This window comes from Cannabis sativa, chromosome 1 (genome assembly GCF_029168945.1).
Source record: "Cannabis sativa cultivar Pink pepper isolate KNU-18-1 chromosome 1, ASM2916894v1, whole genome shotgun sequence".
NCBI lineage: Eukaryota > Viridiplantae > Streptophyta > Magnoliopsida > Rosales > Cannabaceae > Cannabis > Cannabis sativa.
The window spans coordinates 44,164,789-44,301,904 of NC_083601.1; the positions used below are offsets into that span (position 1 = coordinate 44,164,789).

General features: G+C 32.7%; 10 protein-coding genes, 1 long non-coding RNA gene and 1 other non-coding gene across 21 annotated transcripts; 8 read left to right on the forward strand and 4 right to left on the reverse strand.

The window, feature by feature from the left end:
* Positions 1-7,514: 7,514 nt before the first annotated feature.
* On the reverse strand, positions 7,515-26,358 carry LOC115707343 (probable LRR receptor-like serine/threonine-protein kinase At1g53430). 2 transcript variants are annotated; one of them, XM_030635273.2, is made up of 26 exons: positions 25,961-26,358; positions 24,862-25,009; positions 24,638-24,709; positions 23,790-23,861; positions 23,610-23,681; positions 22,339-22,410; positions 22,150-22,221; positions 22,004-22,075; positions 21,815-21,886; positions 21,672-21,740; positions 21,297-21,368; positions 21,117-21,191; positions 19,843-19,914; positions 13,819-13,884; positions 13,195-13,263; positions 12,983-13,039; positions 12,818-12,871; positions 12,673-12,725; positions 12,221-12,588; positions 11,948-12,140; positions 11,730-11,864; positions 11,448-11,629; positions 10,540-10,771; positions 10,210-10,441; positions 8,467-8,617; positions 7,515-7,984 (listed from the first exon to the last, which is right to left on the reverse strand). In XM_030635273.2, exons 1-26 carry the CDS (start codon positions 26,196-26,198, stop codon positions 7,727-7,729), a joined length of 3,228 nt encoding a protein of 1,075 aa, XP_030491133.2. In that variant the 5' UTR covers positions 26,199-26,358; the 3' UTR covers positions 7,515-7,726. The 2 variants fall into 2 exon arrangements, with proteins under 2 accessions (XP_030491133.2, XP_060972721.1); XM_061116738.1 differs by lacking the exons at positions 24,862-25,009; positions 25,961-26,358 and having other exon boundaries at positions 24,631-24,691.
* A 13,549-nt stretch (positions 26,359-39,907) lies between these two features.
* On the forward strand, positions 39,908-59,558 carry LOC115707345 (disease resistance RPP13-like protein 4). Its single transcript, XM_030635274.2, has 3 exons — positions 39,908-40,056; positions 40,758-40,784; positions 56,648-59,558. The coding sequence occupies exon 3, from the start codon at positions 56,682-56,684 to the stop codon at positions 59,256-59,258; it is 2,577 nt and encodes an 858-aa protein (XP_030491134.1). The 5' UTR covers positions 39,908-40,056; positions 40,758-40,784; positions 56,648-56,681; the 3' UTR covers positions 59,259-59,558.
* LOC133038665 (uncharacterized) lies at positions 58,655-68,012 on the reverse strand. The gene is made up of 2 exons (XR_009688158.1): positions 67,652-68,012; positions 58,655-59,746 (listed from the first exon to the last, which is right to left on the reverse strand). It is a non-coding gene; the product is annotated as an uncharacterized LOC133038665 (long non-coding RNA).
* A 489-nt stretch (positions 68,013-68,501) lies between these two features.
* Positions 68,502-71,989, reverse strand: LOC115707347 (tonoplast dicarboxylate transporter). 2 transcript variants are annotated; one of them, XM_030635277.2, is made up of 6 exons: positions 70,743-71,989; positions 69,949-70,426; positions 69,569-69,612; positions 69,363-69,458; positions 68,755-69,265; positions 68,502-68,639 (listed from the first exon to the last, which is right to left on the reverse strand). In XM_030635277.2, exons 1-6 carry the CDS (start codon positions 71,181-71,183, stop codon positions 68,605-68,607), a joined length of 1,605 nt encoding a protein of 534 aa, XP_030491137.1. In that variant the 5' UTR covers positions 71,184-71,989; the 3' UTR covers positions 68,502-68,604. The 2 variants fall into 2 exon arrangements, with proteins under 2 accessions (XP_030491137.1, XP_060972722.1); XM_061116739.1 differs by having other exon boundaries at positions 68,502-69,265.
* A 6,976-nt stretch (positions 71,990-78,965) lies between these two features.
* LOC115707348 (F-box protein CPR1) lies at positions 78,966-81,231 on the forward strand. Of its 2 annotated transcripts, XM_030635278.2 has the most exons (3): positions 78,966-80,423; positions 80,656-80,735; positions 80,878-81,231. In XM_030635278.2, the coding sequence occupies exons 1-2, from the start codon at positions 79,315-79,317 to the stop codon at positions 80,693-80,695; spliced, it is 1,149 nt and encodes a 382-aa protein (XP_030491138.1). In that variant the 5' UTR covers positions 78,966-79,314; the 3' UTR covers positions 80,696-80,735; positions 80,878-81,231. The 2 variants fall into 2 exon arrangements, with proteins under 2 accessions (XP_030491138.1, XP_060972728.1); XM_061116745.1 differs by having other exon boundaries at positions 78,990-80,423; positions 80,656-81,231.
* Positions 81,232-82,919: 1,688 nt separating this feature from the next.
* Positions 82,920-85,325, forward strand: LOC115705075 (glycosyltransferase family 92 protein RCOM_0530710). The gene has a single exon (XM_030632313.2). It carries the CDS (start codon positions 83,243-83,245, stop codon positions 84,995-84,997), a length of 1,755 nt encoding a protein of 584 aa, XP_030488173.2. The 5' UTR covers positions 82,920-83,242; the 3' UTR covers positions 84,998-85,325.
* Positions 85,326-86,195: 870 nt separating this feature from the next.
* On the forward strand, positions 86,196-88,576 carry LOC115704870 (F-box protein CPR1). 4 transcript variants are annotated; one of them, XR_009688170.1, is made up of 4 exons: positions 86,196-87,554; positions 87,797-87,828; positions 87,918-87,973; positions 88,222-88,576. XR_009688170.1 is itself a non-coding variant. In XM_030632079.2 (3 exons), the coding sequence occupies exons 1-2, from the start codon at positions 86,332-86,334 to the stop codon at positions 87,955-87,957; spliced, it is 1,263 nt and encodes a 420-aa protein (XP_030487939.1). In that variant the 5' UTR covers positions 86,197-86,331; the 3' UTR covers positions 87,958-87,992; positions 88,222-88,576. The 4 variants fall into 4 exon arrangements, 3 of the variants coding, with proteins under 3 accessions (XP_030487939.1, XP_060972746.1, XP_060972742.1); XM_030632079.2 differs by lacking the exon at positions 87,797-87,828 and having other exon boundaries at positions 86,197-87,554; positions 87,918-87,992; XM_061116763.1 differs by lacking the exon at positions 87,797-87,828 and having other exon boundaries at positions 86,197-87,554; positions 87,918-87,988.
* A 5,126-nt stretch (positions 88,577-93,702) lies between these two features.
* LOC115708302 (F-box protein CPR1) lies at positions 93,703-101,224 on the forward strand. 2 transcript variants are annotated; one of them, XR_009688171.1, is made up of 4 exons: positions 93,703-95,227; positions 100,262-100,319; positions 100,815-100,870; positions 100,952-101,224. XR_009688171.1 is itself a non-coding variant. In XM_061116784.1 (2 exons), the coding sequence occupies exons 1-2, from the start codon at positions 94,026-94,028 to the stop codon at positions 100,299-100,301; spliced, it is 1,242 nt and encodes a 413-aa protein (XP_060972767.1). In that variant the 5' UTR covers positions 93,703-94,025; the 3' UTR covers positions 100,302-101,224. The 2 variants fall into 2 exon arrangements, 1 of the variants encoding a protein (XP_060972767.1); XM_061116784.1 differs by having other exon boundaries at positions 100,262-101,224.
* Positions 101,225-102,645: 1,421 nt separating this feature from the next.
* LOC115708303 (F-box protein CPR1) lies at positions 102,646-104,749 on the forward strand. 3 transcript variants are annotated; one of them, XM_061116793.1, is made up of 2 exons: positions 102,646-102,983; positions 103,179-104,749. In XM_061116793.1, exons 1-2 carry the CDS (start codon positions 102,646-102,648, stop codon positions 103,195-103,197), a joined length of 357 nt encoding a protein of 118 aa, XP_060972776.1. In that variant the 3' UTR covers positions 103,198-104,749. The 3 variants fall into 3 exon arrangements, with proteins under 3 accessions (XP_060972776.1, XP_060972772.1, XP_060972778.1); XM_061116789.1 differs by having other exon boundaries at positions 103,403-104,749; XM_061116795.1 differs by having other exon boundaries at positions 103,472-104,749.
* A 4,111-nt stretch (positions 104,750-108,860) lies between these two features.
* On the forward strand, positions 108,861-110,990 carry LOC115704566 (F-box protein CPR1-like). The gene is made up of 3 exons (XM_061108398.1): positions 108,861-110,318; positions 110,549-110,629; positions 110,745-110,990. Exons 1-2 carry the CDS (start codon positions 109,144-109,146, stop codon positions 110,586-110,588), a joined length of 1,215 nt encoding a protein of 404 aa, XP_060964381.1. The 5' UTR covers positions 108,861-109,143; the 3' UTR covers positions 110,589-110,629; positions 110,745-110,990.
* A 4,693-nt stretch (positions 110,991-115,683) lies between these two features.
* LOC115704567 (F-box protein CPR1) lies at positions 115,684-117,875 on the forward strand. The gene is made up of 3 exons (XM_030631769.2): positions 115,684-117,184; positions 117,421-117,496; positions 117,589-117,875. The coding sequence occupies exons 1-2, from the start codon at positions 115,998-116,000 to the stop codon at positions 117,464-117,466; spliced, it is 1,233 nt and encodes a 410-aa protein (XP_030487629.2). The 5' UTR covers positions 115,684-115,997; the 3' UTR covers positions 117,467-117,496; positions 117,589-117,875.
* An 8,030-nt stretch (positions 117,876-125,905) lies between these two features.
* LOC115708369 (small nucleolar RNA R71) lies at positions 125,906-126,012 on the reverse strand. Its single transcript, XR_004009869.2, has one exon. It is a non-coding gene; the product is annotated as a small nucleolar RNA R71 (small nucleolar RNA).
* Between the last annotated feature and the right edge of the window lie 11,104 nt (positions 126,013-137,116).

The window sequence follows — 137,116 nt, forward strand, 5'->3', positions numbered from 1 at the left end:
TAGTATTCGAAATAATTTTTTAGTCAAATTTCTTCTCATATGGTCATGTATATTATAGTTATTTAAGACATCCTGTAAAATTTTAAGAAATTCGGAAAAGTTTAACACGCCGAAAAATTGCGTTCAACCAGTGTGTTGCACTCGTGATTATTTTATTTAATACGCGTGTAAAATAAACTGTTTAAACATTGTTTTCTATATATTGTAAATTATTCTGAATTTCTCAAAATTTTGTAGGATATCTTAAATAGTTATAACGTACATGAATATGAAAAAAAAAAAATAGACTAAAAAATCTTCTGGATGACGAAACAAGTAGAAAGTGCACCCTATATTTTTTTTATAATTTTTATTAGCTAATTTATTATATTTGATCATTTTGTTAATTATTTTAAAAACTAGACATGTATTAACTTAGTTTCTAAATATAGGTTCACTTTGCATTTCAGGGATAAGTTGAAGAATATATATCTTTTTTATATTCATTAATCAAAAATATTCTTATATTATATTTTATTAAATTATATCCATTTTTTTGAGTGGATTGCCCAATATTCTTCGACTGCCAACTTATTAAGTCTAGCAGTACATATATTTTTTTTTTTGACTTGGTGAACTGAGTCACACATGATTAATCACGATCGGCGGTGGAAGCTCCTCGAACCATAACTTATTGTCTAACCGAATGACATGTTTTGCCAAACCATGAGCTATAGAAATCTTATCGCAAGCCAAACTGCCCGCAGAAATTTAGACAATAAAGCTATAACGTCTTCAAATAGCATCCCATCTCATTGAAAAATACCTTCCCATTAATAATAGTTGTCACCAGAAATCTAGCACATATTTTACGTTAACTTAAAGAGTATAATAATAGATCTTCTATAAAAATGAAAGTAAAATTTAAAATAAATAAAATAAAATGGATATATAATATTTTTCTCTATTGATTAATATTAGGTCTTAATTACCGGCCTTATTAAAAATTGGCCTCAATCACCGAGAGCGAGAGATAGATTTGAACCACAATCTTCTTCTTCTTCAATCACTGAAGCTCCCTCCCATGATCCCATGCCATGAAGCTTAATCTCTTTCTTATCAATATCCCTTTCTCTCAGTTTCTGCTCCTTTCTTCACTTAGTCATCACATATGGACAGGTCATTGAATAGTGGTGTGCTAGGGTTTTGGGCATTTTTCAGATTAGTTCTGTGGCTATGGTACAGGAAGACCTAATTAAAGACCAGAAAAATGGAACAAATTGCAGCGATTCAAAAATAGAGGATTAATTGGTGGCCATTTGGATGCAGAGAGATCAATTGGTGCAGGTACATAAGTAAGTATCCTGAATGATCTTCGATCGGTTGTGTGATGAGTTAAATCCATATGTTAAATCTCTCGTCATCGATCTTGCTCTAATTGGTAAAACAGTTGTTCCCTTACTTAAGAATGATTTGTTAGAGTGGGATAGTGATGTTATTTTAGATGTGCTTACTCACTGTTGTTACAGATTCACTTATTTACCCTTAAGTTGTATAACACTAATCACAGGGTTTGACAAATATACCCTTACATCAGATACAACAAATATCAAGACTAAAGAACATAAAGACAGTTACAAAGACAGTTACAACTGAAGCAGTTATAAAAACAGTTACAAATATCACTAGGGCTCTGCCCTAGATCAGATCACAGAACAGTATATAAAAGAAGGTGCTTTTCTCAGATACAACAAGGGAATAATATACAGAGCAAAATAAAGAGTCACAGCCAGAGAGATACAACAACAGAGAACAACATCAGAAATAACAACAAAGTAAAAGAGAGCCTTTTGGCTGTGAGTTGTCATCTCCATGTGAGCTCCTCCTAGAGTGTTCATGTAAAAGAAAAGAGAGTTTTTGTTAGTATCAAAAAGAGAGAAAAACAGAGAGAAATACAAACTGTTGTAAATCAAAAGTGTAACCTTTGTTTGATGATTAGTGGAATCAAGCTGAGGGCTTGACGGAGAAGTAGCCGGTTGTTTTGGGCGAACTCCGAGATCAAAGTTTTGGTGTCATCTTCTTAATAACTGTTTGCATTCTCTCATCTCACTTTTATTACTTTTCTGGTATTTGTATTTGTGTGTATGTATTGTGTGTTCTTGCTATTTTCGAGTGTGTAGTGTTTTGGCCGAAAGTTAGAGTTTTTTTTCTGGGTTAGTATTTCGGGTAGAAGCTTAGGTTTTCTTGGTTTGTATTTTCGGGTAGAACAAAAGGAGAGTAAGAAAATAAAACCTAGAAAATCCTAGAACACTATTTTAGCTACTGCCATAAAATAGAAAAAAGGAAAAGCTTTGAAATCCCAAGAACCCTAGCTTGTTCGGCTGTAGCAAGAAAAGAAGAAGAATAATAGAAAACCCTAGAAAACCCACTTAGAAGCCTTGCTGCCATTAGAGTGAGAAGAAGAAGAAGAGAGCTTGTAAAATCCTAAGATTAGATTTGGCTGTAAAGAAGAAGAAGAGAAAGAAAATATAAAATCCTAACCCTAGAGCCCTTTTTCATTACTGTAGGAAGAAGAAGGAAAAGAAAGAGAAACCCTAACCCTAACTTGTGTTCTTGCCGTTAGAGAGAAAGAGAAAGCAAAGAGTTTGAAAGTTTTTGAATTGTTTTTGAAAGAATATAGTGGCTGCCGAAGCTTTAGTCTAGGGTTAGAAAAGATTCCTTTTATATTGAGTTTCTTGGATATTAGGGTTACAATAGGTTGGGCTGGTTCTTTCTTCTTGGGCCGAAATTAATAATAAAAGAAAGTAGAATTTACGTGGTATATGGTTTTTTTAAACCTTTTATGATAAATATGGCATATTTGACTATGGACTCCTTTATATGGCTTTTTTCAACTTTGGCAATAGTTTATGGGATTTTAAAGCCCATACGGCTGGAACTATTTTGCCAAAAACCCATATTGTGGGTTTTGTAGTTTCTTTAAGTTATTTTAGTCCTTTTAAGTATTTAAATTTTTTGGTATAGTTTTTTTTTAAGATAACCGTTTATTGTAGAGGGATTTTTGCATGTAATCATGGTGATTTGATGGTTGCTTCCCCATTTTAACTTCTTTTTTCAGTTTTCAACTAAGACCTATAAACCCCATAAACAGCCTATTATATCACTTTATCCCTCTCATTTTTCCCTCTCTCATCTGTTCGACTTCAGCTTTCCTTCTCTCCTCTGTTCGGCTTCATTGTTCTGGTTCTTGATTTTTTTTTTTTTTTGCTTTTTGGCTACCGATTTTGGGAGGAAATCAGACACATTGTGATTTTGCGATTTTGGTTCTTCAAGGTATTGCTTCTATCTTTCCATTTTATTAATTTTCAGATGTTAGGGTTTGTTTTTTTTCCATTTTCATTTATGTGTTTAATGAAGTTTTTTGGTTGTTCATGGAGTTTTTATTTTTTTTTTATTTTTTTTATACTGTTTGTTTGTTGTGTTAAACCAACATTATGGGTTAATTTGAAAATGTGTATATGTTATTATACACTGTAACTGGAATGTGATGTGGCTGTATTCTTTTTTTCGGTGATGGTTGTTCTGTTTTTGTATTCTTTCCATATTTGTTTTTGTTTTTTCTTTTTTCTGTTAGAATTTAATGGTGTCTATATCAAATTTGATTTCCAATAATGTCTGATTTTGAGCTTTTGTGATATGAGTATCTCATTGTCGATACTGGTGCTCACTCTTCGTTATGTTGACTTAGATTTTTAAAATTTGATCTATTAAGTTTGTACGGTATTGAAACAAAAAATTGAATGGGTATTTTTCCTTTTGTTTATGTTCAAAATTTCCATCCATAAAAATAATAGGATCTTGGGCAATATAGAGGTGGATGTTTAGATCTTGGAGTTGGATGTTTTCTGCAAATCATAGGCTCAACAGTATTAGTGTTCTTTTAACTCATTGTGCATAAAAACGTAAACCGGTTTCTGTCAATGTTATAATGTTGAAAAGCTAGCTATTATAATTAGTTTCAATAACCGGTTTCTGTCTATAGTGCTCTTATAAGGAGAGCCAGTGTATACCTGCATTTTGTGTGCCAATTCTACATGGTTTCAGAGACAGGTTCATCTATCTATAATACTTGTTTTCCCATTCTGCCTAATCTTCCTGCAAAAACCAGTTTCTATATGCACCTAAAAATAATAGGATCTTGAGCAATATAGAGGTGGATGTTTAGATCTTGGAGTTGGATTTTTTCTGCAAATCATAGGCTCAGCAGTATTGGTGTTCTTTTAACTCATTGTGCATAAAAACGTAAACCGGTTTCTGTCAATGTTATAATGTTGAAAAGCTAGCTATTATAATTAGTTTCAATAACCGGTTTCTGTCTATAGTGCTCCTATAAGGAGAGCCAGTGTATACCTGCATTTTGTGTGCCAATTCTACATGGTTTCAGAGACAGGTTCATCTGTCTATAATACTTGTTTTCCCATTCTGCCTAATCTTCCTTCAAAAACCAGTTTCTATATGCACATAAAGTCAAAAGTTTTCCAGGTAACCGAGGGTTATATCCAATGACACATTTATATTCGTTGAACAAATTGATTTCCTTGCATATTCATGCATCATGTCAAAGTCATATCAGTCAAACGTATATGATTATATATTTAATGTTTTTCCAACAGTTTATGGCATGTAAAAAACCTAGGTTTCTTAGAGCTTGCAAGTGAATTTGTCTCTTTAATCGATCAAATAATTCTATCATATAAGCGATCACAATTGGACATATGTATGTACAAATAAATTTGGCTTAATTATTTCCAAAACTGTTTTGAAAATCAAGTAAAAGTAGTAGGAGAACCTGGTAGCCTTCGATTGAGAACGAGCAAAGTAATTTTCTGCCCCTTTTTCTGATTTGTTTTCAAGAGTTTCAACTCTGTTAGTGTCAGTGTTAGTTTAATTTTCTTCAGAAACCAGTTTCTCTAGTTTAATTTGTGTTATTTGTGCGTTCTGTGATTTTAAAAATTGTCATTTGAAAACCTGTTTCTATATGAAGATCACAGTTTCTATATCAGTTGTTTTTTGGGCTTATCCTATACCTAATTTGGAATCAGTTAAAAACCAGTTTCTGAAATTGCATTTTCTATATTACTTAGAATTGATGCAGGTGTTGTTTGGGATCCTCAGGGGAATACAAGAAAATTCTAGTTAGACAATTGTGTTTTAGAGGTTCTAGATTGAAATAAACTAGCGTAATCACTAGTATCCTACTGAATGATGTAAAAGGAGAAACTGGTTTCAAACATCAATGTAATGCACATATTTGATCATTCCTATTTTGGAAACATGTCAAAAACCAGTTTTTACAGATTGATCATTGGTGGTAAGTCTGGGCATAACTGGTAATGCATTTCTATTGTTGTGTTGCATTTGATTTCAGCCTTTACTAATTCCAACAAACTTTTTAGATCACAGTTTGTTGGTATTAGTAGTCCAGTCATTATGTAGTCTTCATACTTTTTATCCTCTTTCCATTGCCCTCCATATTTGACCACACACATTATTGAGTCCATACCTGTACACAGTATTTTAAATATTGTTAGTTAAAAATTACAATGTATTAAGAAACCGGTTTTCTTATTTTTTTGTTTTGTTTTTATTTGTTTTAAAATTATATCTGTTTGTTTCCCTATATATTTCAGAAACCGGTTTCCAACATTACTTTATATTTTGTTTATGTTTAACAGATAATATCATTTTAAGAACTTTTAGTTAAAATATATATTGTTTTTAGAAACCGGTTTTTTTTTTGTTTTAAAATTATATGTGTTTGTTTCACTATATATTTCGGAAACCGGTTTCCAACATTACTTTATATTTGTTTATTTTTAACAGGTAATATCATTTTTGAAACTGTTTGTTAAAATTTATAATGTATTTAGAAACCGGTTTTTGTTTTTTTTTTTGTTTTAAAATTATATGTGTTTGTTTCCCTATATATTTCAGAAACCGGTTTCCAACATTACTTTATATTTTGTTTATGTTTAACAGATAATATCATTTTAAGAACTTTTAGTTAAAATATATATTGTTTTTAGAAACCAGTTTTATATTCATAATTTTCAGTAATCTTTTCATTTTTGGTCGTGGATGTCTAAAACTGAATTTTTCATAATGTTTAATTTTTTTTTTTTTTTTGAAACTTCATAGTCTAAATCTAGATTAAGTATGGACATTTCATTATGAAGCAATGCAAGATCATATAGTTTTGGTATGAAATTTACTTCAAACTAGTTTTTTTTTTTCTTTTAAGTTTAAATTGGAATTGTACATAATCGGTGTAATTTTCTTTTGCAGTATATATATGCCTATAATATTCATAGCAGAATTTATATAAGTGTACCTGTATTTTATTTTGATCGTTGTTGACAGGGACAATCGGTGTTGGCTTGATTTTGTTGATTGAATTTTATGTGTGCAGGTTAATCGATGCTCTTGCTTCCGAGTTTAAGAATGCGTTTTCTGGTTTAAGGTGAGAGCTTCATTGCTTATCAGGTGCGATGTTGCAGGTTGCTTCTGTGTGTTTGGCCATGGCCATGGCTGTTTTTCAGATCAGTTTTGTTTGAATCAGAGAATAAATTTGGATAGGGAGAAGTGATGAATTGAATCGGAGAAGATGATGAAGTGAAGAGAGAATCGCAGTAGAGAGAGAAGAGAGAATCGCAGTATCGCAGTAGAGAGAGAAGAGAGAATCGCAGTAGAGAGAGAGAGAGAATCGCATGAGAGAGAAAATTGTGTACAGATTTTGTTTATATATGGTTAAAAATAGTAAATTTTATTCATTTAAAATTAGTTTATGTTTTTAACTTATTATATGGTTTTTTTTTTAAAAAAAACCATATTTGTAGTTTGCTTCCTTAGTTAATGCCATATTTTGTGGCATTTAGTTTTGTTGCCATATTTATCATAAGATGGCTTATTTTTCCCATATTTTTGAAAATATCCCTAAAAGAAAAGGTATTAACCTTTGATTGGAGAGAGAAAGTTCTCTTGGGCTGATCTATGTGCTGGGCCGTTCATTTAATTGAGAAAAAGGAAGCTTGCTTGATTGGAGAGAGAAAACTCTCTTTAGTTGGTTGATAGTGGGCCGAACCACTTTAGTGAGAGGAGCATTGTTTGACTTGTGTTGACTCTTGCTGTTGGGCTCTTTGTGGTTGGGCCTGAAACAAATATTGCATTTGTTATTTTGAATAATACCAATTATTTTATGGACGCATAAAATAATAAATTTTAGAAAAATACCAATTTGCATATAATATTATTTTTGCTTCTTAAAGTGTGTTGGTTAGAACAAATAATTTCCAACACTCACTGCTATAAAAATTGAAAATTATAATAAATTTTTAGTTTCATCAAACACATTTATCTAAGCTAATAAAGCGCGCATTTAGGGTTCGTTTGGAACGCCGTATTAGGTCGTATTGTATTATATTATATTGAACTGGATCATATATCATATTTTTATATAATACTATGTTAAACTTTAATTTATACTAAAATATTATATATTTAGGTGTCTATTAAATTTAATACCACATATAGTTTTACATAAAAATATTGCATAAAATGCAATTCAATATAATACAATACAATACAATACGACCTAGTACGGCATTCCAAACGAGCCCTTAATATATATGTCTAGCACTTCAATAACAGAATGAAGTGTCGAAATTTATAAATGGATTTCATAATTTAATTAGCACTTCTCCATGGATGTGGAGGCATCTGCTCCGACGTCGTTTGAGGCTTTCAGAGACTGACTACGAATCTCATTAATGGTTTTCTTGCCAGAAAGAACACTTACAATATCAGCTATGTCCGGCCTCACAGTTGGGGCTATATCAGTGCACATCTTAGCTAATTTTAAGATGTTAGAGGCTTCTCTATCCTTAAATTCTCCTTCTAAACTTTTATCCACCAACTTTAACAGTTTTTCCTCACGATATGAATGGACCTGCATACATGCATGCATTTACGTATCCGCATGTAATTATACACATTTTAAAAGTACGGTAGAGTTTTATTTACTGCATGTAATTTCTAATTTGTTATAAAAAATTAAAAAATTTAGGGCGATTATAAATAAGAATATCTTAATTATACATTTTTTAAGTTTAAAGTATATACTTCTATATTAAAATAATTTTATTTTAATAAAATATATACATATATTTTATAAATTTATTTATGTAATTAAAATAAATAATTCTAAATTATAATACATCTATAAATATGATATTTACTTAAAGTAATTATAATATTAAGGATTCTATTATATTTATTGTTATTACAATTACAACGACATTTTTTGGTATATTTTAATTATTTTTTCTAATATAACTCTATTTAGATATAATATAATATAATTTATTTAATTTTGAATAAAGATTGTACTATATATTCAATTAGGTAGTTCATTTTATAATACTTTTATACCTCGTCGAGAAGAAAAACTGTTTCTTGTTTGGATTTGCGCACTCTATTCTGCTGCCCACATACAATTTCAAGGAGTACTACCCCAAAACTATAAATATCAGTTTCAGTCGTTAGTTCACTAAGTTGAAAATACTCAGGAGCCAAATATCCCCTGCATTAACCAAAAGGTACGTAATTAAACATTAATCACCAATTACGTAATAATAAATAAAGGATTATTTACACCATATGATTTTGAGAGTTTGGTCGATCAGTGAACCAAATCAATTTTTATTACTATTGTTTTTTTATATATGGTTCAAAAATTAGATTAAAGAATGAAGTTTTATTTTTACATTTTGAGTATGACAATATTAAAGATTAAATATTATAAACTTACAAGAAAAATTATTCGAATCAAGATTACAAATTTACAATTTACAATAATATGAAATAAACATTTATTTTTAAAATAGCAACCAAATATTAATAAATCAAATTATAAAATCCAAAGTACTTTAAATTAACTATATCCTTAAAAGAAACTATTAATACCAAAGTGAAAAATTTAAATAAAAATTATTTAACCATTAAACACAATTTATATATATACTACATTGGGTGACTATTCAATAGTTACATTTTTATTGTAACCATATGGTTACATTTTTCTTTAACCTGTAATAGCAGGTTACTAATAGGTAGACTTTCCTTTTTTAGATTTAATTAATTATAATTAACTATTTTCTTAAAATAATTAATTAAATAGACATTCCTTTTTTAGAATTATTTAATTATAATTAATTATTTTCTTAAAATAATTAATTAAATATTTAACAAGACCTCTTTTAGTAATTAATATTTATATTTAAATCCTTACTTGAATTATTTTAATAATTAAGCCATTTAATTATAATATTTACAAAAAAAATTATTTTTTTTTACAAAAATTAAACTTTTTTTGACACAAATTAAAATTCTCTTCTTATAATAAATTTTTAAATAATTAATTATTTTTAAATAATATTTAATTATTTTGTTACAATTATATGAACTAAGTATGAGGCCTCAAGCTAATCAATCGATAACAAGTGCAGCCATTTTTTTAAAAAAACAATCCTTCAACTTATTTCATTTTTTTTTAAATATCTAAATAAAAAAAATTAAATAATTATGCGTAATAATTTAAAATTAAGATTACAAATATAATAAAATTTAAATTATGAAATTATATGTGTATAATTTTAAGCTATAAAATTTTAAATAATTTAAGTATAAAAAAATAAATTGCTAAAAGATCCTTATATAGTAATAAATTGCAAAAAATTAATTAATAATTATAATTAATTTAATTTTAAAATATAATTAATCTTAATTAAAGTTTTATAAGGAAATAAATGATCAGGTTACTTTCAGGTTACAAGTTATTTTTTATTTATTTTTATTTAATTTCCAAATTAATCACAACCATTAAATAGTAATCCAATGGCTTAAAAAAATGTAACCATGATGGTTACAATAAAAATGTAACCATTGAAACCTCTTCCATACTACATTACATAATCAGTTTATATTCGGCCAGCTTAGAATAGATTAGACAATTTATTTATTAGGGTTGTAAGGTTAATTGGTTAAAAAAAAAAAAGAAATTAACACCCTTATTGGAAATGAGTACTACCAAAACCTTGCTTCTTTCAAAATTGAATTAGAGTGACTAATTTTGTGGGACAAAAGTATATACTAAAACAGGCAGAGTGCACTTACTTTGTAGCCTCTGCTTTAATAACGGAAAATTGATCTTCCTCAGAATAGACTTTTGCTAATCCAAAGTCTGATAGCTTGGCCTGATAATGTTCGTTAAGAAGAATATTGGCAGTCTTAATATTGCCATGAACTATTTTACCTCTTGGACGCTTATGCAGTGCCTTCAAACCCATTGCTATTCCCTTACATATGTCAAATCTATCTTTCCAACTAAGCTCCGATTTATCTGAATCTGTATTATTATGTATATATAATTAATAATAATTAACTACCAATAATATTTATGACACACCAATTAATCACATTATAAATTATTATATATTTACGTACCAAATAAGACACTTGCAAGGGATTTCTTTTCCATATATTCGTAAACGAGCAACTGTTGGTGTTCTCCAATATGAGCATCCCACAATCTAATGAGATTCTTATCTTCCAACGATTTCAGGTTATAAATTTCACCTTTCACTATTTCATTGATTTTTCCCTTATAACGATGGGAAAGTTTTTTCACAGCCACAGTGATGTTATGATGTTGATCCTTGTCAATATTCATTTCTGCCTAAATAAATTAATTTATTGAGAAAAAAAATGTTAATTAGGTCCAACTGAAATGTGTATTATAAAAGTTTGAACGGAAAATACATTAACAATTTCACCTTATTACAATATCTTTAATGGTGTTTTCTAAAAAAAATTAAAGTAGAAAACTATTTTTATTATTTTTGTTCCAATTATATTTCTTATTTTATTTAGCAATTTGATTATTATAATAATATTTTATAATTGAAATTTATTAAATATAAATTAATTTGACAAAATAATGAAAAAATAATAATATTTTTTATTAAAATAATATTAAAAAAATTAGTGAAAAAAAGTAGGGAACTTCCAAAGCATTTCCCACCACACTCCCTATTTTTTAGCTAAATTTTAACTAAAATAGTTAAAAAATTAAAATAGTAATGATTTCGATTAAAATATTATTAATAAAATTAAGCAAAAATGTAGAGATCTATTGATTCTCCAATTATTATTTTTGTATGATTGGAGTTCATTTATTTTTTAAGATTACTTTCTATTTTAGTTAAAGAATGTATTTAGTAAACATAGTTGGAGATACTCATAGAGCTGACTATCCATTTTGTTATTATAAAGAGCCATTGAAGCTTATTTTTTTTTGTAAGAATTACTCGTATTTTAGCTAAGGAATATAGTTAGAGATCTCAACTAATTACCTTATACACAGTCCCCAAAAGTCCGCTTCCAATCTTGGTTTCCTCGCTGAATTTTTTGGTTGCCTTGATTAATACTTTGAGAGGAACCTTTATTTCGTCCTTATCCTCAGTAGCTTGATCAGTAGTACGGGTTGTACTTCCACTTTTGCCCTCGTCTATATTTTCCCCTATTTGTATTTCTTCTGTTGAAACAGAGCCATACAGAGTTAGAAAATTAATTAACAAATAATGGTATATATCAAAATGTATAATATGTCGATTTAATTTTAATGTGTTACGTACCTTTTAACTCGTCGTCGTCAAGCCATCCCATTAACCAGGCTATAGTCAATAACAGCAGCAGCACAATTACGAATGAAGCTACAGTTATCAGTGCCACAAGCCAGGGAGATAGCTTCTCACCGCCAACGGGGAAGTCTAATTAAGCATGAATTAATTAATTAATTAATAATGAACAGATGATACTAGATCATTACTAGTAATAGTCCAAATTTTGTTACCTGGAATGATGGAAATGGCTGATATTAGAGGTCCATTGAAATTGGGTGCATTGACCCAGGACCCCTTTCCTGCCCAATACATGTGTATATGCATTATGCTGTTATTAACTTCAGTTGGAATTGTTACATTAAATGCTCTATCACTTGCCCCTGCCTGATCTCTAATGTTAAAATCCCTCAATTCCCTCTTTCCCTGAAAAGTGATGATTAATATTATTAATTCAAAGATGATGATGATGATGATTATAAAATTAATTAATTGTAGATACATACCTGAATGTATACGTCAAACACGCGTTTTCTGAGTCTATCATAGTCTTTACTAAAAACAATTTCAGCGAAGTGAAACGTGACATTGTATTTGCCTTTGTAAAGTTTATAGGCATAATAGTTAAGGGAAACAGGGGAGAGACGAGCTGATTCATATATGGATGACTGTGAGTTGGAGATTTTACAAGGCACTCTCTTCGTGTAATAATCACTAGTATTTACAGTAGGTGTGAAGAAATCTCCAGAGAAGCTAAAAGCCCAATTTCGCTTTGAACTTATTGAGTGAAAACGTGTTGTTTCATTGTCTGCATCGTAACGAGTCCCATTGAAATAAGTTTCTTCACCACCACAATTTATGAACAAGTTATAAACTGCAAGTTAATCATGATTAAAAAATTAAAATTAAAATAATCCCCAATAATCGAAGAATATATAGTAAGTTAAACGAGATTTACACTTGGGTTTTTTTCCAGGAAAATTGGCTTTCATCATCTCAGGTGGTTGAAGCCTACAATTATTACATAACCAAATTAAATTTTTGTGAAATGAGAATAATAGAAAAGATATTATAATATGGATAAAATATTGGCATATACGTACATATATGGTTCAGTGGTTTCGGAGCTCTGGCAGCAGCAACAGGCAAACAAATTCCTAAATCATTGTGTAGTTAATAATAATTATTATATCTAAGTGTGCTGCAAAATATATACGTACCAAACAAAAAAATTGTACTTTCAGGAATTAATTAACATAAGCTCTCACAGATCTAGATCTGGTACTGGTATATCAATTTCAGAAAAATTATTGTATGAAAGATCCCTGTTTCACAAAAACAAAAATAAAAAGCATTTAATTTTCGTCAATCCATTGACTTAATTATCAGAAGAAAAAAGAAAGATCGAGTGTATGATGGGAATATATTTAACTGAAAAAAGGAGAAATAAGTAAGGAGTAGAGATGATACAGAAACGTACATTCTAGTTTTTGTTGCTTGAAATATCCATCTAGGAATCTCTCCAGTAAGGTTATTTCTTGCAAAAGACCTGTTTTATTAATTTGTATTGGTCAATACTAAAATTTTAGCCAATGAGATATTAGAGGTGAGTAAAATAGTATGTGTGTATGTTACATTTATGCATTTATGTACGTATAATGTATAATTATTCCACAAATTTGCTATATTACCCCTACAAAATTGGAACTAGTTACTTTTATTTTTTAATATGTAATAATTTTTTTTTTTAATTTTTGAATAATATATCAATGGTTTTCGCGATTGCATGTATATAAAAACGTATTTATTTGTTATAAATTTATATTGATCAATACTAAAATTTAAGGAGAGGTGAGTCAAAATAGTATGCATAAGTATCAAAATATTTTTGGTGGTGAAGTAACAAAACATTACTTTTTCTTGCAGTTTAGTGCTAACTACTAACTGTTAATAAGTTTTCTTTTTGACAAGCTAATGGCTACGTATAACAATATATGTTTTGGATTTATTATCCTAACAATAAGATTTTAGTATTCGTCCTCTAATAAACGTCACAAAGAAATGAATTAAAAACAGCTGTTAATATAATATATATCAATCTTACATGTAAATCATATTTGGTTTCATAGACTCGGGAATTGTACCCGTGAGAGTGTTGTAGCTCAAGTCTCTGAAATGCAATAACATAAACCATTATAAAAGTGATATATTGATATTAGTGTAAATAAATATGGGTCTCACATATTTTAATTTAATAAATAAATATGAGTCACATTAAGTACTATTAAAAAACATAATTAGAATGCTCTTATAGCAATGCAAAAATCATTTGATCATGATGTTGGCAATGAATATAGTGAACATTACGTAAATAAATTTATTAAATGAAAATTAAGCATAATAAATTATAGACAATCTACTATTAATGTATTTGAAAAGAGATGTTTTAATTATTATTTTGGTTAATAAGCAAAAGCAAAAGAATCATAAAACTAGATGAAATATTTTACATGGTCGACTACTCCTTTATTCAGGTGCATTTAATTGGTAAAAAAAGTGTTAAAATATTATACATATATATAGTAAGTGTTTTTTATATGTAGATGCATTTAGGGTTAAAAATGCGTCAAAATATTATGCATCTAAATATTTTTTTTGGAATAACATGAATTTATTCATTAAAATAAGTAATTGGGAAGCACAAAAGGGAATCCCTTCCTATATAGTAAACACCATTCAAAAGACTATGCACTCTAGCCTTGCTTACTATATAGTCTGCAGCCTGATTGTCTAAGCGAGAAATAAAAATAAAATTACAAACTTAAAATCCAGAAATAAAATTAAAAATCTCCAAAGCAATGGTCATCCAAATATAGTTATTTGTGATTGTTGAAGAACCTGAATAACATCAGACCCTACAGCAACTACGGTGGACTGCAGACACACTGCATCATTCCCTGAATTCTGTTATGTACAGAGATTTTATTTCCTCTGCCTTTTCCAATATTGTTGGGCGTATCTTTTCTGTTAGAATCTCATTGTTTTCTGTGCTAATACGTGTCAACACATCATTGATTGTAAATGTATATTCTTTGTATCACTCATGTCTATAAATGAAAGGTTTCTCACTCAGAAAATACAGAGCTGAGTTTTTGTCCAAATTCTATTTTCTCTTGAAATCTATCTTGGTATCAGAGCCGTGTGGCCAACGCCAATGTCGACCGGTCAATCTCAGACTCCACCGCCACCTACTCCGACCAACAACCAACCTCCTCGCACAAATAATCCTCCTGCACAACCCGTTAGCAGTTTTTCCTCTTCCTATGGCAATAGTTCCTCTCTCAACTATACTCAGCCTTTCAATACCCTAAATCAGCCCTTCTCTCTCAAATTAGACCGAAACAACTATACATTATGGAAAACAATGGTGTCGACAATCATTCGAGGTCACAGACTCGATGGCTTTATTAATGGAAGTCGTCCCTGTCCTCCTGAACTTGTTCAAGCTGCTGCAACACCAGAAGGAGAACCAGAAGGTGAAAGGATGTTGAATCCTGACTATGAGCAGTGGATAGTGAGTGACCAGCTGCTCATGGGCTGGATCTATAGTTCGATGACCGAATCTATTGCTACCGAAGTCATGGGATGTGGTTCCTCATCAGCTCTGTGGAGTGCCCTTGAAAACCTCTATGGAGCACACTCGAGGGCTAAGTTGGACGACACCAGAACTTTGATCCAAACCACAAAAAAAGGTAACACATCTATGGCTGAATATCTTAGACAAAAAAAGATGTGGTCTGATAGTTTGGCACTGGCTGGTGACCCATATCCTGAGAGTCATCTTATTTCCAATGTTACATCTGGTTTGGGTATTGAATACTTACCAATAGTCATTCAAATAGAAAGAACTAGAATGTCTTGGCAGGAGTTGCAGGATACATTGCTGAGTTTTGATAATAAACTCGAAAGGCTTCAAGCTCCAGGGCACACAAAGGCAACTGATCATACAGCAGGAGGTTCATCTTCTGGACCCTCTGCCAATCTTGCTGCTAAACCAAACACTCACTCTCAGGGAAGAGGAAGAGGGCATTTCACTCCTCATCAAGGCAGAGGTTCGAACAACAATTCTGGCCGTGGAGGTGGTTCTAGAGGTCGAGGTAGAGGCAGGACAAACAATTCGAAACCAACCTGCCAAGTGTGTGGCAGGTATGGTCGCTCAGCTGCCTATTGTTATAATAGGTACGATGAGTCTTACATGGGACAGGATCCCAATACACAGCAGCCTCAACAAACAGGGAATCACACAGCGTTTGTTGCATCACCTGAAGTGGTCGATAGTGATGTCTGGTATGCAGATTCGGGTGCCAGCAATCATGTTACAGCTGCTGCAGGAAACTTAAACCAGAAAACAGATTACAATGGTAAGGAAAAATTAACCATAGGTGATGGTAATCAAATTAACATCACCTCTGTTGGGTCTGGTTTTCTCCAAACTGAATCTGATTCTTCCTTGGTACTAACCGAGTTATTACATGTACCAAAAATTGCTAAAAACTTGATTAGTGTGTCTAAATTGACTGCTGATAATAATGTGATTGTTGAATTTCACTCAAATTGTTGTTATGTGAAGGACAAAGCAACAAGGAAGGTGGTGCTTCAAGGGATGCTTAGAGATGGACTGTACCAGCTCAATACCCCAGCCAACCACACTCCCAAAAACAATTCCAAAACTGTACCCAAGTTTACTGGTGTTTCTGTGTTGTCTAAAGAAAATGTAACCCGTACTCCTAGTAGTGAGTTTTTACTTTCCAATAATGACATTTGGCATAGGAGGTTAGGCCATCCTTCTGTCAAAGTGTTAAAGAAAGTGTTAGAAGTTTCTAATGTATCCTGTTTAAGCAATGAAAATTTACATTTCTGTGATGCCTGTCAATTTGGAAAAGCTCATGCTCTCCCATTTAAGCTGTCAAATTCTAGAGCTACTAAGGTCCTTGAATTGATACACACTGACCTTTGGGGGCCTTCCCCAATAGCCTCAAACACCAACTACAAGTACTACATTCATTTTCTTGATGATTACAGTCGTTTTACATGGTTGTACCCATTAAGAACAAAAGATGAAGCTCTGGCAGCTTTCACTCAGTTTAAAGCCTTTGTCGAAAACCAATTTGATAGGAAAATTAAGGCACTTAGAACTGACTGGGGTGGTGAGTTTCAAGCCTTTACTGATATTGTTAAAGTCAATGGAATTGATTTTCAACATCCTTGTCCTCACACCTCAGCTCAAAATGGGAGAGCTGAGAGGAAACACAGGCACATAGTTGAAATGGGCCTAACTCTTCTTGCACAAGCCTCAATGCCACTCAAATTTTGGGTGGATGCTTTCCAAACTGCTGTTCATTTGATCAATAGACTTCCAACACCAATCCTACACATGAAATCACCTTTTGAAACACTGTTTCATGAAAAGCCCGATTACTCACAGCTGAGGATCTTTGGAACAGCTTGTTTCCCTTGCATTCGACCATATCAAAAACATAAGTTCCAATTTCACTCTTTAAAATGTGTCAACTTAGGTTTCAGTTCATCTCACAAAGGCTATAAATGCCTAAGTTCCACAGGTAGAGTGTACATCTTAAGAAATGTCACTTTTAATGAAACCGATTTTCCCTTTAAACAAGGTTTTCTGAACACCTATGCACCAGAAAAGGAAGTCATTGTTCATAATCCAGCATGGTCTCAGTTGCCTTATCTGCCTTTCTCACAAACCTTACAACACAACACTTCCTTGCCTACTGGTACAGCTCCTGATTCTAGTGTTCAAGCATTCTCTGAAGCATCATCTCCCAGCAGTCATGATACTACTGATAATGGAATTCAGCAGGTTAGTAACCATGAACACACACCAACTGCTGCTGATCATGCAACTGAACCACACGCAGCTGCTTCAGGTCAAGCTGAACCAGGAGGAACAGACCAGACACAAGCACCACAAAGTGAACAACTCCCTGTGCCCTGCCATCCTATGGTGACACGTGCCAAGGCAGGCATCTTTAAACCAAAGACTTACCTCAGTAAAGCTAAGTGGATTCATAAAGTTGAAGAACCTAGGAGTGTGGAAGAGGCTCTCAAGTCCAAAGAGTGGAATGCTGCAATGAGTACAGAAATTGGTGCCTTAAAGACAAAGAAGACATGGGTGTTGGTTCCTTATTTTAATGGTGTAAATTTGGTGGGGAACAAATGGGTCTTCAAGATTAAATACAGGGCTGATGGTACTGTAGAGAGATTGAAAGCAAGACTCGTTGCTAAAGGGTTTCATCAGAGACCGGGAATAGATTTCAGCGAGACCTTTAGTCCTGTGATTAAATCGTCAACTGTTCGAATTATTTTGACCATTGCTGTCTCAAGAAATTGGGCTATTAAACAGGTAGATATCAACAACGCCTTCCTAAATGGCTACCTTGAAGAAGATGTTTACATGCTCCAGCCTCAAGGCTTCGAAGACCCCTTGAAACCAAATCATATCTGCAAGCTAAACAGGTCTCTCTACGGCCTGAAACAGGCCCCTAGGGCCTGGTTTGACAGGCTTAAACAAACTCTGCTGCTATGGAGTTTTGTAAATTCCAAGGCCGATACTTCTTTGTTTTTCTACATGTCAGATCAGCTAATCATACTTGTTTTGATTTATGTGGACGACATAATTGTGACAGGGAACAACACGCAAAAACTGAATGAGTTTACAGCAAGGTTAAACAAGCACTTCTCATTGAAAGATCTTGGTTCACTTCATTATTTTCTTGGAATTGAAGTGTATCGAGATGAGTATGGGCTGTATCTCACTCAGACTAAATATATTACAGAATTGTTGGAAAGATATGATATCCTATGATTGCAGGAAAGCCTCTGTCAAAAAATGATGGAGATCCTCTCACTAATCCCACTGTTTACAGGAGTGCTATTGGTGCCTTACAGTATTTAAGCCACACCAGACCAGACATTGCTTTCGCAATAAACAAACTGAGCCAGTTCTTGCAAAATCCAACAACAAGTCATTGGAGTGGAGTCAAGCGGATCTTAAGGTATCTGAAGGGAACCATTCACCATGGCCTACACATTGGATATAGTGACAGATTATCTCTAGTTGGTTACTCGGATGCCGACTGGGCATGTTGTCCAGATGATAGAAGATCGGTTGCTGGATACTGTGTTTATCTTGGAGAAACTCTTGTTTCGTGGTCATCTAAGAAACAAGCAGTTGTTTCAAGGTCCAGTACGGAGTCCGAATACAGAGCACTAGCACATGTTGCTTCTAAAATAACTTGGATTGAATCCTTGTTAAAGGAACTTAAGTTCAAATTACCTGAGACACCGATCACTTGGTGTGACAACATCAGTGCTAGTGCACTTGCATCTAATCCCGTTTACCATGCAAGAACGAAGCATATCGAAATCGACATTCATTTCGTTAGAGACAAGGTTTTAAAGAAAGAACTGGAGATTATATATGTGCCTACTGCAGATCAAGTTGCTGACTGTTTGACCAAAAGTCTGTCACACTCACGCTTTCAGGTTCTTGTGGACAAACTTGGAGTGAAAATGTCACCCCTTCGTTTGAGGGGTGGTGTTGAAGAACCTGAATAACATCAGACCCTACAGCAACTACGGTGGACTGCAGACACACTGCATCATTCCCTGAATTCTGTTATGTACAGAGATTTTATTTCCTCTGCCTTTTCCAATATTGTTGGGCGTATCTTTTCTGTTAGAATCTCATTGTTTTCTGTGCTAATACGTGTCAACACATCATTGATTGTAAATGTATATTCTTTGTATCACTCATGTCTATAAATGAAAGGTTTCTCACTCAGAAAATACAGAGCTGAGTTTTTGTCCAAATTCTATTTTCTCTTGAAATCTATCTGTGATGATATATCAGGTCTTGGGCTCACAGTCACAACGATATATTCAATATTATTTCTTAAAACACAAATATAAATAAAAGCTTGTTTGACAATATACATCAATGTTTTCTTTATTTCAAGAAAAAAAATAATATTACTATTACCTATAAAACAATCAATTATGTTCGTTTGCTGCAGATCAATATCAATCTCATAGACTTACTTACAAGTGTATTAATGAAGAAATTTGACCGATGAACTCAGGAATTGGACCAGTGATCGAGCAGTTACGCAGCACCCTGTAAATTTATAAATAAACATTAAATATTTAAATTACATAATTTTATCAAGTAATTAATACACTTAGTATAACTACCAAATCTTAATCTCATATTAAAATTTTGATAACTGGATAGTGTGATTATTAAAAAAATTATTTTTTCAAGACCCAACAAATTTTTATATACATTATAAAGTGTGACGAGAATTTTATTAGATTGCAATACAAGCTTCACTCATACTAAATTAGAAAATGTTATACATCAATAGTTTTCATTTCATTAATTTATGTTTCATATTTTGGATTATTTTTTAATAAATATTATCACATCATTCAACATGTCAATTCATAACAATTTGTGAAAACATGTTGTAATACTTTACTAAATTTAGGTCTTGTTTGATAGAGTTTTTGCTTCAATCCTTTAATTACTAAAATTAAAGTGGTATTTGATTAAATAGAATATAAATATAGGAATGATAATAAGAATGAGAATGAAAATAAAAATAGGAATATGAATATAATAAAATTAAATTTAAAATGTATTAAAAAATCATGAAATTTTTTTACATGTTGTATTAGAATGATTTTTTTCTTCTCGTTCAAAATAAAATAGTCATTACATGATATTTTAATCCTTTAAAATACAATTAAACAAATAAATAAAATAAAAATTATTTCTTTCTATTCTATTACATCCAACCAAACCCCACTTAAATTTTAAAACAAAAATTTACAGCTAAAAGTAAAAATATACTTAGTTTTTTTTTAGAGAAAATAAAGTTTAATTATAATCCGATCTAAAAGTGCTATAACAATTATTTAATTTTGCTTTGGAATGATCGTTCATACATTAAGCATTGTCTTCAAGTTGGTTGTATTAAAAAAAAATGTCAAAAATTAAGCTCAGGGTCCTATTTTTATTATTTTAGAGAATACAGGGTCCATTTTGTCATTTAACAAAACACAGGGTCCAATCTGTAACTTTTGCAAAACACAGGGTCCAAAATGATATTTACCCTTTAATTTATAATAACAAGTATTTTATTTAAAAAAAAAAACATTTTGGGCCCAACGGGCCCTATAATCATCTCCTCCATGCTCACCACAAATTGATAAAAAACAAAAATCTTCATTTTTACATAAAAAATTAAATAGTTCCAACAAGTTTATATTGAAGGCTGAACTAATTAGTAAGCCTTGAAATATATTGTTACTCACAGTCTATATAAGTTGGAAACATTTGCAGAATGTGGCAACTTGAATGGATGGCTATTATGAAGGTCACTTATGAACCTGAATTATTATACAAAGCAAAATAAAATAGAGATAAACAAAATGGACCCGTTAAAACAACTATATGGAGAAAATTAAACCAAGTGAAAGGCACGGTGTACTCACAGATACTGAAGACTTGACAAATTGAAGTACTCTGCCGGAACTTCCCCTTCAAAATTATTTCCCTGTACAGAGCTAAAGAAGCATATATTGCAAACTTAATAATTATTAGAGATATAGCACGAATATTATTTAAAATATAATTAAATTGTTGTGATAAAGGGTGCTCGACATTGTTCTTTAAAATTGTTGCAGTGTATGTAGTAATGAATTAGATTATTTTATAATACATTAAATACATCAAAATAAGATTTAGCTTTTAATTTATGAATTAGCAAAAATGATACTTTCTCAATATTACAACAATTATATGATACTCTGATATGCTCTGTTTTATTACATCATATTTCATGGGTAATTTATATTCAATAAACTTACATAGATTCGATCTTTGACCAGTTCTTTACGTTAGGCAACGGACCTGATAACTCATTCCCAGAAACTTCACTGCATTGATCATTTTTTGTCAAGAACAAACTAATTTGTATTTGTCAAATCTTGAAAATAATAAAGGTACTTACAACCAGCGAAGATTTGTTAAATTCGTGTATGTGGCTGGTATTTTCCCAGTAAAATAATTGGATGGCGTCCAACTACAACAACACATATAGAGTTGAGTGAGAGCTATGATCGATTTCTATCTAGCTAGATCTAACACAGCAGATGTAATGTGTGTGTGTGTTTTGTGTTCTCACTCATAAATAACTTACAACGATATAAGATTGATCAAATTTGCCAATGTTGTAGGAAGACTACCAGATAGTCTATTTTCTGCCAGCTGCCTTGAATCAAGAAATAAGGCATTAATTCATATGAATGAATTATACGTGTGAGAAATTAATAATTAAAAACTTACAACTTTGAAAGGTTGTAGAGGGATCCGAATTCATCGGGTATCGACCCTGATAGCATATTGAAGTCCAAATACCTTTCAAAACCATATAAAGGAAGAACTAATTAATTGAAATTGATTTGAAGGTAGCCATTACGTATGAAGAAGATATATAATTAATTAAGTGATTGGGGTTTTAATTGGTGTAATTACAAATCTTGGAGAGAACTCAGTTTTCCTAGTGTTGATGGTATACTGCCTTCCAGATAGTTATAATGCAGATATCTGTTACAGAAACGAAAATATAGTAAAATATTAGGGATTATTTCACAATATTCAAAATAACAAAAAAATTTACATTTTTACATATTTCTAATTTTCTTTTATATAAATGCAAACTGTTCTTTTCCTGCTATGTGTCCAGTTTGCGAGATTGACTTAGAAAGATCATGCACATTTGTTCTTATCCTGTCCTTCCTTAATCATGAAAATGTTGTGTTAAAGATAGTCATCTTTTGTCTTGTACCTTTGATGAATTGATTCAGTAGGTGAATACGAGGAGGCCAAAAAGGCTTATGACAAATTGAATAGGAATTTATGTATTTTTGAATGATTATGTCTTACTCCACAATGTATAGCTAAGTTGTAAAGGAAAGTATTAAGGTGAGATTGAACTTTGTAAAAAGGAAACGTCTCACTTCAATAGTGTTAGAGAGAGAGAGAGAGAGAGAGAGAGTTTGAATGGGAAAATGAATTCACTTCATTACAGAGCAAAAGCATGATATATATATACAAACAGAGAAAGGGAAACAAATAACGGAATAATTAAATATAGTTAATAATTGTTGTAAAATCGCTTGTGTAAGTAGAGGGTAGTTTGTTGTTTGGTCTTGTTTGAGTTGTAAAATTGCGTTTAATTAAGGGTAAATACCATTTTGGACCCTCTGTTTTACAAAAGTTACCAATTGGACCCTGTGTTTTGTTAAATGACAAAATGGACCCTGTATTTTCTAAAATAGTACAAATAGGACCCTGAATTGATTTTTTATCAAAATAAAGTTTAATTATAATCCGATCTAAAAGTGCTATGACAAAACTGTTTACATTTTTTATATCTGTTCGTATTAAGCATTGTTTTCAAGTTGGCTGTATTAAAAAAAAAGTTGTCAAAAATTAAGCTCAGGGTCCTATTTTTACTATTTTAGAAAATACAGGGTCTATTTTGTCATTTAACAAAACACAGGGTCTAATCTGTAACTTTTGCAAAACACAGTCTAAAATGGTATTTACCCTTTAATTAATGAAGTTTCTTTTTTTTTTTTTTTGATAAAAATTTAAAAATTAAAAAAAACAAGAACAAAATCTGAAAAAAAAAAAAAATACTAAAAAATGACCAATTTTAAGTGTGTTGTGTATATTTCTCTCTAATTTATATGTTATGATATAGTATCTAACTATTAATTAAAAATAATGCAGGAACTTACAGCCATTTAAGACTAGACAAATCTCCTAAGCTGCTTGGTATGGTCCCTGTGAGTTGATTATTCGATAAATCGCTGAATATATAATGAAACATACATTAGAAATTCAAAACTAAGTATTGCTTAAGGCAATAGTGAAAAAACTAGTTGTAACAAAACAAAGAGTAGAATTTGTAGCCTTACAGGGTTTCTAAGTAAAGCAAACTCCCCAAGCTAAACGGTATGGAACCTTGGAGATTGTTGTCGGACAGAACACTGCTTAGTTCACACGAGAATGTTGTCATTAATTCTTGTTATTAAGTCGTATAGATAATATTATTCTTATCTTAATAAAACAAAGACCCAATTTATTTGAAATTGAGATTTTTATTTGTATCTTATAAAATAATAAGTATACTTGTTATTAATATTAAGGTGGCGTTTAGTTAGAAGTAATGAAATGGAATGGAAAGGAGATAATTTTCATTTCATTTCTTTGTTTCGTTGCATATTAAAGTGTTAGAATGTCATTCCTTCATTTTCATTATTTTGGTGGAATGACTATTCCATTTTAAAATGGAAAAAAAAAAAAAAAAAAAAGACCATTCCAATATATAATGAGAAAAAATTTAATAATTTTTTTATTAATTTTAAATTTTATTTCATTACGCCACCTAAATGGAATTTGAATCTTAGGTATTATGGCATCCACCTCAACTAACTAAGCTATGAATATTTATTGCTTATAATACACTTAAATTTTACTTAAATAAAAACTTAATAAAATGTTTAATTTTTTTATTTTGGGCCCCGAAAAACATGGACTCTAGGCACGGGCCTAGCCTATCTATGCCTAGGACCGGCCCTGCCTAAGTGTCTAATATCATATACTCTTTTATAATTGGTTAAAAATTTCTCATATCAATTATTAGATTCAAATACGTGGAATTGGATTTAAAATGCACCAATATTAACAATATGTCAATCATTAGTATTTCTGAATTTGTAAGACAAAACAATAATAAAAGAGAGATAATAAAAGTACTAATTACAGTTTCTTCAGCCACGGAAGATTTCCCACTTCATCATCTATGTATCCATTAAGACCCAATTTATTTAAGATTCTGCCCAACAAAAAATGATCAGTACTTTGTAATAATTAATCATGAGCTAATTAGGTAATTTTGACTAACATATATAATACTATATTACGTACTAAAAAACCAACTGAATATATGGTATGTCATCTTACATTAAATTTCCTGTAAATACTTACATTTCTGTAATGTGGGAAACTTCTGAACCACATTCGCAATTGATTATGTAACCGTAGTTTCTGAGAGTGTTCATGCAATAAGAGGAACTAATCGAAGGGGAAGTGACCTTCGATTTGAACTGATTTATAACGATGTTGAGAGAAAACACTGCCAAATAATAATTAATTACAACCAATAACGTTAGCCTAAACATTATAAGAAACCAGTTCATGTATTTGTTATTTTGCATTGCGGTTGAACTAATATAGAATTTTCTGCAAAATAATAAAAAGACATCCCTCAGTAACAGAATCTTTTCCCCTGTATTTTTTTCTTTCAATATTTTTATTTGATCTTTTCGCTGCTTTATTTATTAGTATTTATTTCTTTTAAACAAAAATTTTAATTCCCTGTTTATGTTCTTCGCTAAATTATTATGTTTGAGAACACTAAATTATTAATCTTTGCTAAATAAAGATAATCTACAATAATGAGTTGAAATTGGATAGAATACTAGTAAGAAATTACACTCGAATAATGTATTATATTTTATTTTCATGTGACACGTGAAGGAAAACATCTTTTTAATAATTAAGTATTTTATGTTTAAAATATTAGATAATATTACCATTTAAATTTATTTGTATGTATTCATTTCATACAACATTTATATGAAACATATTTTGTTGTATGTTACATATTTCAGCATAAATTTTGAATATATATGAGGCTAATTTATTCAAAACATCATAAAAAAATTATAAAAAGAAGGATATTGACAGTAAAATTATATGAATTTTATATTTTTTAATACTTTATATTATTAACATGATTAAAATTATATTTACATATTTAATATCAATCTAAATATTTATTGTATTATATTACTTATTGTAAATTATTTATAAAATTTTATTTATAATGAATTAACTTATTAATGTATAATAATATTTAACGATCAATTTGTATGATTTTGTAAATATATATTTAAGTGTATATATTTCTAAATTATTTTTTTCTTCACATTTTTTTTTTATTACGTTCTTTTTATTGTAAACTAAAAAAAAAGGCCAATATATGTATATATGAATATAGTTTTACGTTTATTATGTAACGAACCTTCACTGGCAGGCAACGGAGGACACCACGTCTTTACTGTAGTGGCGGTCAAAGGCTGTGGCGTTCTAGCCTTATTTCCAAGAGAGCTGCGTTCAGGATAAGCAACTCCGAGGGCTACTGCTCTTTGAATTTGGAATAAGTCAGAGCCAGAGTAAAGGAAGATGATGATGATCAAGTACTGATGAATAAAAACTTTATTATTATAACCTAAACCACCAAACCAGGCCTTATTCCCCATTTTGCTTTTTCTACCTCAAACTTGTAATATCTATTCTATAAACAACTAACATATATAATTTCTTACTCTTCTATTCTATATTATAACCCACCTATATGGCTAGTCAAAGAGATATTTTTTTTTTGGACCCTATAGCTAACGATATTCTTTAATTTTTTTTTAAATGTTTGATTATAATTTTATTTTGGGATATTTGTGTGGAAATCTTCTTTCTAATTGTTACACTTATGGTTATAATAAAAAAACTAATGGTAAAATTATTTTATTTTATAATTTTGTTATAGATGTATTATTTTTGAATTATTAAATGTCAATTAAACTCCTCATATTTTTGTTACTTATTTAATTAATACATAATATTCTTCTTAGTTTACACTTAATAGTTAAAAAAGAAATACCATTACAATAAATTCATAAAATAGGCTAATTAGTAATTTTTCTCCCTGAACTTTGACATGTACCAAATCGTGCCCCTGAACTTTTTTGGCCGCCCCCCGAACTATTGAGATTGTTAAATTTAAGGACTTTTGTCTAATTTCATTCAATTTTACCGTTTCAGTGATTGTTTATGTATTAAACCATACTGCCCAGACTTTGATATTTACCAAATTATGTTCTTCAAACTTTGATATGTACAAAATTATGTCATTTGAACTTTTCGTTCATGTAAGAATTTTTTTACTAAAATTAGACAAAAGTCCTTAAATCTAACAATCTTAATAGTTCAGGGAAATTTTTAACTGCCAAAAAAGTTCAGAGAGCATGATTTGGTACATGTCAAAGTTCCGGAAAAAAAATTACTAATTAGTCCATAAAATAATATTTATAACATATGTAATAATTATAAATATTAAAAAAAATTCACTTTATTTTTATTGAAAACAAAATTACACTATGCTGACGGACTTTAAATACATTTAGGAGGCGTTTGGTTGGGAGGAATGAAAATATAGGAATAGGAATGGGAATGGGAATAGGAATAGGAATGGAACGGAATAAAATTTAAAATGCATAAAAAAATTGATAAGAAAATAATTAATTTTTTTTTCTTGTTACATTGGAATGGTCATTCCTTCCTTTTTAAAATGGAATAGCCATTCCACCAAAATGGTGGAAAGGGCATTCCATTGGAATGCCATTCCAATACTTTAAAATGCAACCAAACAAAGGAATGGAATGAAAATTGTTTCCTTTCCATTCCATTCCATTTCCTTACCTCCAACCAAACGCCACCTTATGGAAAATTAAAATATTAGTTTTGGCTCTCATAAATGTTACGTCACTGCGTGAGGTAAGAACTTTACTTTTTCTTGTAGTTCATCTTCGAATCACGTGGTTAGGTAGGTATAAACATATCTTTATATCTATTTTATATAAAGTCTGCATATATAACTGAATTCTTAATTTATGAGTAGCTTTTTTTTAAAATAATTTTCTATTCAAAAATAATAATTTTTTTTTATTAAGATGTATTTTAATATTAATTTTTAAATAAATTAATATTACTTTTAAATTTTAATCGAGTTTATGAGAAATTTATGGGTAACTTTTTTTTTAAAATAATTTTCTATTCAAAAATAATAATTTTTTTTATGAAGATGTATTTTAATATTAATTTTTAAATAAATTAATATTACTTTTAAATTTTAATCGTATAAACCTAACCGGAAACACAATCTCTGAAAATTCTCAATAAAATAACTAACCCCAAGAGGATGAGCAACCAATCGTGATTATTTAGGATAATCATTTATAATTTCTTTTTCTAAATCTCAAACCCTCAAACCCTATATTGCTATTGAATTATTGCCTCATCTATTCTCTTTGATCTTTCAGCTTCTATGCTGTGATTCATGGCCTCTCTGTTGCGATTCCTCACTTTTTGTTGATTTGGGTGTAATATTCAGTGTTCTATTAGCGAGTTATCCTTTGTTGCTCAAGTAATTATTTATTTGAGTAAGTCTTCTATTCCCTTGCTATATTGCTTTACTTTTAAACAGCTTTGGGATATGCAAAATATAATGTCATCGGTTAGAGAGTTTGTTGGGCACACCAAAAGTAACAAGATATCATTTTCAATTTATAATCCTTTAATTTTTGATGATGCTCATTTTGAAAGGCTAGGTGTAATTGTAATGTCGGAGTAGCTAGATTTTTCCCAGAAGATAAAACTCACATCAGCACCGCCATTGCTGGCACCCATTCTAACGAATACTATTCTTCTAAGCTCATATCTAACACACAATCCTATGGGAACAACATAAAGTTGGGTTGAACCAAGATGAGATAAACATTTTTAAGTGTAATACCTTTTAATATAATAGAAAATACCTAGCATAAAATTTAGTATAGGTGCCTCGCACGTAACTTTTTACTAGTATATATTAAAAGTGTCTATTTAACGATATTTCTTGGTTTAACAGAATATACCTTAAAAATAAAAGAATATTCTATTGAATTTAACGATATTTATAGGTTTGATCTGCCGTTAACAAATAAACTCAATAATTAAACCAAAAAATTAAACAATCTTTTTTTAAATTAAAAAAAAAATCAAAAAATTAAACAATCTTTTTTTAAATTAAAAAAAAATCATCTTAGCCACATATCTCTCTAACAAACCGTATAAAATAATACATTTTTTTTTTCTAGAAACATAAAGTTACAGACTAATTTCATTAACAATCATCAATATAAAATTTAAACTCTATATTAAAAAATACCTTTTTTTTCTAGAAACATAAAACTACATACTAATTTCATTAACAATCATCAATATAAATATTCAAGTATGAATACATCAAAACAATTCAAAATCAGAACCAATAAATATTCAAGTATTTCAATAAATTCATAAACAAATAAATCAGAACAATTCAAAATTTCAAATCAAGAAAATTAAAAGTTTAGATTTATAATCTTTACAAATATGAAAAACTTAAATAGATTTATCTACCATTGTTGTTGACGTTGCTTAGTTACTGAATTTTTAAACAAAAATCACTAGAACTTATATAAAACTAATATTTACGTGGCTCGCCACGTAATCTCGTCTAGTATATACATATATATATATATGGAAAGCTCATAGAGAAACTCTAAAAATAATAATCTGTCCAAACAAATATTATTAAAAATTGCCATAAGTTTAATTTTTAATTATAAATAAATATTTAATTAATTTTTATCAGTAATAATACTTCAGTTATAATTTTAAAATTTCTGTAATATTTGATTATTAAGTGTTATGTAAATTTATATTTTTTTTAAAAAAATTAATTTAAATATACCTATAAAAAAATAAATAATGACTTGACATTTAACATTAAATACTTATATTTTAAAAATATAACTTAAGTATTATTATCGCAAAAAATTAAACTAGCTTAAATAATCATTTACAATAATTAAACTTATGCAATTTGTAAAAGAAACTCTAGCAAATGTGGACAGTTAGCTTCATGACAAAGTTCAATATTTTCGTGGAAAGTGAATATAGTAAAGACACCAATAATTTATTAAAAAGAAAAGCTACCTGCAATAATGAAGAATCGCACTGAGGCAATAATGAAGAATCGCACTAAGGCAATAATGATATAAGATTATTTTTTTAAAAAAAAAATGTTATGATAAAATTTTAATAATTATATCAAATACTAATTTTTATAAAAAAAAACAAATTATATTTTTTTTATATAATTTTACAATATTTTATAAAAATATATAAAAATAATAAAAAAAAAATTAGTAACAAAAAACAACATCAAAATAACATAAAAAATAAAATACAAATAACAAAAAAGTAATAGCAACAAAATAATAAAAATACAACATAAAAATATATTAAAATACCATTTGTATAAGTAAAATCTAAAAAAGGTCAAAATTATAAAAATTTCCGTACAGACCGTATTTTATAATTTTTTTTATTATTTTTATATTTTTACAAATTATCCCTTTATTTTATTTTAATGTTACTTTTTTTAATCATATTTTATTTACTTTTTAATGAACTTAGATGTATTAATATAAAATTAAATAAATATTTAGTTAGCTCAATTATTCCTACATTATTATTTCTGCGCAAAAACATGTTATTCCTACACTATTATTTAAGTAATTTTGCTGCAAAAAAAAATGAATAAATACTATTTTGAACTCAGTATTTTGTAAAATTTATTAATTAGATCCTTTATTTTGTTAAATGAGAAAATAGATTCTATATTTTCTAAAATTGTATAAATAGAATCCTGAACTGATTTTTTTTTTCAAAATAAAACTTAATAATAATCTGATTTAGAAATGTTATGGCAAAACTGGTTAAATTTTTTGTATCTGTTCGTATTAAAAATGATCTTAAAGTTAGTATATTAAAAAATAAACTTTTGAAAATTGAGTTCAAAATCGTATTTTTACCATTTTAAAAAATATAAAATCCTTATTGTTAGTTATCAAAATAGAGAATCCAATTAATAATATTTGTAAAATACAGACTACAAAACATTATTTACCCGCAAAAAATTCATCAAGTCCATGCCGGTTACAAACGTTATACTGTAAATACATGTTAATCATTTGTTTTTTTTTTCACTAAGAAAGAAGATTCATTCAAGAATAGAGAAGGCAACCTCAATGGGGGACAGTTCTCCCAAATCAAATTCACCACTCACCAGCAGTGATTTTAGAACAATGAAAACACTTAGCATTGCTAGGTCATTCAAATAATTCTTAACTAAATAATAAACAGCATATTACAAACAACAAAATAAATTCATAACCATATTTATAGTGATATATAGACACCCACACAACTTTTTTTTTCCTTGATGGAACACACCCTTGAGGTGATTAATTAATTAAAAAGAGGAAAATCCAGAGACAATAATTTAACCTTTTAATCAAGAGTTAAGAACCTATATTAGCAAGAGCAAATTGAACTGCATTGTTGACTGAATTATTAACAGATATAAATGACAATGGATTGAATGGAATTGGATTCTCTCGATTGGTAATATCAATAATGGATGGATAGTACTAGATTCCAGTATTCAATAAGAACAGTCCAAGGCATAAAGTGACCTAATCTTTTTAATAAAATATAGATATTTCATATAAAAATATGTTAGCTAAAGCTACTTTAGCATTGTTCCAAAATAAATAAAAAAGTGACTTTAGTCACTTCAGCTCTGTCCCGGCCTTCCCTACTGGCTTGGTGGGGATATATGATTTTTAAAGAATTATTTATACCACGTGAATTTTTTTTTTCTTTTATTGTGGGACAGAATTGTTTTAAAAAATATTGTATTTTTTTCTGTGTTAAGTTTTTACTGTTGTTCTACAGTTATTTTTTAGTTGTTCCACTGTTGTTTTTATTTGCTATGTTTTGTGTTACACTGTTGTTCTATAAAAACACAATACTTTTAAAAAAAATTTCATGTGGTAGTACTTTATAAAAATTAACCTAAATTTTAATATTTTTGTAAGTAGTCTATTTTTAAATGAGTTTTGTCGTACAAAGCACAACTGCAAAAATTATTCGTATTCTATTATAATTATTAAATTAAATTAAATAAAACTGAATTTTTATTTTACTTATTTTTTGTTAAATCTCAATACAATTAATTTAAGTAGCATTTTGTAACATTTTTTATTTGTTAAAATTGGAAAAGTAAAAATATTTTTTTAAAAAATATATTATATAAAATTGTTTTCATTTTTCAATTTTTTAATTGAGAATTAATTTTTTTTTTAAAAAAAAAAAATTCACTTTCGAAAATTTTTAAACAATTTTTTTTCTTAATCAATATTTTAGACTCCGACTAGTCTCGAACTCTGACTCGGATACAGACCCAGACTTGAACGCTGACCCCAAACGCCAACCCCGACCCTGGCCCCAGACCTGAACCTAAACCCGAATTTAGACCCCGATTCTAGACACAGGCCGTAAACACGGACGCAGATCCGGACCCCGACCCCTATTCGAACTTGGATACCAACCTGAACGTGGACCCAAGTTAAATAAAATTTACTAAAAATTTACTAAAAATACTTTTTTCATGATTTTAAAATTGAAAAACAAAAGTTGATATAGAACACATTTTTTGTTTTTCAAAAATAAAATTTTAAAAATAAAAATATTACCAAATACCATCTAATATATATATAAATATATAAGTGTGATAATTTATATTAAAATATATATTAATGATAATTTATATATTAAAAAATATATTAGAAGGTTACTAAACACTAATGATAATTTATATATGTGTGAATTAAACTATTAGAATCTCACTTAATGAAAGACAATCACAATTAGTCGTACTTGGTTCATCAGGTTCATGAATGTTATTGGAGTGTCAGTCAACCCCAAGGACATCGCCAGAAATTCATAGTGTTCATATTAAGTACAAAAAGTAGTCTTGGGAATATCCTCCTCTTGAATCATCAACTGGTGATAACCAGATCGTCTATCATTGGCAAAGGATCTTCACTGTCAATTTATTCAACTCTCGGTAATCAATACACATCCTTAGTGGCCCATTTTTTTAACGAACAAAACTAACGCACCCCAAGGCAAGGTACTCGGCCTAGTAAACTGCAAATTCAGCATACCTTGCAATTGAACCTTCAGTTCTTTTAATTCTGCTGGTGCCATCCAATACGGGGCCTTAGAAATAGGCTCTACCCCCGGTATCAATTCAATCTCAAAATCAATCTTCTATTTTGGCAGTAACCCGGGTAACTCCTCTAGAAAGATATCTAAAAATTCCCGTACCAGTGGGACGTGTTCAAGTTCCACTGGTATATCCCTTGTGATATCCACCACGCTAGCTAAATAGACAATACATCTATCTCGTAATAAGTCTCTTGCCTTAAGCATCAAGATCATTGGAATTCGAGATTCTTGAACCCTTCCCACAAACACAGATGGGTCCTCACCATCGAGTTTAAATGTTACCACCTCTTTTTACAGTCAATGGTTGCATTATACTTTGCTAGCCAATCCATTCCGAGTATTACATCAAAATTTTATAAGTCTAATTCGATTATATCCATCGACAATTCTCTACCCGCCACATGCACTGGAAGGGACCTAACCCACCTGTTGGAGATAACTAACTCCCCAGTAGGCAACAAAGTACGTACCAAAATTATTTGGTAAAACATCAATGGGCTTGTTCAAACTACAGATCACTCTAGTCAATATAGAGAATTGCGTAGCACCAGAATCAATAAAATATATAACATACTACCACCAATAAAAATCTGATCTGTCAGGATAGAAGGACCAGCAACAGCCTCTGCTTGGGTCAAAGCAAATACCATAGCAAGAATAAGAGCATCCTCTTTCTATTGTTCTGGTTTCAAAAATTGTGAGCAATTCCTCTTCAGATGGCCTACTACCCCACACTGGAAGCAGGCACAAGCTTGACAGTCGCCCTAATGGCGTCTCTTGCACCTTGGGCACTCACGATAAGTTCTCCAATTCTTGTTTCTACCTCGATTGAAACCTTGATTACCTTGAAATTTCTTATTGGGACCCGTGGCTGGTGGATCATTGGGTCTTTCCTTGCGGTCATTAGGGTTAACACCCCTACTCGAACCAACATTAGAAGACAGGCTCCAAAAATCTCTTCTCATATTGCACCTCTTTTGGATTTGATCTTCATCACCCTCAGCTGTAAGGACTAACTCAACCAATTGAGCATAAGTTCGAACAAACCCTTGCTGTTTAGCAGCTACAACCACATCTCGAGTAATATGTTCTTCCAACCCCTAACAAACCTGGCCTTTCTAGCAGCCTCAATGGCCACTTCATCAAAAGAAAACTTAACCAATTGGTCAAATTTGGTAGCTGTAATATCCAGTTTAAAATAGTATTTAATTTTTTTTTGGATATTAATTGTGCGAGGATAATTATCTCATTTATTAATGTTGTTAGTGAGTTAATATTATTGCTTAGAGTAGCTGTACCAATTTTCTAAAGAAAGTTAAAGTTGTATTAACTACGAAAGTAAAATATTATGATATTTTCATAAGTAGGTAATCGTTTAACTGATATGCAAGTCCATTAGGATTTTCTTATAATATATCTATTAGATTTAATTAAGTGTATAAGTGGTATTAAATAATATTATTATTTAATTAATGTTAGAAAAATCTTAAGTTTAGAGAAATTCGCAGGTTTAGAAAATGTTTTACTAAAATGGCCAGATATCTGGAGTTTTATAACTCCGATTGAGGTGATTCCCGTGGCGTTGGAAAGATAATTCAAAGATCTATAAATTTTGTAGAAATAACTATATCATAATTCGTAATTTTTCTAGGTCAAAACTAACCCCTAAAGTTACGAGATTGAGAGCTTACAATTTAAATTTAAAAGTAAGATATTTGTTTATTTAATAATTTATCATATTATTATTGCTATTATGTAAATATTATTATTATTCATAAAACTAAATCTGATAAGAGTTAGATAGTATAGGTTTCCTTCAACCCTAAAATTATATCGTTCTTTTCTTCCCACCCATCTGAGCAAGATTAACCCTAAAATTTTCAAGTCATCTTTCCATTACATCCTTAGCCAAATCTATACCTCTCTTCACTCTCATCTTTGATCACCATCATCTTATGTCTATCGATCCAAGCAGCTTGATGTATTTGAGGTAAGAAACTCTACATTTACTAATTTATTGATCACAATAGGAGAATATTTGTAGGTCTCCTTTTCTTATTTTTCAGAATGAAACATGTCTCAGTAAAACTGTCATATCTCTTTAAATACTCATCCGATTCTCACAATCTTAGTGTCTATAGAAAGCTTATTGAATTTTCCATAATTATTATGAAGAAAGGTTTTACTGAATCGAAATTTATCTATGCCAAAAATTAGTATTTCTACGCTGTTTATTGTAAATCGTTTTTCATATTTTCTATATAAGTTGTCTCAGTAAAATCCAAATATCTCTCTAAATAATGATCCGATTCTAGCGATCTTGGTACCGTTGAAAAGATAATTCAATGTTCTAAATGTTTTATGAAGAAACTATTCACCAATTATTGATTATTCTAAGTCGAAATTATTGTTTTATTTCTGTAGTCCGAAATCCATTTGCTTTCAGGATTTCTAAAAAAAATTGTTTCGGTAAAATATTTATATCTCTTACGTTATAACTCCGATTTTAAAGATTTTAGTGTCATTAGAAAGGGAATTCGATTTTTTCTAAAACTTTTATGAAGAGAGTATTCTCTTATTTGGAATATTTTAGTATCAAAACTTTGTATTTCCGAAGTCTCCTGTGATTCGTTACTCCATATTCCTTCTCAGAAATAGTTTCAGTAAAACTATCATAACTCCCTCAGTTTTAATCTATTTTTAATGATCTATATATCGTTGGAAAGATAATTGAATTTCCTGTAATTTTTATGAAGGAAACTTTCACTGAATTCGTGTAGTTATTGGTCAAAAATAGTGTTTTTTATGCTGTACTGTAAGAGTGTGAATGTTAATGTTAGGGCCTTGACCCATGTGTTGTTATAGGTAGTAGTGACGAGATAACAAGTCTTAAGCAGCGGGATTTGAGGTAAGGAAATTAGATAGTTTTGTATGTGTTTATCCGCATAAATTTAAATTCTTTATGTATTAAAATATGATTTATGATTTGTTATTATGAATATGTATATGGTACTGAGAATGTGTGGTATGGACACAATATGAGTTTGTGAATTGATACATAGATTATGGTTGTATGACTAGTATATATTGTATGTTGTATTTGTATGTTTTAGGTTGTATGTTGTATGTTGTATTTGTATGTTGCATGTTGTATGTTGTATGCTAACGTCTCAGGTAAAGTGGGGGACCATGGTGGGGTATGATACGGGATAAGGCCGTTGAATGTAGAGATACCCTACCCTGTATTTTTCTGAGTCGTGTATGAAATTATTATGGGGGGTATGATACGGGATAAGGCCGTTGAATGTAGAGATACCCTACCCTATATTTGTCCGATTTGTGTATGACATTATTATGGTAAGGTATGATACAGCGACAATGCTGTTGAATATAGAGATACCTTATTCTATAGCAATTGTAGGGCTAAATGTGCCCAGGTTATTGTAGGGCCAGTTAAGCCCAGATTGTGTATGGAGTGGCTATGATACACCACATTATGGTAAAGACATGATATGATTGAAATAATTATTATATGTTATTGCTATGATTGTGTTATGAGTATGATGTCAAGGTTGTGATCCCTACATATATGTAATGGTTTCTTTTAGTACAAATATATGGTATGTGATATAGCTTTTCATGTCTGGAGTTATTTAAGTTACAATTATGAGCTAAGGTATACAATATTGTTAAGACTGGATACGTTAATATTATAAAGAATCGTATTATTGTGAATTTTAAGATATGTTTAGTGTATTGAATGCTATTGTATGTTAAGCATTTCCTTACTGAGCTTTTAGCTCACCCCCTTACTTTCCCCCTACAGGCAATAGACAGGGAACATTGAATGTAAGTTTGATGAGTTGGGTGAGTTCTGGTATGTATACTGCGAGGGGCTATGGACGAGCAAACGGTCTAGAGCGCCGGTGGAGCCTTGGTTTTGTTTTTTTTATAGTAAAGTAATTTGAGCTCAGTGGAATGTTACAATTTTTTTTTCTTTTGCACTCAACTACTTATTTTGTTTTTAATATGAATGATCATTCACCTTTTTGCATATTTATTGTAAAACCCATTGTGTATTTCCAAACAGATTTGAATCTTTTTAATTAATGCATCAAAATTAATATTTTGTAAAATAAGGCAAAATATTGGGACGTTACAGTAGCATACTTTGTCACTGTCATGCTGCCCTGAGTCAGTCGTATGAACTCTTTGGTCTTAGCAGCACGAATGGATTCATTGTAATACTTTTCATAAAATAAAGTTTGAAATGTATCCCAAGTCATGTTATTAAGATCATGACCTTGAGACACGATTTTCCACCATATACGAGCGTGCTCTTATAGCATGAATATGGCACACCCAACCTGATCGTTACCCCTCGACTCGCATAAAGTCAAAGATAGACATTATCATGTTAATCTACTGCTTCGCTTTAAGTGGGTTAGCACCACCCTCAAACACTGGCAGGTTCTGCTTTCTAAACCACTCATAAAACGACTCCAAATGATTTCCCACGTCCTGCGGCACAACCAGAGGTGCCAGAGGAATAAGATTAGAAGCAAGCCAAACTTGCTGCTCTCTCAATTTTCTAATTTGATCTCATTGTTATCGTATGGTCTCTTGTATTGCAGCATACATTTGTTCCTAATTTAGTGGTGGTGGAGGATTCACATAAAAAAATTAAAATCAAATTAATATATATATATAAGAAACTGTAATCGAATTTATATATAAATATATGAAACTGTAATCAACAAACAAAAAAGCAACACTTTATAATTTTCTATATATACATATACCAAAATTTAATTGAAAATTATAACAATATTGTTATAAATCTTTAAGAATTATTATAGATATGCTCTTGATACTAGATGTTAGAATACTATAATTTGAATTAAACTCTAATTAATTCAGGAGAATCAAACAATAAAATTAAAAATTAGTAAAAACATACCGAAATCCATCAAATCAATTGTAAAAAGGTATGATCTTTCAATTTTGATGAAATATCAACTTCATTAAATCAACTTTCTGAGTACAAAATGTCTAGTATAGAAACTGGAACATTAGACGCAGAAATAAGACGACCAGAGAGAGACCGTGACATCCTAACAACAGCATGTGCTAGACGGTTTGCTGATCGTTTAACAAAACGGATTTTAACAAAAGGCAAAGAAAGCATAAGTGAAATACAATCTTGAACCAAATTCCCAAGAAAAGAGGTGAGCGGCTCCGGATAGCTTGGATAGGATCAATACCTATTTATTAATAACTAAAAAAACACTTATTATTTTTTTTTACTATTTCTAATTTAGCCCTTTATCAAATCAGAAATTATCTCAATAGTATCCACATATTAAAATGATGACAATCATAAACTTTATTCTAAAATAGATCACATATATTTGAATTATTTATTTTATAACTCAACACACATTTATACATCTAACTTTTCCCCAAATAAATAAATTTCTAAGAAAAAATTGACTGAGTTAGAGAACAATATGGACTTAGAGTATACAACCAAAAATCAGGGGCCTCAATAGATATATATATATATACTAGCAAAAACTACGTGCAAGGCACGTATACTAAATTTTATATTTTATACTAGTTTTTTCTATGTTATTTGAAAGTGATACAATTAAAAATTAAAGAAAAACTATTATTAGGTATTAGGTGAGATTATTATTATGTGTATCTAAATATTATAGTTTATAATGTTGTCAATTAAAAGTGAATACCGAATGCAATATATTAGTGTTTAAGAAAGTTTGATGATTTAAATATGTTCTTAAGTTAATCCAAAAATAAATTAAAAATTGATGTTCCAATACTTAAAGAAACATTACTTAAATGGGTGTAAGATAAAAAGAAAATTAAAAATCAATCTCTAAATTGTTGATAATTGAAGATAGCATTTGTCGAAAAATTGTAGATAAGAAAACTAATGATAGTCATTGGTGGATTTCAATCTTCATTTGCTTCGATAGAGACAATAGTGTAATTTTTGTATTTTGCACTTTTCATTCTAGCAGGGTCCACATATATCTGGATTGTCCATTTTTTCGTTGATAAATTGAATATGGTAGTGTCGACAAAAAGTGAAAACCATGTTTAACAAAAAGTGATAGTATTCTATAACAAAATACTATTAAATTATTTGAATTTAAATTATTTTAAAATACTATATTTTATTAAAATAAAACTCTATACGATTAAAATTTCATATTTATCGTTATTCAAAAAGAAAAAAAATTAATAAAAAAAAAAGAAAAAAAATGAAAAGTTTCTATTATTATCTCTACTGTCTTTCTAGATGTGAATAATGGTTTCTTCTTTCTTTCATATTCTTTTTTATTTTTTGTATATTGTGTTTGCAGCATATATGTAAATTATTACGTAACTTTAAAAAACTTTGCTCCTGGAAACTAATGCATATGCAGAGCACTTAGAATCATTTGTTAGCTGTAAACTTTGTTGGGTTTTTTTTTGCTATTGATGCTTGGTTTTGTGAACTTTGATAAAATTCACGCTTCTTTTTTATTATTATTATTACTTATATATTTTGTTATTAAGTTGTGAAGAAGAAAAAAGAGAAGTGTGGATTGGAATATTATGTGTGATCCTATGGGAATATTATAAATAATTAAAGAAAACCCAATCGTAAATGTACAATAATAAAAACTCAATCGTATTTTTTTTATTTAATAGGATTTATTTTATTATATATAAATAAAAAGTGACCCATGAATTTCTCATAAACCATTTTATTTTTAATAATAAATCATTTTATTTTTAATAAAAATAAAAAGTCACCCATGAATTTCCCATAAACCATTTTATTTTTAATAATAAATCATTTTATTTTTAATATAAATAAAAAGTCACAATTTCCCATAAACTATTTTATTTTTAATAATAAATCATTTTATTTTTAATATAAATAAAAAGTCACTCATGAATTTCTCATAACCCAAGAATTCTATTATTTATATAGAATAGATATATATATTTATATATTTATATATATTGCATCTCTGTATGGGACTGGGTTCACTATATGCTTTGAAATAACAATTTGAGGGATCGAGTTCTGGAAAACTCGGCCAGAGATCACTTTGGCCAAACACTAATTCAAAGGACACTTCGCACACGATCCCCACGAGATCCGTAAGTACATAACTGAACTAATTAAAACAACATATATATATTTATATATATATTACATACTACCATCATTTGGTTCTTAACTAATAATAATAATTTTTTCCCACACTACTCCATCATATATTAGGTACAGGTCTTTTTTCAAAACTCTCGATTGATTCCTCTATAAAGTATATATTTATATATCTTACTTCTTTTTCGAAATATTGAAATAATATGACTAATAAAGATGATTTGAAAGAGCTTGGATATTCTTTTCCTCCATCTCTAAACTCTGTTATTTGTAAATGACTTATCTGTTTAACAAGTTTTTATCCTAAAAAAAATGATTTGAAAGACTTGTTCTTATTTTGATTGCATGAGTTCAGTTATCTTAACTTTTGTTTCAGTGTACTAGTACAGCGGATGAAACTTATATTATATTAATTAGGCAAAAGAGTAAGAATGAGATCTGTACCTTATCATTTTTTTAATTTTTTTTTTTTTATCATTATTATATATTTTTAGGATTTTTGGTTCTTCCTCTAAAACATAACTACCGAGCCTCTCTTTCTTATCGATCGAGATGACCGTATTTTTTATTTTTTTGGTAAAAAAAATTGTATATGTGCACTGTGAGTCTCTGCACATACATATCATTAGTATTACTTTATAATTTATTATTATCATTATTATTAAAAATGTGTTCTCTTCTAATTATGCAGGTTTGTTGGTTAATTCTTTGAGTACGGGTAAGCTTTTATTTCGGCGATCTGTATTTTTATTCAGACCTTTTGTTTTGATCTTTTGTTGGTTTTTTGTTTTTAATATTAGAAAAATAAAAATACCTTCTAAAATTATATTTTATAAAAATAGTTTTTTTTTTTTTTGATTGAGAATTAAAATTTTAATTTTTTTTAAAAAATTACTTTCAATTTTTTTTTAAATAATTTTTTTTATTAATATTTTACACACCCACCCTAACCTAGACTAACCCAAACTCCGACCCAAACACTAACTCGGACCCCGATTCCGTTTCGGACCAGACTTAAATAAAATCAAATAAAAATAATGAATTTTATTGAACACACTTTCATTTTTTATTTTTAAAAATTAAAAAATAAAAGTAATTGTAGATTACATTTTTTATTTTTCAACAAAAATTTTGTTTTTATTTTTGTGATTAAAAAATTTAAAAACAAAAGTGTTATTAAATGCTACTATAATTAATTTTTGGATCAGAGTTTTGTTTAAAAAAATTAAAAAGTAAGCCCCTAAATTAATTTGAGTAAATACTATTTCGAACTTTTTACCCCCTATTTTGTTGAATAACAATATAGATTATGTATTTTTCAAAATTGTATAAATAGAACCATAAATTATTTTTCATTAAAATAAAACTTAATAATAATACGATCTAGATGTGTTATAACAAAATTGTTTACACTTTTTGTATGTTTTTTTTTTTTTTTGATAAGTACACTTTTTGTATCTGTTCTTATTAAAAATTACCTTTAAATTTTTTATATTAAAAACAATATCGAAAATTGAGCTTAAAATTCTATTTTTATCATTTTAATTAAAAATACAAGATCTATTTTGTCATTTATCAAAATAAAAAGTTCAATAAATAATTTTTACAAAACACATAATTTTGGTCAAAATTATTTTTAAATATTCACTTAGCTAGGTTTTATATTAAATAATAAATTATATTTGAATAAGTTTGGAAATGAAAAAATGAAAATACTTTTCTTAAGAAAAATACATATAATATCTATTATCTAGCCCGGAAAAAAAGAATGAAAGCTCAAACACATGGTGAGAAAGGGAACACGAAAAATTGGGGAGGGAGAAGGGCGAGAAATAACAATTAAGTTTTTAATTATTTTTTTAATATAATGAGTTTTAGTTTTTGTTTTCTTTATTAGTTTTTTTATTTTGTATTATAAAGTAAATAAAAATTTATATGTTTGTAAACTAAAAGTTAAATGATTTTACGCTCAAAAAAAAGTTAAATGATTTTGGTTATAATAAAAGTATTTTTGACCAAAGTCAGATTTATATAAGCCTGTCTTTGATTTTCCAGAAAAACTATAAATATTAATGATTTAATTCTACAAAATAGGGTTCTAAATAAGCAATGTATTGGCAAAACACGTCTGAAGGAGTAAACATTTTTATTTTTATTTAAAATTTTCTGAGTTGTGGTTCATAGAAAGTATTTTGAACAGAAACTTATACCTCTGTTTTGCGGTAGAATTTTACTTTGTTTTAATTAATTAGTTAGAAGTTTAGTGTTGCATTCCATATAGTGCGTTAGTGTTAGTTACGGATTTCGGTAATAGAAGTGAAAAGCCTAACACAAATTAACTTTGTAAGATATATTAAGAAATCTGATTCAATTTTTTTTTCATGAAAGATCACCATTTATTTATATTTGATACTCTATAAAAATAAAAATAAAATACTAAAGGACACTTACTATTATAACGTGTAACAATATTGTGTAATTTAATATTATGACCCACATTTAAATTTTAATAAAAACTATAAAAAACTATTAATCAATAATAAGATGTCATCTCATAGTATTGTAGATATTGTCCTATATAAAATTGTTGTCCCTACCGGACAGGGACACGTGGATCAGAACGTCTTAATGCTTATATTATTTGCTAAAGTCTTTGTGATATAAGGCAGCATCCGGGACACGCCTCCCGGAAAAGGCATGCTGCGCCCCATACGCTCTCGGATGCCCAAGTAATATTAAGGCATCTCCGCGAGGTGTTAGGCTTCCCCTGAGCAGTCAATTCGCATTTAATGCCGCATGGGAGGAAGCGTGTTGGGACTGCTACACGCAATAAAGTATGACGGCACAACCCCCTATCTGCAGCTGCGAAGTAATGATCATTTAAGTCTATTGACGGCTACACTGTGAAGGGTCACATCAGCCGAAAGACAATAAGGACATTCCACATAAAAGTCCTACTGCACCTAGGGACTTGACCATGCATTACTCATGGTACATTCATTGGGAATACCCATATTTATGGATTTTACTGATACACATGTACAATAATCCTGAGGATTACCCCACCAAAAACACTATAAATACCCCCTAAAAGCTCATTAAATGGGGTCGAGAATTTTGGGTTGCATAAGAGCAAGAAGAGTAAATACTCACCAAGAACATTCTCTGTATTTATAAGAGTAAACACTCACCAAAAACATTGTCTGTATTAAATACATCCATAAATAACACAGACTCGTGGACTAAGGCTCATTAACGCCCCAACCACGTAAAAATCCTCCTCTAATTTTCTTACAGTTCTCGAATCTTATAATATTTTATTGGTTGCCGAAAACCTCGGTCAACATTTTGGTGCTTTCATTGAGAGCTGAAGAAAGCTTCTGCAAAAATACACTTCACGTTACAAAAATGGTGGAGACTAGAAGTACTCGTCAACCTCGCCCTCTAGAGGATGCTCAAGATCCAAATGAGGAAGACGTAGCCTCAAGAGCAGCGGAGGGCTCTGAGGAAGAAGAAGGAATTCCTGACGATGACTACGAGGGAAACCTCGATGAGTATGCCTACGATGAAGGTAGCTACTCAGAGTTGGTGCTTCCAAGGCAAAAAGCTATCGATCACGAAGCTGAGATCGAAGCCCAAAAAGCACAAAACCAAAAAAATGCAAGAGGTGATGCTGGCCATGCAAAAAGCCATGAAGGCGGTTGGCATCCACGTGCATCCTAAGGCAATGACTGCTGGGCCTGGCAAGGAACCCGAGGAATCCTCGCCTAGCACCCAACAGCAAAGGTCTAGAGAGCCTAGCCCCATAAGATATCCCGTTGAGGGAACCAAAAGAAAAACCCTACCTCTACCCCTGGGCGAAAGAAAAAGGCGCAGGATCCGCGAAAGGTCCGCTCAGATTTCTCGAAAGGGAAAGGTCCGCAGAGGGGCAAGCTCCAAAAAGGGAGTCTTGGCCCTCAGGATCGAGAGGACCGAAAAAACGTTTCCGTGCACCAGGATCCCGGAGGTAGAGGAAGAAGAGGACAGAGATGTCCTCCCGTAGATTTGAGAAATCAAATCAACGGGAATCAAGGTGACCTCCGGGATCACCTTGACCAAAAGAAATACGGGTCCGCCGCCTCCACGGGAACGTTAAATGAAGGAATCATGGCGGAGCTCGCCATACTCCGAAAAGATATCGTCCGAGTCTCCCGGAGACAAAAAGGGGACGACTCCGACTCAGACTGTGAGGACCGGAAGCCAAGTGCTAAGCACATCTTGGAAGCAGAGCTCCCCAAGAATTTTAAGATGCCCGAAATGGCAGCTTACACCGGAAACTCCGATCCAAGCGACCGCTTGTCACGGTTTAACCGTGTCATGACGGTCATGAGAGTCAACAATGACGCGAAATGTCTGTGCTTCCCGCTTACTCTAAGCGGGTCCGCGGAAGAATGGTTCAAGAAGCTGGAACCAGGATCCGTGGGCTGTTGGAACAAGTTGCAGACCAACTTCCGGAGACAATTTGTCACCGCACAAAAAGGTTAACCTGGAGGTCAGTGCCTTGACTAACATCAAGCAACTTCCCACCGAGACCTTGAAAAACTACATAAAGAGGTTCCGAGAGGAAGCCTCGAAGACCAAGAAAGTTGATGACGGACAACAACTTGCCCTTCTCCAGGCAGACATCCGTACAGGGACTCCCTTTTGGAACGAACTACAACAAGAGGGGGCTGCAAGCCTTCAGGACTTCCAGAAGAGAGTCGAAAAATATATCAACCTTGAAGAGGCCCAAATAGTGGCCTATGGAGGATACTATCCCACCGGGATAGCAGGGTACATGCCCGGAGCACCGCCCTCGGGTACTGTCCCGACCGCGGCTTCACCGATGAGCGGCATACAGTTCTCTGCTACTCCCGGATATAGTCAGGGCCAGGCCTTGGCACCCGCATCATCCCATTTTGGAACCCCCTCAGGGATAAATGGACAAGCTCCCTCGCACTCCGCTCCAACTGCTAGCCTGGTAGGCCCTTCCCAGGGCTCAAGGAGTAAACGATCCTCCAAAGGCAGCACCCGGACGGAGGAGAAACGCCAAAAAAGGGGGTACACTCCCCAGTACACCCAGTACACGGAGCTGACGGACTCCCAAGAGCGTGTGTACTTTGCTACTAGGAAAAATACGCACTACCGAAGACCACCTCCCTTATACAAGGACAGCTCCCGGAGGGATCCAAACAAAAGATGCGAGTACTACAACGACATTGGGCATATCACCAACGAGTGCAAGAATCTCAAGGACGAGATTGAAAACCTGATCCGATTGGGCCACCTCTATGAGTGGATCAAGAATCGGCTGCCTCACCTCAATCTGTGCCAGGCGACAGGGGTTGTGCCAAAGGGAGCAGCAGGAGTATTGGCTCCAGTTGCTCCGCCGGCGATGCCCAGCACATCCCCGGTCTGCCGCCCAGACCCAACGGGAGAGTAGCCATGATCTCCGGAGGACCCCATATTGGAGGAACCACCCGCAAAGAACTAAAGCGGTACACGGGGGCCGTAAAGCACAATGAGGATTGGGAGGTTACTCAACTCCCAGCTCAAAGGCCGCGGCTGATGGATCAGCCCATCACGTTCACGGAAGAAGACGCCAAGACGGTGCGCTTCCCTCATCATGATCCGTTGGTCATTGAGACCCCCATCGCCAATAAAGTGGTGGCCAGAGTCCTGATTGACAACGGAAGTTCCGTGAACTTACTTTTCAAGGAGGCCTTCATTGCAATAGGCCTGACGAACCGAGACCTCTCACCCAGCAGTTCCCACTCACAGGGTTTAACGGAACAACGCTTATCCCAATGGGAAATATGAGGCTTCCCGTCACTTTGTGCCCGGACACCCCACAAAGCACGTTCAAATACTGCACTTTTGTGGTGGTGGACTGCCCGATCGCTTATAATGCGATCCTCGGCCGACTGGCCTTGGTAGATTTTGGCGCAGTCACATCCATTTGGAACCTGTGCCTAAAGTTCCCTACCCAGGAAGCTGAAATAGGGATGGTGAGAGGAAACTAGGGGGAGGCAAGGCAATGTTACAATGTTGCAACCCACCTGCCCGTACTGATGGTACGGGAAACCATCGAGCCAGGAATGGCTGAAGAAGATGAGTTGGACCTCCGGGTGGGGTCCGAAAAAATTGTGGAATCGATGGAGGATGTCGAGGAAATATCAGTGTGCGACCTCGACTCCACCAAAGTACTCCGGCTGGGAAAAAGCCTAGATTCGGAGGAAAAAGAAAGAATAATAAAAACACTGAAGGGCGCCACCGACATTTTTGCATGGCGCCAAGAGGACATGACCGAATCCACATGTCATCACCCACGTCCTCAATGTCAACCCGGACATGCCACCCGTCCAACAAAAGCGACGCCCCCTCGACTCGGTAAAGGCCGAGGCCCTAGAGAAAGAGGTGGACAAGCTTCTCACGAACAGCATGATCCGCGACGTACACTATCCGGAATGGCTAGCCAATCCGGTCCTGGTGCCCAAGCCGAACGGAACTTGGCGAGTTTGTATAGATTTCACCAATCTAAACAAAGCTTGTCCGAAGGACTGCTTCCCGCTGCCCAGGATCGACCAGATGGTAGATGCCACTTCCGGATTCAAATTACTATCCTTCATGGACGCCTACGCTGGGTATAACCAAATAAAGATGCACACGACGGACCAAGAGTGCACTAGCTTCAGAACTGATAAGGGGGTATACTGTTACCTGGTCATGCCTTTCGGACTAAAGAACGCCGGAGCGACCTACCAGAGAATGGTCAACCGGATGTTCAAGGGCCTCCTGGGACGAAACATGGAGATATACGTGGACGATATGCTCGTCAAGTCTAAAGCATGCAATAACCATGCAGACGACTTAGAAGAGTGTTTTGAGGTAGTCCGGAGATACGGCATGAAGCTCAACCCAAAGAAATGCACCTTTGGGGTCAAATTAGGAAAATTCCTAGGCTTCATCGTCAGCCAGAGGGGGATTGAGGCAAACCCAGAAAAAATCCAAGCTCTCCTGAGCATGCCATCTCCCAGGAAGCATAAAGACGTGCAGAGCCTAACCGGAAAGGTTGCTGCCCTGAGCCGTTTCATCTCCCGGTCTACAGACAAGTGCATCCCCTTCTTCAACATATTGAAGAAGTGTTAAAAGTTTGAATAGTCGGACGAATGCGAGGAGGCATTCAAAAAATTGAAAGAACATATGGCCAAGCCCCCCATCCTGTCAAAACCCGTTCTCGGAGAAGACCTATTCCTATATTTGGCCGTCTCCGAGCACGTTGTCAGCGCTGCCCTAGTCCGGGAAGAAGAGAAAACTCAACATCTCGTGTATTATGTTAGCAAACGCATGATAGGAGCGGAGACGCGGTACCCCATTATCGAAAAACTGGTTTTCTGCCTCCTAATGGCCTCCAGAAAACTAAGGCCATATTTCCAAGCACACCCGATCAAGGTACTGACCAATCACCCACTCCGGCAAGTCCTACAAAAACCAAAAGCATCCGGTAGGCTCCTCAAGTGGGCAATGGAGTTAAGTCAGTTCGACTTACACTACGTTTCCCGAATCTCCATAAAAGGTCAAGCCTTGGCAGACTTCATTACCGAATGCAATGAAGCCGAGGCAACCGCGAATACGCAAACACCATCAATCCCCACATGGAGAGTGTTTGTGGACGGAGCCTCCAATGAAAATGGATCCGGAGCGGGGGTGGCAATGATATCCCCGACCGGACTTCGACTCCAGGCAGCCCTACGGTTCGACTTCTCAGCTTCAAACAACAAGGCCGAATACGAGGCCTTGATAGCAGGGCTGAGGCTAGCGAAAACCGTAGGGGCCAAATGAGTGGAAGTCTACAGTGACTCCTAGCTGGTGGTAAATCAGATATCGGGAGAGTACCAAACGCGTGGTGAGCGAATGGCCGGGTATGTAACAATAGTCCGAGAGCTGCTCCACGAGTTCACGGACTACAAAGTAGAAAGAATCCCCTAGGAAAAGAACGCTCACGCGGACTGTCTAGCTAAGTTAGCTTCAGATAGTGAAATTGAGGGGCTGGGAGTAGTACCAGTGGAACGCTTGGCAGAGCCAAGCATCAAAGTAAAAGAGGCCATAATAACGGTTGGGCAAGAACCCAGCTGGATGGTCCCCATCATAGAATACATAAAAAAAGGTGAGTTGCCCCACGAAAGGGCACTGTCTCGAAAGATTTAGTATCAGGCTCACCGTTATGTAATGATGGATCAAATTCTCTACCGAAGAGGACTCAACATGCCTTATTTAAGGTGTGTATCGGACCCTGAAGCTAGACAAATCATGCTAGAGGTCCACGAAGGATTCTGTGGAGATCATACAGGAGGACCCAGTCTCTCAAAGAAAATATTGAGACAAGGATACTTCTTGCCAACAATGAAAAAAGATTGTATAGACTACGTCCAAAAGTGTGATTCGTGCCAAAGGTTCGCGAACATATTGAGAGCTCCTCCCAATGAAATTACCCTGATGACTAGTCCCTGGCCCTTCGCGGTTCGGGGAGTAGATCTTATTGGGTCCCTGCCAACAGGAAAGGGAGGAGTAAAGTATGCAATAGTAGCAGTAGACTATCTCACCAAATGGACGGAGGCTGAGCCCATGAAGACTATAACTGCTAAAAAAGCACTAGACTTTGTTATCAAAAACATAGTGTGTCGATATGGCCTGCCTCACAAAATAGTCTCTGACAATGGAAAGCAATTTGATTGCGAAGAATTTACTGACTTCTGCAACCAACACGGAGTAGTAAAAAGCTTCTCCGCGGTGGCAAGGCCGCAAACAAACGGACAAGCAGAAGCAGTCAATAAGATCCTAAAGGTTACCCTAAAGAAAAAGCTGCTGGCCTGCAAAAACAACTGGCCCGGACGACCCCCAGAACCACGACCGGCCACTCGCCTTTTTCAATGGCGTACGGTTGTGAAGCAATGGTCCCGGTAGAAACGTTATTCCCGTCCCACAGGAGAACGACTTACGATCCAGCCACGAATCAAGCTTTACTTCAAGAAGCTCTGGATCAAGTTGAAGAGCTCCGGGACGAGTCTCAAATACGGATGGCAGCTTATCAAAAGAAGGTGACCAAATATTTTAACTCCAAAGTTAAAAATAGAAAATTTTCTATTGGAGATATGGTCTTAAGAAGAGTCTTCCCAGCCACCCAGGAGCCCGGAGTGGGGGTACTTGGGCCAAATTGGGAAGGACCATATGAAATCGAGGACGAAATTTGTTCAGGCACTTATAAGCTAAAAAGGATGGACGGAACCATTGTGCCAAGGGCCTGGAACGCCGATCACCTCAGAAAATATTACCAATAGTCCAAAAATGTAACTTAGGCTTCATTTAAAGAGTTTGTACCGTCTAAGTGTATACAACCTCCGCATGTTAAATAAAACTGAGTGCCTTAAAAACAAAGTTTCTATGCAACTCAGGGGGTACTAAGGTCTACCACACGGACAGACAAAAACAGGTCAAGTAAAACATCCTGACCCAAAGGGCAGGTCAAAAAAAAAGTATGCACAAAAAAGAAAAAAGCATATGTATAAACATCCTGACCTAAAAAGCAGGTCCAAAAGAAAGATATGTGCATCAAATAAGATCATATATATATATATATAAAATCCTAGCCCTAAGGGCAGGTCAAAAAATAATTACAAATATGTACAAAGGGCCCGGGGACAGGCCTTAACCAATGTTTCCCCTTGCAAAATAAACAGCTATAAATAAAAATTGTCTTAAATGTAAGTTAATTGGCTGTAAATAAAAAAAAAAAAAAATGTGAGATGCGAGGAGGAAGGCGAGGACCAATGCGTGCCTCCAGCATGGCATCGAGCTTCTTCATCTTCTCCTGGAATTTAGCAATCATCTCCGCGGGTTTGGGGTAGAAGTCGAGCTTGATGTTCTGGCCATTTGTAGACCAGGCCATGAGACGCCATCGTCGAAACGCTTGACGCACCGGCTGCAGGAGACGGGAGAAAGGAGCTCATCTTTCTTAGCCTTCTTCAAGGCTTGATCTTTGAAGTCCTTGAGCTCCTTTAGCTCCACGGCCAGGTTGGCCCTAGACTCCAAGTCTGCCTGGTGAACTACCTCTAGGGACTTCACCTTGGCAGCCATTCCATCCAAGGCTTCCCTAGCCTCCCGAAGCTCACGTTTGGCCTTGGCAGTAGCCTCGCCCTCCGCCCTCAGCTCCTCCTGGTGCTTGGCCTCCAGCCTATCCCTCCGAAGGGCCTCATCCTGGATCATCGCCTCCGCTTGTGCCTCCCTCCGCCTGGCCTCTTCCTCAAACTTGGCCTTGGCAAGGGCCTCCCGGCACTCAGCATCCTCCTGGTACGTCCGCCTTTCAGCGGTCAAATCCTGAAGGATCTTCATGACTTCGTCCATGCCCCCAAATTCGGACAAGACGAAGCCATGGTTAATTAGGTTCTTGGAAAGGCGGCCGACTTCGGCAGCGAGCTGGAAAAGGATACAAGTATGAGTAAAAGTCCTCAAGAGAAAATAATGAGGAAAAAAGTAAACTACGAAATACTTACCACAGTCAGGGAGTGGCTGAGATCCTGAACTTGAAAGATGGAGTTCAAGGATGCACAAGCAGCGAACCGCTTGGGTGCACACCGGGTGAGCTGAGACACAAACTCGCCGGTCATCTCCGCGGCAAAGGGAGCCAAGGTAGGGCCGAGGAAACGATTGAACCAATCCGACAGGGGGTCCAAATTTAGATCCCACGGATTTTGATAGTTCAGATCGCTTAGGGTATTTTGCATTTCAATTCGCAAAACCCTCCTCAAAGCCTCCACGTCAGCATGCCCCTGGGAGTACTCGTCCATGGCGTAGTTGTGTTTGGCTATTCGGAGTTCCTGCCTCGCCTCATCTCCCAGAATCGGAGTCAGCACTATGTTAGGAGGCACTGTGTATTCCTCCGCCTCGGGAGAGATCTCGGAATCAGGGCTAGGGGCCGGAGTATCAGCTCTCCGCTGCCGTTAGGGCACCTCCTCGGCAACCATCTTGCCCTTGCGCTTGCGAATCAGAGCAACTTCTTGCTCTTCTTCACCTTCTTCAACTTGCTCAGGAAGAGCCCATTGCTCTTCTTGACCTTCTTTAGCTTCCTCAGGAAGCGCCTCCTCCTTATCCACTAATTCAATAGTGTTTGGAGGGGCACTGGAAGAAGCTTTCAAGGGAGTGGCCACCTGGGAGGAAGTTAAAGGAAGGGGAGCGTCAGGAGTGTGAGCTCCGGCAAGTGCGGCCAAAATGGCATCCATGGAACTACCTGCTATAACAAAAGAAAAGAGGCAAGTGTTAGAATATCCATGGAAACAGTAAACACTCGAATAAAGCAATCAAGCTAGCCCTACCCTGACTCTCTAATTCGGCCCTAGAAAAGTTCTGAATCTTAACGCTGGCTGCATCATCCCCGAGATAGCTGTCCGAAGGCCGGAACCAGCTGAAAGAAATGTAGGCCGAAGGGTCCAAGGGAACGGGCTCCGGAGGACCCGAACCGCTCCGGGACCGACCTAGGAAATCTACTAAGTTGGAAAAATAATAATCCTTCATATGGTCTCCCCACCGGGTCGAGGGCATCCTAAACCTATAGAGACGCTCATCGAACCCTACAGGCCTAAGGCTGGCATATTCGCTAACGGAAGGAACGTAATGTACTGCTAAAGGAGACTTACCGGAGTCGGAAGTACTGGCATCAGGAGCCCCGGTGTTCGGCACCTGAATCGAAGGCTTTGGCCTGGGAGTCCTCCTCTCAGCCGGGCTCCCAATGCGAAGGGACCTCCCAGCAATCGCTTGGCTTCTCCTCTCGGCCGGGCTCCCCACGCGAAGGGGCCTCCCGGAAGCTGCCTGGGCCTTGGAATAAGCTTTCTCCTGGGCCTTCCGGTAGAGATACTCCTGGTACTTCTTCTCTGCGGTGGCGATGAGTTCATCCCGGAAGGTCTTCTCCGCGGCAGGCACCCTCACATTCAGACAGATAACCTTAGAAAGGTTAGAGTCCTCCACTGATTGGTGCGACAGGATGAGCTTGGCCTTCCGGCAGTTCTCCGTCGTGACTAAGCCCCCGACGTCAAGGTCCGCCCGGTCGTAAGTCGCAAAGACCTGGGCCCTCCGGAGAAAGATCTGAGTAGGCGCGGTTCGCTCGTAGGGGGAATCCTGGCCCACTATGTGAGAAGCTCCGGGTGCTCCATAGCTCGGAACCCAGAATCGAAGAAGAAGCGGTGACGATACTCCTTAACATGAGTTTGCCATTTATAAGGGACCACCCCATCATTCGAAGGGTGGGCCCGAAATCCGTAAAAACCGTCTTTAAGTTTGTCCCCCTTCTTGGGGACGGAAACAAGTTCATAAAAATATAAAATCTCCGCCGAACTGGGAGAGCCCCATCCCCGGGCGGAGTAAAAAATAAACAAGCCTGAAAGCAGGCGGTATGCTTGGGGAATCAGTTGGTATGACGCAAGGCCGACAAATACTAAAAAATTAATAAAATAGTCTTGAAGAGGAATCATGGCCCCGGCCATCAGGTGCGTCAGGCTCCAAGCCTCGAAGCCGCCATAGTTATGGTTGGGCGTCTCCGCATCTCGGGGCGGCCGGTGATACGTTCTGGATGTCGAGGGTTAATACCAGCCACCTCCACGATGTTCTCCAGCTGGTGGGGGCAGGTTAGGGTGGAATGAAGCTCAGCCGCCTCCCATCCTGTGGCCCGAGGTTTATACCCCTCCTGGGCAACGGGACCCAGCGTGACGTCTTCAAGGGTAGCCAGACGCTTACCACTCTTCTTGGACGATTTTGAGTCGGACGCAAACATGTTTTGATTCTGAAAAAAGAGTTAAGATTCCAGCAATTAGGCCCCATACCAAACCCTAAATCAAAAAAGGGAATGGGGGTCCCCTAACCGCTGGAAAGAGGCCCCCTCCGGACATCTGTCAACTAGAAAACCTTAGAAGGATTTCCTGGACAAAAGTCGGGTGCAAAGAACTCACAGAAGGCGACATTGCGCGTAAAAGAAAAAGAAATGGCAGAAAATTGAGAAAAACGGAGTCTTCTCTATGCCCTTGAAGGTCAGTACACGAAGAGTGTATGGTCCTTTGAAAAAAATAACAACAAGTACGTGACAAGAGTAACCCTAGCACCAGAGAAGGTGAATCTAGACCTGTTACGTGAAAAACTCAAAAGAATACATTCCCAAAAACTTCAAATACCAAACCTAGAAAAACAAACAAATAAGCAAAGCATGCCATAAACACGAACAGTAAAGCAAGGGATGCGAGAAACTTACAGTGAAGTGTTGAAACTGGGGGTTCTGTTGTCGATCAAACAAAAGAAATATAGGCTGACAGTGGTGAACGAAGTATAACAGGGAAATTTGTAGAGTGTTCGAAGGTTTTTTCTTCGTCTGGGGATTTTGCTCTGAAAAACTCGAACAAAGTTGGCAAGAAATGAAAAGTAACCAAATGAAGGAAAGATGGTGGCTTTTATAGGCCAAAGTGCATGAGGAACAGGCGCTATCACCTACCAATCGAACGGCTAGGGAGGCGCACGATTCAAATTCCCAAAAATCAACGGTTGGATTGATTCGTAATTAAGGCGGTGGAAACGCTTGAGTATCCGTCTGACACCATTAATCCGCAGTATCAATCAATGGGCATGAAACGAATCGACATCTGCAAAAAGTGAATCGCTGCATTAAAGGCGATCATTAAATGCACCTTCACGCGCTCAAGGCTCGTGCCAAGTTACCGAGGGGTCAACCGGAGGCACTTGAACAAGCCTTGTTTTCTTTTTCAAATAAACAAGGCTTGGGGGGTAAATATTGCCCCTGATTTTGCCCAATATACGTGGACCTACTGGACAGGGACACGTGGATCAGAACGTCTTAATGCTTGAATTATTTGCTAAAGTCTTTGTGATATAAGGTAGCATCCGGGACACGCCTCCCGGAGAAGGCATGCTGAGCCCCATACGCTCCCGGATGCCCAAGTAATATTAAGGCATCTCCGCGAGGTGTCAGGCTTCCCCTGAGCAGTCAATTGGCATTTAATGCCGCATGAGAGGAAGCGTGTTGGGACTGCTACACGCAATAAAGTCTGACGGCACAACTCCCAATCTGCAGCTGCGAAGTAATGATCATTTAAGTCTATTGACGGCTACACTGTGAAGGGTCACATCAGTCGAAAGACAATAAGGACATTCCACATAAAAGCCCTACTGCACCTAGGGACTTGACCATGCATTACTCATGGTACATTCATTGGGAATACCCATCTTTATGGATTTTACAAATACACATGTACAATAATCCTGGGGATTACCCCACCAAAAATACTATAAATACCCCTAAAAGCTCATTAAATGAGGTCGAGAATTTTGGGTTGCATAAGAGCAAGAAGAGTAAATACTCACCAAGAACATTCTCTGTATTTATAAGAGTAAACACTCACCAAAAATATTCTCTGTATTAAATACATCCATAAATAACACAGACTCGTGGACTAAGGCTCATTAACGCCCCAACCACGTAAAAATCCTCCTCTAATTTTCTTACAGTTCTCGAATCTTATAATATTTTATTGGTTGCCGAAAACCTCAGTCAACAAGAATAAATGGCAGGGTATTCAGCCATATATAAGAACGAGATAGATGTTACGTGCCAAGTGTTAATTTTATTTTAGTTTTTAATTTTTTTTAATATTATAATTTTAAAATTAATAATATTCAATGGAGTGATAATCATTGAAATTTGAAAGCATAATAGTGATTTAAATAAAAATAAAAAAAAAGTCACCCAATAATTTCTGATTAACCAAAAATTCTGTTGTATAACCATATTTTATATAGAATAAATATGGAGCCAAACAATTATAACCTGATCGAGCCAAAAAAAAAAAAACAAATAGAAATTTTTTTAGCAATATATATAATATATAAAGGGAAATTTGATTTTATATACTTAAAAAATTAAAAAAAATTATTATTAAACCAAAAACCTAAACCCTAAAAAAACTATGCCTTTTTTTTAAAAACCCCAAAAATACCCCCCTCACAATTCACCCATTCTCTCTCTGCATCATCTCTCTCTCTCTCTCTCTCTCTCTCTCTCTCTCTCTCTCTCTCTCTCTCTCTCTCTCTCTCTCTCTCTCTCTCTCTCTCTCTCTCTCTCTCTCTCTCTCTCTCTCTCTCTCTCTCTCTCTCTCTCTCTCTCTCTCTCTCTCTATCTCACATCCCAATCGCCCACCCTCACCACCACCTCCGACCTCCATCCTCCGACCTCCGACCCTCACCACCACCTCCGACCACCCGCACCAACACCCTCGACCCAGCCCCACTCTCTCGGACCACCTAAAAGTCGTACCCCCTCAGCCCACTCTCTCTTCTTCTCTCTGAAATCGCAGAAAAAAAAAATTTCCCCCAGGTCCGATGGTCGGACCCATCGGACCCCATGGTCCGACCATCGGACCTGGGTCTCTCTTCCTCTCTCTGAAAATGCAAAAAAAAAATAAATAAATAAAAATAAAACATATAGGTCCGATGGTCGGACCATGGGGTCCGATTGTCCGACCATCGGACCTGGGGGAAATTTTATTTTCTACAATTTCAGAGAGAAGAAGAGAGAGTGGGCTGAGGGGGTGCGACTTTTGGGTGGTCCGAGACAGTGGGGCTGGGTCGGGGTGTTGGTGCGGGTGGTCGGAGGTGGTGGTGAGGGTCGGAGGATGGAGGTCGGAGGTGGTGGTGAGGGTGGGCGGTTGGGATGTGAGATAGAGAGAGAGAGAAAGAGATGATGCAGAGAGAGAATGGGTGAATTGTGAGGGGGTATTTTTGGGGTTTTGAAAAAAAAAAAGCATAGTTTTTTTAGGGTTTAGGTTTTTGGTTTAATAATAAATTTTTTTAATTTTTTAAGTATATAAAATCAAAATTCCCTAGATAAATAGTAGTAAATTCTTATTTAGAATAAAATCCAACTAAATAACATAAGTATATTTAGAAAACCTAATCATATGTACAATAGTAAAAACCCTATCGTATTTTTTTTTTTGCATGTAATGTGATTTATTTTATTATATATAAATAAAAGTGATCCATGAATTTCTCATAAACTATTTTATTTTTAATATAAATAAAAAGTCACTCATGAATCTCTTATAAACCAAGAATTCTGTTATATATGCACAATTTATATAGAATAGATATTGACTATTCCACTTATTACTAATTAGTTTTGAGATAGAATCAGATAATTTTCAACATCGATCTTATCCCATATTATCTAATTAGAATCTAACTTTTTGTATCTAAATGTAATTTAATTGTAATAAAATATATAATTTTTTGTTATTGGATTAGATTGAATGTTGTTCTCCCAGATATACTACAGTAAAGTAAACACTATTATTGAGTTTGTTTTACGCTATATTAGAATCAGAATCTGTATCACAATTATTAGTTACATGATTGCTATTCTTATAATTCTATTAGTTATGTAATATAATACAACTCAGTTGTTCATATATTTACCTTATATATATATACTTCTCTTTTATTAAATCTAAATAGGAAACTGTGAAATCATCGCAAACAACAACAATCAATGGAGGTAGTAATTGCTCTTATTCCGGTGTTAACGGAGGAACTAATAAAGGCTGCAAGAACAGAAAGTGAATTTGGGAGTCAGTTAATTCAGTTAGAAAATAAACTAAAACAGGCCACTGAATTACTCGACGAGAAAAAAAGTCTGAAGCAGGAAAAAGGGATAGTCAAAGAAACTTTGATTCAATTAAAGGGACAGGTTTTTGATGCAAACGACATACTCACAGATTGCTTAATGAAAAAAGAACCCACGCAAAGTTGTTGTTTCAGTTTTGTCCGTGGAAATGATCCATTTTTTTCGCTTCAAGAATCCAAGAAATTGAAGGAGATCAATTCACATATACAACAACACATCAACACCTTGGGTCAGTACTCTGGACATTTAGAAAAATCGAGAAAGTCGGGTTGTAATGATGAAGAAGATTATGATCCCCAGCAAGCACTGTCCCTAAAGGACAAGCCAGCTGGTATTATTGGATTAGAAGAAGATACAAGGAAGCTAAAAAATTGGATCGTTAACCCAACAAAGCCAGGATTTCAAATCATTGCCGTGGTGGGCATGGGGGGTTTGGGGAAAACTACCCTTGTCCAGAAAGTCTTTGATGAAATCCCAAAAGAATGCAGTGTCATATGGTTGAATGTTACCAGGAATTTCAACAAGCACAGGATTTTGAAGCTGATGTTGAAAAAGTTACCAGATAGAATACCAAGCAAACTTGATAGTTGCAATTTGATGGAAGAACTTAGAGAAGCACTAAGAAAGGATGATAAAGTAAACTACCTAATTGTGATGGACGACGTGTGGAGTATGGACAACAGTTGGTGGCATGATTTGAAGTCCATTTTCACTTTCGAGGATAAAAATATCACCATCGTAATTACTAGCAGAGATAGAGAGGTTGTTGATAGCATTGGAGTGGAAAAGGATCTAATTCATCAGCCAAATCCTCTAAACAATGAAGACAGTTGGTCGTTATTCACCGCTTGGGCTTTTACTGATAAAGGATCTAATTCATCAGCCAAATCCTCTAAAGTTTTGGAGGAAATAGGCAAAAAGATTGCGGAAAAATGTGGAGGACTTCCACTATCAATCAAGACTATTGGATCCTTGCTTTCAACAAAGACTAGGGTCAAGACATGGACAGAGGTGTTGGAGAAGTTTCATAAGTCTCCAATCAAAGGGAATGATGAAGTTATCCAGTCTCTTCGATGGAGCTATAGTGAGTTGGATCCTCATCTTCAGCAATGTCTTTTGTGCTTGTCTATTTATCCTGAAGACTATGTGATAAGTGCAGAGCAGTTAATTCATTGGTGGGTTGGGGAAGGCTTTCTACAGAAGAAAGCAATGGAGGACAAGAAAACTGTATTGGAATTGGGCTATGAGTGTCTTTCGAAACTGGCCAGTAGGTGTTTGATCGAAGTTGTTGATCGTCGCAGCTACGATGACAAAGTTTATTCTTGCAAGATACATGATATGGTACGTGAGTTGCTTATAACAATTGCAGATGAAGAAGAAGGATTTTGCTCCTTTAACGAGAAGGGTATCATACAGTGGAGACCAGATTTATATTGGTTAGGCCTCACAGATGAAATGGAATTAACTTCATTCGGAGCAAACTCGAAACTTCGAGCATTGTTTCTCACTGGAAGTCGTAGAATCGATTTCAGTAGAAACTCAGGACAGCTACTTTCTCTCAGGGTCTTGGATTTATCTGCTGGCTGCAGTTCTATAGACGAGAAAAATGTGAAGAATCTCTTGGATTGGATCAGTACCCTTAAACGCCTTGCTTGCTTGAATTTAAGTGAACTCAAAGGTTTGATCCAACTGCCATCTTCAATTTGTGAACTTCTGAATCTAAAACTCCTGGTATTGAATGAGTGTACCAAGTTAAAAAGGCTTTCTCCTTCCATAGCCAATTTGAGAAGGCTGATGGTGTTGCATATGGGAGGTTGTCCCCTCGAGTACATACCTGAGGGTTTAAAGATGTTATCTGAGCTTCAAGAGCTTACAGGGTTCAGAGTGGTTGGCCAGACAAAACCCAAGGTTTGCGGGCTTCTTGAGCTAAAAATATTAACCCAGCTGAGAATGCTACATATTGTTCTAAGCAATGATGAGATTCAAATCTCAAATAATGATCTAAAAGATATCCTTCCGCAGCTCAAGAATCTCAAGGTTCTTGATATTGATGCTGATCAATGCAGAGATGACAAAGTATTTAAAAAGATAAATTTTCTGTGCCCTCCAGAAAGCCTGAGGGAGCTGTATCTTAGGAGCTTCCACAGAGCCAGGCTACCCAATTGGGTTCATCCTTCAACTCTCAAAGAGTTACAATATCTTTGTATTGAAGATGCAGACATCACAGACTTCATTCCTAAATTTGAAAATGACCAATGCTCAGCTTACAAATGGGGTGTACTTGAAGGTTTGTGTTTGAAGGAACTGAAGATGCTGAAATTGGATTGGGAGGATGTGAAGAAGGCCATGCCTGCACTAAAACACTGGGAGGTTCCTCGTCGTTATCAAATCACCAACTACCCTGATGATGTTGACCAAAAAGTATCTGCCATCCCAAGCTGAAAAGATTGAATGAATCAGTGTGTATTATCCACCTTAGGACTACTTGTGTGTGTATAGTTAGTAAGTGTAGTGTTGTTTAATTGAGTAAGCTGCTAATGCTGTGGTGTTCATTAGATTATTATGATGATGTAATATAATAATATTGTGGTATTGTGTGTAATAATAATATTGTGTTGCGAGTATTTGGATGTAAATTAAAAGTTTACAATTATTTTCTTCCCATGTAGCTAATTATCTGTAACACGTGGATTTCTCATTACGTTTATTTTTTTTTTCTTATAAAAGAAAATGATACTAAAATGCTATTGGATTTAGTAGTTTGTGGAGTTGCAATGAGAATACATGAGTGCTGACAGAAAAGTCAATCTAGTCAAAAGGCTAACCTTGAGAATAAACATTATTTTAGTGAACAGTTGAGGGTGGTGATGAAGAATCGAAGATTGCAAGTTTGTGTGGTTGCTTACTTCAGTACAAGTGTTTCTTCTTGTCTCAAATGATAGAAAAATTAATAATTAACTCAAGATCTATTTGTATATAACATAGAACACAATAGTAATATATGATAATTAGGTATGTGTACCTGATTGATCCATAGCAATTATCTCTGTTTGATTCACTGCAGTTACTCCACTTTGATAGTGCAATACTATCAACTAAGTCTTCCTCCATAGATCTCTAAATCAGAAGCAGTTTATTTATCTGATTATCAAAAGGTATACAATTGTGATGAGACAATATGTATTTATAGAGTTAGGGAGGGGACTTAGCTACAAAACCCTAGTTGGGTTGGGCCTGCTCATCAAAGGCTTCAGTCAACTAGAAAAGCCCACACTTCTGCTTCACCTAGACTTTACACACAGATGCTAAGCCCATTAACAATTGATCACCAACAACATGGGCTAACACAGCAAAGAACTATCCAATCAACCCAAGTTTTAATAAAACCAATAAAATTTAATGTAAGCCCAAATAAAAGTCTAACATTCTTCCACTTGGGCTACATTAATTTTAATACATATTGTAACGTCCCCGCTTCAAGCCTCCATTGGGCCCTTACACCCACGGAATGAATGGCTCTTATACACGAGTACGTCACTCTGGCTGCTTCCTAGATTGATGACTGACCCTACAGACCAACACGAGTGTTTCCAGCGTGCTTTGTCCTCACTCACACGCATCCTGGGAAAACTTCCCAGGAGGTCACCCATCCTAAAATTGCTTCAGGTCAAGCACGCTTAACTGTGGAGTTCTTTCGTGATGGGCTACCGAAAAACAAGATGCACCTTGTTGATATAGGTAGTACCAATCAATCCATTTAAGCTCTCTTTAACTGTGTAGTCCCATACCTACACAAGCCTCGTAATCATCCCACTTGACCTTCCCCAGGCGGTGTGGGATTGCACAGCTTACCCGGTGTTTCCCCTTACGGATCACGGGACTACTGACTGTCACAATCACCCCCCCTTACGGGGTCTGACGTCCTCGTCGACCACACTTCCGGCTGGGTCAAGGCTCTGATACCATTTGTAACGTCCCCGCTTCAAGCCTCCATTAGGCCCTTACACCCACGGAATGAATGGCTCTTATACACGAGTACGTCACTCTGGCTGCTTCGTAGATTGATGACTGACCCTACAGACCAACACGAGTGTTTCCAGCGTACTTTGTCCTCACTCACACGCATCCTGGGAAAACTTCCCAGGAGGTCACCCATCCTAAAATTGCTTCAGGTCAAGCACGCTTAACTGTGGAGTTCTTTCGTGATGGGCTACCGAAAAACAAGATGCACCTTGTTGATATAGGTAGTACCAATCAATCCATTTAAGCTCTCTTTAACTGTGTAGTCCCATACCTACACAATCTCAGAATCATCCCACTTGACCTTCCCCAGGCGGTGTGGGATTGCACAGCTTACCCGGTGTTTCCCCTTACGGATCACGGGACTACTGACTGTCACACATATATATTATATTAAAATAATTTTGTTTGAAAACGACTCATGGGTTGAACAACAGGAAAACATTTGTGGCCACTTTAAAAAATGATAGTTCTCTGATAGCATCTCAACATACCGGTCCAATTTAACCTTTGATAATGAACTATGACAATCATATTGTTTTTAACTCAACAAAAGACATTCATAATCACAAAATACCAAAGTATTAAATCGACATGGTCAATAAGTCTAGTAGTGTGGTAAGGAATTATGTTCAACATGTGATCAATTTAAAATAACATAATATCCTTATCAGTCCTCAATTTCACTGATACCGTGATGCTTAATACATAAGCCAGTGAAATTAAACATACACTACTTAATAAATAAGTAAGTGTCACTAAACTTGCTTAAAACATTAAGCCAACAAAATATCATTGTCTTTTAGTAAATATACTTAAAATACAATGATCACAACAAGATATGAACTACATGCTTTCAATTCAATTATTCTCGAGAATATAACAAAGCCTAACTGAAAGCATAAACATCCAATAATAAAAATTATTGGCCCACAAAGTAGTTCATAACATCAACAAGTAAATTACATATAAATATAATCTCAAAAGATAAAGCAAGAAACTCCCACTAACCCAAAGGAGCAAAAGATTATAAAATGCCTATATCAAAAACATGTTTATCAAACAATATGGCACTTAATCCTTTGGTTAGTGGATCTGCAAACATCAACTTGGTCTTTCAATATTCTATCACAATGTCTCATTTCTTAACCAAGTCTTTAATAGTGAGATACTTTATTTCCTTATATTTGGAATCACTACTAATCTCATTATTCGTTGAAAAGAAAACAACAATATTATTATCACAATAGATTAGTATAGGAGAGGAAATAGGATCAACTAGTCGTATCTCTAAAATCAAATTCTTTAACCATAAAGCTTGCAAAGATGCCTCATAACATACGACAAACTCAACATATATAGTAGATGATATGATTAAAGTCTATTTAACACTTTATCTAAGAAATAGCAGCACCAATAAAAGTGAAAATATAGCCAGAAGTTGACTTTAAATCATCTATATAACCACCAAAATCTGAATCTGAATAACCAACAACTTGGAGATTGTCGACATGCTTATACATAAGCATAAAACTCTTCGTTCTTTGCAAATATCTCAAAAACTTTCTTGGCTGCAACCCAATGATCATGGCCAGGATCAGATAAATATCTCCCAAGAACATTGACTACGAAAGCTATGTCAGGTCGAGTGCAAACCTGAGCATACATCAAACTCCCTACTACACTTGCATAAGGGATGTTCTTCATTGCTCCTCTTTCCAAGTCGTTCTTAGGACATTGTTGTTTAGTGAACTTGTCCCCTTTCAGAATAGGAACAGAACCAGCTTTACACAAATCCATGTTGAACCTTTGGAGCACACGATTAATGTAAGCTTCTTGAGGTAAGCCAAGAACTTTTCAATTCCTGTCACGATGGATCTCAATCCCCAAAACATAGAATGCATCTCCAAGATCTTTCATATCAAAATTGGAAGACAGAAAATTTTTGGTCTCATTTAGTAATGACAAATCACTGCTGGCAAGTAAAATATCGTCTACATAAAGAACAAGAAAAATATGATGACTCCCACTGATCTTCATATAAATACACTAGTCAAACTTATTCTCGATGAAACCCAACAGTGTCACAACCTTATCAAACTTCAAGTACCACTGGTGAGATGCCTGTTTGAGACCATAAATGGATCATCTCAATTTGTAAACCAAATTGTCATTTCCATTTTCCTCGAAGCCTTCAGGTTGAGACATAAAAAAAATTGCTCACTCAATTCTCCATTCAGATCGAACAACAGTTTTAACAATCATTTGATGTAACTCTGAATCAAAATACGCAACTAAGGCCATAATAATTCTGAATGAATCTTTAGTGGAAACAAGTGAGAAAGTTTCAGTGTAATCAATACCTTCTCTTTGAGTAAAGCCTTTAGCCACTAAACGCACTTTAAACCTTTCAATCTGTCCCCTTTTTATCCCTTTTAGTTTTTAAAATCCACTTACAACCTATTGGTTTGAAACCATCAGGTAATAAAACTAGCTCCCATACACCATTTTTCTTTATGGAGTCGATCTCATCATCCGTAGCTTCTATCTATTTTGAAGAATGTGGACTATTAAGTGCTTCACTAAAAGTAAGAGGTTCCACAAAATGACCAAGATCACATTCACCTTCTCCAAGGTAAATAAAATTATCATCACACCTTATTGACATCTTTTGTCTTTGAGATCTCCATATAGGAGGTACTTCAGGAATAACCTCTATTTGTTGACCATCATTTTGAATGACATATTCCACAATTGGAATTTCTTCAATAACAGGATCCTCATTAACAACAGGAGCTTCTTCATTAATAGGCCTTTCATCAATAATAGAACCCTCATCATCTTCGATATCGGGAGCAATGAATTCATCAACAATGGGAGCGTTATCAACTAGAGTAAGAATAAGACTGCTATTATTATCATCTCTTGAAAAAGACATAGGAATAAAAATTCCTTTAGATGACTCCCCCATTTCAAGAGATGGTGAATGAATATTTTCAACAATATCAAAATTTAGCAGTCTGATATTCAACAATTCGCGTACCACGAGTAGGACAGGAAAAGCGATAGCCTTTTGAGCGCATTGGATAACCAATGAAATAACAACGATTTGTTCTCAAATCTAACTTTTCAAATTAGGATCATAAATCTGTACTTCAGTTGGACAACTCCATACACGAAGATGATTCAGACTAGGCTTCCGCCCAGTCCACAACTCAAAAGGGGTCTTATGAACAGATTTACTGAGAACATGATTTAAAATATAAGTTGCAGTCATGAGTGCTTCACCTCATAAAAACTCTGGAAGATTTGATCTACGCATCATACTTCTAACCATATCCATGAGAGTGCGATTTTTTCGTTTTAGCAACGCCATTTTGCTCAGTGAAGCTGACATATTGTATTGAGAAACTACACAATTTTCTGGAAAATATTCAGCAAAAGGCCTCATGTGTTGTTTAGATTCTTTATAACAACCAGAATATTCTCCTCCGCGATGAAAATGAACAAATTTTATGACTCTGCCCAATTATTTCTCAAGAACATTTCGAAAAATTTTGACTTTATCAAAAGCGTTGGATTGTCTTTGATCAGGTAGGTGAGACCATAAGAAGAAAGAAGAAAAAAATATCGATAAAAGTTATAAAATACTTGTTTCTACACAACGTGGTGGAATAAGGTCCACTGATGTCATTGTGGATAATCTCTTATAAAGAGTGACTATAGATAGCAGTCTGCTTTCTTATTTTAGTCAATTTTTCACAAGTACAATCAGCATAAGTATTCCAACCAGAAACATCAACAGGAGGAAGAATTTTAGCTAGAAGGAATCGATCAATTCTTTCTTTAGAAATATGACCCGATATATCGTGCCATAATAATAAGGATGTTATCTTAATATAAGATTTCTTTCCCACAATATTCACAGCATTGAAAAAGGAAGTCAAGGAAGTCAATGATAATTTAAAAAGAATATCAGAGTAAAAACAGTTTCCAATTATTCGGAGTCAAACATAATGTCAACACTATAATTGGCAAAACGAAAAGAAAATCATTGTTTAACTAAAAGCGGAAGCGAAACTGAATTACTTTAAAAATAGGAATCAAGAAAGTACTATTCAAAACAATCTGAACACTAAACGGTAATTCAAGAATTAATGTGCCAACATAAATAACGTCAACTCCAATATAAGTGCCCACTGTAAGCATTGACTCCCTCTCACTTGGCTTTCTGAGATCCCTTAGCCCCTGGCTGTGGTTGCTTATTTTCATATTTTCTTTATCCTTTGTTGGGCTTGAGTTGAGAAACATAGTGAGAAGATGTATGAAAAGCTTGATGAATGATGCAAGAGTCAGGAAGAGAAATATTATGATCTTTCAACTTGTACTGAACTTTAATGATTTTTTTAAAATGAAACCTCTCACTCCTTTGATTTATCATACTGAATGATTGTCATAGCATCCATAAGATGTCCAACTGCAGCGATTTCACTAGTGTTAAATAGTTTTCCACTTCTTTGAAATATTCATTAGCATTTGTGGTGTTTGGCAAACCACCAAAAGATGTTCAGGAATTAAACGTTTCACAGCAATGAGACTAAGATGATTTGAATTTTTCCAATGTGCATGAAGAATTTTTTTTTGGGCAACAATTCTGATATTAGAATAAGATCAGCAGATTTTTTCTTCTCGAAGGCATAAGTCCAAATCTATTATGCCTAAATTAATTTTCACATCTCGTTTCCATGTCTTAAAGTTGGAAGCATTCAGAATTCAGATGAAAACGTTATTGTTGTTCGTAGAAAGGAGACCGAAAAATTCAAAAAAATAAAACTTGAATAAGCAATATGAGCGATGCATTAGAAAATATTGTAGAGTCAACTGGTCATTATAAACTCCCCTTTGGGGTGAGAATATAACACACACATGACCTACCTTCATGAAGTTAACAACAAAGAAAAAATACATATCATTTAAGAATTTTATTACCTTTGGGCAAATAAATTTCTTAAAAATATGTATTAATTCAAGCAAAAAATAATAATAAATTTATATATTTAAATTATTACCTTTGGGCAAATAATTAAAATATATACATTTAATATTAACTCACTTCATGGAATGTGAACTAATATATATAACTACTACCTTTGGGCAAGTAATTACACATATAGCCAACCAAAATAAATATTTTCTATAACATATGAAATTTGGTGATAAAATAATCATTAAAAATTTAATAATTTTCAACCAAATTTCTAAAAAGTTATATATAAATTGCTTGTAATATATATAATAAAAAAATAAAGTGTCCACCATAACACATTATTTTTACATCAAACAATCAAGTTTTAAAATTTTAGAACAACAAATAATGGAAAAATGTGAAATAAAGAATATTGGTGAAGATTACATAGTCAAGATAAATTAAACAAGAGATTGACTATGTCATATGGAACGAGAAGAAACTCAAAAAATTTCTATGATTGACAGATTTCGAAAAATCATCAAAAAATATTTTTAATAATTTTTTAACTACATAATTATCATTAAAATAATAATAATTATTAAACGGAGTCAAAAAATTAATTAAAAATCATAGAAAAATCAGAAATTAAATTTTAAGGACGTTGGAAAAAAAAAACGTCGAAAAACGACACTTGGCGGTGCCGCACGCGCCCCCACGCGCCGGCTGTGCGAGTGGGCGTTGCGGCTGGACTCCATCTTCTTCCTCCAGCCGGATCTCCAGGCGGGTCGCGCGACCCGGTTCGTGCGCAGTCGGGTCTGGACGAATTTCGGGCAAAAAACACGACGAAAACTTGCGATTTTCGATGGGTTTTGCTCGGGATGGGATTTCTAATTGATCTATTGTATTAATTTCGGGTATAAATGGCGATAAGGGTTTCGATCGGATTGTGTTCAATCCGAAAACTAAGAACAAAAAAAAAATGCCCGATTTTGATTTTTGTTGCAGCCGAATTCAAATTAATCGATGTAGAAACATTGTAAATTAGTTGGTAATGAGATTTGCACCATTAATTTTAGTATATAAACAATAGAATCAAAAAACCTAAATTTAATTTCATAAAGACAAAAAAAATAAATAAATAAAATATATATATATAAACCCTAAAACTTTAAACTTAAAATTCTCATAATATACATAATGATTTCATGCATATAATATATCAATTGAAAGAGAATTTAACGATGAATAAAACCTCTAAAGTTTTAAGATTTATAAACAAAAAATTTAACATAAAATAATAACAAAATTATACTAATTATAGGTTCTAAATCATATACAATAGGCAATCTGATACCACATGATAGAAAAATTAATAATTAACCCAAGATCTATTTGTATATAACATAGAACACAATAGTAATATATAATAATTAGGTATGTGTACCTGATTGATCCATAGCAATTATCTCTGTTTGATTCACAGCAGTTACTCCACTTTGATAGTGCAATACTATCAACTAAGTCTTCCTCCCTAGATCTCTAAATCAGAAGCAGTTTATTTATCTGATTATCAAAAGGTATACAATTGTGATGAGACAATATGTATTTATAGAGTTAGGGAGGGGACTTAGCTACAAAACCCTAGTTGGGTTGGGCCTGCTCATCAAAGGCTTCAGTCAACTAGAAAAGCCCACACTTCTGCTTCACCTAGACTTTACACACAGATGCTAAGCCCATTAACAATTGATCACCAACAACATGGGCTAACACAGCAAAGAACTATCCAATCAACCCAAGTTTTAATAAAACCAATAAAATTTAATGTAAGCCCAAATAAAAGTCTAACATCAAATAGATAAGAATTTGAAAGAAAAAGAATATAATAAAGGATAACATAGCAAGAAGCTAAAAGTTATGCAGAAATTACTCAAAATGACAGCTTGATCAAATTTATTAGATTTAAAACTGGAGATATTGCTAAACTCAAGGCTGCCAAGGAAGTGTTATCATGGTTGAAGCGCGATTTTTTCGGTGTTAGTATTATCGAATCTGATTGTCTAGTATTAGTACAAGTTGTTAGAAATTTGAATATTTTATCATTCAATTTTGGTGGTGTCGTTAAAGATTGTAAACAGTTTTTATCTTTTTTTAAGGATAGGGGTTTTTTCATTTATACTTCAAAACAGTTTTTTTTTTTATTATTATTATTATTTGTATTTTTACGAAATTCTACATAGAAACCCCTATTACAACTAGCGCTGCAACCACTTTAAAAACTCAAACCGTAAATTTGAAAAAAAAAAAAAAAAGTTAAAAAAATAATATATGAAGTAATTCTCTTTTTTTTTTTCCGTATTGTCTGTTAATCAGACTACTCATCTTATGGTTAGTGTATCTTGTTTATATGCTGATCGTATTTTTTTGAAAATATAATCTCTCTTTTGACATTGCTAATATTACTGAGGCCGAATTGGTCTGAAGTTTACAGTTAAAAGAAACAAACTGGAGATATTATTGTTATCATCTTTTGTCCTCCAATATGTTTTTTTTTTTTTTCCATTTTTTTCTTCTCATTTTTAATAAACACTTCAAAGTAAACTACTATGTTTTATTTACATATCGTTGTACAATTAAATATTTTTCTATGTTCCTAGACACTTAAAATTATTTAAGAGCGTAAAGTAAAATATTGGCACTTCGATGAGAACTATATAACATTTACTTTTTGCTGTGTATTACAAAACAGAACGCCAGTAATATTACAAAACAGAGTTGCTCTGTTTTAAACTACGGATGCTCTTAAATTGCTCTGTCAGTTCCAAATACATAAGCTCCTGCACAATAAAATTTTACTAACACCATTACAAATATGCAAATATAAAATCAATTGACCTTGGAATGGACATTAAGATATGAGTAAATATATGAATAAGAAGAGTATTTGCTTACCAAGAGTGGGCATTAAGATAGACATGACTGCAATTCCAACAATCTTAAGTGGCAAGCCAGTCTTGATCATGTCTACCATTTCGATATGGCCAGTTGAAAATCCAACGATGTTAGAAGGTGTACTGGTGGGAAGCAAGTAGGAGAACTGAGCCCCAATAGATCCCGGAATCATGAAAAGTAAAGGGTGAACATGCATGCTTTTGGCTATCTGAATAAGGATAGGTATAACAAGCGTGGTGGTGGCATTATTGGACATGAACTCAGTGATGAGACTACTTATGAGGCACACAGCCGGGGCAATGCCCCAGTAAGGAGCTTTCTCCAAAAAGTCCAAGGCTTTAGATAATATCTCGGCAAGGCCACTGGTCTTGACACCGTCCGCAATAGCAAAACCAGCTCCTAATAAGAGTATGATATTCCAAGGAAGCTTCTTGCATTTGTTCCAGTCCATTAACTTCTCACCTGGTTTCTTCTTGTTTGGTATTATGAATAACAACGTTGCCATCATTACCTATATTTGAGTTAAAACGGCACTTTTTGAGAGAATGTTGGCTACTAAATTAATTAAACGACATTAATTACTTGCTTTAAGAAAACTATAAACTCACGCTGACAGTTCCATCCCCAGCTCGACCGTTGAAGAGTGCACCCCAACCGGGAATGTCGTCTGTTAATCTTCTTGTCATCCATAAAACTACTAACATCTGCACAAACTCAACTCAATGTATTAGAAAGCTAAACCACACATACTCATATATTTACTATGTATTAACATTTGAGCTAACGAAAAGATTTAAATGACTTAAAAACGCACCGAGAATACAGCTAACACCACCTTCTCAGCAAAGGACATCGGACCTGTAACAAACAAAATTTAACTGAATGTCACAAACAGACAAACTGCCTTACGTAATTTAATGAATTTTCTTCCCCTTCTTATTTACATAATATTACATATTATATAACATAACATTTTTTCCAATATTTTGACCCAATAATAATATTAGTAAATATCTTTTGTGCTTATCCAGATAATATATATTTATCAAATTGAAAAGTGAAAAAAAGGGGGTACCACGCTAATTTGCCAAACATGGAAACAGAATATGGTTACAAGTAACAAGTAACAAATTGTAAAAACCTACAAACATAGTGATCACTTTTCTAATAGTTTTCAGTGTTACTTATACTTACCCAACAATTGGAGCTCTCTCTTCAAATGGTCTCTGTCCAAATAAGCAGAAAGGGCCTGGCTGGAACCTCTCCGGATGTACAAACAGCAAAGTATGACCCACAAGGCAAAGAATATTACCAGAGCTAAAGGAAAGGCAAAGAAGGACCACGTGTTGAAACTAATGGGATTTTGTTCAGGGAAATAGCTCCTCCACATCCCAACCAATATAAGATTGACACCTGTACCGGTGAGGGTGCTAATTCCTCCAATAGCAGCAGAGTATATGACTCCCAGAACCACAGCTCGGCAGAATTTGTTGACTAAGGGAGATTGTGCGGAGCCCGTCGGGAAGCGCTGGAGGATGCCCGTGGCCACGGGCATCATCAGCAGGGCAGCTGCCACGTTGTGCATCCACATGCTAACGAATGCTGTCGTGCCACATATGCCCAGCAACAATAGTGGTGGGTTTACCGGGTCACCACAAAAAATCAGTGTTGTCTGTCCATCTCAACCGGGTCACCACGTAGCATGTTTGAATAATTCACAATAAGTTTTTGTACTATAAAAATAAATGACTTATAATAATGCTAAGGAGCGACAGTGACACCATATATTATTGATACCGAACAAAAATAACTAAAACTAAAACTGAAAACGTATTTTAAAAGAAAGACTAGGTAACTTGTCGTCTTTTAACATATATTATACCCCTGTTTGTTCATTTGTCAAAATCTTGATACTTTAGATTTGGATCAGGGGAAAAAAATATAATGATCGATAAAAGTAAAAAGGTGAATGAGTTTTGGTTACGTACGTTGAGTGCTAATCTTCTGTGAATGTTATAATGCTCAACTGCAAGAGCTAATATGAAACTGCCGAGAACAAGGGCGATAACATCATCCATGTAAGAGTGTGCCACGTCATCAGAGGAGCAGATTCCAAATAGAGGGAAAAGGAAGAGTGGCGCCATTGAGGTGATTGGCATGGGAACAGCCTCGGTCATCCACCAAACGAAGATCCACGCCAGCACAGCCAGCATGTTTCGGCTACTAGTGGGGCCATCTAGCTTCACGCATAGACATATCACCGCGCACAATAAAGGCCCCAAAAGGATGAACACGTTTTTGGGTGTTAGAATGGATTGGAGACTGAATTGGAAGCTTTCAGCTGGGCGTTGGATCGGATGGTCAGTAATCACTGGCAGAAGTGGGTTTTTGGGGTCATCATGATCAACGGTGACTGGAGTACTTGCCATTTTTTACTTCAAGTGAGGAGAAAGAAAGAAATAAAAAAAAAAAACTGTATGTGCTGTTTTGTTTATTTTTTCATTTTGTGTAGTGTTGTAGGAGAGCCATTAAAGGGTAATGGGGAAAATGGAGGTTGTAGAGACCGGTACGCTTTTTATTCTCGAATTTGGAAAAGGAAAACTAGTGGACAATTTTCAATTTTTTTTATTTACATTGGCATTATTATTTTATTTTTATTTTTTTGGATCCTATCCACTATATGTTATTTGGTGGTCTAAGTCGAAGAAAATAAGAAAGGGAAAAGGAAAATAAGAAATGAGGGAGAGAGAGAGAGAGAGAGAAAAAGAAAAAGAAAACAGTCTAATGAATAAGATGATTAAGTTAGTTGTAAAATAGTATAAAGTTGATATATATAATAAGTGGTTTTACTAATCCAATCGCATGGGCCCAATAGCTTACGAGAGAAATCCACATGTCTAGCGTCTATGGATAACAGATAGACTCAGTTGAACAGTGGATGATGCTAGGCCATACAAACTGAATAATAATAATTATTACATAATTAATAATATTGTAATTAATCATGAACACTAAAATATATATATGAGAATAATGGCCTTGGATAACTATGTGGCTTGAGGAGAATGGACATGGTGACTGGTGAATACGAAATCTTATTGGTGATATGAGGTTATAGAGAAGGATAACGAAGCTGAGTCAGACTCTTAAGATCTATGAATATACAATTGAAATTATTATATTTTGTACAAGTGGCATTGCTCAACTCCTCCGTTTAATTATAGATTCTTCTTTTTTTAATGAATTATTGTATGGGTGATAACGACTATATAGCCTATAGGCTTACTTACATACATGTGATGTGAGCTACATAACTAAATAATGTTTAAGAAGGATGGCCTATATCGTAAATCTTATCTCTACTTTCCATTTAAAGGAATAAATTTCTCATGTATCATTATTAAGAGAGAAATGATAAGGGAGGGACACTGCTAAGTACCATGTGACATATAAAAATATTTAATTACTCACAAAGTACTATATTAGTAGTGTCATGTGAGACACCTTAAAGTGCCTAATATCACTTATTAATAAGTTTATTACACAACATCATATTAAGTGCACACACTCGCCATAACGAATGGATTAGTGTTTTTTTATCTCTCTAGCTATTTTATTTTTCAGGTGGAACATTTGTTTGACATCTGATAATCTACATGGACTTATAAAATCAAAGGAAACTTTTTAGTTTGTAGGCAAAAAATTGAATAATCTTATATTCTATCATAATTTATCCTTTTTAATATAAACCTAGTACTTTGTTCAAATATTTTAACAATAATATTCAAAGATCTAAATCCACAATCCTCCTAAATCATATATATATATAATGTAATTTCTACAAATAAATAATATTATTCCCACATAATATAACTGATTAGCTTAAAAAGACCAAGTTCGCCTTACTTTTGCAATAATCCAACCTAGACAAATCTTCCAAGATTTATGGTCGTACTATTGTAACGTAATATTATATACCAGAGATTCGTTCCCTCTTTTACAAAAGTTAACAAAAAAAAAACTATAGACTTGAGTTGTTGTAGAGTACTCAGAAGACCGGGTGGGGCCCAATCCAAACTCATCAACCTATGAGCTGGTTCATGAGGCCATACCCCATCTGATTAGTGATGACTCATAATCAAACGAGAGTGACTGGGTTCCATTTTCAAAAACTAAAATCAGACAGGAATGATTTGGGGACGGTGGGTACTAATGTGAAATTATTGAATTTGGTTGGCACCAAACAATTAATATACGTAAGAGCATATGAGTTATGTGTCTTTACTGAATTTATATGGTATGTATGGTATGGGCTTTTGAAATAGGCTAGTACTTAACGAGGTTAGAACTTAAGTTATGACCAGCTGACAAATGTTTTATAGTGTATCCATGTGCGTTGTGCCAATAATATAACATGAAATAGTTTATTAATGTATTTCCGTTTTTATGAAATAAAAGTGGTCACAAAAGTACAAGTTCAAAATAAACTTCATTTTCGTGATAGAAGTTGAAAATCGATCAACTTGATGATGAGCCTTTTGTGGAAAGGAGCCACATTTGGACGAGAAGGCATATGCCTCTTCATTTTTGTTTTATTATTAATAATTAATATAAATAATTTAGATCAAATGTTATATATCCTTCACAAATTTGAAGTTTACAATTATGCTCTAAATTTGGATACATTTATTAGTATTTTTATAAAAATTCTGAACATAATATACATCATTTAAATTTTGCTTTAAAGACCTCATAATAAATTATATCACTAGTGGGGCTAATGCTTTATATTTCTCAAATCATATATATTATTGTGTGTTTCGAAACCACCATATAATTATAATTGAGTATAATTAAGTAATTTCTATGTTAAGCCACTAAGGCAAAACAAATTTAGTGGTGAGGGAGGAATGGGAAAAGGGAGAGGTCATGGTCGAAACCAAGACCTTTAAACTACAAACTATTAATTGATTGTAAAGAAATGCTAAAGGGCACTAGTGGTGCCTAGCTAACACCCTCCTACATGTCAATATCGCTATTGGTCCAACTAAGTATCGGGTCCCATATAATTTAATATAATAGTTTTTATGGAGTATCGCTAGCTAATCGCAACGCAACATGTCGAGAAGATGCTAGGCACCATTGGTGCCTAATAGCAATGCTCATGGTAAAAATACCATTACGCACCTCTAAATATATTGTCTTGAGATTAGTTAGAGATATTCTCCTTAAAATTTATTATATTAAACTATATGAAAAAGCAAACCAAACATAATTTTGGAAATAAAAAACAAATTTGTTTAATTTATGGGCTACTATTAATTTATTGGCATCACTCCTAATGAGATATAAGAAACATCAACCAGCAAAGCAAATATGAAAACAATAAAATAGCTAACCAAGCAAGTGCAACCACTAGCGAGTCGTTTCGACTTGAAATAACAGAAAATTAATCACATGCGCCATATTCGACAATCCATATATACACCGTTTTTTAGTTATATAGTATAGCTCGAGGGAAATAAAAATGAAGGAAGCTTCTTCCATTGTAGACACGGACTCTATCCGAGCTTTAAGTTTACACCAATAATCAAGCCAAATTACAAACAAGTTTCGTGATGTATACTTCTTCTTCTTCTTCGTATATAATATATGCATATCATGTGGATTTATCCATTTTGACTGTATTTCCTATACAATTATTTATAAAATTAGTTTTCATGAAGACATTGGCTATTTCTATTTTGAGAGAACAGATAACATCAAAAGCTTTTGGTCAAGGACAAATATTGTACAATTACAATACAATATAATAACTAAGGATTGGTATGGAGGAGGAAAGACATAATTGACAAGTAAAACAAATAAAATAAACTCTTGAGTCATGACTCATATATATGAATGATGAAACTTAGGCGGCTGGCCTGGATTGACAAAAATTTATTTCGTTAAACTAACAATCGGGTATTATTATAATTTTCCAAGTGTTTGTTCTATTTTGACTCTATTCTAATCTATACAAATAAAAAGCTTCAATCAATTTCAACTAGCTATTATCAAATTAGTTACATTTATTCATAAATAATCAATTAATAATATTGGTATAGGCATTCGCACGAAAATTCAATTGATGAGCATCATACGAAAGCTGAATATTTGATATGCCATGTGGCTCATGTCGTTTAAGGAGCTGCCTTGTCGTTTAGAAGCAAAGGTCTCGTACGTAGAGAGGATTAGGAATTTTATATAAATTATTATTTTTGGTATAATTTTTACACATTTATAGATTTATTTTATATTTTTAGGGTGTTCATTAAAATAACACTAAACAAAATAAGAAAGCTACATGCAAATAAAAGTAAAACAACAACCAAATAAAAAAAAAAAAAATAATATACAAATAACAAAAAATTAACCACAAAATAATAAGAGTGCAACATTAAAATACATCAAAACATTGTATTTTATTTGTATTTTATGTAAATAAAATTTTAGAAACGGTTAAAATATTAAAATTCCGTATAACTGTTATTGTTTTTTTTTTAAAAAAGAATAATCCCTATATATCTTTATATAACCGTTAACAAATAAACCCAATAATTAAACCAAAAAAATTAAACAATCTTTTTTTAAATAAAAAAAAATCAAAAAATTAAACAATCTTTTTTTAAATTAAAAATAAATCATCTTAGCCACATATCTCTCTAACAAACCATATAAAATAATACATTTTTTTTTTCTAGAAACATAAAGTGACTAATTTCATTAACAATCATCAATATAAAATTTAAACTCTATATTAAAAATATCTTTTTTTTTTCTAAATCCATAAAGCTACAGACTAATTTCATTAATATAAATATTCAAGTATGAATACACCAGAACAATTCAAAATCAAAACCAATAAATATTCAAGTATTTCAATAAATTCATAAACAAATAAATCAGAACAATTCAAAATCTCAAATCAAGAAAATTAAAAGTTTAGATTTATAATCTTTACAAATATGAAAAACTTAAATAGATTTATCTACTATTGTTGTTGTCGTTGCTCAGTTACTGGATTCTTAAACAAAAACCACTAAAACTTATATAAAACTAATATTTACGTGACTCGCCACGTAACTCTCATCTAGTATATATATGTACACGGATTACTTGCCATCCAAATTGGAAGCAATATGGGTCATTTCTATGGATGTCTTAGCATGTCCCGGTTGGCATGTCAAGCCTGGGCCAAGCTCCCATATTTGGACCCCAAAAAATTACAAGTTATTGATCTTTTAAAAATACCATATATTTGGGCCTAATAATTTAATTTTTTCCTAAAGTTAAAAAACTGACAGGATCAGCCCCAAGTCTTAGTGAGCTCTGCAGTAAATCTACAGCGCCAATGTAATTTTAATTTCATTAATGGTGAAGACAATATCATATCCATACATAACATGGGAGATGGTTGGCTAAGAGTGCCAGAGTTTCTAACCATGCAGATATGTTCTAGCCTCACTTGTAGTTCCATAAATTTATATGTATACATCTTTATTATTTGATTAATGAAAGTCTCATTTTAGCTCTTAATTTGTTTGGAATTTGAATTTTTGGAAGAAAAGTAAATATATTAAAAAATGAAAACTTTCTTTTAATTAGATTAAGATGAGAGTATAGAAAATATAATAAAATAAGAGAGCAAGATCGAGAAAAGATTATCAAGCATAGTTATTTCATCGAAATACGCAAACGACAACACAATTATACGTATTTCGACATAATGATCAATTACAATTAACGGTTAAACAAAGATGAGGGAAAACAGAAGTTCAAAAAAAAAAAAAAATGAGGGAAAACAGTAGAGGTTTTAAAGGATGGGGAGAGGTGGGACATGAATATAGTAAAAATATGGGGTAAGTTGAAAAATGCCTCTTTTATTAATCAATTAATTAAATTTACTTCTAATTTTATATTTATTTGAAACATACCTCTTTTTATATGTATTGTACCCAAATACCCTGACATAAGAGAGTCACATGGAGAATATCTTGAAGTGATAGGGGCAAAATTGGTACAATGTTTAAAAAAAGAGGTAAAAATGATAGACTTTAAAAAAGAGGATAAAAATAAAAGAGAATAATATAAAAAGAGTATCGAGTGTAATTTCCTCTTAAAATATAGGAGTTAAAGGTATGGCTAGCTATCAATTAAAAAGGTTGTTAATCTACTCCATAAATTGTAGTGATATTTGTAAAAAAAAAAAAATTAACTCAAAAAGAAGGAAAAGGGAAAAATTGGGGTGAGTGTTGCGAAAATTATTAATTACTACGCAAGTGCACGCAATCAAGTAGTATACTCACGCAAGTGAGGTCGAACCACAGGGAATTGGATTAATTACTACTAAACTATACTTATAATTCTATTTGGCAAATCAAAAGTATTTATGATTAAAAAAGGAAGAAAGAAATTCAAGAAACTTAAAGAAACAAGTGAATATTAATCAAGATGAGAGAATAGGGTGACGAATCCTGTTGTTAAGTTACCAATGTTAATGTCTAATTGCTATCCTTCTCTTGAAGTGAATGACAGATTATAAATTAACCTAGCTCTTTTCAGATCTTCTAGGTTCTAAATCTCATGCTCTCTAATTAATCTCTAAAATTAAATTAACATGAAATCAGCATTAAGCAATAATCTAAATGTCACAAAGGCTATGTAAATACTTTCGTTTCACATCAAAACCTAGACTATCCAATTTTAGCATTCTCAATTCTCACTTTTCAGATTTCGAATTGAGATCATAAAACATGTAAAAGGTGATCAATCTTGCACATGAAAATTAAACACAAATATGAATAGTGTTCACAATCAAGATGGAGGAATGGCAATTATTCATTAACTAGGAAAAACTTAAACAACATTCATCATTCTCCCTAAATAGGAGTTTAGTTCAAAACATCCATAATCAAATCCATAATTAACATTGAAATAGAAAAGAACATAGAAAAATTAAAGAGAAAAGAAAGAACTAGTTGAAGCAATTGATCCGGGTCGCCACAAGCCGCTCTTCTAGCCTCCTCCTTTGTTTCTGTGGTTCCAATTCGAATAATCCCTAATTTTCACGAACCCTCACTATTTAAACCAATTCTCATCTTTAAAATTCGTGAAATTACGAAACTGCCCAAAAATCCCGTCACACGGGGTCCCCGTCGCGATCGGCAAAGCCCCGTCGCGACGGGTTAAACTTTGAAACTTCGAGATCCTCTGCGCCGGTTCCCGTCGCGATCGGCATGTTCCCGGGGCCGCGATCGGCATGTTCCCGGCCGCGACCGGCATGTTCCCGCCGATCGGAACAGAAATGACACAAACTTTGGTTTTTCTTCTCGATTCTTTCACCACTTTTCCTCAATTCTTGTACATACTTTCTTTAAACACCCAAGGACCTGAAACAAAAGAATCAAGCGTAAAATAGCCCTAAAACTAGAAACAAAGAGTGAAAACTAACTGAAAATACGACCCGAAACTTAGACTAATTTTAGCCTAACAGTGAGATTACTTGTAATTAAAAATATAAGATCTTAAAAACTATTCGAAATTCAAAAAACAATCGTGTCGATGGATCCTAGAATAACTAAAAAAAGCTCGAACCCGTTTATTAAAGGTATTATACACCACATACTGAAAATTTCTAATTTTTTTTATTTTTATACTGTGGGAAGGAATTTTTTTCAAAAATATTGTGTAAGTTTTATACTGTGTATTGTGTTAAGGTTCCATTGTTATTCTACTGTTATTTTTTAGTTGTTACACTGTTGTTTTTAGTTATTTTGTTTTGTGTTCTACTATTTGTTTTATAAAAATATTTTATTTTTAAAAAGATTTCCGTGTAATAATATTTTTGTAAAAATTAACTCAAATTTTAATATTTTTATAAATTTTCCTTTATTAAAAGTAGAAAAGGAAACACAAGAGAAATATTGAATTTGGTCTTAAAAAAAGTAATATCAATAATACCATTAAAAGTAAAAAGTGAAAATTATACGATTGTTTTTTATGTTAATAAAAATATGATTTTTTTTAAAAAAAGACTTGTTTTCTGAGTTTCCCTTCAAATTTTTCTTTGTAAGTCTGTGTTCCCATAGTTTTTGTCCGTATTTTTACAAATGATGAGTGAAAAGTAAAAACACATAATTATAAAAATTTCTCAAATGCAAATTCACACTGGATCAAGGAATGAAGATTGGGCCTCTACTTGGACATAGGAGTGAAATAATGAGCCCAATGGGTACACGTTGTCCCACTAAGCGCGTGAATAATGAGATGTGTTTTTCAGAAAAGGCAACAACCACGAACTAACCTCACTGATTCTCAAGTCTCAGCCTCAAGTTTAGTTAGTTACTATAGTCAGTAGTCTATAGTCTGCTAGAGTGCGTGGTCTTCGTGTTCGAGACACTTGTCGAATCATTTCTCAAACCCTAGCACGAAACCAAGAGAAACGAATGCCACAAAACCAAATCTTGGTTAGATGCTGCACACCCTGAGCTCGATTTCTCAATCCTCAATCGCCCTCCCATGGCCTATCTACCGCTGGAGGTAATAACCGACATACTCGCTCGTCTTCCTGTCAAGTCCCTCCTCTGTCTAAGGTGCGTTTGCAAACCATGGCGGTCCTTAATCGACAGCCTGGATTTCACTCATTTTCATATTTTGAAATCCGTAGAAACCAAATCCAATCTACGCCTAATTCTCAGAAAGGGTTTTCAGCTCTTCACCGTCGACCTCGATAATCCAAACGAGGCCGTCGAGCTTCCTCACCCGTTAATGTGTTACAGCAATGAAATCAAGATATTGGGTCTCTGCAACGGCTTGCTCTGTATCTGTAATGTGGCTGAGGATATAGCTCTTTGGAATCCATCAATTAAAACTCATCGGCTTTTGCCCTATTTGACCGCGGAGCGTGTTCGTGACCCGGCTCTGTGTCTGCGTGGCCCGAGAGTTTATGGGTTAGGTTACGACGCAGCTCTTGACGATTATAAGCTTGTGAGGGTTTCGCAGTATATTGGATTGAATAACCTGTCTTTTGAATCTGAGGTGAAGATATATAGTTTGAGAACGAATGAATGGAAGGGCATTCAAGATATGCCTTATGCACTTCGCTATACCAAGAAGATGGGTGTTCATGTCAATGGTTTCTTGCACTGGGTGGTGCTTCGGAAGCTAGAAATGGACGAAAATGAACTGGTTGTGGCTCTTGATGTTGTGGGAGAGTGTTACAAGGAAGTACCTTTGCCCGAGTCATTCAAGAATTTGTTTCTTCTGGATTTGGGGGTTTTAGATGGATGTCTCTGTATTGTGGCTGTTCATGAAGATATGGATATTGAGGTGTGGTTAATGAAAAACTATGGGGTCCAGGAATCTTGGACGAAGCTGGTTAATCTCAAGGCTTATAAACTTGTTAGGCCTTTGACTTCTTCCAAAGATGGCCAAGATATTCTGTTTGAAACTGACCACGATAAGCTTTTTATGTATAATTTGAAAAGTCAAAGAGTAAAAGATGTTAATATTTGTGGTGTGCCAGACTCCTTTGAGGCATTAGTTTGTGTCAGCAGCCTTGCTTCAGTCAATCCTAGTAGAAGGGCTAATGGCTTGAGCCAGGAAATAGAGGACCGATACAGAATGAGGTAAACGACAAGTTCTTCCCTATCTATATATTCTTACACTTTTTTTTAATATTAATTTGTGTTCTTAATTAATTTTACATTATATCATTATGTAATTTCAGTTCCTGTTCTGTTGCTCTTATCTCTTGATTAGCTGTGTATTGTTGGCTTGACTGATTTAATATATTCCTAATTTTGCAATTTCAATATTAAATTTGCTATAAGTTGCTTCTTTATGATTTTTTTTTTACAGGGATAATTTTCTTTCTGAGGGTTTCAAGTTGGTGCTTTAGAAAAAACCAGAAGAAGAAACTAAATAAGAGGGGAGATAAGGTATTTTGTAGAGTCTTACTGTCACAAAAAAGAAAAATAGATCATTGTTTCTTTTGACTTTTAAAGTTCATGATTATTACTTTAAGCATTCTAGTGCTCATGGAGATCTATAAACTCATTTTGACAACTCTGTTCATGGCAGGGCTGAATAACAAAGGATATTTGTGCTTGAGTGTTAAAGAGTGTTTACAGACATGGACATGGTGCAGATGAAGTTCAAATACACACATTTCATTTGTGCCTAAGATCGTATTTACATACAGAGTGAAAGTACGTTTGTAACATATCAAAAATTTAATGTTGTAATTTGCTTGTAAATTATGTCTCTGCACTCTAACCATGTATGAGTTTCTACTCAAAACTAACTCTACACATTTTATGTTTTCCTATGTTAAGTTTGATAATGATATACCCACTTAAGAATGTTATATTTCTTGGTGTTTTGCTTGAAGAAAAACAACTTGGTAATGTAATGGTGGGTTTCTTTCTCTTTCTACATTTTGGTTTGGTTCCCCTCCCTATCCTCATCTCAAATTTTTTGAGCTTCTTGCTTTGCATTATAAAAGTAATTTTAATATTTAATTCAATTTTGTCAATATTCACATCTCTCCACACTGCACGGTTCCAAATAAATTATTTGGTTTCCCTTTAAGATCATGTGTCATAATGGTCAATACACACAAGATCCAATAGAACAATTACTAGTATAGCGATTTCGATAACAGCAGTTATTCAAAACAGAAAAGTTAAGTACAAAATTAGACACGCCGTTTCACATTTTTTTCACAGTTTTGTAACTTTTTATTAGTATTAGATAAATAGGATATTCTTCTTCAGTTGTGTCTTAAGGTTCATTCATTGTATATTCAGAATTTCACACATGATGTTGGAGTTTGAATTTTTATATATTATTATTGAATTAATAGATTCAGTGGATATAATTTGTTTAGATTGTGATGGAATTGTGTGGGATACAGTATTTTGTTGAATTGTTGCATTTTTTTCGTTGGTCTAATAATAATATTGCTTTGTGAATGATGGTGTAAGCTTAAAGGCCTCTCATCTTATCGTGCATTTTGTTTTTCACAGGTCGTAACTCTTGTGGCAGGTTTCTCAGTTTAATGATAATTGGTATTTTCATTAAAAAAAAGTGGTAGTAGAATTTTGATATAGTTGGAAGCTTCTAATAACTAAATCTGAAAATAAAATTTGAGTTTTAGACTAAAATATGAAAATAACTTTTGGATGTTTTCTATGTTTTTCAAATGAGGGTAGCTTGGTTATCTTTTGTTTATTGGGATGCTAATCAAGTGGCACATGTGTTAGCTATTGAAGCTTTGATTAATAAAGTTAGTGCTATGTGAATTGAGTTTGTTCTTTTTGTGTGAGTTAAGCCTAATAGTGTGACTAGTCATTTTTTGTGTAATGTTGTTGAATGAATGAATTCTTTATCGAAAAAAAGAATGAATTCAAAAATTCTTCAAATATTATCTTTTTTATCTTAAGATTTTGTAACCCAACCAATTACAAATTTAATTTTTTAAAACTCAAAATTATTAAATTACACTATAACTAATCACATTTCTAATAATAATTTTTTTACATATAAAACTGAAATTTATATTTCCAAAACACTCTTTTAAAAAATATACATTTTAATTCACAAACCAATTATTTCCTAAATATAATACAGTGATGGGCTGTAACAGAAATGAAGAATGTTTGGGGAGATGAGATAGAGGATGCTTATCGGTCTTTGATAACATATTAACATATGATGAGTAAACCAATGAGCTATAAATTACATAAATAAAATAATATATTTTAGAAATTATGGTACAATCAATGTAATTATCAATTAAGAAGAATTTAACCACAAATTTATATTTTTTTTGGAACAAAATTAATGGAAAGAAGGATTGCTTTTTCCGGAAATATTTGTAGAATGAGAATTACCAAATTTCCCAAATCAGATTTTTTTAATTGTATTTATATTTAGTTACTCGATCTATCCAAATTTATGTTACTATATATATGTATATAAATTGGAAATGGAATCACATTTATTATTTTTAACATTTCTCAAACAAACAAAAAAAAAATTCCTATTAAAATAGGAATGCCTCAAAGATAGAAAGCGTGTTTATATTATTATACAACAAATTTTAATTTTTTTGGTGAGAGAAAACAAATTTTAATTTTAACAAATAATTTAGTAACTGTGTTAAGGTATAAAAAATAATATAAAAATTGTGAAGAAAGTGATTAATTAAGAGTGCAACTGTAAAATGAAATCTTACCTGTATTTTGAATCTCCCAAAAATATCACCAAACAGAATCTTAAAATAATAATAATTAAAAATAAATAAATATTAAGAGAGAAGACAGACATATCTACGTGTATATTGATAATCACAGCCCTAATTTGACCATATATATTAAAAATAGGGATTACTGTAACGCCGCGTCACCTTCATTTTGCTACGACCTTATTCACCACCATCACCATGGGTATGGGCGGGAAGACCTTAATCATCCCTATCACCAATAAGCTTCTACTAATCATAACCTCTCTCTTTCTCTTCGTCTTACTCTCTCTTCATCTCTCTCGCCACCATATCTTAGTAACCACTCACCTTGATTTTCCCTATACTACCACCTCCAAACTCAACGTAGCCGCCACCCCCAAATACAACGCCGCCGCCGAAGAAGAAGAAAATGAATCTCAACCCATCCTTAGAAACGTCAGTTCACCGCTTCATCACCACTCCGTTCTCCTTCCTGAATGGGAGGTTTTGCTCATCGTCCCAGGCCCTGTCAATAAAGAAACAATCGATTTATTCGCAGATTACATCTGTCTATTCCAGAACAACGCCACCTCTCCGGCCACCTTTTCCGGAGCATTGTCCAACGATCGATTCGCTTTCAAGTGTTCTATGCCTAATAGTGTTCGACGTCTTCGTCCGTTCCTTCAGCCTATTATGATGACTAAGTCATCGGAGAAAGAGTCGGCGGCAATCGTTAAAATGCCGGAGCTTTATAGATGGAATTTTCTCGTTTACGAATCTTTTTCGACGGAAAACGATGTCGTTTTATTCGCTAAAGGGATTAATAATCGTCAATGGATTAGCCGTTCGCCTAGAGAGTTTAATTGCGTGTTTTATCACGACTCTTCGAAAACTGTGGCGTTTAAAACCGCCGTTACGAGCTCCGCACAAGAGGTTTTCAGATGCCCTCACCCGAACATAACGGCGCCGTTTAATTCTAACGACGATTACGATGATGAAGACAACGGTGAATTAAAAATCAAAGTCTCTATCGAAATCATCAGTGAGAATAATTTGGTGGTTCCTTCCGTAGCGTATTACGGGCCACGTCAGATTCCACAGTCAAAGTCAAAGTCTGAGTTGTGCGCGTCCACCATGGTGTATAATGCAGGTAAGTTTTTGAAAGAGTGGGTTGTGTACCATTCCAAAATTGGGGTGGACAAGTTTATATTATACGACAACGACAGTAATGATAATATTAAAAGCGTCGTTGAAGAGTTAAACGACGAAGGATTCGATGTAACGACAATATTTTGGGTTTGGCCTAAATCTCAAGAAGCAGGGTTCTCCCACAGCGCGATCAAGAGTAAGGATTTGTGCAATTGGATGATGTTCGTTGATGTGGATGAATTTATTTACTCACCATCATGGTTCAATTTCTCAAAACCATCTAAATCAATGTTACAATCTCTACTCCCAACATTCTCACCATCTGCTGAACCTAATTATATTGGTCAAATCTCTATTAGATGTAACGAATTCGGTCCATCCAGCCAACGGTCCCACCCACCAGAGGGTGTGACTCAAGGGTACACGTGTCGTAGATCTGTGGAGCAAAGACACAAGTCTATTGTGCTACTGGATGCAGTGAATACCTCCCTACTCAATGCAATTCACCATTTTAAAATGAAGGATCGGTACAAGACTGTGACAATGAGCCTCAACAGAGCTGTGGTGAACCACTACAAGTACCAAGCTTGGAGTGAGTTTCAGAACAAGTTTAGGAGAAGGGTTTCGACATACGTTGTTGATTGGAAGGAGAAGGCTAATCTAGCCTCTAATGATCGGACACCTGGGTTAGGGTTCGAGGCCGTTGAGCCAAAAGCTTGGGACCAAAAGTTTTGTGAGGTTAAGGATGAGAGGTTGAAATTGGTTACTAGAAAATGGTTTGGATCTCCAACATCAGATGGCTATAAATTGGTTTGGCAGACATGAAACTAGTCCTAGAAGAGGATTAATTATGATTTGTACGTAGGGAATATTTATTTTAATATCTTCTTTTTTCTTAAGAAAAACATAATTGAATTAGTTAGGATTATTAGAAAATTGAGAAGGTTGAAAAGGGACTGTCTAGTTTTGAATTTAGATTGCTTGTATGGATTGGTTGCCATATTTTGTAGCGGGGAGGGGAATTAGGAATTCCATGGTATTTTTATTATTTACTATTTCTTTTGTGTAAGTAAGTAATTAATTCATTATTATTCCAACTTCTTAATATTTTTATTTTTTAATCACAAAAATAAAAATAAAAATACATTTTATATAATCACTCTTGTTTTTTAATTTTAAAAATAGAAATTTGTAAAGTTCATTTTCATATTTATTTTTTTATTTTATTTAAGACGGTTCAGTACTAGGCTCTGCATCAGATTTGGGTTCGAATCTTGTTAAAGTCTAAAATATTAATTAATAAAATCTGTTTAGAAAAATATTAAAAGTAAATTTTTTTAAAAAATTTTGATGTTTAATTAAAAAGTAAAAATATTTTTACAAAGCATAATTTTAAAAAAATATTTTTATTTTTATAATTTTAAAAATAAAAAACTAATTAAAAAAATATCACCGTAATTTTATTTTTTTTACAAATATTATTAGAATAATTCTTGTTTTCAAAAATTAATTGCTTGGCAATGGTATTATGACCCTTTAATACTCATTGTAAAATATAATAAAGGGTAATCTTTTTTAAAAAATAAAACACAGCTATATTTAATTAGGATTTTTACCTCTAAACTTTAAGATATAAGAGCTTCTTAGGATACTAAAATTTTAAAAATAGTAGAGTTTAGACACAAAATTGCTCCAATAAAACACTAAATGCTATCTTTTATATGTGAAAATCTATAGACTATAGTGTGGGACACTATAAACTACACCAAATTTTCGTTTTCATTTTTTAACATTAAAATAATATGTTTACGATTAAATTTTTATATTTATATACACTATAGACTACACCCAATTTTCTTTTTTATTTTATTGTAATTTTTAATATTGTAGTTAGAATTAGAAAAAAATTTAATGTTGAAATAATATTTTTTTACTGTTGATATAACACTAAATTTAAATTTTTTTAGAGTTGCTCTAATAAATTATGCCCACTGAACTTATGCTCCCCTTCATAACTACGCACTTATTAAAAGAAATTGATAAGACATTGGGTGAGGAGCACAGACTTAACGTGTACCCATTTACAGAATAATAGTACTACTACATTTGAGACAAGGCTTGTTGCGCACTCCATCGCTACTCCTCAACAACCAACACCAATGACGAGCCTCCCGTCGGAGATCATCACCGACATACTTGTCCGACTCTCCGTCAAGGATCTCCTTCGCTACAGGAGCGTATCCAAGCCATGGTGCTCCTTGATTGACAGCCCCGATTTCGTCAAAAGCCACCTCAAGCACTCCACCGATACCTATTCCAACACTGGCCTGATTATCAGAGGTTACGATCTCAACTGGGTTGACCTCCATAATCTTAACTCCTCTGAGAAACTTATTCATCCTCTCGATTTAAACGGCGGTATGGGTGCAGATGTCTTGGGATCATGCAATGGCTTACTTGCCCTAATTAATATCGATGACGATATTGCTTTGTGGAACCCATTCACTAAAAGGTACAGAATCTTACCCATTGCTGAGATTGAATTTCCGACCCACGGCTTTACTTTTTGTCAATATATCATTTACGGATTTGGGTATGACCCTATTAACGATGATTACAAGTTGATAAGGTTGATTCAGTTTTATGGAAAAGATCATGACTCTTTTGACTCTGAGGTTAAGGTTTATAGCCTCAAAGCCAAAACATGGAGAAGGATTAAGGACTTTCCTTATTACCTTCGATATAAGCGTGTGTATGGTGTTCTTGCTAGTAATGCTTTACACTGGGTTGTGTCCCGAAAGCCAGAATCTGATGTTTCCAACTTAATTGGGGCTATTGATCTTGTGAGTGAGGAATACTATGTGGTGCCTCAACCTGATTATGTGGATGGTGATTTTCACATGAATTTGAATGTCTTAGGAGATTGCCTTTGTCTGATTGCTAATTACACCTCTAACCCAACCAATGAATACTGGGAGTACTGCAAGGCCGATCGTGTTGACATATGGGTGATGAAAGAATATGGGGTGAAGGAGTCTTGGACTAAGTTGTATTCTGTGGTACAATCAGATGTGATGAGCTCTTTCAGTTTTGTGATCCCAGTTGCGTATTTGAAGAATAGTGGTGACCAGAAAATTCTGATGAATCAGAACTCCAAAAAGTTTATTTCATATGATTTGGGAAGGAATAAGGCTGATGATGTGATGATTCCTCATGTGCCTGACTACTATGAAGTGTGGGTGTGCTTGCAAAGCCTTGTTGGACTTGGTGGTAAGGATGGGGAAATTTCTGCTAAGAAGGCAGAGAAGCGTAGGAAGAGGAGGCTGAAAAAGGAGTTGAAGCGTAAGAAGGCAGAAGAAGCTGCTAAAACCAAGGACAAAAGGTAAGCTTACTTATTTCTTCTTCTTCTTCTTTATCTTTTGTCCATAATAACATAATTATCTATTTATTGCACACAGACATAGTTGTAATTTCTTTTAAGTTCAATTCCAAAAGCTATCCTTGTGCTATATATGATATAGGTGGTTGAGAAATTTATTGTTATTTAACTTTGATTAATTTACTTTATGTATTATATTTCTAATTTTTTTCCCTTTAAACTACTGCATTCTGTTTATGATACAGATTTCCATATGTATAATATATATTGAGAGAAGGTAAATGTTTGAAATCTGATATGTGAATATTGCATGCTAATCTTATTGCAATTACATACATTATTGTTCCTTGCTTTGAAATTGAGCAGGGATGATTTCCTGTCGAAGGGATTCAAACTGGTGCTTTAACTGGATGGAGGCAGAGGTATATATATCATGTGTAGGTATATATATATGTTATGTTTTTTTTTAAATAAATTTTGTTACTTTGTTAGAGATGGTTCTTCTTCTGTAGTAATATATACAATAAGCATACTATTTTCTAAAGCTATGTTCTTAATGGCTTGCAATATTTTATTCTTATTTTTATTTTTTTTTCTCTCATTCTCTAACTTTGCTTTCTCCAATCTATCCTCGGATTTTGATGTATTTATATTTTTCCTTTTTTTTCAGGGGACTGATTAGGATTAGCTCGATGTTTAGTCTAGAGATGGAATCGTGTTCAACTTTGCATGTATTTTGGTAAACTCTTTTTTTTGACAAAGTGGCCATATGCTATTAGTTTTAAAGTAGGATTTAGTGTACCCTTCAAAAAAAAAAAAGAAAGATATTTGGTGATGCAGTGGTGTTTACTTGTGATGGAACAGTGCCCAACTTTGCATCTCATGTTTTGGAAGTTTAGCCATGCATGTTAAAATACTTTATGCATTTCATGTTTTGATCATTGACAAAGCGCTCACAACGTGTAAAAGTAGACACATTTGATAGTAAATGAAAAATCAACAAACACATCAATTTAATTTGTCTATCTTCTGAACGCACAAAGTGGCCAGGTGTAACAGTCAACATCTATATAAGGGATCTACAAAGGATGGAAAAGCATTTTAACTTAACGCACAGTAAATATGTGAAACCATTTTATAATAATTGTGATACAAGGAGGCACTAGTTTCTCTTTTCTTTATTTTTTTCAGAATGGAGGGGATAAGTTTTAATTTATTCATAATAATAGTTATTGTGTATAGGCTCATGGTTTGATCGGAATTAATTTGTATTAGTTTAGTTTAGAATAGGATTAAGTGTTTAATAATTTTTGTTTGTGGTAAAAAGTGTAGTGATGTTGATGGGCACTTGTTGGTTTAGTAGATGAGAATAGTTTACTTAGAAGAGATTATTGTATGTAGAAAATGGTAAGGTTTATGGATTGTTTGTAGTTTTTGGCTTTTGGATGTTGTGTTAGGGCATGCTTTAAATACACTCCTTTTGTTTAAATAGGGAGTGATTAAAAAAAATAAACTCCAATCATACAAAAAAATAGCTCTCTATAATAAAGAATAAATAGGGAATTTCTAAGTTTGTGCACAACTAATTTATTGGATGACAAATATGTATTAAGCACGTCTTAGAAAAATTTAAAAGTAAACTAGCAAAAACTTCTAATAAAGCCCAAATATAGAATGAAAATTGCAAAGAAAAAGCAACATTTCAAAGTTGAATATCCCTATTCAAAAGAGTTGAGTGGAAGTTTTAAGCCCAAGCGATCAATTCAACTCCACCGTAAGAGTTCTAATTTCGACCTGGATAAATGTAACATTTCCTACAAAACCAACATAACATATAATAAGGTCGAAATTCCACCCACTAAAAAAAAACAATAAAATGAAGCATGAGATTGAATTCAAGAAAATAGCAATAGTTATCTAATTAAATTAGAGTTATTTGATAAAAATAAAAATAAAAAAAAAATATATGGTGTAATTATAAAACATTACTATTTTAGATGATTTATGTCATGGGAAATTTTATTTACACCCCAAAAAGTTCTAAAGGCACCCCATTTTGATAATTTTTATTTTATATAAAATTTATATTTTTAATTGTACTACTTTTTTTTAACTTTTTTCTTTCAATTCATATTCTTAAAAAATATACCTATCAAACAAAAATAAAGTGTATTTTAAATATTATGATAAAAAAATTAAAATAAAAAATTATGTGACATTTTTTAAGAAAAAAAAAATACACATGAGTTAGAAAAAATTATGAAAATGAAATCAAAATAAGTATTGAAATTAACATAAAATAATGTGAAGAAAAAATTTTAAAAAAATATTAAGAGTAATTTTTAAAAATTATTTAAGTTTATATTTTTTTTAATAATGGGGTGTATTTATAAGTTTAAGGGGTGCAAATAGAGCTCCCCTTATGTCATTTCTTATATATAAGAATTTTTTACTGTTATACCCTCCTAAGTCTAAGTCTTAATTATCATTTTACATATGTTTAACCCTCTAAGCTCAAATTTTGGTAGTAAAACTTTCTAAACTATTAAATTATTAACAAATTTAAGATATCATTTATTTACCACAATTAACTATTAACATGAATTGCTTATGCAAACAGTCTTATACACGTGGTACATTATAGGGTAAATACCATTTTAGATCTTGTGTTTTGCAAAAGTTACCGATTAGACTCTATGTTTTGTTAAATGACAAAATGGATTCTGTATTTTCTAAAATAGTAAAAATAAGATTCTGAGCTTAATTTTTAATAATTTTTTTTCAACTTGAAGACAATTGCTAATACGAACAGATACAAACCAGTTTTGTCATACCACTTTCAGATCGGATTATAATTAAATTTCTTACAAAACCAAATCTGTTGCTGTTCGAGCCACCAAACAAATACCAAACTGCATCTCGTTAGAGAAAAGTGCTCCATCAAAATTAACTTTGATTGTAAGAAATTTTGGGGGGTCCAATGTTCTACATCTACCACATTTGGATAATTATCACTCGTAGTAGCAGAGTTCTATTTTTGAGCATTATATGTATCACTAAAGTTTAATTTTGCTAATAATGACAACACCTCGGTAACCTTGAGTTGTTTAGAGTTCCAGACCAGATTGTTTCGACCAACAAATCACGGCAGCCTCTAAGCACTCAGCTTTGTTCCAAGAGTTCAAACCCTCCTCAAACTAGCCTGCAAAGGTCATACAGCAGCAACTACCACTGGCACTTGAGACGCATTTCAGCAGTTTTGAGCAAAAGCACATCGTACCAAGACATGAATGACAGTTTCTGGAGTTGCTAAATAGAATGGACAAGAGGAAGTAATTAGCACATGCTTAATAGTTAGCTGAAACCTAGTTGGAAGATACTTCGTGGATACTCTCCACAAAAAGTTTTGAGCTTTGGGAGGAATCTTAAGGTGCCATAGTTTTCTCCAAAAACAAGAATTACTTGGTTGATTGGAGCTGTTTTTTAAATACATAATTATTATTGAACTCTTCAATAGAATAATCTAGTTTATTAATTTTATTATTACTCCGCTATAAATATGGAATTGTACTATTTGATAATATAAAATTATATTTGTATAATTCTTACTTTTAGTCCATTGATATAATCAATGTAAATAGTTTGCCCTCCAATTATTAGTTTATAATTAGAGTTGGTCAAAATTAATGTTTTACCTTTCTAATTATCCCTTGATTCCTTATGTATCATTAATTCAATGCAAACAGTTAATCTATAATCCAATTATAGATGTGGATCAAACTGTTAGCACTCCCAGAATTAACACTATAAGGGAGCTAATATTCTATCCTTTCAGAAAGCTTGGATTCTATTATGTATAATATGTTCCCAGCCACTCATGTTATAAAGCTCCTAAAATAAAAGTTGTAAGAATCATCTTCTCTGAGAAACTTTAACGAGTGAATCAAATAACTCAATGAACACAAACAACGGATCATTTATACTCAGGATTCAGATTGATTTACTAATAATCATTATTGTGATATGAATAACTCTTTCATGATAAACGACATGTTGATGAAAGATGTTATTTTATATCGGTGTAGTCATGTATAGGGGTGTTCATCCAATTCAATTCGTACTATTTTGCTCATAGTACATCCGATCTGCAATAAGTGCGGATTTCATATTTTTGGATCCAATCCAATTCACACAATAGCTTAAATCCAATCCAATCCAATCTGTAAAAGTGCAGATTGGATCGGTTATTTTGGATTGATTACTTTTTAACATTAAATTATTTAATATTTATTATTTTTTTTCACATAACTAACAACAAAATAAAATAACAAATAATAATTTTAAAAGAAGAAAAAAAAATGTATGTAAAACAATATGCATAATTTTATTTTAAATTATTTAATTTATTAAGTTCTGAAATATATTTGTATCTATATGTTAGATTTTTAAATTACTATTTTTTTACATAAAAATATTAATTGTATATGGATTGGATTGGATCGGTAACTTTTATATCTCAAACAACATACAATCCGCACAAGTGCGAATTTTGAATTTTTCAATCTAATCCAATTCGCACAAGTGCGAATATTCACACTTTGCAAATTGGATTGGATTGAATTCTGCGGATTGGATTGAGTATTTTATCAACTATAAGAAGACGAAAGAAGAGGGCATCCCGACCCATGGAACTTTGATCGGGGTTGGTGGAACTAGAGACAAGGAAGACCCATGATTTAGATTTGTCATTGCCTAGAGTCAGATTTGTTCATCCTCCAACGACATAGATCTAGATCTGTTGATCATTTGTGTTGTTAATGTTGAGAATCATGGGGTTCCATCTCAAAACCAATTGGCTATGAGTGGAGTAGCCCATGTTCTTTATATATGGCTCAATACTTTTACATTTAATCCATGTCATGCCATTTGCTCGCTTATTTTTGTTCGGATCTCAGGCGTCATTGCACCATCTGGATCTCGTGCGGCTGGCTAACCATCTGGATAGGTGTGGATCGAAAGCCCGCTAGGGATATGGCTCTGATACCATGTTGAGAATCATGGGGTTCCATCTCAAAACCAATTGACTATGAGTGGAGTAGCCCATGTTCTTTATATATGGCTCAATACTTTTACATTTAATCCATGTGGGACAATGTTCTCCAATAGTTAAATCTGATTCGTGGTTTTTTTTTAAGTTTTCTTTGCTTTTATTTTTTAGGCGTTGATTTGGATCCAACCAATCGATTGTCACACTCTGAGTCAGGAACTGACTTGATTAATCGAACCAGTTAAATCGATGGTAAAGACATCACGATTCAAGTGACTCTTCGAGTGGAAGTTCACAAGTGTCTTGAGATTTTTTGTACTTGCGCCTTGGGTGAAGCTAACAAATATTTTTGTCGAGCTTTGTGTGCTTAGCGAAAAAGTTCATAATTTCATTCAGGGAGGTAGTGGAAATGAGAAACAAATTTCTAGTTCAACTACTTCAAGGTGTGGTACCAATGTTAATGTGTCACATCTATAAATTATACACATAAACAATATGGTATATAGCACCCAAAAATTCTTCGGATATATACTTCAATTGTCAACCATAAAAAATAAATTCATATATAATAATACTTACCCCAATAGGACACTATCGAAGCGAAGGTACTTTCAAATGGGAAATTTGATTTTTTATGCTTACATTTGATTAAAAAAAAATTTCTAAACAAATAATAACTAATATTTGTAAAATATGACAATTTTTATGATATCCCTAAAATACCCCTATTTACATCACCTCATTTACACCATCGGACCACCCATCGGACCATCCATCGGGCCACCCCATCGGGCCACCATCGGACCACACATCGGGCCACCTATCGGACCCATCGGACTACCATCGGACCAAATCTGCTACCAATTTTTTTTTTTATGTTTTTGTGCATACAAAAGTAGCATCAGGTGACCATCGGACCACCATCGGACTACCATCGGACCCCATCGGACTACCAATTTTTTTTTTTTTTTATGTTTTTGCACTAAAAAAAAGTATGGAAAATTTGAGAGGGGTATTTTTGGATTTTAGATAAAGTGGTCATATATTTTCAATGATGATATGTATTAGTTTAAAAATAAAATATTAGGTATATGTAAGTATAGAAAATCAAATTTCTCCTTTCAAATTTCAATCAAGAACCAGAACACACAACCCAAGCATCACCTTATCATTTTTAATTTTTTATCATCATCAAAAAGAATAAAATAAAAATAAAAACATCATTTATCATTTATTGGACGCTAGTGTAAGTGCACCAACTTACTGTGTACCCGTTTACACATTAATCCCTTTACCCATGAGACTTTGAGGCTTGTTGTATACGCCATCCATCCCTTCCGTTCCGTAGTTTCAAATCAAAACACAGTGCGACTCTTGCCTTGCCATATGACCCATTGACTCTTCCTATTCACCTCTTACCAAAGTAAATGACGACGAGCCTCCCATCGGAGATCATCGCCGACATACTTATTCGGCTCCCCGTCAAGGACCTCCTCCGCTACAGATGCGTATCCAAGCCATGGTGCTCCTTAATCGACAGCCCTGATTTCATCAAGCGCCACCTCAACCACTCCAAGGAAACCTACTCCAACGCCGGCTTGGTTCTTAACTGGAGCGACATATACTGGGTCGACCTTGATAATCTTAACTCCGTTGTGGAACTCAATCACCCAATCGATTTTGAGGGCGGTACCGAAGTTTTGGGCTCTTGCAATGGCTTACTTGTTCTGTTTAATTCGTATGATGATGTGGCTTTGTGGAACCCATTCACTAAAAGGTACAGGAACTTACCCAATACTGAGCTTGAATTTGCCGGCAAAGATTTTTGTATTTGTCAATATATAATTTACGGATTTGGGTATGACCCCATTCACGATGATTACAAGTTAATACGGTTGGTACAGTATATTGGGGATGAAGATGACTCTTTTGACTCTGAGGTTAAAGTTTATAGCCTAAAAACCAAATCATGGAAGAGGATCGAGGACTTTCCTTATTACCTTTGCTATAAGAATGCGTATGGTGTTCTTGTTGATAATGCTTTACATTGGGTTGTATCTAGGAAACCAGAATCTGATGTTTCCAACTTAATTGGTGCTTTTGATATTGTGAGTGAGGAGTACTATGTGGTGCCTCAACCTGATTTTGTGGATTGTGATTTTCACATGACCCTGAATGTCTTAGGAAGTTGCCTTTGCCTGATTGCTAATTACACCTCTGACCAATCTTCTTATTTTTGGGAAACCAAGGCGGATCGTATTGACATATGGGTAATGAAGGAATATGGGGTTAAAGAATCTTGGACTAAGCTGTATTCAATGGTGCAATCAGATGAGATAAGCTCTTTCGGTTATGTATACCCAGTTACATACTTGAAGCCTCGTGGTAATAAAATACTAATGGATCAGGATTCCAAAAAGTTTATTTTGTATGATTTGGAAAGGAATAAGGCTGAGAATGTGATGATTCCTGGTATGCCTAACCAATTTGACGAGTGTGTGTGCCTACAAAGCCTTGTTGGACTTGGTGGTAGGGATGGGGAAATCTCTGGAAAGAAGGCAGAGAAGCTTAGGAGGAAGAGGAAGCTTAAGAAGAAGCTGAAGCGTAAGGAGGAGGAAGTTGCTAAGAAGTAAGCCTGAGTTATCTTCTACCACTTTATGTTTTCTCCATAATAACTTAATCATCTATTTATTGCACACAGACATATATTATAATATAATATATAGTTGCTTCTTTGAATACCAAGAGTTGGGCCTTTTGGAACGTGGTTGAGAAATATAATATAACTAGGAAACAATACCGCGCTTTGCGCGGATTTTATAACATTTGAGAATTAAATTTTATATTTTGTTTGTAAATTTTATATATTTTTTTAAAAATATTTTTCAATTTTTATTTTAAAAGAAACATATATTATACTTGAAGTTATAATCCTCATTATTACTATTTAAAATTTAAAGTGCTACAACTTATTATAAAAATAAATAGCTACCTTTTCATCTGAATTATAACCCAAAAAAGTATGTTTCTCAACTATTAATGATGATAAACATTCCCAAACTATTCTCACTTTCTATCCTATATAAGAAATTTAATTTGACATATTTACAATAATTTACATATCATATATTTTTTTTATTTATTTTAATATAAGGATTTTAATTTGTATTTATTTTCAAAGTTATTTTTCTCAATCATAAAATTTATAAAATAAATTATATAGTAAAAAGAACTATATAAAATATACATATTTTTTTAAAAAAAAAAAAAGTCATTTAACCAAAAATTACATAAAAGGGGTAAAATTTTATATAATAACTCATTATTATCAGTATTTTTTTTTAATTATTTGAAAACAAAATATTATTAAACGATTGTGATTAATTTAAAATTTTACTAAAAATAATTAATAAATTACATGATACTAACATGATTTTATTTATTTTTTAAAATAAAAAAATTATAAATATTAATTTCTAAAAAAGTTTTATTAAAAGATTAATTTATTTTAAGTATATAATTAATTTAAGTCTAAAAATAAAAATTTTACATGTTAGTAACCTATTATAGCAGGTTATAAAAAAATATAACCATCATGGTTACAATTTTACTATTTTACTGTAACCATCACGGTTATATAGATAAAATAATTTTTAACCATCACGGTTATATAGATAAAATAATTTTTTTAAGCATTTTTTTTTAAAAAAAAAACTCTCACAATTTTTAAGCATTTTAAAAAAGAAGTCATAACTTATTTAATTTTCATATTTTCCATATTAATTGTAGAGATATGTGAGAAGATACATTTGGTGTGTTGATGGACCAATTAAATTTAATAAATTCCTCTATATTATTAAAACATACAAACTTTTTATATTTGATAATTTTCTTAGTTAAAGGCACTATCATTATATAAATAATAAGCTGAATTAATAAAATCTCAACACTTAATTAGCAAAACTAAAAATTTAATAATTTACGTTACATTTTATTAATTATAGAATATAAATGTAAGAAACTAAATTTACACAGATTAAATAATACGTAAATATCTCAATTATTCATTGAAGAATTGGAATGATATTCTTTAAATATCTTTATAAATAGAATAATTAGCTTTTTTAGTCCTTGTACTTATGACACTATACTATGATGCCCCTTAATTTATAAGTGTAGTTAAAAATACCCCTAAAATATATCAATTGGAATAGTATAATTCTTCTATCTAATTCTGTTAAAATTGACTAAAGTTGACTGTTAAATTAATAATGTGGCATTATACATAGATAGTAGTTGAAAAATTATATACCATTAGGAAAATAAATTACAAGTCATAAAAATTACAATCACAGGAAAAAAAAAATGAAAAATAACATCCCAAAAAATAGAATATCATTACCTTAATTTTCCAAAAATCTCATATTCTTTCTAGTGATATCCATCTCTTCAAATACTGTAGAATCCTAATTTTACACGTTTTTCTAATTTGAACTGCTAAAAAACGATTGGAATTATTTTAATAAAATTATTTTTATTAAATTTTTTTAAAAAGGTTATGAAATTATTTTTTAATCATCTTTCATTGTCAGTTATTATGCCACCTCATAGTCAATTTTCCCTCTAAAAAGAGATGAAATTACTACTCTATCCTTTGTTATAATACCACATCATCAATACAAACGGTATTTTTAAACAAAATAAACAGAAGGACTAAATGTATGCATATAAAATTATACAAGGACTATTTGTAACAAGCTGAATAGATTAAGGGGCATAATAGTATAGTGTCATAAGTACAGGGGGTAAAAAAGATAATTATTCTTATAAATATCTCTCAACCACAAATTAATATTTATACATATACACACAAATACTAATATAATATATATAATATAAGAGATCACGAATACCCAAATGATTGGTCAATCCTTACCTTTCACTATTTAGTCAGTCTCACTTCAATTTCAAAATTAAGAAAGAGGTCGAAAAAAAAAAAAAAAAAAGAGTGTACAATGTCTAGAAAAAATAAAAAATAGAAACAAAGAATACATAGATTTCATAAAATTTTATTGCTATATCTTTATATATTAAAAGTGCCTATCTAACGGCATTTCTTGGTTTAACATTTTGGTTTAACAGAATATACTTAAAAATAAAAGAATATTCTGTTAAATTTAACGATTAGGTTTGATCTCCCGTTAAAAAATAAACTCAATAATTAAACCCAAAAAATTAAATAATCTTTTAAATAAACAATCTTTTAAATATTAATAATCTCTTTTTAAATTAAAAAAATCATCTTAGCCACATATCTCTCTAACAAACCTATCTTGGGAGAATATTAATAATTTTTTTCTTTATTTTTTAAAAAAGAAAAATATAGATAAAATATCTAGAAAAGATAATATAAATTAAAAGAAGATTGATTGTGTTGGCTTAGAGATTTTTGGGCTTGGGCTTAAAAAAATAATAAAAAAAAGATGAAGTGGGTTGTAATTAGTATTTACCTTATATGTTTGTGCTTATTTTTAGTTTTATTTTTAATTTTACCACCAAGAGGAGAAGGTTGAAAAATATTAGAATATGAAAATATTATTGGTGCTTATTAGTAATTTGCAAAGAATGTGAAAGTCTATAAATATATAGTTGTGTAGCTATTATTAGATATGAAATGAGATAATAGAACTTTTTTCAATTGGAAGATTAATGTACATTTTACTATTAATAACATACATTATTATAACACAACTATGTTTTACTTACTAAATATACTGACACATATTTTATTTTTATAAAACAAATCGTTCAAATAATTATACTATTTTAATTATTAATTAAAATAAAAAACTAAAATATTAAATAAAACTAACACTACGTGGCTTGACACGTAACAATCACCTAGTATATATATATATATATATGTATAATTAGTTTATGAAAGAAAAATAGCCATCTCATTAAATTCTTAGGGCCGTAAGATCATAGGGGGTGGCTTTTTAAATTTCTATAGATTTATTAACCATCTTTTAATTTAATTCAAATGTAATATGTATATTAGTATAAAAATTGAAAAGTCACATATATATAATTAATCATCATTAAAGGAAAATAATATGTATATACTCTCGATCGTAAAATTATAAAAAAACAGGATACATTTTTTATATATACATATATAATATATTTATGTGTAAAAAAAATGTAATTTTTAATATTACAATAATAAATGTAATTTTTTAATATTTTAATAATAATTATTATTAATTATTTTTTAAAAAAAAATCTAAGAAATTATGGAAAAAAAAATGAGAAAGCAACGAAATAAAAAGAAAACTCACACACCATCTCGTGTCATGTCACCTCACTTAGTATCACAATTATAATAATATATTTTTTAAATATTTGAAGTAATAATAATACAATTTTTATATATATACATATATTTATGTGTATATATATGAAAAACAAAACTACGAACAAACCGAAACTACATTTATAACTTACTGAAAAAATTTCTTACCGAAACTACATTTATAACTTACTGAAAAAATTTCTTTTGTACCAGTCAAAAGGAAAAAATAAAGAATGAGAAATAAGAGTTGATGTTTAGATGAAAGGGTACATTTGAGGAGAGATTTCAATGGAGAAAAGATTAACCTGTGATTGTAGATGCATGTGTCATGTACTGAGACTCTATTTTGAGTTATTTAATCTTCAATACAGATAAAAGAATTGTCTTTCCTAAAAAAATTGTAGCAAAAATAAAAAATATATAAGAGCCATAAAATATATCATGATGAGTTAAGAAAAGAGAGAGAGAGAAAAAGAATAGATTTTTTTTTTTTTTTTTGAAATCAGAAAAAGAATAGATTGAGTTAGAGCACTTACTCGGTTTGAGTTTTTTTTAGTTATAGTATGTGTTATATATCTTGACAATATAAATATATATATTGAAGAAGCGGAAAAGATTGTTAGTAATATAAATAAAATATACAATGTATTGAATGATAGTAAATTTTAAAACTCAAACAAATTTAAATGGTATAATAGTTATAGAAACAATATTAAAATAATAATAACATTAAATAAAACCTAAAAGACATTATATTCATAATGAGGAAGAGAAATAGATGATATTAAATATATTAATGATAAAAAGTTATAACTGATAAAAATATATTAATGATATTAAATATATTAAATATATTAATATATTAAATAATTATCATATTTTTTTCAAATAAAAATTCAAAAAATCCACAAATTAGATAATTTAGAATATTAGAAGGAGAACTTGCCATGTCATCTTGATTAGCAAGGGAATTATATAAATATATAGATTTTTTGATAACTTGGCAATATTTTATTTTTATTCTTTGCTTAATATTTCTAATTTGTTATCTTAAAACTGCCCTATTCTTTATCATATAAAGAGAACAATTGAAAGAAGCTAGGTAGAGATGTAGCTGCTATATTGTTCAAGACTTGGTAGGTTTCCAATTGTCAACTCAACATGGTAGATGCTCAAAAATTAGTTCCTTAGTTTAGTTTAGTAGCTAATTAGTACTTCCCAATAGTAAATGTTTGAAACTTTGACATATCAATATTGCAAGCTAATCTTAATGCACTAATACTGACATTTTTTTCTGCTTTTATGTAGGGATGATTTCTTGTCGAAGGGATTCAAATTAGTGTTGTGAATGACGCTAGCGCTACAGGTATTGTTTATATTGTTTATTATTATTATTATTATTATTATTATTATTATTATTAATTTGTTAGAGATAGAATTTTTCTATTAGTTATAATATATCACATGCTCCTTTTAGAGCTATTTATTAATGATTCTTGGAGCTTTTATTTCATGCTTTCATTTTGCTTTTCTAATCTTATCTTCAGCATTTCTTTTCAGTTTCAGGGAACTATTCAGGGTTTAGTTGATGTGAATCATGTTCATATTTAAAAAACTTTGATAAATTTCCTCTATATATTATAGCTCTCATTTTTGCTCTGGAAACTAACTACACTTTTGTGTTTATCATACAAACCTCCATATATATTATATTGAAAGAAGGTTATTGTACATCTGTTCATTTCTCAATACTATCAAATTTAACTTAAAATACTAAATGCGTGAAGCTAGATATGTGTGAATTTTGCCTGCTAATCTTATTGCAATTACATACATTATTCCATGCTTTGAAATTGAGTAGGGATGATTTCCTGTCAAAGGGATTCAAACTGGTGCTGTAAATGGATGGAAGCACAGGTATATATATATGTTTGTTTATATTATTTTGTTACTTTGTTAGACATGGTTCTTTTTCTTTATTTTCTTTTTTAATTTCAGGGGACTGATCAGGATTAGTTCGATGTTTGAGTCTCGCATGGAGGAATCGTGTTCAACTTTGCATGTCATATTTTGGTAAACTCTTTTTTGACAAGGTGGCCATGTTAGTAGTTTTAAAGTAGGATTCAGTCTCCGTTTCAAAAAACAAAAGTAGGGTTCATTGATACAGTTGTGTGTACTCTGGGATGGATCATTGACCAGCTTTTCATGTCATGTTTTGGAAGCTTAGTGTTAAAATACTTTGAAACTAAAGTGCATTTCATATGTTTCGAATTTCATTCTCCATATAATTATATCACGTAGAATTACCTTTGCTTTAAATTCACAAAGCGCACACAACATGTGAAAGTAAACACGTATCATAGTAAATGAAAAATCAACGAACACATAAATTTTGCCTATGATCTATGTAACAGTAAATATATAAACAAGGGACTACAAAGGGTAGAAAAGCATTCTAATAACTGCTAATAATTATTGTGTAGGTTTTCCATATGATTTGATAATGTCCATGAAAACATGGCTTAAATTTTTTTTGTAAATATCATTTTGAGTCTTTCTCAGCAGCTATAAACAAAGCTAAGAACAAAATGGTGGAATTAAATCTAGACTAAAGCGTACAATGAAGCTACATAATCCTTTTTGAGGTGAATATACTTTAGTCCATCCATTCTTAACAGTCAAATTATCTTTGTTAGATTAAACTATAGTACTCATCCTTGCTTTTTCTACTCTTTTTTTTATTTATTTATTTTTGAAATGATTAATCACCTTATTATTATTATTATTTTTTTGAACAAAAGTCACTTTAAAAGTTTATGATTTATAATGAAGACATTATTACTTGGTGAAAGATAAGTCATTGTTGTCTAGCCAAAGGATATGTTTAGCAAAATAAGAACTACAAAAAAATTGTTGCGAGGCAACATCAATAAAAGCTATATCGATAACAATTTATACATTGAGCTCGTTCGGTCTGTAATATATCTAGAAGCATAAATCAAATTAATAAGCATAAATAAATATATTTTTGGATTAACAGAAAATTATATCCTAATCAATACTTATTTTTCGAAAAAAATAAAAAATAAATAGCTTAAACACCCTTATATTAAATTAAATAGCCCATATACTTATTTTTGGATGCATACTTATTTCTAATGACCCCTAAATTAAGTCATTAAAAATTTATCAAAACAGTAAATCATATTTTAGACCGTAAAAGATTTAATATAATAAATTTTAAAAAATAAAGCTAACTAATTGCACGATTAGCAATACTTGTATCATCTTCATTGTCATATAGCTATTGGCGTCTCATATTATTTAATTTATTTACTTTTAAAGAATATAACTAATCAATTTACCTCTAAAAGGTAGTACTGTCCAATAAATGAAAGTATTTTTTTTTTTTTTTTGAGACTGAGTTTCTTTTAATCTTTTTCTAGCTTAGGGTGTATTTTGGGTTGATTTTTATCATTTGATTGGAAGCTAGTGTTAGTGTAGGTAGGTGCACCAACTTAAGGTGTACCCGTTTGCACATTAATCCCACTAGCCATGAGACGAGACTTGTTGTACAATCCATCCCTAGCTAGGCCCCTACCATAGTTTCAATGTGACTCCTGCTATGACCCATTGACTCTACCTAAAATATCGTAGTAACCTCTTACCCAAGTAACCAGCAACGACCGCCAATGACGACGACCCTCCCATCGGAGATCATCACCGACATACTTGTTCGGCTTTCCGTCAAGGACCTCATCCGCTACAGGTGCGTATCCAAGCCATGGTGCTCCTTGATCGACGGCCCTGATTTCATCAAAAGTCACCTCAACTACTCCAACGCCGGTCTGGTTCTCAGCTGGAGCGACATCTACTGCGTCGACCTGAATAATCTTAACTCCGCCGTCGAACTCAATCACCCAATCGATTTTGAGGGCGGTACTACCGCAGTTTTGGGCTCTTGCAATGGCTTACTTGTCCTGTTCAATTCGTATGATGATGTGGCTTTGTGGAACCCATTTACTAAAAGGTACAGGAACTTACCCAATGCTGATATTGAATTTGCACGAAAGGCTTTTTTTTTACATAGTTTACGGATTTAGGTATGACCCCATTAACGATGATTACAAGTTAATAATAAAAATAAAAAATGAAAAAAAATGATTACAAGCTAATAAGGTTGGTACAGTATTATGCGAAACAGAATGACTCTTTTGACTCTCAGGTTAAAGTTTATAGCCTAAAAGCCAATTTGTGGAAGAGGATACCTTTGTTATAAAGAGGACGGTGTTCTTGTCGGCAATGCTTTACATTGGGTTGTATATAGGAAACCAGTATCTGATGTTTCTAACTTAATTGCTGCTTTTGATATTGTGAGTGAGGAATACTATGTGGTGCCTCAACCAAATTTTGTGGATTGTGATTTTCACATGACTCTGAATGTCTTAGGAAGTTGCCTTTGCCTGATTGCTAATTACACCTCTGAGCGATCTTCTTATTTTTGGGAAACCAAGGCAGATCGTATTGACATATGGGTAATGAAGGATTATGGGGTTAAGCTGTGTTCAGTGGTGCCATCAGATGGGATAAACTCTTTCTGTTATGTATTCCCTGTTACATACTTGAAGCATCGTGGTAATCAAATTCTAATGGATCAGGATTCCAAAAAGTTTATTTTGTATGATTTGGAAAGTAATAAGGCTAAGAATGTGATGGTTTCTGTTATGCCTATCCAATTTCAAGTGTGTGTGTGCCTGCAAAGCCTTGTTGGACTTGGTGGTAGGGATGGGGAAATCTCTGGCAAGAAGGCAGAGAAGCTTAGGTGGAAAAGGAAGCTGAAGAAGGAGGAGGAAGCTGCTAAGAGGTAAAGCTGAGTTATCTTCCACCACTTTATGTTTTCTCCATAATAACTTAATCATCTATTTATTGCACTCAGACATATATAGTTGTAAATTGCTTACTTTAAAACCAAGAACTGGCCAATTTTTTAGTTTTGTTCTTTGCTGAATACATTTCTAATATTTGATCTTAAAACTGCTCTCTGCTTTATCATATTTAGAGTTCAATTGAAAGAAACTAGGTAAAGGTGTACCTGTTAAATTAGTCATGATCACTTTAGTAGTTTAGCAATAGTCAATATATGATAGATGTTCAAAAATTAATTAGTTCGAACTGTTTGAAACTTGACATATGAAAATTGCATGCTAACATTACTGCACTTACATACATTGTTTTCTGCTCTAAGTAGGGATGATTTCCTGTCGAAGGGATTCAAAGTAGTGCTGTGAATGAAGCCATAGGTAATGTTTATATTAAATTTTTTGCTAGTGATCTATACACATTCTCCTGTAATAGCTATTTATTTTAATGATATATTGGAGCTTTTATTTCATGCTCTCATTTTGTTTTTCTATTCTTATCTTCAGCATTTTTTTTTAAATTTTAATTTCAGGGAGCTGTTGAGGTTTATAGTTGATGTTTTACTCTCTAGATGGATCATGGAATCGTGTTCATATTTTGGTAATAAACCCTTTTTGGACAAATGCTGAAGTGATCTCGACTTCAGGTGGAACAATTTCCAGCTTTGCATTTCATGTATTGGAAGTTTACCCATGTTAATTAATATGTGTACGCAGTACTTTTGAAGCTAAATGCATGTCATGTTTTGAACTTCATTCACCATTTTTATATCACATTCTCCTTTCATTGGAAAGGAAAATGGAGAAATGAATGGGAAAGATCCTCCTTTCATTTTGTCGAGCAATAGCATAACCAGTAAAATTTTGTTTACAGATACCTCATTACCTGCATTACAAATGTAGTTTTTTTTTTTTTTTGAAAGATACAAATGTAGTTTTTAGATGCCTAGAAATATCATTCCAAAATTATAATAATATTTTTAATTAAAAGAATCTTGATTACTTATTTCACTAGAAACATTAAAACATAGTTTTTATTTAAAAAAAAAAAAAAAAAAAAAAAAAAAAAACTTGACATTTCTATCGTACTCAAATGTCCAACTTGACAAAACTAAAAATCAAGACTTTAATGGAAAGAAATTATTTTATTTGGTGATGAGGTTCGACTTAATGTGTGCAATCCTAGTCCCACATATTAAAGTAAAGAATTTTCCAATATACATGTGTGTCCATATTCATAAAATAATAATAAATGAAAAAACAGTTGATCTTTTTGTAAGGCTAAAAGAACTATTCCTTTTATTGTCATATAGTTTTGAGTAGGGTTGTATATCGGTCGGTTTGGACGATTTATCCTATATATTTCCTAACCCAATTTAAAGTTCGGATTGTTAAAATTTAAGTGCAATCCATCCAATTTAAAAAAAAAAAAAATTGTAAACCGACCAACCGTTTGGGGAGGTTAAGCCAAACTTTTTTTTTTTGGTTTCAAAGTCAAAATCAATTAAAATTAAAAAGATAAATTAAAAAAAACACATTCCACCAAAGCACAACACAATACATATGACTTTGAAACTAACAATTAAGTATATAATTTTATATTATTATATATTTAATTATTTACGTTATATATAATAAAAACTAAAAAGTAAAAAAAAAAAAAATTCAAAATCAGGTTGGTCAGGTCATTCGGTTTAATTGGGCGGGTTGGACCTATTTTTAACCCCACAATTAACAGATTGGGCGGTTTATAATTTTTTCGGGTTATTTCGGTTTGTAATTTTTATCGGTTTTTTCGGTTTGGTTTGGGTGGTTTACGAATTTTTTCGTACAGCCCTAGTTTTGAGGTAGAAAGACTTGTAAGTGGATTCTTTTTCTCTTGATGATAGGTGCAACCCCTAGCTAATATGCAACATGGTATCAGAGTCAATTCCACAATTTAAATGGATCCCACATGTGAGGGGGCCTTTAAGATAATTTTTAACATGAACAGATACAGAAAATGTAACCAGTTTTCTCATAACATCTCTAGATCATATTCTTATTAAGTTTTATTTTGACAAAAAATCAGTTCATGTCCTATTTGTACAATTTTAGAAAATACAGGATCTATTTTGTCATTTAACAAAATAGAGGGTCTAATTAGTAACTTTTACAAAATACAGGGTCCAAAACAGTATTTACCCTTTAAATAATTTTCTATTTAACTTATTTAAATTTTAATACATATTTACCTTAAAAAATTAATAGTTATGAAAAAACAATGAATATATTATGTCTATAAATATCATTTTTTTTATTATAAAATATATGTCGTAACTAATTAAATTACACATACATTTTTTTTCTGATTTTTTTAGAGGAACCGACTGCCTCATCTTGCCTATGTATGTTCAATAATTTTTTGTTAATATGAAAATATGATTCTTCGCTCCTATCTTCTCGGGCGCGAATGTTATCTCCAAATATTAAATGGAGAAGATAAAATGACACAAAAAAATGGACTGTTAATCTTTTCATTTTACTAGTATTGTTTTTTTTTTTTATCTTTTTATTATATATATCTTTTTGTGGTATATTAGCATATATTTTTAAAAAAACTTTTAAGTTTTATTTGGAACCAATAATTTGTAGTATTTTAAATAATTTTCTTTTTTATGTATTTAAATTTTAATGCATATTTACTCTAAAAGAAATTAATAATTAGGAAAGAACAATAAGATTAGTATGTGCAAATGATAGATCAATTTAATTCCTTAAGTATTTTATAACTTTTCTTTATTATTTGACTTTAGTTACATGATCTGTTTATAATTCGGTATATATTAAGTATTTTGTTATTTTTTTTTAGCATTCTACACGTGTGCATGCTCGATAATTTTTGTTAATTACGATGTAATTATAATTCTTCGCTCCTATTTTTTTGGGCGCCAATATTATCCCTAAATATTAAATGGGGTGAAGACTAAAATAACACAGAAGAAGAGGGACCGACTGTTAATCTTTTTATTTTATTAGTATTAATTATTTTTTTTTATCTATTTATTATATATATCTTCTCTTTTTCTAGTATGTTAGCACAATATTTTTTAAAAACACTTAAGTTCTATTTGGAACCAATAATTTGTAGTATTTTAAATAATTTTATTGATTATGTATTTAAATTTTAATACATATTTACTCTAAAATAAATTAATAATTATGAAAGAACAATAATATTAGTGGGTGCAAAAATAATAGATGAATTTAATTCATTAAATATTTTTTTAACTTTTATTTATTGTTTGAGTTTAGTTACATGATCTTTTTATTATTTGGTATATATTAAATATTTCATTAATTTTTTCTGGTGTTCTACACGTGTGCATGATCGATAATTTTTGTTAATTACGGTGCAATTATAGTTTTTCGCTCTTGTTTTTTGGGCGCCAATGTTATCTCTAAATATTAAATGAGGCGAAGACAAAAATGACACAAAAAAAGGGGACCGTAACGACCGTTAATCTTTTTATTTTGTTAATATATATTTTTTATCTATTTATTATATATATCTTTTATTTTTTTAGTATGTTAGCACAATATTTTTTATAAAAAACTTAATTTCTATTTGGACCCAATAATTTGTAGTATTTTAAATAATTTTCTTTTTTATATATTTAAATTTTAATACATATTTACTCTAAAAAAATTAATAATTATAAAAGAATAATAAGATTAGTGGGTGCAAATGATGGATCAATTTAATTCCTTAAATATTTTATAACTTTTCTTTATTGTTAATTTAGTTACATGTTTAGTTTATTATTTGGTATGTATTAATTATTTCGTTAATTTCTTTTGGCATTCTACACGTGTGCATACTCGATAATTTTGTTAATTACAATGCAATTATAATTCTTTGCTCCTATTTTTTCGGGCGCCAATGTTATCTCTAATTATTAAATGGAGCAACGACAAAAATGATACAGAAAAAAGGAACCGTAACGACCGTTAATCTTTTCATTTTATTAGTATTATTGTTTTAATCTTTTTATTATATGTTTCTTTTCTTTTTTTAGTATGTTAGCAAAATATTTTTTAAAAACACTTAAGTTTTATTTGGAACCAATAATTTGTAGTATTTTAAATAATTTTCTTTTTTATGTATTTAAATTTTAATACATATTTACTCTAAAAAAAAATTAATAATTATAAAAGAACAATAAAATTAGTGGGTGCAAATGATAGATCAATTTAATTCCTTAAATATTTTATAACTTTTCTTTATTGTTGATTTAGTTACATGATCTGTTTATTATTTGGTATGTATTAATTATTTCGTTAATTTCTTTTGGCATTCTACACGTGTGCATACTCGATAATTTTGTTAATTATGATGCAATTATAATTCTTCGCTCCTAATTTTTGGGCGCCAATGTTATCTCTAAATATTAATTGAAGCGAAGACAAAAATGATACAAAAAAAAGGGAATCGTGACGACCGTTAATCTTTTCATTTTATTAGTATTATTTTTATTTTAATCTTTTTATTATACATATCTTTTCTTTTTTTAGTATGTTAGCACAATATTTTTTAAAAACACTTAAGTTTTATTTGGAACCAATAATTTGTAAGTATTTTAAATAATTTTCTTTTTTATATTTTAATTTTAATACATATTTACCCTTCAAAAATTCATAAATATTTTCTTTATATAAATCACTTCTTTAGGGAATTTTCTTTTTCCTAGTTTTTTTTTTTTAATTTTTTGAAGGAGAAAAAAATCCTAAATTTCCGTTTTTAGGAAAAAACAGACAATTCTTCCGTTTGTAAGAAAAAAAATAAAACAGACAATTCTAAATTTCTAACTGTCAGTGAGCCGTTTTATTGTAGTTGCTTCTTACACTGGAGACCACTACTGCGTTACAATAAACGATCGTTTTGTTTTTTTTTTTTCCATTTTCATTTTTAAAAACGTATGAAAATCCAAAATGTGCCGCGTCAAAAGTCAAAATCCGAAACGCCCCACCATTCCCCCCAAAAGAAAATAACGCCCCAACATCGAATTGACGAAATTACCCTTGGTATGTTGTTACCGTTTGGCCGTTACAAAGGGCAATTGTGGAATTAAAACTGAAGTAGAAAAGCTTGGCTTGCATGGAAACATATCACAGTGACAGAGAGACAGAGAGACAGAACACCTTTCATTTTTGAGAGAGAAGAAGAAGAAGAAGAAAGAGAAACCCTTACCTAAACACAATCACAAACCAAACTCACCTGAAACAACAACAATGTCGAGCCTCCCAGGAGATGCAATCCAAAACATCCTCTGCCGATTAGAGGTGAAAGATCTGCTGCGTTACAGGTGTGTTTCGAAGCCCTGGTGTTCCCTAATCGACGATCCACATTTCATCAAGATTCATCTCCAACACTCCAAAGAAACCGATTCCCACCTCAGCCTCATTCGCAACGATCCAGAGCTCAACGCTATCGATGTGGACACTCTGAACTCATCCATACGACTCAATCCTTTCGACGAGCGTGATGGAGTCGAGATTGTGGCTTGTGTCGATGGTTTGCTGATTCTGGCAAATTTTATCGGAGATATGGCTATCTGGAATCCATCCACTAAGAAGTACAAGAAGCTTCTCGCTTCTGATCTTAACGTGAATCCATTTCCTGACTGTATAGTCGAATATGGAATCACAGGATTCGGGTACGACTCTGTAAACGATGACTATAAGTTGTTTAGAATGATATATTATTTTGGGATGGATGTTCTCTCTTTCCACAAAGAGATTAGACTGTATAGCCTAAAAAACAACAGTTGGAAGAAGATTGGTGATTTTCCTTACGAAAGTTATAAAACTCGTGAGAATGGCATCTTCGTTAACGGTACTTTGAATTGGATGGTGTCTGGAGAATCCACATCCTATGAGTCAATCATAATTGTGGGTTTCGATCTTGCTACAGAGGAGTACCGCAAAATCTCAATGCCTGAGAAGAAAGATATTTATGGGAAAGAGACTTTCCACACGAACATGACTCACTTAGGGGGGTGGCTTTGTGTGGTATGCGTTTACAGTGTGAATGATACAGCTAGCCGTGTTGGGATCTGGGTAATGAAAGAATATGGGGTTAAGGAGTCTTGGACTAAGCTGGCAATGGTGATGCCTTCCAGTGTGACTGGTCCTTTCGACTATCTCTCTCCACTTGTCCACTTCAAGAATGCTAATCAGCTTCTTTTTGATCAGAGTGGTGACAAGTTTATGTTGTATGATCTGAAAAGGAATTCTGCTAAGAGTGTGACAACCATTTCTGCCCTTAATAAATGTTTTGACTCGTTTCTTTGTGTTAGAAGTCTTGTGAAAGTTTGTGGTGGTGAAAGGGGCAGCAATGGGAAGAAGGCAGAGGAGAATGGGAATAAAAGAAAGAAGCAGGGCCAGCAACTTGGTGGAAGGAAGAGGTAATAATGCCTTTTCACTCTCTTTTTCTTTAGTTGTATATACACATAAAATTGGTTAACTAGTCTACCACCATACATGAAATCATTAATTAGGAGGATTTAAACATTGTTGTTAAACCACGCAATCAACTCATATACACATGATTTTTCTAATTCATATTTTGGAGAGTTCATGATCTAGTTAGTAACCAAAACCAATTAGATTTTTTACTTGACATCGTTTTGGTTAGGGATACTTTTCTGTCCACTGGATTCAAATTGGTGTTGTGAATGGAAAACGTGAACTGAAAAGCCAGAGCCATAGCCCACAGGTATCTTTTGCTAAACAATTATGTTACATTGTCCTTGTATTGTGACTTTTTTGTATCACTAGTTCATTATAAACTGATGAAGTGTAACATATATATATGTGTGTGTTTCTTTCAGGTTGTATACTGCAGGGATTTTGGTGGCCATGAGTTAGCTGAGGATGAAATGCTTTTGCATATATCATATATGTAGGAGGGTATGTCCTTTTGGCATGGACTGTGAATCATGTCATATAATACATTTTATTTGGGATTTTGTTATTTTGTCATAGACAATCAATTTCGTATTTATATATATTGCTAGAACACTATCTATCTAGTGGTATCCCTGAATTTTGCGGATCAATAAAGCGTTGCTGAACTATTTAAGATCTTTATTTAATATAGATTAAGTTTTTTTTAATGATTATTATGCAGGTTTATTTTGAGATTTTTTTTTTCTTTCACGATCTTTTGTTGTGATTGATCTTTAATTTTATTTTATATATATCACTAAATAATATAGACGCCTTCTGTGCAGCGATTTTACATATTTATTTTTTTATTTTTTTATTTTTTTTTTTTTTGTAAAAAGCTTTAAAACAAATTAGTATAATAAAAAAGAAAAGGAAATTTCATTAATACAAATTATCTTAAAAAAATTTGAAATCATATATATCTAATTATATATTATTATTGATTTTGCTTTTTTTTTTTAAATAAAATTATGTACCATATATATTTTATAAGAAATTAAAGAATTAATAGGGAAATTTATATTTTTTATTACATTTATTTCTAATATTATTATAATAATACTATATATCTATTTATATCTCTTTTTTAAAAGTAATATTTTATTCTATTTTGTATCGTATATCAATATCTAAAATATTTATTAAAAAAATTATTCACTTTCAATTTTAAGTTATGTATATTAATATGTATACATATATTAAAATAATGATTAGTACATAAATGAGAAGCTCATCTACTAATGTGTTTAATTTTTATAATATAGTGTATAAACATTAAACAATTAAGTTGAACTTATTGTATATATTTATTAATACACTAATATGTTTATTTTGTTACAAAATGTGTATACATTAAATATTTTTGTTTAATTTACTAAATATATTTTCTAATAAACTAATTTGTTTTTTTTTTAATTAATCTACTATATAATTTGTTAATATACTAATGTGTTTGTTAGAATATGAATGTTATTTGTTTTTATTAATTTATTGTATATATTTTGTTAATATACTAATGTTTTTATTTCTTATAGTCTACTACATATTTATATTTTTTTTTGACTAATTATACTTTTACAAATAAATTTTGGATAGAATCTATCAAATATATTATTTGGAAAATGTGGTATGATGTATTAATATTAAATATTATCTATTTATTATTTTTATTAATTGTTAAATAATATCAATACATAAAAAGGAAACTTTAGTTGTATATTTTATACATTTATTAATTTGATTTAAAAAGGAAGGTTGTTTGATTATGTGGTATTGATTATTATATGGTAATTTTTTTAAAATTGGAGTATCCAATTGTATATGATAATGTAATATAAATTTAGAATATCATTATAATACTAATTTCACTATAATGTATTACTAATGAAAAGGCCCTAAAATTTATCAGTTAATAAATATATATATTGAAATGAATATATAAACATATATTCAATAAATTATTTAAAGGATATAAAAGTAGAATGAATATTTAAATTTAAATTTATATTAGATATCCTTACAATAATAATAATAATAAAAAATCTATATTATAAGTTTGTATAAATTATTTAGATATTTTTTGTTGATATTATAAATTATAGATATTTTTTATTATTATTAATTAAATTTAGTCTAACAATAATTTTTTTTTTGTTTTTTTCAAAAACAAACACATCAAACAAAGCAAAACAAAGTTGTAAAAATTTGCATGATTTCTTTGTTTGGTCAAGTCATTCAAAGTTGTAAAAATTTGCTTGCTGATTTGTGTACCGTTGAGGTTATTTTTGTTAAACAATCTGCTAATTTAGTTGCTCATAACTTTGCTAGAGTTTCTAAGTTGTATCATGATCGTAGTTTCAATATGGAGTCTATTCCTACTGATTTGTTACCTTGTTTGGTGACAGAGTTTGTTGGTTAATGAAGTTTTACATTTTCCATTCAAAAAAAACAAAGCAAAACAAATAATTATTTAGTGTAAAACAATTTATTTAGTCGACTAATTCCATAAAAGTAAATAAATATTTAATTTCAAAACCCATTTAAATCTTTAAGAAAGAATCATGATTCTTGGATGTGGTTTATTAAAAATGTGTTGAATAAAATTTATATCATGTTATCTCAAAAAAAAAAAAAATTATATCATGTGATTATAATGGAAAAAATTATATTTTAACTATGCATATTGAAAAAAAAAAAAAAAATTAAAACCGCTGTTATTACTACTTGTAATCACCAATACATTAAAAGTTATTGTCATCGTCGTATTTTAATTATAGTCATTACTATTGTTATTATCACGGAATCAAAAATTAACCAAACGTTATCAAAATCAATAATAAAAAATAAATCAATATACATATAAATATAAACATATATTATCACATAATAAATAAATGTATATATAAATATATTTATCATGTATGTGACATATTGCTTTTATTAATAACTATTTCAAGCTTTTTTATGGGCAAAGGAAAAATGAAAAAAGAAAGAAGAGAAAACATAATGCTTCATGTCGACCAAATTATGCAGATAATACATGATATTTTTTTACAAGCAAACATTTAAAGAAAATATCGATAAAAGTATGTGAACTGTTACTAAAGTATCACATGAGAGAATAAAATTCAAAACATATATACCTAGTACAAAATGAAAAATAATCTTTTCTTAGAAGAAATTTGTACTTGATGATGCTCTTCCATACATCATATAAAATCTTTTTTATATATATATATATATATATATATATATATATGAAAATATAATGAAATGCATGAGGGAAACAAAGAGAAAAAGAAAGCTGATGTGAGATTAATAGAGTTTAATATGAGAGAGTTTAATATAATTGACAGATATACGAATTAGGTAAAAAAAAAATGGTAGAATTTTTTTTCTTTAATTATTAACTTATAATTTTAAATTTATATGGTTTTGCTAGGAATGATTTAAATGATATTTTATAGTTAAAAATAATTTTTTATGATTTTTTTAGTATCAATATTTATAAACTTAATAAATAAAAAAAATAAAAGAATTAAAGAGAGAATATATAGAGTTATTTAAAATAGTTTTAGACTATCACGTCACTATATCTCTTTTATACATAGATAGATAAATATATGTTAATGATATTTTGTTGTAGATTAAGCAAAATAGCCAATATTGATATAACAATGATTTTATTATTTAGTTTTCAAATATTAACTAGGATGAACATATAAGTCAGTTTCTTATTAAAGAAATTGATTATCTTCAATGATCAGTCAACGATAACAATATTAAATATCTCATAACATAAAATTAATACCGATATTATTGAGGATAAACCAATTGTATTGCTCACCAAATTGGTGAGAATATGTGTTTATGAGTGATGAGAATTTCCTCTTTTTTTTTTTTTTTTTTTAAAAAAAAAAAGCATATTTATACATCTATTTCAATCTGAACTTAGGTGGCGTACGTACGTTTGACTGCTTGTAATTACATTATATTGCTTTCTTTTTTGAAGGTAGGAAGGAAAAAAATTACTCTTCTAATTGCCAATTGGGTACAGTTTTTGTCTATCTCATTGAAAATTGTATAGTCTTTTGAAGGAGTGACAGGAAAAAATGGGTTTCATTTCATTACACTAAAACATAATTAAATAGCATATTTTTTTTTTGTCAAAAAAAAATAGCATATTTTTTGCAATTCTAAAATCACCCTATTTATCCTTTCAAAAAAATTGATTTTAATTGTATATAAGTGATATTATTTAAGGATACGTATAAGATTACTTTTTTGTATCTATTAATTAAAAACAACTTCATATTATATTTTATCTAAATGTACTTATTTTTGTAAATGTTTTGTCTAATATAATCCCACCTTCTACTTAAATTTAGCACATAATTTATATTGATCTAAGAGATATAATATGAATATTATCTATAAAAATTGATATATCTTAAAGAATACAAAAATAAAAATAAAAATTAAAGTATGTAAAATAAAATAAGTATACAATATAATTTTCTCAATTTTATTTATATAATTTATAACATGTAGTTAAGAGGACTGCAGAGTATATATATAAATAAAAGATTGTAAAAATGTAAAAATATAAAGCACGAACTTGAGCTTGTATAAGGAAATGATATGTTCTATATAACAAAATAGACTGATTCAAATAAAACACGACAAGAATTTGAGTACGTAGAAAACTTCTAGGTCTATACTAAAAATTGTAAGCACAATATGACTTATATTTTTTTATAGCACGACACGATATAATTTATATTTTTTTATGACCGACCCGATAGGACACTTATTTTAAAAAGGTTAATTAGGATTTTTATATCTAGAACTTTGACATGTACGTACCAAATTATGCCCATTGAACTTTGATTAAGACCGTGAGAAATTCTCCATGAACTATTGAGATTGTTGAATTTAAAGATTTTTGTCTAGTTTTAATAAGAAAAGTCTAACATTGATGAAAGTTTAGGAGACATGATTTGTCACATATCAAAGTTGGAAGGATATGATTTGGTATATCAAACTCTGAGGAGTATAATTTGGTTCATGGATAATGACCGAATTAGTAAAATTGAATAAAATTAGACAAATTTTTTTTAATTTAATAATATTTCAATAATTTAGGAGAATTTTCAATAGAAAAAAAATCCAAAAAACATAATTTAATATGTATGAAAATTCAGGATCAAAAATGTTAATTAAGTTATTAAAAAACATGAAAAATATGGTTAGAGTTCACCGCTCACACCTAATTTTTTTTTTTTTTAAAAGAACTTCCGCACACACCTAATTACTTTGCGATATTTCTAGCTAAGACACGAGCCAGTAAAACAATGTTTATCCAATGGGAGTAATATACCGGCACAGACAAGAATCAAAATCCAGGTGTCCCTGAAGTGACGAAAATACCCTCGGCTTTTCAAGTATTTTGTCGTTACAAGAAGGGCAATTTTGGAATCACAAACAGCATGTGTAAAATATATAATATAGTACACTACAGGCTATAGAGAGGCACCATCTTCATTCATGCAAAAAGCAAAAACAAAGTATCGAGAGAGGTGAGAGAGAGACGAAACCCTTGCGTTACCCTAATTCTCAGTACAGCAGTAACAACAATGGCCAACCTACCATGGGGCACGATCGTCGACATCCTACTCCGACTACCGGTTGAAGATTTGCTCCGCTACAAGTGCGTCTCAAAGGGGTGGTGCGGCCTAATCCAAAGCCGTTCTTTCGTCAAGAGGCACCTCAGTCACTCCATTGAAACCAGCTCAAACCTCTGTGTTATCCTCAATACGGGTCACGAGTTTCACTCTGTCGAACTCGACTGCGAACTCAGCGCTCTTGAGTCTTCCGTACGAGTTGATCCCCCAATATTCACCGGGCACGGGGTCGAGATTTTGGGTTTCTGTAATGGACTGGTAGTCCTTATGGAGACTGGTCCGCGTTATGACACGGTTATTTGGAACCCAGCCACCAAACAGTGTAGAAAGGTACCCATGTCTGATCTTAATCAGCTTCCTGGCAGTATTTTTTATGATATTGGTATAGCTGGTTTTGGGTACGACCCTGTGAACGACGACCATAAATTTTTAAGAATGTTACATTACTGTGGAAATAACCCTGTTAGGTCATTGCGTTCGGAGGTGAATGTTTATAGCCTAAACACTAACACTTGGAAAAGGGTTGCTGATTTTCCTTACTTGGGTAAGCATTGTGGGAAAAGCCTTCTAGTGGGGAGTTCTTTCCATTGGTTGTTGGGGCTACAGCTTGGTACTAAAATTTCCACCGTTATCCTTGCGTTTGATCTAGTCACTGAAAAATATAGGCAAATTCCACGTGCTGACACAGATACTAAGGGCAAAGCCTATTACTCAACTATCACAGAACTTGGTGGGTGGCTTTGTGAGGTAGTGAAATACGGGGGACATAGTGAGAAAGCACAGTATGTTGAGTTCTGGGTTATGAAGGAATACGGGGTTAAAGAGTCCTGGACTAAGCTATGTACAGTGGTACCATCAAATGTGACTGGGTCATTTACATCTATAATGCCTCTTAAGTATTTCAAGAAGGCCCATCAAATTCTTTTTGACCAGGACAATAAGAAGCTTATGCTCTATGATCTGGAAAGAAAGGAGGCTAAGAGTGTGAGGAGCTATACTAAAACTTGTGGAAAGATCGCATGTGTGAGAAGCCTCATTGGAGTTGGAGTTGATAAGCCAAATTCAGGGAAAGAGGCAGAGGAGGACCTGAACAAGAAAAATAATGAGAAGGAGAAGCAGCAACCAACAGGGAAGAAGTGGTAATTGTGATTGACTTTTCCCCTCAGTTATTTTCATTTGGCTTTATTTTGTTGATTATTAGAGAAGCTAGAGTTATAGTTTCCTTATAATTCTTTGTCTAATTTTAGTAACTATATTATCTGTTTGATCTTTATAATTCTTACTTTGTCCCAATATCAACTAATAATTGTGTGAGAGCACAAGGGCTTGACTGAGCGTGTCTTTATTCTCTTGGTATTGTATATTGTTTTATTAGGGATGATTTCTTGTCCAAGGGGGTTTCATTTAAACTGGTGCTGTAAATGGAGCGCGTTCGATGAACAAAGGCAGAGGTAAATTGTATTAAACAGAGGTTAATTAATATCCAAATAAAATTATGCTACAGGGATCTTGGCTGATATCTGTGCCTTTATTTCTTCATCAGATTGGGACTACTACTACGTGGTTATTGGTGGGTTTGCTGATGAAGTTTCTATAGTTAGACTTGGACTTATGCTATGATATGGAGCTCTACTATCTATTGTTACCTTTTGTTTTATGGTATTTTAATTTGAGACTAGAAAGCTTCTGGATTGAAATTTCAAATAGTAATTGTAATGTTTTATTTCTATGGTTAGACTTGGACTTATGCTATGATGGAGCTCTACCATCTCTTGTTACCTTTTGTTTTGTGGTATTTTAATTTGAGAATAGAAAGCTTTTGGATTCAAATTTCATATAGTTATTGTAATGTTTTATGTCTTTAGTAGCAGTTGGATTGGTATTACATAACAATGGCCTTGGAACTTTGAGGTTAGGTCTGCAAGTTAACTATCAAACGGTGAAGACTGAAATTGAGGTTAGTTGAAATTATATGTTAATATGAAGCTTTTTTCATACTAACATGTAATTTCAACTAATTTTCACAGCACAATAGCCATCTTAGACATGCTAATCATACATATAACGGTCTCCATTTCTATAGTTTTTCTACTAGTTTTGTTCATTTTATAGCTTGTCTTGTGTAGTTTTTGATTCCCTCTCTAGGCGAGTAATGAATTGAGATAAATAATAATAAAGAAAATGAATCGTCTAAGTCTAAGAACCAAACATTAATATATTTAACAAGGAAATTACTTTTTTTTTTTCCTTTCCCGCACATTTTTGTTGAATACATATATTCTCTCAGTGTTTTTGCCATGGACATGACTATATGTGTCACATTTTTTAATTTTACACCTTCTCCATACCTTACTTAATTGTGATCCCTAATTTAGTATTAATTTCAAGAAATCTTCTCATAAAAATAACAACTAAATAAAAGAGACACTTTACCCTTACAGATATATATTTTTTTTTATATAATATAATAAAAATATAATTTATTTTGTAATAATAAATATATTGCATGCATACTAATGGATTATTCTTTAATTAGTAAGTAAAATTGCCGTGCTTGTAAATAAAAGTTTCTCATAGGAAAAAGTAGATTGCAAACAATATATTTAGTATTAATACTTTTATGAATGTACGTATTGTAGTTCAATCCTTCTTTTTTTTTTTATAAGATTTATTAAAATTTAATTTAAAACTATCTTTTAAAATTGAAAAAAAAAAATAAATTAGTTTACACTTAAAAAGACTACATGAAAAGTATATTTCCTAGATTTGTCTCTTTTTTCATCAATTAAAAAAAAAAAAAACCATATCTCATTTATTTTGATTACATAATAGTGTCTTAAAGTATTTGACTAGTTTTTAAATAATTTAGTATATTGAAAACATAATTTAAAATATTTTTTTGTATGGTATAATTGTATTAAACGGAGGTTAAATATCCAAATAAAATTAAGCTATTGAGATCTTGATTGTTATTACTGCCTAAAAGTAGTGATTTTTTTTATTTGTCTGCTTATTTGAGTACTGATATTTGTGCCTTTTATTCTTCAGATTGGTGGGTTTGCTGATGAAGTTTTCTATATATGATGGAGTTAATTTGCATATGTTTAGTATGAAAAAAATAGATGTAATATTGTGGCTTTCCACATAAGACTCCTACTATCTCTTGTTATTACCTTTTGTTTTATAATAATGTAAAGTTTCATTTCTTTAGTAGCAGTTGTATTGGTGTTTCATGACATGTGCCCTTGGAACTTTGAGATTAGGTAGGTGCAAGTTCACCATCATCAAACGTTAAAGACTGACATTATTAAGTGCGATGCCTTTGTTTGGGGAATTAATGATATGTTTGATCATATTTTCTAACTTGTATTAATTGCTGGATCAATCTTATTTTCTTAAATATATAGTATAATCTGAGGATGTACGCTTAAAAGTATGAACCTTTTTTTCATTTGAAACATACATATATAACTTCAACTAATTTTCACCGTGTAAATAGCCATCTTATACATACTAATCATATATATATATATACGGGTCTTTGGGAAATCCGTATAATTACTAAATTTCTCATAAGCATTTTATTATCCATCAAAAATGTTATTAGTGTGCCACATAAATTTTTTATGTTGATTATTAGATGGACTCACCAGGGTGATCATTTTTTAGAGATGTAATTGTGCGTAGTCTTTTTTTCTATATGATGAAATGGGAGTTCTTTATGTATATATGTTGAGCATGAGGAGGGAGTTCCTCTACCTATATAACCCAAGAGCAGTGGTTAGAGAACAAGATCGAGAATGTTGCCATAATTTTTTCTATTTTAAACTGACTTATCAACGGTTAAAATTGTTAATATATGTTTAGACTTTAAAATTTGACATAATCCTTCTACTTTCGCCAGTTCTTCAATTTCAAAGATAATAAAGAAGACATGATTATATATGGATGATAGTTTTTTTTTTTGAAAAGGAATTCATTTATAAACTCAAACGATTACAAAGGAAATGGCTCCTCAGCTCGAAGAGCATGACGAACACAAGGGGGTGAAACCCCAATTCACATAGCGCTAGCTTTGGATAACAAAGCTTGATTGGCTAAAATGTGAGCCACATAATTGGCCTCTCTAAAAATAAAAGACAAACCCATAACAGAGGGATGCAAAAGCAGTTCTTTAATTTGAAATAACAGCCCGTCAATGTCCCGACATCCTTCTTTCGTATCTTTAATCAATTGAACCGCTCCAAGACAATCTGTTTCAAATGTAAACCGCCTCACGCCTCTCTGAATACCTGCCTGTAGTCCCCCTCGAATGGCCAGCAGTTCCGCCACAATTGGAGTCAGCTCCTGCTGCATCAAAGTCGCTGCAGCAAAAGCCAGGCTTAATCTAACATAATTCTAATAGTAAATATTTAATATGGGTTTAGGATTTTTTTTGAAAGATTATAAAGTTCAAGGGCTTTTTATGAAATAGGAAAGGAGTGTAAAGATATAAAAGAATAAAATTTTATTTAAAAAGGAGTGTGTATATATAAATTTTTGGGATATAAATATAACACCCCATTGTCTATAGGTCTATATCCAAAACCAAAAGAAAATATTTTTAAATTGCATGAAATTGATATAACCCGTGTTAATATATATAATTAAATTTAGAAAATTTTACAGCACACACACGTGTGTAAATTTATATTTTGATAAATTTACAAAAATTTAGAACACCGAAAATAAGGTTTAGAAAACATGTTACATGTGTTGAACATTACTTTTAGTATTGTAAATTATTTTAAATTTCTTAAAATAATTAAACTAAAAAATTACGCACAAATAAAGGACCTACAGTTTTTTAGGGTTTATATTAAAATTAGCTAAATAGTTTTTATTTTGTTTAAACAAAAATTAGCTTATAGCGCTGAACTTAAAGATTTAAATTAGATGTATAAAAAAATTAATTAGAGCATTTAAAAGATCAGACTTCTAAAAAGAAAAATGTTAATGGACACTAACACCATATAATAAGTATATAAATTAAGATAAATTTATTTCACATATTTCATAGACAACACTTCCAAACCTAATCACTTTTTTAATTAGTGGGGATGGTCTTTTAAGATCTCCAAACTATTTGCAGCATAACAGTATCTATGATCACCATCCTATTAATTAACTAGGGTTAGGGAATTAATTAGGGCGATATAATTAATAAGTTTCTATGGCTGTGATTGATTTTGTATACTTACTTGAGTGAATTTTGTAGATTTGACATGAACCTATACCTAGGAATGTCAATCGGGCCGGGCTGGCCCCGACCCGCCACAAACCTGGCATGGCCTGATATTACTTTGGTCCGGCCCACGAAAATAGCCCAGATTGACATCCCTATCTATACCTGTAGCTAATAATGCATATGCACGTAGCTGCCATTTTTCTCAAGAAAGGCAAAATGATGCCCCTGAGTTGAGTCCTGACCATTCTTCATGAATTTTTATTATCCGGCCAGCTGGGCATTTCCCTAATAGTCTTTTTGAATGAGTAGTGAGTGAGAAAAGTGAGTTAATTTCTCACACGTTTAGATTAGATGTATATGTTCAATTTCACATCAGATCAACTGGGCTTACTGATGCCACAATTAACTACATATGGAAACACTATACTGCACCTTTGTAAGCTATCTCTACCAACAACATTTATGATTCATGGTGTACTACACTAAATATGTCAAAGTAATTTTTATTTTCTTCAAAACACAACATCCATTAATAATTTATTTTTTCTTAACAATTTCTTACATTAGTTTTAATATATTTAAGTGTCGTACATTTTAAATTAAATATTATAAAATATTGCTAAATAATAAAATGGTGTCACTGCTACAATCTGAATGGCTCGTTACTTAAAGGGGAAAAGTGTCAGAATTCTATTTGTTTATTACACAAATGCCCTCACCGTGTTAATGTTAAGTCTTGGAGAGGCTTATTCATTGGCCCAAACAGAAAGAGTAGAAAACCCATTCTCACCTCACTCTCCCTATTCCCAAGAAACAAGATGCTTGCAAATTTGATGATTACCGGCCCATTTCACTATGCAACTTTGCTTATAAGGTGATTGCGAAGATCCTGGCCAATCGTCTCCGTACGGTGCTGCCTTTGATCATTTCTCCTTATCAATCGGCCTTTCTCCCAGGTCGTTGGATTGCGGAAAACGGTATTATTGCTCATGAGATCCTTGATTCGTTTAAGAAAAAGCAAGGTAGAAAAGGTTTTGTGGGGCTCAAAATTGACATGTCCAAAGCTTATGACCGTCTAGAATGGAGCTTTGTAGATGTTGTTCTTAAGGCCTTCGGTTTCGGGGATCATTTCAGGTGTCTCATCATGAAATGTATCTCTTCAGTTTCTTTCTCGGTTTTGCTAAATGGTGGCCCTCTTAAGCAATTCAAGCCCTCCCGTGGATTAAGACAAGGCGACCCCCTTTCTCCGTTCTTGTTTGTTATTGGAAGTGAAGTCCTATCTCGGCTCTTATTCCGTGCAGAGGCTAGTGGCCTCCTCCATGGGTTCAAAGTCAGTCCTCGTAGCACTCCCATCTCTCATCTCATTTACGCGGACGACACCTTTCTGTTTTGTGAGGCTAATACAGATGAGATAAATGTGGTTCAAGATTGTCTAAGGAAATACTTTGAATGGTCAGGTCAGAAGATTAATGCTTCAAAATCTGCTACGGTTTTTTCCAAGAATACTTGTTCGGAGGTCAAAGTTATGATCAATACTTTATTGGGATTTAGGCCCCTTTCGGAGGCGGACAAATTTCTTGGGAACCCGATTTCCTTTTCTAAGAGTGCTACCCGTGACTTCAGTTTTGTGGTGGATAGAGTTAAAGCGCGCTTAGAAGGGTGGAGAAGCAAATTGTTATCCCAAGCCGGGAGAACCACCCTAATCCAATCGGTTGTTGCTAGCATTCCGGTGTATACTATGTCCACCTTCCTCCTTCCTCTGACGGTCTGCGATGAATTGGATAAGGTGGTAAGGAAATTTTGGTGGATTGGAGGGTCTGATAAAACCCGCTTCTTGGCCCTTACCAGCTAGGATTCCATCTGCAAGCCGAAAATGCATGGGGGCTTGGGTATCAAGAAGTTCTCGGACCTTAATATGGCGTTGATCTCGAAGCTCGGCTGGACCCTAGCAAGTGGGGAAGAGAAGCCGTGGTGTAGCTTATTTTTGGCCAAATATGGTAAACGTAATGACTCCTTTTGGAGTGTCAAGCTCCCTGAGACGACCTCCAAAGTTGCTCGTGGTATTCTTACCTCGAGAGATTTTATTCGGGGTGAATCGTGTTGGCTTATCGCTAATGGAAACATGACGGATATATGGCATTCACCTTGGATACCTTGGCTTAGCTGGAATGAGTATATAGCTGCCTTCAATCCAAGAATTCAAGAGCCGAGAGTTAAGTTGATAAGCAACTTCATCAATGAGAGGGGGGAATTGATGATCGAGTCTCTTGCCGAATGGTTCAATCCTCGGGTGGGGAATCAGCTTGGGCGTGTGGAGCTTCTTTCTAATGGTGACAACGATAAGCTCATTTGGCGAGACTCTACTGATGGGTCCTTCTCGGTTAGACAAGCCTATCTTTCTCTAATTAAACCCCGCTTGGGGATGTGCTCTAATGTTTGGAAGGAGATCTGGAAGGTTCCCGTTCATAAACGTGTTAAGGTGTTTCTGTGGAAAATTTGTAAGGACATTCTCCCTTGTGGCTCGCGTCTCCGAACCGTGTTTGGCAACGATTCGCATTGCGTTCTGTGTAGTGATGGGGAAGACTCCATCCTTCATCTTTTCTTCCATTGTCCGTTTGCTGTGAGCCTCGCCGGCTTTAACAGTTGTACTTCTTTGGAATTCGCAGTGAGCGGTTGGTTTTTGGTAATTTGCTGGAACTAGTCAATTGGATCATCCATACTGTTAGGCTATTTTTAGCCTATGTTTTGGATCCAATTTATGTGCATCTTTAGCTGTGTTGGGACGGAATTACGCTTGTTTTCTATGTTTTCAGGTTCTTTGGAGTAAAAGAGGTCTCGGGTGCAGAAATTCATTGAAAGACGTGCTGAGCCGAAGAAAAACTTAATTTTTGAGTTTTTCCATATCTGGCCGCGGCGATGAAGAGGCTCGCCGCGGCGAGTTACGAGAAACAGAAAGCACCTAAAATTGGCAAATTCTCGCCGCGGCGAGAGGAAGCTTGGCCGCGGCGAGATCCCGTACGGACCAGGGGTATTTTCGTCCATCGAACCCTAAATTTCAAGTATAAATAGAAAACTGCGATTGGAAGTCAGGGAGAGCGATTTGGAACCCTAAAACACAGCTGAGAGCGGCAGGAAGAGCATAGAGATTCAAGTGAAGATCCAGAATTTATCCTCCAACAGTTCTTTTCTTTATTCCTCTTTAATTTATTTATGTTGAATATTGCTATAGGAATGGTTATGGATTTATTTCTGAACTAAATTTCCCATTTAGGGAGGATGATGATTGTTGTTTAATGTTTTGCCTAGTTAATGTTTAATTACCATTCCTCAATTCTTGTGTGTGAAATTATCTTAATTTGTTCTTAATTTCATGTTTAAGATTGATCACCTTGTGCATGTTCTATGATCTCAATTCAAAATCTGAAAAGTGAGAATTGAGAATGCTAAAATTAAGATAATCGATGTTCTATGTGAAACGAAAGTATTTACATGACTTATGTGACAAGTAGATTATTACTTAATGCTGATTTCATGTTAGTTTAATTAAGGAATTAATTAGATAACATGTGATTTAGAATCTAGAAGATCTGAAAGGAGCTAGGTTATTTCATAATCTGTCATTCACTTCAAGAATAGGATAGTAATTAATCATTAACAATTTGGGTAAACAACAACAGGATTCTCCTCCCTATTATCTCATCTTGCTTAACTCTAAACTGTGTTATTAAGTTTTCTGAATTTCTTTCATATTTTACTGTTTTTAAAATCATAATTGCTTTTGATTTGCCGAATAGAATCATAAGTATAATTTAGTGGTACTTAATCCAATTCCCTGTGGGATCGACCTCACCTGTGTGAGATTTACTACTTGATTGCGTATACTTGCGTAGCGTTTATAATTTTTAGCAACAAGTTTTTGGCGCCGTTGCCGGGGAATTGTTAAAGATTAATATTACATAAAATTATACTAACTTCTACTTTGGTATATTTTCTCTTGCTGATTTTTCTAACCTTTTTCTTGCAATATTTTCTTGATTTATTTCAGGAATCCTAAGTGCATGCGCCGTCAAGGACAATCAGTCATATTACCAGTTGATCCTGAAATTGAGAAAACTTGCAGGAAGAATCGAAAGAACAAGAGGCAAGAAAGAGTTTCAGCAACTGCTGAAACATCAGAAATCATGGCTGCCAATGTGAACAATAATGTTGGGAACAATGGGCGTAATAATGGTAATAATGGTGGCGCTGTGGAAGATCAAGCTAATGGCCGTAGCTTGAGAGATTACATTCTCCCTACTCTGACGGGAGTGCAGTCATGTATTAGGCCACCGGCAGTGGATGCAAACAACTTCGAGATCAAACCTGCCATCCTTCAAATGGTGCAGTCTTCGCCCAGTTTGGTGGTCTCCCTTCTGAAGATCCTAATTTGCATCTCTCTAACTTCATGGAACTTTGTGAAACTTTTAAAGTTAATGGAGTTAGCGACGATGCCATTAGATTGAGGTTGTTTCCATTCTCGCTCAGAGAACGAGCCAAGAGTTGGTTGAATTCTTTGCCACCGAATTCTATTGCTACATGGAATGATCTGGCAACAAAATTCTTGTCAAAGTTCTTTCCTCCAGCTAAGTCTGCAAAGCTAAGAGGAGAAATCAACAATTTCTGCCAACAAGATAATGAATCTCTCTATGAGGCTTGGGAGAGGTTTAAAGATCTGATCAGGAGGTGTCCCCATCATGGTATAGAGAAGTGGATGCTGGTTCACAACTTCTACAACGGGTTGGTTGGTAATACTAGAACTTTAATAGATGCAGCAGCTGGTGGAGCTTTTATGAGAAAGAGTGCTAATGAGGCTTACGATCTATTAGAGGAGATGGCTCTAAATAATCAGCAGTGGCCAACTGAAAGGAGTCAAACTAAGAAAGTAGCTGGTGTGCTAGAGGTTGATGCCATCACAAAGTTAACAGCTCAGGTTGAGGCATTGACTAAAATCATTGCAGGGCAAGCTAAACAAGCCCAAGTTATTTGTGAGATATGTGGAGGCAACCATCACTTTTCAGAGTGTCAGGCAGATGTGGATAATTTGCCAATGGATCAAGCAAAAGCCATTGGGAACTACTCCCAAAATAATAATTATGGGCACAACCAACAGGGGTTCTACCAGCAGAGAAATCAGCCCCAACAAAACCAACAACAAAGTCCTAGTGGCTCCAACATCCAAGCTGATTTATTGCTCCAATTCATGATGGAAACTAGAGCCTCTATTAAAACTCTAGAAACTCAAATGGAACAATTGGCTACTCAAGTGGCAAACCAAGCTCAAGGAAATTCAGCTAGCACTAGTGAGGCAAAAGGAAAAGAGCAATGTAAAGCAATTTCCTTGAGGAGTGGAAAGAATTATGATGGGCCTGATGTGGTACAACCATTCAATGAAGAAGTTAAAGATCAATCAGCACCAACTCCAACATCAATAGAAAAGAAAACTACTGATAGCCCTGCACCACCACAACAGTCTCCACCAATCAGTATTGATCATCATGTGAAGATACCTTATCCTCAGAGACTCCGAAAGACCAATCTAGACAAGCAGTTTACAAAATTTCTAGAGGTCTTCAAAAGACTACACATCAACATTCCTTTTGCTGAAGCCTTGGAACAAATGCCCCGTTATGTGAAGTTCATGAAGGAGATATTGTCTAAGAAGCGAAAAATGGAGGACTATGAAACAGCTGGCATTAACTGAGGAGTGTAGCGCCATTTTGCAAAAGAAACTACCGCCCAAGCTTAAAGATCCGGGTAGTTTCAATATTCCATGCTCTATAGGGGGTTCAGTGGAAACTAAAGCTCTATGTGATCTGGGAGCAAGCATTAATCTAATGCCGTTGTCTGTCTTCAAAAGGCTAGGATTGGGAAAAGCAAAGCCCACAACAGTGACTCTACAACTAGCGGATCGTTCTCTAACTCATCCTCGTGGCATAATTGAAGATGTACTGGTGAAGGTTGGTAAGTTTATCTTCCCTGCTGATTTCTTAATTCTTGATATGGAGGAAGATTCAACTATTCCCATTATTTTGGGAAGACCATTCTTGGCCACGGGTTGAGCATTAATAGATGTTCAAAAGGGGGAGTTAAAGTTGCGAGTCCAAGATGAAGAGGTCAATTTTAATGTTTTTGCCCCAACTGACATTCCTACCTGTTGCAAGATTGAGGTGGTGAAGGGTTCTTTTGTTAAAACTGATAAGAAGAAAGCAAAGCCTAAAGAGCGACTTCGAACGATTCAGCGTCGTTGGAAAAGATTGATGTGTGGTAGTTCTGAAGGTGAGCTTACTCGTGCAAAACTCGAAATCAACACTATTGGTGGTAAATTTTCTTCATTTAGTGCGAGGGCTCTTTTGAATGCAAAGGGTGGACTTGATCCCTTCTGATGGGGCTCAGGTAAGTTTCTCTCACCCTGGTTTATTTTCATACATTGGGGACAATGTGCATTTTAGTTTGGGGGGGGGAGACTTAATTTATTTTTTTTTCGCGTTTATTTGTTTTAGTTTAGTTTGTTTTAGTTTTTTTTAGTCTTGCGTGATAGCTAAATTGAAAGATGGATTAAATTGTTGTTATTCACTTGTGCAATGGATTGAAACATAACTGTGTGCTTGACTTGCAACTGTTTGAATTAAATTGGATGTGTGCTAGGAAGTGATTCATGTAGATTTAAAACATTTGCTATTCTCACATATCACCTCTGTTCTATTTGGTTTGTGGAATGATTGATTGAACATGGAATAGAATTTGTTTGACATACTCTCTTGAAGCGAAATCCTTGATATTTTTTGTTTGGAAAGTGATTTAGGCAAGTTTTCTTTGGAACGATTGAGCCTTTCAAGCCTACCTAGAAATATTTACCATAGTATACCCAAAGTTGAGCCTTAGCCTGTTTTAAATTTTTTTTTTTTTTTGTTCACCACTTAACTGAGCTGAATTTGTATCTTAAACTCTTTTCACCCTGAACATACCTTATTATGCCATGAGCCTTGAAGCAAGTTTGGGGGGATAAGTGATGTAAGTGGAAAAATAAAGTGTAGGAATGAGAGATTGAAAAAAAGAAGGAATAATATTGTGTGTTGTGCCTATGAAAAAGAAGAAGAAAAAAAAAACAACAAATGTCTTCTTGAAGAAGAAAAAGTTAAGAAAATTATGATGTACACACAGAAGAAAAATTGCAATCTCTTATTTCTGTTTTTGGGATATATGGAAAGAAAGCAAAAGAATTGTCTAGGTTTGTTTGGTATAATTGTGCTTATGGTATAGTATAGCCTAAATGACTTCTCACCTACCCATGTACCTAAGCCATGTGATGCTAACCGAAAAAGACCTATTGATTCCAAATAGAAATTTGTCAACATTAGTGGAGAGAGGTATGTCATTCAAACTTATTGATCATGTGTTAGTGGGATGTTGGAAAGTTAGAACAGTTGTGATATTGATGGAAATTGCGATGCTTTATGTTTGTATGACTTACTTACTTGTAAACTGCACATTCAACTTAGTTCTTAGAGTTGGCAAGTTGAAATTCTGGTTATTGATGGATTGAAGTTGTGCAGGTGGTGGTAACAATTAAATTGTTGGAAAGTTCAGCTATCATTGTCAGTTTTCTTAGTTTAGTCTTAGTTTACTCGGGGACGAGTAAAGAGTCAGTTTGGGGGAGTTTGTTAGGCTATTTTTAGCCTATGTTTTGGATCCAATTTATGTGCATCTTTAGCTGTGTTGGGACGGAATTACGCTTGTTTTCTATGTTTTCAGGTTCTTTGGAGTAAAAGAGGTCTCGGGTGCAGAAATTCATTGAAAGACGTGCTGAGCCGAAGAAAAACTTAATTTTTGAGTTTTTCCATATCTGGCCGCGGCGATGAAGAGGCTCGCCGCGGCGAGTTACGAGAAACAGAAAGCACCTAAAATTGGCAAATTCTCGCCGCGGCGAGAGGAAGCTTGGCCGCGGCGAGATCCCGTACGGACCAGGGGTATTTTCGTCCATCAAACCCTAAATTTCAAGTATAAATAGAAAACTGTGATTGGAAGTCAGGGAGAGCGATTTGGAACCCTAAAACACAGCTGAGAGCGGCAGGAAGAGCATAGAGATTCAAGTGAAGATCCAGAATTTATCCTCCAACAGTTCTTTTCTTTATTCCTCTTTAATTTATTTATGTTGAATATTGCTATAGGAATGGTTATGGATTTATTTCTGAACTAAATTTCCCATTTAGGGAGGATGATGATTGTTGTTTAATGTTTTGCCTAGTTAATGTTTAATTACCATTCCTCAATTCTTGTGTGTGAAATTATCTTAATTTGTTCTTAATTTCATGTTTAAGATTGATCACCTTGTGCATGTTCTATGATCTCAATTCAAAATCTGAAAAGTGAGAATTGAGAATGCTAAAATTAAGATAATCGATGTTCTATGTGAAACGAAAGTATTTACATGACTTATGTGACAAGTAGATTATTACTTAATGCTGATTTCATGTTAGTTTAATTAAGGAATTAATTAGATAACATGTGATTTAGAATCTAGAAGATCTGAAAGGAGCTAGGTTATTTCATAATCTGTCATTCACTTCAAGAATAGGATAGTAATTAATCATTAACAATTTGGGTAAACAACAACAGGATTCTCCTCCCTATTATCTCATCTTGCTTAACTCTAAACTGTGTTATTAAGTTTTCTGAATTTCTTTCATATTTTACTGTTTTTAAAATCATAATTGCTTTTGATTTGCCGAATAGAATCATAAGTATAATTTAGTGGTACTTAATCCAATTCCCTGTGGGATCGACCTCACCTGTGTGAGATTTACTACTTGATTGCGTATACTTGCGTAGCGTTTATAATTTTTAGCAACACATACGCCCCCAATTGCACCTCCTTGCTCCTTTGGTGGCCCTTCCTTTCCTCAGTTTGTAGCCTACTTGTGTTATTCTTTGTGGAATGCTAGAAATAAAGTGTTTCATAGCGGTTCTCCGCTGAGACCGCAGGATGTTCTATCCAACAGTTTGAAAATGGTGAATGACTTTATTGCTAGCAAGTTGAGGATCTCTATGGAAAGATTGGAGGTGCTTGATCCTCCCTGTCAACCGCAGCTGGCGCCGAAGGATTTTAATTTCTTCTCTGATGCAGCAGTCCGTGGCAGTTGGGCGTTGTGGCTGTGGTTGTGTTCAACAAGGAAGGCGCCTTTGTGGAAGCTCTCACAGCCAAGGTGTCGGTCTCCTCTGCTCTTCATGCCGAGAGCTTAGCTCTTTGCCATGCTTTTTCCTTGTGTCTAAAGTTGAACTGCAAGGATGCTAGCTTCTGACTGCCTTCAACTTGCTAATGCTGTTAGGAATTTTTCTATTCCTGTGTGGAACATCTCTAATATTTTTCTGCATTTATTTTCTTACCTGAAAATGAACTCTGGTTTAGGTGTTTCATGGCTGCCTCGTGATGCCAATTCGGTGGCTCACAAGCTTGCAGCTTGGGCTGCTGTGAACAATGTCTCACGGGTCTGTACTGAAGGGGAAGTAGCACCCCTTGTTGCTACTGGGTTGTAGCTTTTCTGCTGTTTTTAAATAAAACTTCTGCTGCATCAAAAAAAAAAAATAAAAACTTTCTCAAGTTACTTTCTCCCTACTCAAAAGCTACTCATTTTACCCTTTTATTATTATTATTTGCTTTATGAACTCAACCCATGCATACATATATAAAAATATATATATACTTCTTCTCTTTTTATCTATATATATACTGCAATTTGAATTAGTTTTAATTATTTTGTATCAGTTTATTGATTTGGTTTTTCTCCATGCTGTGCTGTGCTGCGTGTAGCTTTGTAAGAAGAATATACCCTTGAGAATCTCTCTAGTTGCCCTAACTCAACAGCAGAAACCCAACCTCTGCGTCATCCTTAATACCGGTTAGGAGTTTCACTCGGTGGAACTCGAACTCGAACTCGGCAATCTGGAGTCTGCCGTACGAGTTAATCCCCCAATGTTCACCGGATTTTGGGTTTCTGTAATGGCTTGGCTGTTCTGATGGAGACTCGGGCTCCGAGTTACGAGACGGTTAAGCCCATCCACCGGAAAGTGTAGAAACGTACTCATGTCTGACCTTAATGAGCTTCCCGGTAGTATTTTCTATGACATTGGTCTTGACGTGGGTTTTGGATACGATCCTGTGAAAGACGTCGACTATAAATATATAAAAATGATACATTATTGTATTTGTGGGTATGACCTTGTTAGGTCATTGCGTTCTGAGGTTAATGTCTATATAGCCTAAACACTAACACTTGGAAAAGGGTTCTTTGCATTGGTTGATGTGGCTAAAAATTGGCACTGAATCTTCCACCGTTATTGTTGCATTTGATCTAATGACTGAAAAATACAATCAACTTCCACTTGCGAACAAAAATACTAAGGGAAAATCCTATTACTCGACAATAACAGTATTGGATGGGTGGTTTGTGATGTAGTAAAATTTGGAGGATATAGTAATTAAGGAAGAGTATGTTGAGTTTTGGGTTATGAAGGAATACGGGGTTAAAGAATGGACTAAGCTACATACAGTCGTACCATCAAATTTAACTGGGTCTTTTACATCTTTGATGCCTCTTAAGTATTTCAATAGGGACCATTTAGTTATTTTTGACCAAGGACAATGAGAAGTTTATGATCTATTATGGAGAAGAAGGAGGCTAAGATTGTGAAGAAGTATACTAAAAGTTTTGAGAAGAGTGCGAGAAGCCTCGTTGGAGTGGAGTTTAACTTGATAGAGTTGATGAACCCAATACACGGAAGAAGGCACGGGAGGACAAGAACAACAAAAAGAAGGAGAAGCGGTATTAATACTTACTGACTTTTCTCTTTTAGTTATTTTCATTTGGCTTTATTTTGATGATTATGGAAATAGCTAGCTAGAGTTATAGGCGCTTTTGTTTAAGAATATATACATCATCACTAATAATTGACTGATCATTATCTTTTTTCATGGTATTATGTATTGTTTGGGCAGGGATGATTTCTTGTCCAAGGGATTTAAATTGGTGCTTAAATGGGGTTGTGAAGAAGAAAGAAAGAGATATATATACTGTAAACCGAGGTGAATTAGTATCCTAATCTAAATTCAAATTAAGCTTAACGTTTCTTTATTTTTATTATTACTGCCAAGTAAATTAGTTTATTTCTCTGCTAATCTTGGTGGCTTTATTTCTTCGGGTTGGTGCTACTAGAGTGCGGTTATTGGTTGGTAGCTGATGATGAAGTTTGCTCCCGCTGGAATATGAAGTGGCATGGATGAAAGTATTTGACTATAGACTTTTTTAGTTTTAAACGTTGTAACCTTTTTCCTATGTTTATATACTTTTCGAGTACTGTGACTGTCTGTCTTGTGAGATAGGAATATATTAACAATTAGCGATGGTTTGATGGCATTATTAGTTAGGTAGGGTGGGGATTCCCCATCTTGGTGGTTAATGGGGCGGTGGTGGGGGACAATTTCAATACCCGAAGCGGGGATGGAGCGGAGGCGGGATAATATTATCCACACCATATCCGATCCCGATATAGATATATATAATTTTCTTTTTATTCTCAAAATATATATAGTATATATATGATTGATAATCAAAATTATTAATTTTGATTATCATTCATAATCAAAATTATATATCATATGCTTAAATTATGAAGATCTAATGACGATAGTGAACTGACAATCATTGTGGATTACATGTGTAAAGATATTTTTTTCTCAATTCTTAATTTCATCTTTGTTTACTTTTTAATTTGTTGGAAGGCTTGAGAGGTATGAGACTATGATCCTTTACTTGGGTTATGATTTTTTTTCAAACTTTGAAACATATTTAATTTTTATTTTCTACTAGGTTATGCTTTTTTTTAGATAGATTTACTTTTTATCTTTTATGAATTATGAATGCATAATAAATATTTGTGAGAATATTGGTTTAATTTATTTTTTTATTATTATTTTAAATTAATTTTTTTTTTTCATTTTACCTTAATGGATACTCGATGGGTTCCCCATAACCGATGGGTATTTCCCTACCCCAAATCCGTTGGTTATTAGACGGGGATGGAACGGGAATGGTGATATAAATAGATAGCGGGGATGGGGTGGGGATTGCATTCCCCGTATATTACTGTCCAATTTCCATCTCTAGATTTGATTGTAATCTTTCTAAACAAAGAACCTTTTTGAAGAGAGAGAAAAACTTAATATTTGAATCTTCAAGGGTTTTTTTACTAAAAATAAATTTATTGGTGATGTTTACTTATAGGAGCATTGTTATTAGCTACTAAGCATTATAATGTGGCATTTTATAAATGGTTAGTATTATTTTATAATAATTATCAAATTAAATTATAAGAGATTTAATAGCATTATCACACTTTAAATGGTGTCTCTTGTAGTATTTTTCTATTTATAGTAACATGTTGTACGGGTGTTCAAGAATTCTAACAAAGAATGGTTAGAGATTAGCTTTGGGAATAAAATCTTATAAAGTTCGTTAAACTGTAAACAAACTAGAACTCCATTGATTCTAGTTAAGTTTACTTTACACGTAAATCCCATAATAAATAAGATGTTTGTTGCTTGGAAAAAAATATAATATTTATGGGGCTAAATCCCATAGGAAGTGTTCTGCAATGGCTTGCTCGCTCTGGCGATTTCGAATGGAGATACGGTGGTTATCTGTAACCCATCAACTAGAAAGCACTGCCCATTTCTGGTCTTATTGGGTACGATCCTGTTAACGACGATCATAAGTTGGTAAGGATGGTACATCATTTTTACAAAGATATTAACTGTATTCACTCATTCTATACACTGAGGTCAAAGTTTATAGCCTATATATATTTCAACAGTTGGAAAAGGGTTGGTGATTTCCATATTAACAATTTTTACAAAGAATTTCGTGAATTGCCGCTTCTGGATGAGGACGGCGGTGTTGAGCAACTCGATCGATGTTGATATCTGGATAATGAAGGAATATGAGGTAGACTCTTCTTGGACTAAGATGTTCTCATTGAAGCCCACAAATCTGTATTCCAAGAATGGCCATCAGGTTCTCTTGCATCAAGTGTTATATTATTTTATAATATAATAATAAAGTAGATTAAAATGTGATAAATATATGTGAATAATATATATTAAGTGTATGGTAAATAAATGTGTAACCTATGATTTTATAACCTACACTTTTGTAACCTACATGTTGTAACTTGGAGAGGAGTTACAATTTGTTGTCACTTGTAACTCATGTGTTGATCACACATTATTAGTGTAATAAAAGGGTTGTTACACAATTTGATGATAGGATTCAAATGGTTTGAAATATAGTTGTTACAAACTATACTAATGCTCATTTTATGAGAGAAATGAGATGGTGTGTTTGAATCCTAAGAGTGATCACCTAAACACTATATAAAGGAGTCTAATGTGCTCATTGAGAGAAGAAGTTTTCTATCAAGAAAGCACTTTGCTAGAAAACCCTAAAAGGCTTGATAATTCCCAAAGCTATTTCCTAGATAGTTCCCTTAGTGCTTAGAGATAGGGGGAAATAAGCTTTTGGACAAAGGTGTAATACCTTGTTCAAGTCATGGTGATCCCCACTATTCTACACTAAAGGTTGTGAGTGAGTGATCTTTTCTTCTTCATATTATATATATGTTATATAATATTGTGTAATCTATATATCTTCTTCTATATTTCTTATATATAACATATATAGTGTATATATATTGTATATTATTGTTGTTGTAACATTTATTTAATCTCTTTGTTGGTCCTTGTATTGTATTACAATAGAGTTGTAATATCTTGATTTTCTTTCATTATAATAAAATCTCTAACAATCAAAAGCTTATCCTTTTTCAATGGAAGAGGTGATAAATCAAGATTTTGAGAATATAAGGATAAGAGATTTTATGTGAAAACTATTCATGGGTGAGCATGGTGGTGTATGTTATGTGCTTTACTATATTTTATATGATAGTAATATATATGATATATATATATATGAGTTATATATATGTGATCATGTGTTTATATCATATTATATATATGATATTTGAAATTTATATCATGTTATTGTATGTATATATGTGAGATATATAATATATAACATGTATATATATGAGTAATATATATTATATATATGTAGAGCATGTGATATAATATATATTAGTGATATTAAATATGTAGAAATAATTATTTCTATGTATTTATATGAGACATGCATATATAATACATATATTATATATAATATATATCATGCATGTGTATTAAAGTATATATGTTATATATGTGTGAGGTATGTAACATATATAATTGTGTAATTAGTATATATATATTATGTGTATATGATATATATGTATATATGCTACATGTATATGAGATATGTAACATATGAATTTAATATTGATATTATGTGTATGGTTACATATTTGATGTTGATTAGTAACATACATATTATATTAGTTGGCATAGAATTATTATTTGAGAGTTATAATTCATGCATGAGAGTTATATATATTAATTTTGTATATTAATATATAAATTATATAATATATATGATAATAATATTAATAGTAGTATAATAGTATTTATTACTATTGATGTGGAGATTATTATCGTGAATAAAGAGAATTTGAATTTTTTTTTTCAATAGTGATTTTGAGAAAAAAAATTGTAACTTGTGAGAAGTTACATTCTTTGAGAATTTAAAGTGATAATTATCTCACTTTATGAGATAAAAAAGTGAACTATAAGAGTTACACTTAAGAGAATTGTCTTGTCATAACAAGAACAAATGGATTAAAAGTGGATCCAAACTTGTGAAATGAGCCATAAATTGGAAGAGCAATTTTGGACTCAAAAGTAAATGAATCAATGTGGATTCAAACAATAGTGAAGCAACTTTGAATCTTAAATAATCAAAGTTGTAAACAAAATTGATGAGAATTTTGTTAACTTTGGTATAATTTTGAGCTAATCTCAATGAAGAGATAACTTTAAAATTATGGTAAAAATAAATCACATTATTTTATGAGTAGTAATGTGAGTTTGACATTTTAGTTTTGTTGAGAAAACTAAAAATATCAAATGGTAAATTTTTAAGGTGACCTTAAAAAGTCATTTCAAGAAGAAATACACAAAAGTGATATTTTATATACACTATGCTAGAAATGTGGGGGTGAACCACAAAGTTAATCAAAATGTGTTTAGACATTGTTGATTAATTTATTTAATTTTGAATTCAAATTTTAAATCAAGTTTGGCTATGTGCATAAGTGAAAATATTGACATATTGGTGTCAAATTTTTGGTAAAAATAATTTCAAGAAGGAAATTAAATTTAAGAAAAATTATAGAGACAAAGTGGTCTTCTATATTTTAAAATCAAGATATTATCTTGATAGTGAAATGTGAAAGTGTGGGGGTGATACTCCAATATGAAAAGTTTAAGACATGTTTGGTGTCTTAAAATAAAGTATAATTTAGACATGTTTGGTGTCTAAATTAGTGTTTAGTTTTGATATGCATGGTATCAAAATTATTGAGAATTTGAGTTGTGTGAAAATTAATCTTTTATGATTAAATTTTCAAAGCTTAAGTACTTAAAGAGAAAAGTGGTCACAAAGTGAACACTATATTTTGGCATGCATGATTCACATGGAATCAATAGTGAGAGGTTATAACAAATCGCTTAATCTCCGTACAAGATTAAAGCATGAATTTTCGAGGGATGGGACCTAAACTCCCTTAGCGTTTTGCTCATTGATGGTAACCTATCTTAACACTA

Coding starts and splice junctions, on each gene's coding strand:
- LOC115707343 (XM_030635273.2), bottom strand. CDS start 26,198: ATGGGGAATAAGGCCTGGTTTGGTGGTTTAGGTTATAATAATAAAGTT. Junction 23,862..24,637: donor CTTCCGTGGCTGAAGAAACT/GTAATTAGTACT, acceptor TGAACTAAGCAG/TGTTCTGTCCGACAACAATC. Junction 11,865..11,947: donor AGCCATTTCCATCATTCCAG/GTAACAAAATTT, acceptor ATGCTTAATTAG/ACTTCCCCGTTGGCGGTGAG.
- LOC115707345 (XM_030635274.2), top strand. CDS start 56,682: ATGGAGGTAGTAATTGCTCTTATTCCGGTGTTAACGGAGGAACTAATA.
- LOC115707347 (XM_061116739.1), bottom strand. CDS start 71,183: ATGGCAAGTACTCCAGTCACCGTTGATCATGATGACCCCAAAAACCCA. Junction 70,427..70,742: donor ACAGAAGATTAGCACTCAAC/GTACGTAACCAA, acceptor TGAGATGGACAG/ACAACACTGATTTTTTGTGG. Junction 69,266..69,362: donor CTGGGGATGGAACTGTCAGC/GTGAGTTTATAG, acceptor ACTCAAATATAG/GTAATGATGGCAACGTTGTT.
- LOC115707348 (XM_030635278.2), top strand. CDS start 79,315: ATGGCCTATCTACCGCTGGAGGTAATAACCGACATACTCGCTCGTCTT. Junction 80,424..80,655: donor GAGGACCGATACAGAATGAG/GTAAACGACAAG, acceptor TTTTTTTTACAG/GGATAATTTTCTTTCTGAGG.
- LOC115705075 (XM_030632313.2), top strand. CDS start 83,243: ATGGGTATGGGCGGGAAGACCTTAATCATCCCTATCACCAATAAGCTT.
- LOC115704870 (XM_030632079.2), top strand. CDS start 86,332: ATGACGAGCCTCCCGTCGGAGATCATCACCGACATACTTGTCCGACTC. Junction 87,555..87,917: donor GCTAAAACCAAGGACAAAAG/GTAAGCTTACTT, acceptor GAAATTGAGCAG/GGATGATTTCCTGTCGAAGG.
- LOC115708302 (XM_061116784.1), top strand. CDS start 94,026: ATGACGACGAGCCTCCCATCGGAGATCATCGCCGACATACTTATTCGG. Junction 95,228..100,261: donor GAGGAGGAAGTTGCTAAGAA/GTAAGCCTGAGT, acceptor GCTTTTATGTAG/GGATGATTTCTTGTCGAAGG.
- LOC115708303 (XM_061116789.1), top strand. CDS start 102,646: ATGACGACGACCCTCCCATCGGAGATCATCACCGACATACTTGTTCGG. Junction 102,984..103,402: donor TGGAACCCATTTACTAAAAG/GTACAGGAACTT, acceptor TGAATGTCTTAG/GAAGTTGCCTTTGCCTGATT.
- LOC115704566 (XM_061108398.1), top strand. CDS start 109,144: ATGTCGAGCCTCCCAGGAGATGCAATCCAAAACATCCTCTGCCGATTA. Junction 110,319..110,548: donor CAACTTGGTGGAAGGAAGAG/GTAATAATGCCT, acceptor CGTTTTGGTTAG/GGATACTTTTCTGTCCACTG.
- LOC115704567 (XM_030631769.2), top strand. CDS start 115,998: ATGGCCAACCTACCATGGGGCACGATCGTCGACATCCTACTCCGACTA. Junction 117,185..117,420: donor CAACCAACAGGGAAGAAGTG/GTAATTGTGATT, acceptor TTGTTTTATTAG/GGATGATTTCTTGTCCAAGG.